Source organism: Pyrus communis, chromosome 15 (genome assembly GCF_041283825.1).
Source record: "Pyrus communis isolate YQ-2024b chromosome 15, ASM4128382v1, whole genome shotgun sequence".
Taxonomy (NCBI): domain Eukaryota; kingdom Viridiplantae; phylum Streptophyta; class Magnoliopsida; order Rosales; family Rosaceae; genus Pyrus; species Pyrus communis.
Genome location: NC_142579.1, coordinates 37,846,463 through 37,982,629, shown reverse-complemented (window position 1 = coordinate 37,982,629; position 136,167 = coordinate 37,846,463). Strand labels below are relative to the sequence as shown.

Here is a 136,167-nt window from a genome sequence, read left to right as displayed (position 1 = left end):
GAGGAGCCGTAATCAAGCAGATTTTGGCCGACTTGGTTAATCGCCCGTAACCATTTGATCTACATACTCGTCGCCATGAAGTTAAGTACGATGTGTACCCATACGTTTATATGTATATTTTTATGAAGCCTAACTAGTTGTGAAATAACCACAGGAAATCCCCCGTTCGGTGGGGGGAAGTGTAATTAGGGTTGCAAGTTGTATGGATCTATTTGCCAAATCTTGTTCGGTGATGATACTAGTTAATGTTAGTATTGTTCACGATGAGTTGTTTCTTATGGGAATTCTGACTCCATGATCAGTTGCAACTTGCAAATGGAGTTTGTTCTTTTGGACAATCAAGTCGGTTAATTGCTTGCTAATGACAATTTTCTTGACTGTGTTCAATTTTTTGCGAATTTTATTCAAGTGTACGGAGCATTCAAATTTAGAATTTCTTCCCGCACCGGGAAGAGAAATCCAACTAAATCATAAATTGTAGTTGAATGCGGTTGAATAGTTGATTATCAAGTAACGATGGTGTGATTTGCGAAAAATGAAATTTGCCTAAATGGATAACCATTGAAGGTTGAGGGTGTAAATGAGCCGACCTACGTAGAATACAAGGCATTAGAGCTTGTCTCAACTTGGCTTGAATAAAATTTTCAAACTCGAGCTTAGCTTGGTTTGGCTTGTTTCTAGACGAAACTTGAGCTTATGGTTGTTTACTCGGCTGAACTCGTTTTAAGAAAGAGTTTAAATTTGAGACCGGCGTGGCTTAGTGAACATTATATTAAGAGAAATATACATTCATAAAGGATTACTTGTCAATCTAGAATTTAATTCAATTTAAAATATAACTTGGAATTGTATCGAGTGGATTTACTACCCTAATTGAAGTAACAGTGAAGCAATAGAGGCACTGCCTACATAGTGGACCTCAAATGTACCTAAAAGTGCAAATAGGCTTGGGTAAAGCTTAAGCCCCGAATAAAAATTGGGTTTAAGTGGGCCGACCAATTCGACGGTGGACTATTTTGCCATGCCCAAAGTGTAACAAGAAGTTAATTGGATGCCGTATAAGATATTCTTTGCGGAGGCATGCTGGTAATATTTTTATTTAACATTTTTGCTATTTTCTTAGTTCTTTTTCTTATCCTATAATGTTGCATCCAAACTATTTATTTTCTATAGTATCTTTAACAATCAAGTTTGACAAAAATCGATTAGATCAGAAATCGTTTAGTTATCTAACAGTGTTATTTAGTTAAACATTAATTTTCAAAGCATTAATCGAACAATTAAACAAATTTTGATTTGGTTGAATTTTTTTACAGAATTGACATTTAAAGGATAAACTAGAAAATAAACAATTTCAATCATCGTGCAATATTCGCACGTAAAAAAAATCTTACAAAAAAGTTGGCTGCAATGTGTATTCTAGAAGCTGAAGAGGCATGTGATGAAAGTAGCCACCACCATTTGATATCATCATCCCTGTCAACCTAGCCGTTGCTCAACGGAATTCATACCCGGCAACAAAATTCAAATATCCGAAAAGCAAAAGAAGAAAAAGCAAAAGCCACATTCACACACCCACTTTTTCCATCACTTCCCACAAATTAAATAAAAAAAGCTACTACCAACCATATAAATTGTGTAATCACTTACCATTATGTTCCTGCATTAATTCAAAATCCAGCAAATGGGTTCCTGCATTAGCAAATGCACACCCAAAAAACACTTCCTGCAAGAATTCAACAATGTCCAAGACAAGTTGATAATTTCACAGCCTCCTCCTAGGATCACCATCCCTCCAATTTCTGCTTCCAACAAAATCTCACCTTGTCCTCAATCCCCTTCCAACTCCACTTCCTCTGCCTCCTCCTTCCCTTGCACCACAAGCACTTCCTACACAAGCGCTTCCTCCTTGAGCTCAGCCTTGTCAAGTGCTTCTTCAGCCTCCAGCTCGAAAATTGATCGGTCTTTCTCCAACGAGTTCTTGTGGTCGTGTTACAAGGAGAACCCGCATGTCATTCGCATTAACTCGATCAAAGATGCAAGCTTTTCGAGATTTTCCCCATCGGCATTGCCGCAAAAGCCTGTTTCTGCCACTGTAGTGAACAAGAAGCCGCTGCCGAACCCTAAAAGGGCAAATGTGTCAGTTACGCCACGGAAGAGAGTGAGATCAAGCTCGCCAACTTCTCTAGGAAGGCAAAAGAGCTTCCGAAAAGAGCCAGAGAGGCCTATGATCTCTGCATATTCACATCCAAGTATAACTTTGAGGTCACCCTCCCCAAGTAGAAGGTTCAACATGCCAATCCCACCAAAAGAATTAAGTCATTTGAGACCTAACGGTGCATTGAATGTTAGGCCTGCAGGCTCATATTGTTGCGCGACGGACCAGCGTGAGGCCGCAACTAAATCCACATCCAAGACTTGTATCGAGCCACACAACCCCAACGCGAATTACAACAATTCGAGCCGGCGACTCCGGCCATGTTTGAACAGCAGAGAAACAGAGATGAGAATTCACAGGATCACCTCTAAAATCGATGAGGTTGCAGCTGGAGAAGCACTGGCTGACTATATGGACTCTCTTCCTGCTGAGGACATTGACAACCCTTTAATTTCTCTTGATTGTTTTATTTTCTTGTAGATTAATATTTTGTGTGCGTGCGCGTGTGTGTGTGTGTGCGTGTGTGTGTGTGTGTGGTCATGCGTATATTTGAAAGGTTGTGAATTTATTCATTTTATGGTTTGGCAATGTGGAAATGATCTACTGGATCATCCAACTAATTAATTCTCTTCTATATATTTATTTGGTTTGGGTTTTTATTTAATTTTATTAGTAGCTTTCATAAAAAATTTGTATCCTTATTTAAACATTTGTTTTAAAGGTAATACGAGGAATATAATTGATGCTTTTTTTTTTTTTGGAGAAAATTGAATGAATTCACTTAAAAGTGAATATATAATCATAATATTAGTTATATTGTTTTTCAGTGCAACAATACACTTACACTAAGGTGAATGATTTGGGCCAACCATAATAATTTGGTAGCGAACTAGTAAAACATAAAATCTTCCACTTACAAGTGAAACAAAATATCACTAGATAGTAGTACTACGTGGCTATGCTATTCAATATGTTAGATAGGGAGAAATATCATCAAACTTTTTAGTTTGGTTGTATTTTCTTTTTAATGTTGAAAAAAAATGCAAGTGGTAGATTGACACACCCCGACCCAGAAAGTCCACTTGGACCCTGAATCGAGCTGTGCTGGTCGACACTTGGAAGGTGACGAAGCCATAAAATGTGATAGTGTATAAAAAGTGAATAAATTTGAATCTAAAAGTGTCTAAGTACCAGAGTGCGCTACGAGTGGGAGCGAACCCATTTCACACGCGATGTCAGAGCATAAGTAAGGTACAATAGTGTGGGTAAGAATCATACCCTCAGAAATATCCATCAATACTAAGATTCGCCACAGATTCTTGTCGATACAAACTCAGCAGCTAAAACCTGGAGGGCACCAAACAGAAGGTGTGAGTAAGCAATAAAACCAAGCTTCCCAAAGTTATTACCTCTCTAAAAGTAATGCCCCTAAATGTAAAACCCGTATCGTTTTCCATAAGACAGTACAACATATATACATATATCCAAACCATACTTAGAAATGACCAAAACCACGGTTTGCCATCAACTCCACCATACATTAATAAGTAGGCCAAATGAACTAAATCAATACAAAGTGATATATCAGTCAGAGTCATCTAAAATGACATGTACAACTTATCCATATCTCATCAATCATGACTAGCATATAAGTCGGAGTCACCTATAGTGACCTGTACGACTTATCCATATTTCATCAATCCTGGCTAGCATATAAGTCGGAGTCACCTATAGTGACCTGTACGACTTATCCATATCTCATCAATCATGGCTAGCATATAAGTCGGAGTCACCTATAATGACCTGTACGACTTATCCATATCTCATCAATCCTGGCTAGCCAATAACTCAATAAGTATACATGCACACGAGTCGGAACCACCTAAAGTGGTCTGTACGACAAGACTGGGTGTAAATAAATACGCTCCAGTGCTACGATCACGTGAAGACTAGGCGAATAATCGCGGGTCACCTACGAGTCGGAACCACCTAAAGTGGTATGTACGACAGGACTGTGCACCTACCTTGAATCCAAGGTGAGCGTAAGGTGCGGGAGGTGAACATCACGTGAAGGACTGTGCCCTGGCCACGGGCGGGAGCACTAACACCGGGGTGCAGGTTTATGAGCTCTCAATGCATCTCAATATAACATGTGGAACTCATGGCAACCAGTACGACAATATCGAAGTTGCCTAACACATAACTGTAGTCATGCTATAACTCAATCGATTCAACTAATACCATAAACTCACATGAACTTACCTGGGTGTCCTGAGTTCACCTTTGCACTTGAAAACATTCCCAATAATTATATGCAAGTAATATACTTATGGATATACCATGATGCAATCTAATACTCAACCATGTCGTAGCATTTTCAATTATAAACAATACAGTGAGAAGTGTACAATCAATAACGTCATACTCCCAAACTACTTATTTTCAGGGATAATTATCCATGACAACCCAATTAACACTAATTTGACAAACTAATTCATAAAACTAAAACTTGCCTTTACCAATTTCCTTCGCATTACTCAATTTCCCAAGCAAGGCTTTTGTCTCAAATATTTTATGGCTACATCTAACGTCTCGTTAGACTGCCTACGTACCCTAGACAGGGATCAAGCCATTCGTAGTTCATATAGGTACTTCAAGCATTCACAATAATTATACGAAGGTGATATACCTAATCAATTTAAAAGTGTCGATAGAACTCTCAACAATATGTACGATAAAAAGGAAAAGATCCACTCACCTGGAGTCCACGCTATTATTCTCTAGCGCACACATCGAGGCGTCTTGAATGATTAGTCCCTGTGACCAATTATCAAATCACATCTCAGAACTCTTATCCGAAGAATACGTAATTCACATAAAACACAACCTCAACGACATTCTAAAATAGTTTGAGACCCATTGACCACAAGTCAACCGTCGATCAAAGATCGACGGTAGGGTTTACAACCCTGTATAACTTGACCCGGAAGATCCGCATGTCAGATTTCCAATCCGCAACTCCCAACGATCCACAATATGTTTCTAGAATAACATATTAAAATTTCATTACGATTCAACGGTCAGATCTCCGCCAATTGCCTAAAACAAGTGGCCGTGAACATTTATTTTACTAACTTACAAATCCAATTCAGGAAGATCCGTAAGTCGGATTCCCAATCCATAAATTCCTATGATCTTTAAATATTACGTATTATAATGTATCCAATTTTGGTGACGATCCAACGGTCGGATCATCGATTCACATTTTTATCAAGTAACGTATCGTAACGAATTTAGGTTCCAACTATCAACCTACGTCATTCAAATGACAAAACTGAATTCAAGACATTTGAAATAGCCTAAAAATAGCATTGGCGGCCCACTGGCCACGCGCCACCGCACGCGCCGCCGCGGATGGCGATCGGCCGCCCCGACTCGCCGGAAAATCCAACTATTTCCAAAAATTCTCAAACTTCACAGAAATGAAGATCTCAGTGAGTGGAGAAACTTTCATACCTGCCACGAAGTCCAAAAGTGGACGGAAGATGGTCAATTTTGCTCACAAAGCCGGCGGGTGCCTAAAACTTCCCGACGTCGATTCGTCGTCTACAGTGGTCCAAAGGGGTCAAGGTTGGTTGGGTTTTGCTCCTGGGATGATGGGTTACAAATCCCAAGTGGTGGCATCGGCCATCGCTTTGCCGATTTGCCGGAAAATCGAAAAGGGTGGCTGGAGCACCATTGATTTTCGTCAACTTTCGTGGCCTCAAACCGCCCCATACCATGGTTAATCAAGGTGGTTCTTGGGTGGATTTTGTAGAGGGGAATGAGAGCTTCAAGATGGTGGTGGTGGCATCGAAAAACTCCACCGGAGTTGGCCGAAATCGGCCTTGGAAAATGGACCCGCGGTGGGTGCGGGTGGATGGGAACCACTTCCTTTTTTTTTTTTTTTTCTTTCCTCCCTCCATTTCTGATTGGGCTTCCCCCACAAAGTGGGGATTTAATTTAAATAAACACTAAACCTTGAATAACCAATTTCGAACGTTCGTAACTATACCGTTATAATCTGGACTCGCAAACGGCTTTCGCCTATACGTTCGTACCAATGAGTACTACGAGGATATGCTAAAAGAATAAGTCTCACATCTCTCAAGTCGATGGTCAACGGAAGTCAAAGTCCTTGCCTCTAGGGCAATTTCGTAAATTCATGCTTTTAAAATAAAATAAAAACGTAAAATTTGGAACGGGTTGTCACATAGATTGTCCTGACAATTAAAATCTTCCTCTTTAACATATTGTGTCAGGTGGTTCAAATCCTTTCCTTTTCTATAGTGTAGATTAGCCCAAGGGAAATTTTATTTGAATCCATGTAACATCTTTCTACACCCATATTATTTGCAATTAAAGAATTAATATCTCTTTAAACCCAAATTTATCACCTAAACTACCCTTCCAAACCCAATTCAAAGCATACAATTATTTTTACACCCATTTATAAAATAAAATCTCAAATTAAATTGGATCTAACAAAAAAAAAAAAAAAAAAAATCCCCTTATAGCTAACTAGCTTGAATTTGGGTACATATCAAAATGTTCTATATATTATTGGCTTATTGAATGTTAATAATTTGAAAAACCGATCAGTTTTTCACTTGAACTGTTCCAAAATTTTCTTGAAAGTTCCCTTCTTCACAATTCGAAGCTCAAGAGGCCAGATCGAATTGCTTCTCCTGGAGACCACATAGCCATGATCCAAATTTGATTCATCCATTTCTCTACAACATTCACCCAGAACTCTCTCGTCAACTTATCCTTTGATCTCCCAGTATATTATGTAGTGGCCTGGTTTTGGGACATCAAATCTGCATGGCTTGTGAAATCGATCAGCTCGGCTTTCGACCATCTCAATAGTTTAGATCCCTTATGGACCACCATTTGAAGGTTCTTTTCAGTGTTTTTGTCTATGTTTATTGTCAGTATTGATAGTGTTTTGTAAAAATGGTGATTTGGTATGGTAGGGTTTGATTATTAGGAGTGCATTTATTGATAAATTTTAGTTTTAATGTTAATTTCATTTTATACTTGATGGTAATTATGCAATAGGGTAAAAAAGATAATTTTCATTTACAATTTAAGTTGAATATAGAAAAAAAATTATGTGAGTTCAAATAAAATTTGCCTTAGTCTAAAATATCCCTTGTAATCAAGATGTTGGGAAAAAATAACTGAAAGAAAAGGCTATCAATATGTTCATGGGCCTTTCTTTTTCTGAGTTTCATTTTGGGCATTGGATTGGACATGGAAAATTGAGAGGAAGTTCCTTCACGGACTGTTTTGCACCTTGGTTTTGTTTTGAGAGACGAATCTGTTGGAAAATTTATTATTATTATTATTATATTAAATTTATTAATTGAATGAAAATTAGAAGCAGAGTGTTTTGGTAGAAAGATGTGCCTATTCAAATGAAGAGTTGTAACTTTTTATTCTTCATAAATAGTCACATATTTTCCAAAGATGTATCTCAAATTCTATAAATAGGGAAGCCTCTTATAAACATAAAACAACTTTTAATCATACATATATTCATACATATAGTGCACTAAATATTAGAGAGTCTCACGAAGTCCATATGAGAGAGTTTTCAACACAATATGAGCCTTGTGATCTGGAGTGCTACTATTACATGGATGTGATCGTTGTATCTTGGGAGACAAGTGTCGATCAACCATGAGTACCATAGTGGGGCATAAAATTGTCTTAATAACACAAGGTCTAACACTTTCCTTGACCGTGTTTCCAGTTTTTTTAATCCATTATCTCATGTTCATTTAACATTAGTTACCCATATGCATGCATTACTTTGATATATAATTGCATGAATTGTTTCTTAATTTTCTATGTGATTTAATATAACAATTAGACTCTATTTCTTCCAACAGAATTAAAATGACGTGCGACTGAATTTGTTTTTAATGCATAAATTTAACAACTCATAAGATGCTACAAAGTGAGATTGACTCTGAGTTTATCTATGCTATCAATCAAAGTCCAAACACATCAAAATTTCCATCTTCAATTGTTGACGTTGGATTGATCCGTTCGAATCCCTCCATAATTGTCTCAAAAATTCCATCAACCCTAAATTTTGACACTGTTTCAGGCTTTCAGCCAAAAAAAAAAAACTAAACAAAGGAAGGACAGGTAGGCCATAGATATGAGAGATATTGTGTCCTTGAGAAAAACAAGAATGTCGAGTTCACGTGACACCGTTTTGATATATATTGCTACAAATCAAAAGGATTAAATAAAAACAAGATATCCCTGTCGGCTGGAAGAACTTCATCTTCTGTTTAGCAAGTCAATTACATTAACATTTCTTGAGATTTATTAATTTTTCACATAATTCACTCATGTTTGAGTCATTAAATTAATACCTTCTCAGATTTTAATTCCCCTTCATATAATAATCCATTGAGTAAAAAAAAATTTAGTTATAAATTTACTAATTTACCCTTACAAGTAAAGAAAAGCTCAATTTTTTGTTGAATAAGAAAATCTTTATAAATATATAGAAAAAAAAGATATGAAATTAAAACATTATATATTAAAAAACAAAAAAAAATTTAGAAATCAAAACGTTAGAGGTAAGGACGACATAGTTGTTTATCTCGCCAAGCTCGTTAATTTGGTTTTCACCGGTGTCGTTGTGTCCAACCAGCCTATACGGTTTATGTGTAGGTTTTAGTAAATTGAATTTGAGATTGAATTTGGATTCTTTGTATCCACTCAAATGAAAAATTAGAGCGACAACTCAGAGCTTCATCGTCTTGGAAGGCCCCAAGGAATCAATAGTAGAATTAAATTACAATGCAAAAACCCTCGGGTTGATGTTGCGATCATTGCCGTATTGTCCTTTTCTTAATTTTTAATGTTTTATAATTTGTTTATATATAATTATAAAGCTTTTCTTTATTAGTTTCAAGTAATTAATAAGCGGGTCGTTAAGTAATTTACAAGCAAATTTTTTACTCAAGGGGTTAGATGACAAGGGAATTAAAACCCAAGGGATGTTAGTGTAATGTCTCAAGAGTTAGGGATTTTGTGAAAACTCAATAAACCTCAGAGAATGTTAGTATAATTAACCCTTTGTTTAGCATTTGCTATTTTCTAATGAAAAATTTTGAGGAAAATAAAGGCTAATTAAGCTACCTAACCATGGATTCTTGATGCAGTTTAGGGTTAGTCATACGGACGATGTAACGTTTTCAACCTTAAATTATTCAACGGGTGTGTGAATTTCAGTTTGAAAATGTGACTTACCCTTTAAAATTCAATTTTCTTTATTTAAAAACCACAAGTATTCTTCTCTAACACTAACTAAGCAAATTCATTAATTAAATTTAATTTCACCCAATTTCTATTTTCGGTTGCCTAAAATGCCCCTAATGATGAGGGGAACCAAGCACATGAGTTTTAGTGGCGGTGTCCATTGTGTTTACTTCAATTTTGTTATTTCTTATCTAATTAATGTGAACTATATGTAGTTATTTCAAATATATTGTATCTAAATTACATATTAATGAAATCTTCTTTATCAATAAAAAAGGGGTGAAAAGACATTTTTATCTTTTATCACAACAAAAAAGTTAAGGACAGTAACGTAATTTTGCAACATAAAATTTTACTTTTTTTGGTTTAAACCTCGCCTATAGGTGATTCTATCATCTTTAATTTTTTTTTAAATAAAAAATAAACCTCCCTCTATCTCTCCTCCACGTTGTCACATCCCGGCTTGGGCGGGACCACTTCCCCGGCCCGACTCCACCGTAGCACGATATTGTCCACTTTGGGCCCCAAGCACACCCTCACGGTTTTGTTTCTGGGAACTCACACAAGAACTTCCCAGTGGGTCACCCATCCACGTTGTCACATCCCGGCTTGGGCGGGACCACTTCCCCGGCCCGACTCCACCGTAGCACGATATTGTCCGCTTTGGGCCCCAAGCACACCCTCATGGTTTTGTTTCTGGGAACTCACACAAGAACTTCCCAGTGGGTCACCCATCATGGGATTGCTCTCGCACGCTACTCGCTTAACTTCGGAGTTCCCACGGAACCCGAAGCCAGTGAGCTCCCAAAATGCCTCGTGCTAGGTAGGGATGTGAATATACATTTAAGGATCACTCCCCTGGGCGATGTGGGATGTTACACACGTTATGTCTCTCTGCCTCTATCCTTCAATTTTAAGAACAAAAATGAAAAATTTCACATACATTTTGTGTGTGGGCATATACTAGTTTATATAAAACTAATCTCTTGCCACACACGTTGACTTTTTTATTTTTTATTTGAAAAAATAGAAAAACAAAATAATAATATATTTTAGAAAATAATAAAGTTAGTTACTAACTGTAACATCCCACATCGCCCAGGGGAGTGATCCTTAAATGTATATTCCCATCCCTACCTAGCACGAGGCCTTTTGGGAGCTCACTAGCTTCGGGTTCCGTAGGAACTCCGAAGTTAAGCGAGAATGGGGCTAGAGCAATCCCATGATGGGTGACCCACTGGGAAGTTGCTCGTGAGTTCCCAAAAACAAAACCGTGAGGGAATGGTAAGCCCAAAGCGGACAATATCGTGCTACGGTGGTGGAGCAGGCCCGGGAAGTGATCCGCCCCGGGTCAGGATGTGACACTAACTAATCCATGGGGTTCTTTTTTTGTAAATTATTTACTTTATTTGAAAATTTAATGGGAAATGGGCAATTTTGGAATTATGAACGTTTCACCATTTTTGCCTTCTCCCTTTATATTTACTATACTAGTATATGCCCATACATAAAATGTGTGTGAAATTTTTCATTTTTATTTTAAAATGGAAGGAAAGAGGAAGAGAGAGACAAAACGTGAGGGTGGGAAGAGAGGGAGAGAGGTTTATTTTTTATTTTTTAAAAAATTAGAGATGATAGAATCACTTGTAGGTGAGGCTTAAACAAAAAAAAACAAAATTTTGTTTTGTGAAATTACGTTATTGTCCTTAAATTTTTTGTTGTGATAGAAGACAAAAATGTCTCTTCACCCTCTTTTAGTTGACAAAGAGGGTTTCATTAATATGTAGTTTAGATATAGATAAAATACATTGTATTTTGTAACAAAATTAGAGCTCGTTTGGAAGTGCTTTTAAATGACTGAAAGCGTTTGTGGTGAAAATATTTTTGAAACAAATTCTTAGTAAAAATTCAAGTGAGTCCTGGAAAAACACTCGAAGTGTTTTCTGCAAATAGAACCAAGTGCTTCTTCCAAAAAATACTTAAAGTGCCCTTGGAAACCAAAATCAATTTAACCAAAAGTGGTTTTAGTCATTTAGAAAGCACTTACAAACGAGCCCTAAATGATTTCGTGTGTTTTGGTAAGAGAAATTTACCCTACATGTAGGTATACAAAGGATAAACCCAAACAAATATATTTGTATTAAGATGTTTTAACCAACTCTTACTGTGTTCAATGTACATGCCACATACAATACACCCAACTCATTACTGTGTTCATTGTCTATCGTATTTACTTCTCAATTTGGTTTACTTCCCAAATACATGAGTTTTAGTGGCGGTTGTCTATCGTGTTTACTTCTATATTTCATTATTTCTTATCTAATTAATGTGAAGTACATTGTATTTATAAAATAAAATACAAAATTAGTAAGGGCGGACCCATTAAGGAGCAAGGGGGTCAGCCGACCCTTTGAACTTTGGTGAATCTCCATAGATGACTTGGGTGCTGCCCCTTTAAAGGTTGGAGTTGCTGTTCATACATGCTCTCCAACTAGTTGATAAATTTTAAGATTATTTTATGTGTAAGAAATGTTCGTGAATTTTTACATGTGGCCTTTCGAATTATTTTTCCTAGATCCGCCATAGAAAATTAGTAAACGATTTCTTGTGTTTTGGTAAGAGAAATTTACCATACGATGTTTTAATCAAATTCATTATTGTGTTCAATGTACACCCAACTCATTATTGTGTTCATTTTATTTATGGAAAAGGATCCAACCTCTATATTTTCTTTAAAATCAATCTTCCAAATACGCTCGTTACGTACCAAAAAAAATTACTGATAAGATTCAGTGTTTTGGCAACGAAATACAGATCGTTCATTCAGCCAAATATTTCCTTTGAAATCAATTTCCAAATATAATCGTGTATACACACGAACGTTGGCTGTCCAAATACCAGACCCCAAGTTTCTTTCCCCACCCTTTGGAACACTCCTCTTATGAATTCTATATAAATTGGAACCTATCTTGGCCTATTCTCACAATTGTTCGTGTCTCCTTAGCCGAAAAAGAAAATTGTCCGTGTCCTACAATACCAAACTATGGATTCGAGTGCCTCAGTTCTCTTGTCCTCTCCATCAAAGCTCGAAAACCATCAGGAAACCAATGGCCATATCCAAAAGGGAGGTATTGCTCCTTTCATTGACTCATCATATTTGCAAAAACAATCCCATGTCCCCACTGGTTTCATTTGGCCTGAACGACACTTGGTTGCTGCTCTTGAGGAGCTCAATGAACCATTGGTGGATCTTGAGGGTTTCTTCAAGGGTGATGCTGTGGCAACCGAGCATGCTGCCAAGCTCATTAGGGCATCTTGCTTGAGCCATGGTTTTTTCCAAGTGACCAACCACGGCGTTGATCCAAATCTCCTCAAACTCGCTGATGATCACATGGATCATTTCTTCAAGCTCCCCGTCGAAGAGAAAGCAAAGGTGAAAAGGGTACCTGGTAGCCCTTGGGGTTATTCTGGGTCTCATGCTGATCGATTCTCAACCAATTTGCCATGGAAGGAAACTTTGTCTTTTGGTTTCCAAGCGAATGGCACCGACACAGTTGTGGCGGATTTCTTCAAGTCCAAACTAGGCGAAGATTTTGAACAAACAGGGTAAGTCTTATTTATAAATGGTACATGATCAGTAGTGCTACATGACTCACACTAATTACGTTTGTTTTTCTTACACGTGTGGGCAGCATTTTCTAAATAGTATTTTTATAAACAAGCTGGACGTGTTTAATTTAGTGTTTGCAAACAAATTAAACACAAGTTAATTTAAAAGTACACAAAATATTATAAACACTACTCTTAATTTGCTTCCTAATTTGTTTTATATAGGCTGGTCTATCAAAAGTACTGTGAATCAATGAATGTTTTGGCTCTTTCAATAATGGAACTGCTTGCAATCAGCTTGGGAGTGGATCGGATGCATTACAGAGAATTCTTTGAAGATGCTCACTCAATCATGAGGTGCAACTTCTACCCGACTTGCCAAGAGCCAAGTCTTTCTCTCGGAACCGGACCTCATTGTGATCCAACATCCTTGACCATACTCAATCAAGACCAAGTTGGAGGGCTTGATGTGTTTGTCAACAAGAAGTGGCATTCGGTTCGACCGATTCAAGGTGCCCTAGTCATCAACATTGGTGATACCTTCTCGGTACGCATACATGCCCTTATAATTGATAAGGAATATTTAGGATAGTAATTATGCTTGAGTAATATTGGTTTCCCCACCAAGTTTGTACGTGGCACCACTATGGTTTCATAGATTAATCAATTTTAGGAAAAAAAACTGTGGCCACTCCAACAAAAAGAAAAAAACAAGGTGTCTTTCCATCAATGTTCCAGATTATGGATATTAGGAATTCTTGACGTACAAGAATAGTAAAGGATTGATAGGGGGGCTGGGTTAGTGTTAACAGAAAATACAAGAATCCTAGTGGCTAGTGGCCGGCCCCCATTAGCATTTGTACAATCTGCGGTTTTGTTGCACACGCGTAAACACATGCATATTTTTGGTGCAAATATTAGGGTTTTGTATGTGTATATTCTAGAAAAAAAAAAACCAAATTAATGAGTCTCAATGTATGGCATGGCAGACAAGCAATGAGTACTCAAAGCCACTGGGAACAGGTAGTGTCATGATGCATATGTTGAGAGTATTGAAGAATGCAATGAAAATAATAATCAATGCCCCATCAATTAACATTATCAAGTAATTGTTTGTGTATAAATTGTTCCCTGCATGCACAGATATACTATATATGTATATATATATATATATATATTTTTTTTTTTTTTTTTTGTCAAACGATAAATTTGGTTAAATTAATTAGGAGCTGACATGATTCAAAATCAGACCGTAACACAAGGATTTAACACATTTTCACCGTGGTAAAGGGCCAACTTGCACTACATATTTTGTTCTCATAAAGTTGAATAGTGCGATTACCAATAATTGAATCCAAATCCTCACCGGATCCTCTTTGTGAGGATTCAAGGGATCTGTGAATCGTGTCCATTCATCGTACATCGTGCGATCAGAAATCATTTTAAAATTTTTTGTTTAAAATTAAATAAAAACAGTACCTGATAAAAATTGATTGCACGATGTACAATGAACGGACAATATTCACGGATCCCTAAGATTCTCACCAAAAGGATCTGGAGAGGATCCTGTTGGCCAATAATTATATAGTTTACTAATTTATTAATTAATTAATCAATATTTTAATTATGTTTGTATATAGGCATTATCGAATGGGAAATACAAGAGTTGCTTGCATAGGGCAACGGTGAACAGGCACAAGGAGAGGAGATCGTTGGCGTTCTTTTTGTGCCCAATGGATGACAAGGTTGTGAAGCCCCCCGAGGATCTTCTGCGCAAAGAACAAGAGACAAGAAAATACCCGGATTTCACATGGTCAGATTTGCTCCGATTCACTCAATGCCATTACAGGGCTGATGAAGCTACCCTCCAAAACTTCACCAATTGGTTCCTATCTGAATCCAACTCCACCAATTAAAATATATCTCTAGCTAGCTAGCAATGGAGTAGTACACAGTTGAAGTTCTCTGGTTCTCTAGTTCTATGAGAGGGTGCGCGCTCATGTAAGAGAGTGATATTTTTATATTAAACAGTGTACACAGTTGATCGAGTTGTAAGGGTACTTAACCAATTATTGGTTAAGTAGCTAGCTAGTTTCAATAATAAATATTAATAATCTTAGTTATCAATGAATGCTCATTTTTAATTGTATTACCATATGCATGCAGGAGTTCTTCTTTTCCTTTCTCTCTGTTTTTGCCTTGTAAATATCTCATAGTTTGACTCATCACAGTCGGGTTAGGTAAGAATCAGATGTAGTGTTAGTCCCTTTAGTTACACACTGACGTTGACGGTGACAGCAAATCTCCAAAGACAAAACGGTCGTATATAATCTAACTCTAGCAAGAATCACAAAAGGAGATAAAAGATTGCCTCCATGTCTCTATTTGAATGTACCTACACCGTCGTACATGTCATTTAGTTATCTTTTGATTTATTTAATTTAACCGATAGATAAAAGAGGAGAGCGTAACAGATGAAAATGAGAATGCATAAGTTACTCGTCAGTTAAATATGTTTTCACGATTTCGAGGGAATCCACTTGTACATTTTACTGGGACATGCAAAGCTTCACGAAAAAATAAAAACCCTGACACGAGGCTTTTTTTTTTTTTTTTCCTTTGCAATATAGGACAACCAAGATGGACGTCCCAAGGAGGAAACAAATAAATTTGTTAGGAGCCAAAGCTACGGACAACCAAAACTCCCTTTAGTCTCAACTCAGATGGTCTTCAGCTAGAGACCAACCAACCACATTTGTTGGGATCGAAAGGAGATAGAAGGACTGCAGAGGTAGGTCTATAAATCTGTATGCGCGTGTTTTAAGTATTCAAATGTTTGTGTTTAGTAAGTTAAAACTATCATGCTTCAACTTGTACTTTTGTAGTTTATAACAACTATTTTCCCAACGAGTAATGCAAGCATTGGCAGATTATATATTATATGTTTCCATATATATGTTGATCAACACAAAAATATGTTTATGTTGTCAAAATGTGAATATAAACCACATAGAATCTAGCTTTCTTTTAACTGAAATAACTCAAAATCTCAGTTAATGGAGAGTTAACCTATTTAGATATTTAGAATTTAGATGATTGATCCAAAAGTAGGTGGTGGGGTTGTTTTACCAAATGATCATATCGAAGAAAGTCTTAAAAGCAAATTAAAGAAAACGAGACAAAACTGGAACATCTCCAAGTGTGAATGATCTTGTTAATTAATAAAGCTCTGTTGGAGAAGATAACAATTTACCGCAATTCAAGTTCAATGTGTTTAGCTCGTTAAATAATTATTTCGTTTTTAGTTTTTACTTTTGTTTTAGTGTAATAAAGAAAAAGGTAAGGAAAATGAGAGTCGAAGAAGAGTGGATGAATGATATTACGAAAAAGACAAAAGCAAAACTAAAAAGATGAAAACTAAACCAACAGCAAAAAATTGTTTTAAATTGTTTTCACTTTCAATTAGTTTTTCTTTTGTTGTACTAAAAAAAATAGTTTTTGTTTTGTTCACTCTTCTTTCTTTTCCTATCTCCCATCACCTTTCGTCATCCCTTCCCCCTCTATATATTTTCCTCATATCTCATAAACAAAAAGTCAAAACAAAAAACTACAAGCAAAAAATGGTTATTAAAACGTCTCATGTTTTGTACTTGGTAGGAAATACATAATGCATGCATTTATAAATTGGACCCCTTAATTATGTTTATGTTTATGTTTGCCGATCGATACAAAAATATACATGTTAGTCCGTGTTTCAATGAAGATGAAAATCCTAGCTCGGCCCCCACCGATGGCTATACAAGTATTGATCCCCTTATAAGTGGACTAATATTATATTCCCCATTGAAAACAACTTGGTTCTAGAAGTGGTGCAATATTGGATAAGCTAACAAGTAGTAGTACGTACAAATAAACGCAAATTATGGACTGATCAATCGGGCCAATATTTAAGCAATGTCAATAATTCAGAGGCCACTAACAGCTACGATTTTGGTTCTTTAAAAGAAGGGCAGCAACGTGCATGATTTCATTTCTGTCTAGCAGGTTTGCCAGCAGGTTGGACAAATATTTGGGACCCTTGGTATCGAATTTTCCCAGCAGAGGTGTAATCAGAAATTTCCTAAAGTCATCGATTTGTTCTACATTTCTCTAGATTGATCCCGACTCTTATTACAGCAGTTTTCGATTGAATTGAAATACTGAAATTTTGGATAAAGAAATTTACACAGATTGCACAGGTGAAGTGATTAACCTTTTAGATGAAGCATGTGCATCAGATTATATTAACGTCACATTCGAAAGAAGGGACCAAGTTTTGTTTTTCTTTCTTGTTTTTTTATTTTTTTATTTTTTATTTTTTTAGTCCGGAGGGACAAAGATTGTTAACGGAGTAAAACAGAAGGACCAAATTGGTCAAATATTTGAGCAAAGCAAAAAGATAAAATTGGTATTTAACTGAGAAGATATGTAATTAAGTAGTTAATATATATTTTCCGTGCAAAGATATATATTTAACCTTGTTTTTGGAGGCACTCAAAAGTTTCAAATTTTGTTGGTTGACAACAGGGCATAAGCCCGAAAGAAAAGGAAAAATTACATAATAATATTATGAGGCCACAAGACCTCACTTATATCTATAACTAGCAACTGACGACAAGAAGGAAGAGCTTACGAATTTCACAAGATCAACTTTGGTGCATAAGGGTACAACAATTCAGTACTAAACTTCCTAGAAGGTGATTATCCACTTTTGCATTTGAAATCAATTGTACTACAAGCACATAAGATCTCACCTCGACCAAGATTAGAACAAAAGCCATAAAACTACCTCGACGAGTTTCTGAGGTCACCACCAGCATCGATGAAATTGGCCACCCCCTGTGACGCCCATAACATTAAGCTTTATCCAACCCTCAGGAGGAGATTCCCAATAAAGAAAAACATGTGTTCGAATGGGCGTTATGGAGGAAACCATCTTCCTTTGAAGCCAATCTTTCAAGTAGGCAATAATAACAGATTTGGATCATTATGAAGAGCAAAATCCTATTAAAAAATACTTTAATTTGTTTCGCCAGGGCAACAAGAACCAACAAGTGATACAAAAAATAAGCCTCTATTCCAGATTATCCAAGACTAATGTTTTGGAAGAGAAATTATTTTGGAATCAATTAGTAGTACATGCATCAGTAAAAATTGATCAGGAAACAGGAAAACTTCTCCAAAGACGTGAATAATTGGTACAAAAGCAACATCATATCTGCTGCTATGAAGAATCTGTAGCCAAACTCGTTGAGCATTGGTTAATAATTTGTCTAGCAACACAAAACAAGGAAAAGAGAGCACTTTAGGAGGAAGATGCAACTTTCAGATAAAGCTTCATCGTCACTTGGTATTCATATTAGCACTTAGATCTAACACATAGGCAAACTTCACAATTAAATTACTATCACTAATTGATCCCTATATACAATTGTCTGATGAGCCACCAATTTTATCCACAAGTATTATTAAAGCACTAGGCAAGTCTTTGGAGAAACTTCATATTTTTCTGCCAATGAGGTGTTGTGCCTAAAGAAAAAACTTAAGAGAGTGCTTTAACGCCCACAAATATTTCTATAAGCCTAAGGTCATAATTATATGGGAGTTTTAACGAAACATTTCCGGTACTGTTCATTTTTAACGAAAATGATATTTTTACTCTAAAAAGTCACTTCTGGTACTATTCATTTACGACGCCTTTTTATCATTTTGATTAAAACTTAAAATTTTCAAATTATTTTCATTAGTTTTCTTTAACTTTATATGTTTTGCCAACCAATCAAAGTACAGATGTTCAGCCCACCTAATATTTGTTTTAGGCTTAATTGTTTGTACGTTCCATTTTTCTCCTTGAAATTGCAACTTTGTGAGTTTATTTTTTTGTTTTCACTGATTTTGTCATGTCATCCATTTCATAAAGTTGGTCAAGAAAATGGTTAAATTAGCTGATGTGAAACTGACCAAAAAACCAATGTTTTTACTTTGACACATGAACTTATTATTCTAGGTCGGAACAAGTTGATAGGATCCTTTTTTTACATCTTCATGTCTCCTAAGAACATATTATGTACAATATGGTGCAAAGTGAGTGACACAGCCCGACCCGGAATGTCCACTAGGACTTCGAATCGAGTTGTACTGGTCGACACCCGAAAGGTGACGAAGCCAAAAAGTGCAATGATGATAAAAAAAAAATATGAATTAATTTGAACTTAAGAGTGTCTAAATACCAGAAGGCGCTGTGAGCGGGAATGGGCATGGTCGGGGTCCAAAGCGGACAATATCGCGTTACGGTAGTGAAGTGGGCCTGGGATGTGACAGTGAGTACATCTATTTTGTTTTTTTTTTGTTTTTGTTTTTTTTTGTTTTTTTTAGTTTTGACAAAAAAATGACATTTTTTTCAATTATTAATTTTTTTAATTTGGAGAGTAATTCGCACCATAAACTTGCAAAGATGATAGACGCAACAGATTCTACACTAAAGCACACATAAAATCATCCTTAAAATAAAAGATCACATCAATTCAGCGAACGAGATGGAAACCACTAATGAACTCATTTCACACTAACTACATTGTTTGTAGTCTTGCAGATAGATAATTCCCTTTATGAACTCATATATTTAACTAAGATAATTCCCTTTCGACTCTAGCCACCCACATACATTTTATATAAAATATGATTCATTGCTCTAAATCCTTTTTATTTTTGTATATGGCTGGTTCTTCAAACAATTCCAAAAGCCAAATTTTTGTTCTGGTAATTCTGTCTCGCGTGCTTCATAACAAGTGTTTACTTTAGAGGGTTGTTGACTTCCTCCAATAATGGTTGGTAACTTGGGTTAAGTTAAATATAGTAATAGTGCTTCCTCTTGATAAATTGGTAGTCTCGATCCTTTTAGAGAACCAGTTACATTTTCTATTTTATTATATTAGCGGCTCCAAACATCTGAATTCATTACAGTATTTGTTGTATTGTCTATGATTTTCATACAAATCATGGTATGTGAATCTTCTTTGGGTTTATCTTGGAACGTCAATTAATTTTAAAGTTTATTTATATACAACAATTAAACTTTATCCTACTAAGTACGATCAACTGTATGAATTCTAAAATGTTATTACGCTCAGTTTTACGCAAAATATTTTGTTAACTCAAAGTATTCCATATCTTTTATTATAGTTTATTTCAAAGTCTTCCTAGGTCTTTTTTACCCCTTTTACCCTTAGCTTCCCTTGCATAGCCGCATCTTCTAACCCAAACATATATAGGTCTTCGGTTCAAGTGTCTAAATCATCATAACCAATTTTCTCTCATTTTGTCTTTAATTACGACCACTCCTACTTTAACTCATATATCTTCGTTCTTAATCCTATCATTTCTTGTGTGCTCACACATCTAACAAAGCATCCTTATCTCCATTGCATTTTCCTTCATACTCCTAATCCAATTGTGACATCTCATCTCGAAATTTATTGTATTTTATTCTTAGTAGTAGTAAAATTATCAGAATGCTCATGAGATGCCACGTAGGCCTTCCATGCAGACCTCAACTTTCCTTTCACTTTTTTACCCTTATTTTACTATTTTTGAATAGTGCTTATTTTTGCGAACGTGTGAACATAAGCAGAACTTAATTCGGAATTGTGACGAACCAGTTATGTTCGAAACTATGTAAAAGGGAATTGTTATTAGCACTTCAAAAATCTCATTTACACTCTAAATTTTTTATATTAAAAAAGAAAAAAATACTTATGAAGAGTGTAGAATAAGATTTTTGACATGCTAATAACATTTTTAACGTAAAATTACCGGGATAATTTGAAAACTTGAACCGTGGCTTGTTGCAGTAGGCTGCCCTGGTCTTGTCTATCTGATGACCCTGGTGCAGACTAAATGCATGCATGGGTTTGAAAAATTCAACATCACATGGGTTGTGGACAAGTGTGTTATTAAAATAATATTTCTTCTGTTGAAAACCCACACTTGTTCCATCACACACGTGACCATAGTTTTCTTCCTTTTCGGCCGGTCTCTTATTTTCTCTCCCGTTGCTTTCTTTCTTCAAAAACCGATCCCCTATCCAAATAAACTGAGTTTTTTTAAACAAAAGATTCGTGAAGTTAAAAATTATAATTGAATCAAATTTCAATAATACGAATATTTTGCTCAATAAATTCAGTTTATTTGGAGCCGGAAGGATCCGATTCCCTCTCTCCCCTCCCTCACGTCGCATCTCTCACTATTTCCCTTTTCACTTCACAACTCTCTCTCTCTCTCTCTCTCTCTCTCTACCCACTCACTCAACAATTAATTTCCACTTTCATTTCACTCATCTCTCTCAACCTCTCTCATTGCACTCCCTCATTTTTCTGAAAACCTCACTCTCTCTAAACCCGAGAGAAGAGAGCTCTCACTCTCCCACTTACCTTCACAACTAAGCCCTATTTTCTACATATTCGAAGTCTGTGGGGTGCAAGGATCGTGGTCTTGCATGTGAGATCGCTGCAGTGAGGACCTCGGCACCATTGAAGTTGAGAGCTCCATAGCTCTCAAAGCTTGAACCCAGGTGAACTATGCCTTGTTCTCTAAATTTCTGGGTTTATGGATGATATTTTAACCTATGTGATGTTGAATTATAAGTTTAAATTGAGGGTTCACTCTCTATCATCATCTGTGCTTCGAACTCAAACCCGACGATGAACTCCGGCGAAATGCCGTCGAGTTCAAAGTTGGTGGGTGTTCCCAACACATCAAATCTCTCCCTCTATGTCTCTGTGATAGATTGGGAGTAGTCTTGAACTCAATCTCGAGCTCTAACCCCTGCATGCATGTTTATACTTTTTCCCCCAGTTTCCGGCGAAGGATCGCGGAATTGCAGGCCATTTCCAACTAGTTCCGGCACAACTTGTGTCCCAATTAGGTATATTTTTTCTCCTTACCTCTTGAGCTTCATTTTGGCTTTTGAATCTTTGAATTTGGTTGAAAAATGAGCCCGTTATGACCATTTGAAGTTTTCCGGCCACATCGCCAGTTTTCGGCGGTTGCAGCGGCAAACGGAAGTCCAGATCCGCGACCCGAATCCAGATCCGAACCCGGAATCCGCCCCGGCCCGGTTCGAAAATGCATATGGAATATTCTCTGAAAATATTCCAGGGAATATTTTCTAGAATATTTTGTGTTTGACTTTTTACAAACTTTGCTCGAAATCCCTCTTAGCGTATTTCGACAATCTGATTTCAAATTTGCACTCTGTTTTCTCAAATTTGACCGTTTAAATTGAGTTTTACTAATGCGTCACAATGTTATACTTAGGTGCGATAACTATCAGAGACTCCGACTTTCTCAGCTTGAAAGGATGTGACTTCGCAAGTATTTGTGAGTGAGTCTATTTATTTTTAGGTATATATATGTATATGTGGATTTTCTCGACAATTGCTTTCATTACTAAGATGTGACATGTCATATTTAGTTTTACAAATAGACTTGTCATACACTTTATGTTTTTAATATTATTTGTGAGTATAAACTTGTGATATTCTTACGTTTTATTTGCTCAGGATTACATATTTGCACGTTGTCTCTTAGTTATTTGTATTATCCTTAGCCAAGGACTAGCTTCATGTGTAGTTCACATGCACCGTTTTCATTCACTTTGGATACAGAGTTAGATGTCAGCCTGTCCTTTTGTATGATGTGATGTTTTTGACTCGTATGTGATGCTACTAGCGCAATTCACGTGATGGAGGACTAAAATGTAAACCATGCACCGTTTTCATTCACTTTGGATATAGAGTTAGATGTCAGCCTGTCCTTTTGTGTGATGTGATGTTTTGGACTCTATGTGATGCTACTAGCGCAATTCACGTGATGGAGGACTAGAATGTAAAACCTACACCCAACATGTTCCATTGTTTGAATATCTTTGCAGTGGATTTGTGTGCCTACATAAATTAATGAGCATTAATTTCTTATAATAATGGTTTGAGACTTAATGTTGAGATATCTTGTTGAACCCTACATATTTAACTCACTTCTGCTGCAGGTACCTATTGCATACTATTACCATAATATTTTTGGGAAATCATATACTTGTTTTACAGCGAGGGGTTACACTTTTCGAAAAGGTTTTACAAAACTTTATTTTCAGGTCCACTCATCTTTGTTTTTTGCTCATCCAGGATTTTTAGTGGCAGAGATTTCATGACGACGAAGATTGTTGGTAAAAGCTGTTACGTAGAAAACTTCTCCTTTCGGTATAAATGTCTGCTTTTCTTTTAATACAATTTATCTATGCTTTGACATCATTTGTATGATATGGGTTCAATCATGCTTACATGCACTCTAAATTAGTCATTTTTTTGTTTTAATTTATTCACATTTTCCACATCATTACACTTTATGGCTTCGTCACCTTCCAGGTGTCGGCCAACACATCGCAATTTGTATGTTTAGATGGACATTCAGGGTCAGGATATGTCACCAAAGGCCTGCTTATTTGGCCCCTTTGTCCAGTCAAAATGTAAAAGTATCGACTATTTAATCATGACCTGATGGTTCTTTTATTTTATTCAATCCAATTATTAAAAATTATTAAAAAAATATATGAGAAGTTAAAAGGGGTGCGTTAGAATCATTTTCTTAAATTTGAATTAGTTAATTCTTAATGCTTGTTTAAGAAAAACCCTGGTGTTACATAAAATTTTGATTTTGATGATTCATTTTTAAGTCAAGTGTGCATAAAAAAAAACAATGAACGTAGTTTGAGAAGGGGTGAAAAAACACTCCATGGGGTGCAAGCATTAAGTACAACTTTTTCCCTTTCACTACAAAATTACATTTACTTCAAACTAAACAAGGTAATTAAAATTAACTGATAGATATCACTCCATCGAACATTAGGCAAAAAAAGCACACAAACACCCACAATAAAATTATAAAACGGACTTGTTCACTGGCACAATCATCTCCCACCATTAACTGGTAATGCAACGTGGTTCCTCATAGTATCATAGCCTAAGCCTGAATCGCCAACTTCTCCATAACTAATAGTTTCCATTGATATTCCACCAAGCAAGTGCTGAGTCTCTTCTGAAATGGATTCATCATTCACCCACGGATGCAATACCATCCTTCTCAGTCCCTCTAGCTCCATTGCAACTTCCTGCATCGTTGGTCTTTCTTCTCCTTTTACTCTCAAACACCTCTTTGCAAGTATAGAAACTTCTTTAAGCTGCTCAATGTTTGCCTCAGTCACAATCCAATCATCTAGAACTTGCAGCAAGCGGTCATCTTTCAATGCTGAAAGAAAATACATAGCCAAATTTATCTGTTCCCCCGGTTTGTCAAAGAAAACCGCCTTCTTTCTTGTCAATAGCTCTACGAGGACAACCCCGAAACTATAGACATCGCTTTTCTCAGTCAATTGGCTTGTCTGCAAGTATTCGGGGTCTAAATACCCCATAGTTCCTTGTGTTAATCTATATTAGATGATTAACATATACTGTAATCTTGTATATTGAATCAAGAACAGAGGAGAAAGAAAGAGAGACTAGAGAGAAGTTAGAGAGAGAAGAACAATCTGTTATATTTCTTGATGATCAAGGTAATTACCTCATGAGTTCTTATATATACTGTTACATATAACAGCTAACTAACTAACTATAGTAAGATTGTGACAAGTGTCACAATGTTAAAACACTATACTCTAACATCCCCCCTCAAGAACATGCGGTGATGAACCAAGCATGAGATTGCGGCAATGAGTGCGGAAAAGAGGACCACTCAAGCCCTTGGTAAGAATATCGGCAAACTGCTCTTGAGAAGACACAAATTGCACTGATAGTTGTTTCTGTGAGACCCTTTCGCAAACAAAATGGACGTCGACTTCGATGTGCTTGGTCTTTTGATGCTGGACAGGGTTGAAAGACAAGGCAATGGCTGACAGATTGTCACAAAAGAGGACAGGCACACTAGGTAAGGGAATGTGCAGAAAAACTAACAACTGTTTGATCCAATCCAACTCAGCAGATGTAAACGATAAAGCTCGGTACTCAGCTTCGGTTGAGGATCGAGACACAGTTTGCTGCTTCTTAGAGGACCAGGAAATCGGACTATCACCCAAAAAGACCACCAAACCAGTAGTAGATCGCCTGTCATTAGGGTCCCCTGCCCAATCAGCATCACTAAAAGCCTTCAACTGCAAATCTCCTTTAGTATATGATATACCAATCTGCATTGTGCCCTTCAGATAACGTAATATGCGTTTAACCGCAGTAAAATGGGACACCATTGGATTCTGCATGAACTGACACACTTGGTGCACAGAGAAAGCAATGTCAGGCCGTGTGAAAGTCAAGTATTGAAGAGCTCCTACAAGACTTCGATACAACGTAGGATTGGAATAAGGTTCCCCATCCTCCTTCAGTAACCTATTGTAAGGAAGACAAGGGGTATCACACGGTTTGGCTTCAATCATCTCAGATTTAATCAACAAATCCTCAACATATTTGGTTTGGTTTGATACCATGTTAATCTATATCAGATGATTAACATATACTGTAATCTTGTATATTGAATCAAGAACAGAGGAGAAAGAAAGAGAGACTAGAGAGAAGTTAGAGAGAGAAGAACAATCTGTTATATTTCTTGATGATCAAGGTAATTACCTCATGAGTTCTTATATATACTGTTACATATAACAGCTAACTAACTAACTATAGTAAGATTGTGACAAGTGTCACAATGTTAAAACACTATACTCTAACACCTTGCACCATTGTGGACAACTGAACTTGGCCTAACGGAACCAATCTCGAGGCTCCGAAATCAGACACTTTGGCTGTGAGATTTTCATCTAAGAGTATGTTTGTAGACTTGACATCTCTGTGAATGATAGGAACAGAAGCCGCAGAGTGCAAGTATGACAGCACTCCGGCTGTTTCTGAAGCTATCTTTAGATGGATTTCCCAAGAGGTGTTTGGTCTGGATTCCTTGGTTGTATTATGGATGTAGTCAAAGAGTGTTCCATTTGTTACATACTCATAAACTAGCAGTGGAACTTGTGTCTCGAAACAACAACCTAAAAGCTTAACCACATTCCTATGGTTGATCTGTGAAAGCACCAGTACCTCATTTATGAATTGCTCTATTTGGCTTTGATCCACCATTTTGGACTTCTTGATAGCAATTACTCGGCCGTCTACTAAAATTCCTTTGTACACTGTACCAAAACCTCCTCTGCCAATGATTTTAGACTCATTGTAATTATTTGTGGCCTTCTCAAGTTCTTCTGCTGTGAAGATTTTGGCAGTTTCGTGAGTGGACCCCTGTCGTTCTGAAAGTTGTTGTTGTAGCATTAGTCCTCCATTTTGCCTGAAGAACTTCTCCTTCAGCTTTATGAGCTTCCATCTTTTGTAGCCCAAATACAACCAAGAGCTTCCCATTAGCAACGCTATGAGGCCAACCCCGATTCCTACATTAATTTCCAACAAATGAAGTATGAATTATAACGTCTATGTGCAAGGCGTCCATTCTTTATTAAGAAAACCAAACTCATCATCATTAACTTATTAATATATTCAACATAATGTGTTGCTACGTTTTGTTGACTGCAACAACGAAATGTAGTTTGATATAGAACGGACGTTTGTTCCATAGCCGGATATCAACCGTAATCGTCTTTCTTGTAACCAGTATATTGCAGATTGGACGTTTGTTATTTGAACCACATTTAGAAACTATCTTTAACAGTCAGTCCTAAGGTCAGGCAAGTAGGAAAAAAAAAAGAGCCCAAGTTAACTTTTTGGAGTATGATGGTTGCACTGCTATATATGTTTGAAATCAAGCCCCTTGCCCTACTGCATTTTCTTCAACCAATGCCATTCACTAATCACATTTCTAATGAAGTAGGAACAGTCGGAATAAATGTTGAAAAAGCAGTAAACCAGTCAACAAATATATAGGTTCATACTTACCAACGATAATCTGAACAAGTAATGTTGGATTAGGGGTGCAACCTTCTCCGTCTACTTTACCCTTGCTATGGTACCCCTTGCGGCAAGAACAAGCATAGCCTCCTTCTGTATTAGTACATTTCTGTTCGCACTTATTGAGGTTTGCATCCTCACATTCATTAATGTCTGCAAAAATAACATGACCCATAATTTTCAGAAAGCAAGTTGTATTAATTAGTAGTAGTACTAAAGTTTTGAAAGCAAATGACATTACAAAGATTGAAAGATACACAAAAAACAAGCTTAAGCTATGAAAATTACCATGGCATCCCTCAAGGTATGGATTCCCTCGGTAACCATCTGGGCACTTGCAGCGATAACCCGGACCATTCTTGACATCGATACATGTTTCGTCCCCATGACATGCGTAATTCATCACTTGTTTGTTTCTAACAACCTTGCTGCATGTCTCATGCCCAATTGACCAATCTAGAACCACCGGAAGCACTTCCACGTTGATCAAATCGGTGAGCATATTCGAAGAGAAGTTGAACTTGCTCTCTTCGACAATAAAGGCATAGCTGCAGGGATTGAAGTACCACACATCCGTGTGATTCTTAAAACTATTCACCCTTACGTCATAATAACTCGTATCTTTAGCAATCGATGTTTGGCAACAGCCTACACCGGAGCACGAATAATTGGCAACAAAATTAATGCTGTCACATTTTGTAATGCACCCACCTGTGTATCCATATTCTTTTCCTTGGAAAACCACAATTTCAGCGGAGGTGTCGCAACCAACCACCACAAACACGTTGTCGGTGTCAGATATGAAGAATTTGGACAGTTGGAGATAAGGAGTGTTGCTTACCAAGGACACACCTGATTTGTCGTACAATCTTTGGCTATATATTGTAGGATATGCAGCTTCCCGTCGACAGATATGTTTGTGACCTCAATGCTACTTTCTGTAAGAAATGGCTTTGGAGGGTCGTAGTGTGTGTCATTGCAAGTAATAAGGAAATCCTCGCTGTAGTAACAATCTGGGGTTGTACCAAATGGATATGGGATGCTAACATTCCCACATTTGTCTTGGCAACCCGGCTTGACTCCAACTTGATCGAGGGGCGGAGACAACGGAGGAGGAGGGATTACTTGTGTGGTTTGGGATGAAGTGGCTGCTGCTAGTAGCAGTAGCTCTATTAAGGTGAGCTGCATGAGCATTAATGTTTGTGTGTTCGGCACCACACTGGTGCCCACTGAGCTCTTTGAAGATTTTCTGCCGTTTTGCAGGTTCATCAGACTCGTGGTAGTCATGAAATTTTTAAGGTGTTAGTTTGTTTCTGAAATGAGATATCAATTTGGCCCCTTTGTTGATAGATCATAGCTAGATAGGAAGAAGACCGACTATTCCCCGGAGACTAGACTTTGTCAATTAGCATTTCTTTTATTTTTAACATGCGACGACCGACTATTCCCCGGAGACCAAACTTTGTCAATTAGCATTTCTTTTATTTTTAACATGCGACTAGTCGCATGTATAACTCGATGACGACCAGTTGGAGTTCGAACAAACTTTCCACGAACAATCCTTGCCACAAATGTGAATCGGACCAGTTCGAGTCCGATTAAATGCTTTTTATTTTTTTGGTGAATTATCTCGTGCCTCATTGTTAAGAAAATATTTCAAGTGATTATATTTACCAATCATATCAACTGATTGTAGGCATTTGATGTGTATTTTTTTATTTTATTTTGTTAAGAGACTCTCATATTAATAAAAGAATAAATTTTGCATTGGCTTAAATGTTGGATTATTTCTTATTTTGCTAATTGATTTTATTAATGTAACCTCAACTTTCTTCATGGTATCATAGTAGGTTATCCCGTGTGTAAAACTTAACGGCCACACATGCTTCATGACTACTTTGTCTTGTTCATGTGCTATGCTTGAAAAATTCCACATCGAAAAAAAAAAAGACCTTGCATATGCTTATATGTAATCTAAACTACTTTTCATATTACTAATTAATTTTACAGTAGAACCTCAACTTCTTTCATTTTTATTATATTAATTGATTACAAAGGACAAATTATTATATACTAAAACTCAAAATCCCCTGGTACTGTTCTAGAGCAGTAAAATGGCGAAACAGCCCCTCAAAATTTTTCGTCCTCTCCATTTTGGTGTTGCCTTTCTACAGTAACAAGACCGTTTTGCCCTTATGCTTCTACGTGTCTTTCATCACTGGGTGCTTTGGCTTCGGTTGTTCAAGATATTTCTTTCCGTTTTCCTCTCTTGCATACCTCGAGTTAGTTCGTTTGTCGCCGCCTATTTCTCTTCGCCTGGGATTCTATTTTCTGTCGTTGTGCTGCTTCGTTGATTTTGTTGTTCTTCGATTACTTATCAGAATTGTTAATTTCGGCCTTTTTTTTGGTTCGATTGGAATTATTTTTTGGCTGATTTGATCACTGTTTGCAAGTAAGTGTTGTATGTTTCTCACCGAACTAGGTTTCAATTTTCTACGTTTTCTTAGATGGTTTTTTAGAATATCTGATGTGGTTTGGTTTTTGGTTTCAGAAATTTGTACCAATTTGGTTTCGATTGGAATTTCTGGGCTCATCTAATCCAACATTTCCAGGTGAGAAAGTTGCTTAAATTTTGATCTTTATTGAACTCAGGTAAGCTTCTTCAGTATTTCAGATTGATTTGAAGGAATTTTTTGCCCAGAAAAGCTAGGGTTTTCTGGTAAGTTTTTCAAGTCTTACATCTTGGGGGTTTTGTTTTGTTCAAATATGGGGTTTTGTGATTTTGGATTTATAAATGGATTGAAATTTCTTTTTTTTTTTTTTATTTCACCTCCCACTCAGAACCTGATACTCGGTGACCTTTAGAGCAGCTTCATTCTCTCTTCTTCTCCGACCATGGTTGCTGATCCACAGGGCATCAAGGTGAGTTTGATATTGGCCATATTTTTTAGCTTTGTCAGTGCATCTAATTTATTTTTTTGGATTGGTGGTTTTCAATTTGGGGATGAATATTGTGTTTAAAGCACATGTCGTTCTGACCTTTTCGTTTATGAGGAACAAACACGCTTGCTTATTTAAGAGCCAAACTGTTTAAGTTGCTGAAGGTGCTGACCAAGTGGTGTTAAAAAGGTCTTCCATTATAATTCCCGCCTGATTAATTTTATTCCATCTTGAGATTGGATGTCCTGTTGTAATGTCCATGAGATTGAGTCAAAAGCTCCACCATTTCAAATTATTTCCCATGTAAATATTGAGAAGAAAAGAAAACAAGTTTGAAATTTTGTTGTAATAATTGGTGAGAAAATGATATTAGAAAGTGTGTAATTTGGGAGAGAGGTCGCAGTTGGTAGGAATAAAAGGAGATAAAAAGATTAAACTTGATGATATTTACAGTGTAAAAAAAGAGTTGGTTTTGCTTACAAATGAGGAACTTAGTCCACTGGTGTCAAATGCAGTAAAAATGTTTTTGATGGGAATTAGCAAAATGGTTAGGCTAAATCTTGAGAAAATTTGAATTTTTTTTGGTATTTGGCAGACATTTTTAAGTGATTTTTATGGATTTTTTTATTGTTGCTGCATTTACGGATCATTTGATGAGTATGAAGGGTAGAAGTTGCTTAGAACCAGTTCAAGCTCTAATCATTTAGCAATCAAATATCCTCAGTCATAGGTTTGGGCCTTACCTTCTGTATTTTAATGTTTGTTTTATACCATTTCCTACATTGTTTTGTTGTTTTAGGTTGTAGATGAAATGTAAAGTGTTATTTATTCCAAGTAAAATTAAAAAGGAAACTAGGTCCCCTTCAAAATGCATGGAATAAGCCTATGGGTTTTAACTTGGTTCTTAAATTATTTTTTCAGTGATAAAATCAATTATCAATGTTTACATCATTTGTCAAGTGATAAATAAGTTGACATATTATATTTATTACTTAACTTTTGTTATTAAATTGTGAGTTTGACTGTACAAATCCTTCATTAATCTTTCTTTTATGTGGAGGCCAAATCACAGGAAGTTTTACCCTTTTTTATGGATTATTTGAAGTCTTTTATGCAAATTGCAAGTTATTTTTACTTTATTTGATATTTAACATTCTAAATTACATTTAAACACAGGTACAATGTAACCTTCTTTCTTGAAGATGAGACCGATAATGAGCCAACTACAATGTCTCACAAAAAAAAAAAAAAAAAAATCATAAGACCTCTTTTTATCAGTGGCAAAAAAAGGTTACACCCTACTAAATAATATATTTTCCTATATTTAATCTTTTGTAACAGTATTTTATACCTTGGAAACATAATTTTTCATATGATTCTTAATCCCGCAGCAACGCGCGGGCAATGTTTTCTAGTTATTCTCTAGAATTACTCTTGTCGCTGTCTTTGATTTTTCATGCAAACTCATCGTCTATATCAAAGATATGTGGTTAGTATTTTCTTTGTGTACATGTTTCGTGGAAAGTTAGTTTTAAAGTATCGTTGCACTCAACTTCATACATTGTCTTTGAACAAGAAAAACAAACTTCATACTTTGTCAATACATTGACTTTGCAGTCAGCTACCAGAGCTATTGCTATCTTACTAATCTTACCAGTTCAAACCCCTTTGGATATTGGTAGTAAGCGTAATGCTAGACAGGCTAAATGTTTAAACCATATTTGTGAATTAAATAAGTGTTATTGACTCACTAATAAGAAATAAATATGTTAATCAATACCTTAAGTAATAATCAAATCATCAACACTCACATCATTTAGTTATAAAATTTAGTTTAAAAATTTAGTCTCCCTAACATTATCCTTGATCATAAATGTAATTCCAAATGATCGTACTGATGAAATTGGGTTCTACCGTAAAATCAATTAGCAATATAGAGAGTAGCCTAAAACCATATAAGCACATGGCAAACTTGTCCCCTCACCGATGTGGGACAACTCTCAACACGTCCCCGCATGTGTGGCCGATTTTCAAGCCTAACACATGGACAACACAATAGGGTGACGTGGAACGCGTGTGGCCGTTGGGCTTCACACGTGTGACAACCTGCTCTGATACCATGATGAAATTGGGGTTCCACCATAAAATCAATTGGCAATATAGGGAATAGCCCAAGACCATATAAGCACATAGCAAACTTGTCCTCTCACCGATGTGAGACAACTCTCAACACGTACGACTTAGATGGATTTTGAAATGTAGTTTTCCACCTTTATTTTTTTTTGCTTTTCAGCTAAAAGGATTCTTGAGACTGACATAACTCTTTATTTCGATATCTGACAATGAAAATTGATAGAACTTCCCTGAGTTTGTCTATCGTAAATCATTTTGATATTTCTGTGAAAAATTTATCAAATATCCTCGTCAAGTTGTCATTTAAACGACTACGTGACCACCATTTTAACGGTGTTTTTGGGAAACTTGTTAGCTTTCTTTGAGATATTTCTGACCGTACTTTCAGAGAATGTCAAGGGAAGCTCCTCCTCTGCCGTCTCTCTTTGATCAGACCAGCCTGTGAAACCACTCTCAGTTTTTGAGTTTCGCCTGCTAGATTCCTCAAGTAAGCTCTCATCGTGTATTTCTCCGTACAAGTGTTTCAATATGAAAAGGGCAGTATCATAATCCCTCCAATAGTTTCTGCACAACAAGACTCAGTTAAGTTTTCAAATGAAAATGAGGAACATTCTGGTTGCAGATAAAGGCAAGAAGAGCTGAATTAATATGGTCGTTAAACAATTGCAAGAAAAATCTCAACAACTAAATAAACAAATATGGCTTAGGCATACACGACAATTTGCATCAACAGTTTACAGTAGTAATAGTTCACTTGATAAACAAATGATGGATAACAATTCCAATTACAAGTATGAGGAAACATTTGAAGTGAGTACGTACGTATGTGCTCCAATTGCAGAAAGATACGGATGTTCAAATGTCTTATCCTGCATGATCAACAAAAAATCTCACTGAGGAATCAAAGAAATGAGCTGGTACTAATGGCATAAGGTCAGTAATTGTTACGTGTCTAACTGAGTAAAAGTAACAAGACTATAAGGCAAGCAGTTGCAGGGCATATTTTTGAAAGCAAAATAAATGAGACTCAGGCATGCACAGGTACGAGTGTGCACAATGTCTCTGTTTGTATGTCTACGTCTATGTGTACGTGGAGTGAATGAGGTGGTGGGCATATCTACGCACTTGAAGCACATGATCAATCCGCCCTTCTTCACTTCCTGTTACTCTTTCCATCATACGAGAACCATATGATTTCTCTTCCATTTCTGGGGCTGTTTCTGCTCCTTCTGCCATGTAACAAAATTAACAAAAATAAGAAATATGCAGGAGCCTTATGAAAGATGTGATGGAAAAGACACTGTATTGAATTACGTTTTCATATTTAGGGCCTAGGGTCGTTTATACTTCCAAACCCCATACTGTTCCTTCTTTTTTCTATATGAAAACAAGATCACTACAGAGGACCACTTTTGTTAAAAATTTGTTCTCAGATATCTGTATCATTAAGAAGAGGAGGATACAGAGTAAAGGATCAAAAGACAAAATCTACTACCTTCTAGGCTTTCTGCATTTCTTGACTGGCAAACTGTCAGCACTTTAATCTGTGTTCAAACATATAACAAAATCTTGATATTAGAATAATTTCTAACATAATATAGGAACCAAAGCATGGAGGGTTTCAAACCACCCATCCTTGCAGAGTCTCATATTACGATTTTTTTTTTTTTTTTTTTTTTTGTCGCAACTTATAAATAACCTATAAGTTGACACTCAACCTTGAAACTTAAAAAACTAATTTGGACAGAGAGAGGGGATTCACATATGCAAAGTTCAAAACCCTAGTTTACTTAAAGTGTATCTTAACATATATACAATTACTATAGACGCAGCTGATATGCGCCTATAACAGATTAGAAAGTTATATCAACTTCTAGGAGTCTAACCATGCCCACCTTTACGAAGTTTAGACGATCCATCATTGCTTGAGAACAAGCAGCTAAATCTTCAGTAAATTCCTGCATCACATAGCAGTGCACGAGTGTAAGAGAGGGAGAGAGAGAGAGAGAGAGAGAGAGAGAGAGAACGCGTGCATGCGTGTGTGTGTGGGTGGGGGAGGGGGGAAGAGATAGAGCTGAGGTAGGCGATCCACAATCATGTATGTTAAAAATGCTTTACCTGAAATCCAATATGCAACCTCTTTCCACCTTTGTGATAGGGTATGATAACAGGTCGCTTGCTGAGGTATTCTTTACACACAAGTGGTTCTATTCTGCATTTCAATATGAAAAAAGTTCTATCATGTGCTGTGCTCCTAGATCAACAAACAAGAGAACACTAAAAGATAAAGCAATACGAGCAATAAACATAAAGTTGTATATATAAGAATTTCCAGATGATATCATTCAATATTTTGCACTTTCAGCAAACTAAGTGGAATCTATTCAACAAAAGGTATCATGTCATGCACTGTACGAACCACATCCCTCAGAGAAATGATGCGGTAATGCTTCAACTTAAATTGGATTTCATATTAAATACTAGCATCACGAGAGCTGGATTGCAACAGACCTATATGCAACGGGATCAAAGGGGTGAAATATATTGAACATCTGCCGACAAGCTGGCATCTCCTCACTTATATTTTCCTCTTCCCAATATTCTGTCCCCTTTCCTGAAAATGAAATGATACAGTAAATTAAATTCAGATTTAGGCCTCACATCAAAAGTAAAAACAAGAATATCTGAAAATACATCTCCTGGCAGATCTTAAATTTATTGAAGAAGGAAAGATATACAAAGTGAGTAAATAAATGCACAAAACAACAAAACACCTTAAACACGGATCCCCACCAGCATACCGATATGCAGTAGAAAAATGACATGTATCATTTCAATTACAGAAAAAACCCACTCAGTAGAATCAGCGCAGATGTCACAAAACACCAATAGACATGGTAACAAAACAAAATTGTTTTTAAAGAGCCCAATATAACTGGACACAGCACGCATGTGCCTTGAAATTGTATAAGCATACAAGAGCATCAAAAGATCCTTCATAGAGAAAATTTAGGAATTTGGGTGATCCAACTGCAAAGAATGAAAAACATCAACATGCAAAGCATATTAAGACATAGTCATCGATCATTACCAATCCCAATACGAATATTACGAAGGGCAAGAAAAACCCCAAGGGGTGATCCAACTGCAAAGAATGTATCAACCTGAAATATGAAGATTTACAATTAATGAGTAGCGAAATCCAAAACAAACTATATCTCCTGTTTGCATTCATAGAAATATGAAAGAATCCAATCCGGATTTTTTTAGATGCAAAAATTCAAAATTTTAATTTTGCAAATGCTACTGTCAAAAATGGAAGAATGATATACAACAAATGGACAACTTTCTTGCACCTTGAACTCAAGTTTTGTGTATGTGATATAAGGGGTATAATTCTTGGGTGAACCATCTTGTGCAACAGGCAATTCCACAGAAATGGGTTGCTTTGCCACAGTTGCAGGAACCTCTTCATTTTCTGTTCAGATTATATATACAGACGCATAAGAGCTCATTTTATACACTGAAAACAAGAAATTAAATGAAAAAAAAAACAATTAAATCCACATATCATAGAGCACCTTGATGCAATCCTGGACTATGATCTCTATCACCACATTTGGCTTCCAATTCTGATATTTTGGACTTGAGTGAATCAATCTGAAAATAGAGAATTCATTGAATATATACATTTTATATAAATGGTGCCCACAAAAGGCTAGGCAGAACAGCCTATCCAATTATATATTCTCACCTCTTCCCTCAGCAATTTGACTACTTGGTCTTTATTGCTCGTTTCTTCGCATACTTTTTCTACCACATCATCAGCACCATCAACCCGGACTCCACAGTTTATGGTTTTGGTTTCATCCAACCCATCGCATTTAAGCATGTCATTTGATTTACAAACTGATTCATTAACATATTTATCACCATGTGGTTGTTTCGAGTCCATAGACCTTGCAACAAACTCATTAGAATCTGATGTGTTGCGACCAACAACATTCGAGGCATCTTCAGCATTTCCATCCTCATGTATCAAAAGATTTGGTTGTGCACTCATATTGCCGTCATGAATTGAACCCATTGTGTCATCAGTTTGATTGTTTACAAAGGCAATTGCATCTCCCAAATTAGTTGGAGTGTCGTACGTAGATTGATTATCAGGAGAAGATTCTCCATCTCTAGCATGTTCTTTGAACGCCCAATCCATTGGAAATGGGGAGGACAAATTCTCCTGATGACAAAGGATATCATAGGAGAGGACACTTCCCAAAGAATGACCATATATGGAAACCTATACGGATGTGAGATGAAAGCACTCAATTTAAATATAATCTTATATGGACAAAGTGTGACTAAAGAAAATAGTAAAACGCTTTTTAACCGCATACCTTTCCATCATAACCTGGATTCCTCCGAAGAAATTTCAAATATAACCGATTTAATTGGTTGGATACCTATTGGGAAAAATTGTGTGCAAGTAAGATGCCATTCACATCCAAGAATGCAAAAGAATTGGAAAAGTGAAATCATACCAACATTATCATAAAAGTAGACACAGAAATTTAAAGAATAAGTATGCACTACCGAGTTGATGATGTCCTGACAATATATGGGACTCATGTAGTATAACACATCATGAACAGTTGCACTCAGCATGACACGTAAACCCTTAACACCATCTAAAGTACATTTTTCGACTGCAGTTTCACCACTAAGCTTCAAACCTTTTCTCCACTGAAATCAAAATATCAATCAGTTTGTAAAAGCAATGAACAAAAAAAAAAAAAAAAAAAGAGGAAAGTAAAGTTAGGATAGAATTGCATATTAAAGGCACAAAAGAAAAATGAGGAATGAAAATGAGAAGATGATGAAGAAATGAAACCAAATTATTTGTTTGAAAAGGAAACATATAAATCCAAAATGACATTAAACAGAGGCACGCAAAATATCAGAACAGAATGCAGCACATACCGCAACAAATCAGCCACCTTAGCTAATTTTTCTTCATATAAAGAAGTATTGTCATATCATGGTATCTCCGAGTGATCGCCAAATTCAAATTCATGTTTCTAAAATCTCCATGATATTTCAAATTACACATTCCATGGAAGTGAGGAGCCTAACAAGCTTTAATGTAAGAAGATTTTCATTTCCTATTCTTTTGACAAGAAACAGATTTTTTATTAACGGGAAGACTAACAAAAAGTTGACAAGGAATCCACCGACAAAGATTAAATCTAAAATACTAGACCAGACCTCTTAAATAGAAGTAATTTAAATAGACCAGACCATCAAGGTAAGGAGATGATTAGCAAGTCATATTTAAGGAAAAGAAGATGACCACGAAATAATTTTACTCTAGGAAACGAGTGTTCACTCATATTTAAGGAGAAGAATGGTGATCATCATTATGATAGACAACCACATCCAACACAGTGGGTACTCTCTTACCTCCCTGTTTATAATACTCAAACAACACAAGTTAGTCTCACAAGCATCACAGGAGCGGTGATCCATTTTATTTCATATAGTAAGAAACAGAAGAGTTTTGCGATAATTAAAAAAAAACAAGTAGAAAGAAAATGGGATGAACAGCATACAAAAGAGATTGCTTACCTGGCATGGGATAAAAAGAACCCTTTTAGAATCACGTTGGTGTGAAGTAAGGTGTGTTTCGGCAAGACTTGCTGTTATAAGGTGAAAATTAGCAACATCATCAACTAAATTTGATTTCTCCAATCTTTGACCAATTCCATGAACCATGAACACAAGGTGTCGAACAGGAACCTAAATCAAATATGCAACGTCAATCTTATCACTTTCAAAAAAAATCAAATATGCAACACATCTTATCACTTTCAAAAAAATCAAAAACTTAAATGAAAGGAAATCTTACTGCTGCAAACAGACGGTTATTGGAAAACAACAATTATGGACTCTGGAGAATCTCACACATAAGTTTTGGATGAATTAGATTTTGGTTTCTTTCAGTTACGCCAGTTATATATCAGAGCAACCACCCTTCACTTTCCTAGCAAAATTATTATCATACATTTGTCACCTTGAAACTGAGTATCGAAACCAAAAGGGTATAGATTAACCTTCAAAAAATCTAAAAGGCAAAAGGCAGGATTTATCCTAAAAGCATGGGCCACAAGATCTTCTAGTTCGTGAACGGCCTTAGAGATTGACATTATAAAGAACTTGTTACCAACTAGTCAACTAAACTATTTCTCAGCCTGACAATTTCCTTCGACAAGGGTTCTTGGTAGGTAGCTTCAACAACACAACCTACCCAACAAGAAAACCCTTCGACTTCATAACAAGAATCCAAGTCAGGCAGGCAAGGTATCCATTCTCCCAGCTCTGTTCATAACTATAGATTACTAAGAGCTGGAAGAAGACATTGGGCATGGAAGAACACGCATATATTGGTACAAGTTGTATGAAGGAAGGAATATATGAAAATAATAAGTACAAAATGAAAAGCAACATTTTTATTTGATATGTTAAAATGCATACCTGCGAGCAATAATCATCCATTTCCTCCTCCTTCTGCTGGCGCAATTCATTCTATAATAGAAAATGATTGTGATAAAGATGATAATTTATTCTTTTTTGTTTGATTTTAATGCTCAAACAAGACTTTCTTATGCTGAAAATAAATGAAATTCTCATGTTAGAAATTATAACAGAACACGACAAATAAGACAACTCTGGGGTGAAGCAGACGTACGGTTAAGAAACCAATGACAATTGTTTAAGTGCTAACACTTGAGATTTGAACGTAACTGCCCAACCAAACCAAACCATCGAGACATGCAATGGCACATGAAACCTACTATCATTGTAGCAACTAATTGTTCCTGTTGTTTTTGTTGTCCTTTCCCTTTCCTCTTGTTACCATTATTACACCTAAAAGACTATGATAAAAATTAAAATCTAGGAGCAAAATACCACGTGTACCTTGCTTAAATGGTTTCAGTAAAGCTGAGAAGTAAGTTTCTTTTTCTGTTTAAAAGTTTAAAATTATCTGAAATTTACAAATACACCAACTAGTGACTAGATGCAGACTTCCACCAAACTTCAGATCATCCTTTTCCATCTTCAAACATCCATTAGAATCCAAAGCATTGACACCATCAGATTAAGATGATATGACGGAAAAGTTCACATAGCAACAAGTGTAATTTCACGAGTACCAAAAAGAAACAACAAATCCGGCATCAATGACAAACTTGCTTAAATAAATTCCAAAAATTTGACTCACCACAAATATCCGAAAAAGGTAAAATGTTGAAAAAAAAAGGTACTGAAGGCAGTGTCAGAACTTATCCCATCAAAGAATTTATTAAATAGATACCTGTGTGGGTTTCGGAGAGTGCGATGCGGAATATCCACGCCTTAATTTCATGCCATTTCCACCTAAAGTAATGACACTAGAAAAACCAGAAGCATCTATATTTAGCCAAGCCTCCCAAGTGTTATCTTCTCCTGTGAAAAGCGCATGCAGTCCCTAAAAGTACATCCCCAGGATGTGTTTAAGAATACAATAATAAAATTATAAAATGTCTTTTCCAAATAGCAATACACATACAGGTGTAGAGCCTTGCAATTCAACTCGAGCTGCAAAAAGTCCAGAGGGCTGAAACGTTCTCCGGTGCCAAACCTGGAGAGAAAAAGTCCAACTTCACCAACATGTGCTTATACCGTGTATACCAAAAGAGATTTAGAACATGAGTCCAAACAGAAGAGCACATGTACAAGAGGCAGACTGAACAAGTCTTAAAAATCATTCCATAAATCTAAATTTTGGTATGTTTTGAACATAAAAACAATCCTCTGAATCAACATAAAGTAAGGGGAGTTATCACACTTTCTGACACATAGAATCTGGATAAGGGTTACCAATTAGACAATGATCAGAATATGCATACACTCCAACTAATCAGAAACATGATTGTTTAAAGTCACCCATATTAATACTGAAGCTAACCTGATTACGATATGCAACCTCTAATTGTTCAGAAACATCTTCACGAAGTGGGAGCCAATCAGCCCCTTTACGAGCAAACCAGTGACCTCTTAACACACGTCGGTTTTCTCCATCCCAATAGACAGGGAAAGAATGCCGCTTCACTAAATCTACCTGCAGTAATTACATGACTATGTCAACTCAAATCAATCATGCCTTTATCCAGAAAATAGTTGGAGTCGGTTCATTTCACTTGATACACTTCAAACTAGTAACCAACGAAGTATCTTACGATGCTAGCATCATGAGATTTTTACTGAAAATTACACAAAATTTTCCCTGCATCAACTCAAATGGATTCATCAACAACGACTACTTAAGAGAACATCAAGAAAGACTTGCCAACGCATGCAAAGGAGTTGATTGGTACTGGATAGCTACAGTTTCAGGCCCACATGTAGTTCTGTACTCTTTACACTGACAATGAAAACCTTGAAAAAAGAAGGCTTACCTCATAAAGCCCTCCCTTAACAGGGACACCAACTCTTTCTTCATCCACTTGATCTAACTCAACCGATCGACCCCTCTCTATAGAAAATGAACTCTGCCGCTGAGCCACGTTCTTACTTGAACTAGGCCGCTCTTTCGGGCCTTCGCTACATTCTGCGTACTCCTTCCACCAACAAGAAAGCAACTCTTCCTCCCTCTGCATGCATGCAAATCCAACCCTCAAGTAATTAAACCAATTCAAACACAAATAACGCAACTTTATCACTTAACAAACCAAACCCACCTGTAAAAACGATGCCTCAATTGCTAGAGAGTCCCTCATACCGAACCGAAAATACTCCCCTTTCCCCACCATCTCACTCTTTGGGACTGAAGCAGCCATCTCTGCACCATCACAGAAGCAGAAAATTGCCAATTGTGAATTGAGAAGTAAAAACGCACACTAGAACTCAAAACTTCAATGCTCTTGAGATTCGAATTACCCTTCTCCGCCAATGGGACTTTGCAAAAGTACCACCGGACATCGCCGCCGTCGGACGGGCTTCTAGTCTGAGCCAAATACTTCTGGTGCCCCTTACACTGTTCAATCTCATCCTCCAATCTCGCGATATTACTCGGCGTGTTCTTCAGCAAATCCGGAAACGTTTCTTCCGCCACACGCTTCGCCCCCGAATCCGCCATGCCCAACTCCAAAGCTCTCACCTCTTTTCAAATCCCCAACTCAAGACTCCCCTTTTTCAATTCATCCCAAAACCCTAATCGCCTGCGCCGGAAACGCGATCAGAAACAGCGGTAGTGGGCAGGGATTTTCGAGTGGAATTGGGAATTTGAGAATTTGTAGGAGCCGGAGGAGCGCGAGGAAGTGGAATGCAAAACCGAAATGGTTGCTCCAATTTCAAAGTGGGCATGTGGAAAAATCATGACCGAGAAGGTGCGGAGGGAGGGAGAGGGGGTTGTTGTTCGGAAGAAGAACGACCGTTCGGTCGGTGTTGAATGGCAGGTGGATTGCAATTTGCAACGACTGCACCACCGTTACAAATGGCGGTTGCGTGCCTTTCTCTTTCTTTCCTGTATTTTTTTTTTCATATTTTTTACTCGATTTCTCTTTCGGCAATAAAGCCCAGTGATGGGCCCTTTGGCAAGTATTGAATTGGACTTATTGGCCCAGTATTTTTTTATTTTTTCTTATTTTTTCTTATTTCTTGCTTCTCTCTCAAGTCTACTTGCTAAAGTTAATTACGTCGCTTTAGTGAACCTTTCGTGATCACAGGGTACATACTTGTATTCATCCAATTCAATTGCATTCACCATCAATTATGTTAACTTTTATAACTGATGTCATTGTTATTCTAAATTCACAATTTCATTTTTTTTTTTTTTTTTGGTAAAGATCATGAAATGTTGCCACACCCGATGAGCAGGACTAATCTCCATTTGAGGTTCGGCTTACCTCTGGCTACAAAGTGCTTTCAGTTGGTTTTGACCCCTGCCAGAAAGGCAGCAAGAAGTCTGCCAACTCAAGCTGGCAATTTGCCACTCGCACCACACCCTGTGGTTACACGCTCTTAAAAGTTAAGGAGAATGGACTTGAGACATGAAAATTTTGAGGCATGAAACAACCGCTAAACTTCGTACGACACTTTTGTGATTAAATCTTCTTTCTCTTGAGCCAGAATACCCAAGTAAAACTAAGAATGAGAGTTTGAACTAATAAAATAGTGATTCGAGTCATAACCGTTAGGTTCTCAATTTTTTCACTTACAACTCTAACCAATTTTAATACATTAATACTCTAACTGGTAACATGAGTCTCATTACCTTCCTATCGCATCTCTTCCTATGTTTCCCCCAACTAGAACAAAATTAATTAAATTGAACCGAAATTCTCCCATTTTCTAAATTATTGTAACAGTTTCGAATCTCCTCATTCTCCTTAATAATAATAAATTAAAAAATAAATAAATTGAGCCGAAAACAAACCAATACACGTTGTTATGATGCAAAATACTAAAGAGCTTAAATTATTATACCAAACTGTTGTGTCTGATGCAAGGTTCTAAAAGACGCTAGGTGCTAGTTGGGCAGTGGGTTGGAGCCTAGCACCTAGACGGAATAGGCGGATTTAAGTAAATCTATTATATTTCATGTAAAGAAGTGTTTGTTTATACTTAAAATATATATAATTTCATCATAAACTACAAAATAGAATGAATATATATTATGAAGTATTGGAACATAATGAAAACATGGGAACAAGTCTATAATGTGTGTTCATTTAAGTATTCAACATGTCTCTTATAATTTATTGAAAAAAATTAAAATTCAAAATAAAAGTTATCTATTTTCTGTCTAAGTGAACTGCAACCTAAACATGTCTAGGCGGAACCTCAGCAGGTTTTAACGTCCCTTCTTAATTTTCAAAAGCCTAAATATTAATTGGGACGGTGACTAACAGCCTAGCGCCCAAGTGGAGATTTTTAAAACAGTGGTCTGATGTAACAAGTAATGTATACATACTATACCATATCAATAATGAATATATTTTTAATAACGAGCAAAGCGGACCGAACCAAACGGTAAAATAAAGAGGGCCTAACAGCCCATGGGTAAAGTATTGAAAAGGGCCCAACAGGCCCAATGTACCCTAACCCTAAAAATTGATTTGGGTGGGTCATGTTAAAATATCTAAGGGCCCCACTCTATATAAGGACACGCAGACACAGTCGTATCCGTTCCGATCAACTCCCTCCATAGCTCCCACCCACTCAAAACTCTAACCCTCACATTCATCCCAAACCCTAGATTCGCCAAAACCCAACCGGACTAATCAAGTGCCTTATGGCGGAGGAGGAGGTTGTGGTAACCGCGGAGAGCCCTAGGCCGTCGGATCACAAGCGGAAGCTCGAGGATTTGGAGCCTAAAGCAGCACCGGAAATAGTTGAGCTGGACTCCGACGGTCCCGATGACGCGAATGCAGAGCTTGATTGCACCGAAGAAGTTGATGTATCGCCGTCCGATGAATCAGAAGCGAAGAGGCCTCGCCTTGATGACAAGCCCGAAGGAATAAGTAATTTTGCCGTTGATTTTGAATTCTAGGGTTTTTCTCATCTCTTTTGGGTGTGAATTTGTTGCGAGTTATTCTTGTTTTTAGCTGACATTCGTTGTTTATTTATTTATTTAGTAATTAGGTCTCTATTTTTGCTATTTTTTAGATTATAATATTTTTTGAGTAAAATATAGTCAGAATTTGTAAAGGGAGGTAATTTAGGGCTCTTTGGATGTACTTTTAAAATAGATGAAAGCGTTTTTAGAAAAAATATTTTTGGATTTCAAAATCACTGCGCTTTATGCAAGAAGCATCAACACTTTTAAGTGGTTTTTCAGGATTTACTTGTATTTTTACTAAGGATTATTTCCAAAAACATTTTCACCAAAAACGCTTTCAGTTATTTTAAAAGCACATCCAAACAAGCTCTTAATTGTTCTTGAAAATTGGTTTGCAAAAAAAAAAAAGGATTTTTGTGCCTATTTTTTTTAATGTGGCATCTTCCTTGATGATAACAGCTAGTGAGAATGGCCACCAAGAGGAGAAGGTAGATGAGCCCGAAAAGGAGAATGAGGATCAGCCAAGTGTAGATAGCAGTGACTTGGAGGTCCCCCAACCTGCATCTGTGGAAGTTACCGAAGCAGTGATCGACGAGCAAAAGTCTGAAGTTAATGAACCACAGAATGGCATGAATGGTGAGCCGAGTGACACCCAAAATCATGCTGAGAATTCAGTGGTGGAAAAAGCGGAGGAACCCCCTCAAGGGGAGTCTCAACCACACTATGTAGAGGAACCTCAGCAAGGTGATGCTTACTCTGCGCAACAAGAACAGCCTTCTGCGAGTGAGACTATGACACACAAAATGGAGGTTCCTAATAATAAGGTCTGCTGCTTATATTCATATCATGTAACTGGGAGCTCTGAGCTCCAGTTGGTTCAAATTCCACCTATGACTTATTCAAAATTCATTTGTAAATATTAGCTGGAAAGAAAAAAGTGGCCTAAAGTATTGTATAAAAATATGTGCAGGTTGGGGTTTTAATTGGCAAGTCGGGGGATACTATACGGTACTTGCAATACAATTCTGGAGCAAAGATTCAAATCACAAGGGATTCCGATGCAGATCCATATTCTGCAAGCAGGCCAGTGGAGATAATAGGAACTTTGGATAATATAAGCAAAGCAGAGAAACTGATAAATGCCGTTATTGCCGAGGTTTTTTGCTCTTGCTGACTTTCTTGTTCTGCTTTCCAAGAGTCGTTTGTACTTTCACAATTGGAGTCTAGAGTGTTTTTTTTTTTCAAGCTGAATAAGGTTTACGCTTTTTTTTTCAGGCTGATGCAGGGGGTTCTCCTTCTTTGGTTGCTAGAGGCGTTGCTACTGCACTGGCTGTTGCAGCAGCAGAACAAATTCAGATTCAAGTTCCGAATGAGAAGGTGATTGCCTTGTCTTCAATGTTTACATGACATGTGCCTTTGCATTCCATAATACTTTATAAAAGTCCAAACTTTTCTTCTGCCAGGTTGGTTTGATAATTGGCAGAGGTGGGGAGACCATTAAAGGTCTGCAGACCCGATCAGGGGCACGCATCCAGGTAGTTGATATTGTATGCCTTGCCTTTATGCACGGGAACAGAATGGTGCGCTTTTTTCTTACTGCAATGTGTCCTTACTGGCCGAACCTTTTTCCTGTCATTTAGTTGATACCCCAACATCTTCCGGAGGGGGATGAATCTAAAGAAAGGACCGTCCGAGTTACTGGTGATAAGAAGCAGATTGAAGTTGCAAGAGAATTGATAAAGGAAGTTATGAATCAGGTTATTTTTTGACCTACTCCTTGAAATATTTTTCTTTTGGGTTTTTAATTTGTGATTGCTTATACAGAGGTTTTTACTTTTGTGGTTATTATATTTTGTGTGAGCAGTATTGTGGTTGCTACTGTGGTTTCTTCTGCATTGGACCATTGTCACTGTATGCTGGTTGAGTTGTTTTGTTTCTTATACCTATTTCTGATCTCATACACTGAGTCATATTCTATGCTACAATGATTGGATAGTGTGTAAAAGCATGAGCTTTATGTGTAGCTTTGTGCATTTCTTTTTTAATTCTATTTGAAGTGTGCCTGCTTAATGGCTGTCCCCACTTAGTTGATATGTCGTCAAACATATCCTATGCTCGTCAAGATTTAAGATAGAGATAGACAAGTGTTCTTATTTAGATGTCGTGAGTAAAAATGAACTGAGGTATTTGGATGTTTTGATTCTTGTCTATTGTTTTTTAAGACGCCGATAAACAAGTACAATTATATATTTGTATTGTGTGACCTATTCAATTGTCAAGTAGTTTTCTCAGAAGGCCGGTTAAATAGAAATTCTGTATATTTTGACATTGAGCAACATAATTTTATGGTTATGTTATGATTAGATGTCCAATGAAATATATTTGCATGCCTGTGACAACTTTTGGTCCATTTGAGGAAAGAATTATTACCATATTTTTCCATGGGAATGAGAGCATGACCTTTTGCCCCCAAGAGTTTGCAATATTGATGAATGAACCATGCCAACGTCACTTAATTGCTGTTAGGAAGATCATGTATTCAATCAAAGATGCCGGTTGCCATGATTTATTTGTGTTGAAGGTGCCGATTTCGAATTGGTTGGCTTTAAAAATGCAGATTTGGCTATTGCATTTTCCATGGGGTCAGCATTGCCTAGACAACCACTATTCACTGTCATCCACCGAAGAAAGGTATCAGGCATTTAATTTCGCGATTGCAGGATGTTTATAGTTGGTAAGATTGCTTTGAGATCTGAAAGTTGAAAATCCTAATTCAGTAAGACTATATTGCATTAGCCTTAGTGCTCATAAGCACCTCCAGTATTCTATGCATGACACGTCCCTGGAAAAGAAATTGATATTCCTGGTGACTTGATGATTGAAAAGAATCTGTATGAAACCCATAGTCTAAGAGTTAGCGTTTGATGCTATGCTGATGCACTCAAACATGTGGTACAGGTCTTCTGATATGCATCAATTAAGGTATAGGCATTTCTTAGGCTGGGGTCAATTCTATAATAAAACATTATCGTACTTCTATTCCTTGTTACCCATTTGAATCAACTTGATCTGATGCTGAAGCATGTAGCACACATACGTCACGTAGAATTAACATACTTCTCAAAGAGTTGAAATCAACATGATGTTTCTTGCTTGATACTTTGAATGCCTGATGTGCCTGTAATTCAATTTTGTGGCTTTGCTAGAAATTCATTCTTCATTGCATTTTAGATGATGCCTTAAAAATTTGGAGTCATCAATTTCGGCTAATTTTCTTTGCCGCATATTTACTGGAGACAACAAAAAAAGAAAGGGCAGTCAGTACTCTAAAGCAGTGAGAGAATTTTAGCAGCACTTGGTTATCTCTGCTATTTGAGTTTGGAAGGATTGTTATAGGGTTAACTCAAGCATATAAAACCAGATTTGTGACTATTGCATTAGATATCTACTTTGTGTTGTATCCGAGTACGGCGAGTAGTTTACTTTTTGACTGGGAAATGATACATGGATGACTTTGCTGAAGGGGTTGCAGTGGGTTTGAACTTTCTAGACATTTACAGAGGCACCTGGACATGAGTTTGATTCTTAGCATGTCAACATATATATTTTTTGTTTGTTTGATAAGACAGGGACTGTGATAGCCGGATAAATATAGAAATATGCTGAGTATATTTTTTGTTGAACATACTTTCAACGAGTTTGATGGCCTACTATTTATTTTAGCAACCCTTTAAAGTAGTTTGTATCATTTAGGGAACAGTTGTCTGCTATGTGTAGTCTCAGACATTATTTTCTGGTATGGTTTGTTAATGGCAATTTCACATTGTATCTCTTGCTATAGTAGCCCATGTTCCTTGTATCCATTCGTCGCATTCAGTCAAGACAATGCACAGGAGCCCCTCAAGTTTTAAGAACGCGAGATGTGGCTAGAAGAGCAACTTCTGTATTTATTTTCTTAATTAATTGTAGATTTGTTGTTTATATGTACTAATTAATGCATTTTGTGATTTGATTTGAATAGACTGTGAGGCCATCACCTCTCTCCAGTGGTTTTAATCATCAGGGTTATCATCCCCATGGACCAGGTGGTTCTCAATGGGGTCCGCGAGGGCCTCATCTACCTCAGCCATCTTCGTATGATTATCCGCAACGAGGACCTTATCCATCCCATAATCCTCAGTACCCTCCTGCTTATGGGGGTTATCCTCAACATATGGGTCCAAGAAGTGGCTATGGTTCTGGTTGGGAGCAAAGGCCACCTTCTAGCATGCCACATGGTGGTGGTTATAATTACTATGGTGGACAAGTAGCTGATGCTCCATTATCTGCCCAACATTCTGCTCCCGTTCCTTCTCATGCTCCTCGCCCGTCTCCTAACCCTGCAATGGGTGCACCGTCCCAGGCAAATTACAATTATGGGCAGCCACATGGTCCAGATTATGGTCATCCGGCACCTTATTCCCAGGCTGCACCTCCTCAGCATAACTATGGGCATGGATACGAAGAACCAAAATATGATAATCATGCTCCAACACAGCACCCCTATGGAGGATATGCACCTTCGCAGCAATATCCACAAACTGGAGCTCATCCAGGTCCACAGCAACATTATGGCAAGCCCCCACCATACGGCATGCAATCACAAGCTCCTACTCCTCAGTCTTATGGCCCTCCCAGGGCTAATCAACCAGGAGATGCGGTTTATCAGGGTTCTGCACCACCTCAATCATACGGTCCGAATGTTCTAGCTCAACAGTCATATCCATATGCATCCAGTGGACCTGCTCAGCAGATGTATCCTGCGTATGGTTCTGCACCAGCTGCTGATGGGTACAGTCACCCACCACCCGCTTCTGGCTCGGGTTATCCACAACAAGGCGGGCAACCTGTTAGCTATGGCCAGCCTGGTGCACAGCAGGCAGCTGGCGGCTATGGACAGGCAGCTCCTACTGCAGGGTACGCACAATACCCATCTTCTCAACAAGGTTACGCCGAGCAGGCTGCTCCAAATGCAGCAGGTTACGGGTACCAGGGGTCTCAAGACCCTGGATATGGAGTCGCCCCTGCAGCATCATATGGTGCACCAGCAGCTGCGCAGCCAGGTTATGCTCAACCGGCAGCTCAACAAAATTATGATCAGTCAATCCCCCAGTCCGCCGGTTATGGAGCTGCACCAGCAGCTGCATCAGCTGGTTATGGGAAGACGGTGTCCCCTCAGCCTGGTTATCCCCAGTACGACTCGAGCCAAATGTATGCTGCTGCACCTCGTTGAATATTAGACTAAACTTGTTTCTTTTGTCATAATTTCATGTTGTTGTTTGATGCCAGACTCCTTTTCCCAGTCGTAGTTAGGCCTAATCAGACTGGTTCGCCGAACTTTTGCGCTTACTGTGTTTCTATTGATGTAATGCAGCGCTAATGCTTTATTAAATTGTGAACCTTAACGAGGAATGAGAACGAAAATCGTCCCTGTATGTGAATTTCTTTTTCATTAATTTTTCACGAGTCCTTTTGCTCGAAATGCTTTTATAGTAAGCATGTTAAAATTTTTTCTACAAATTCAAGTGCTTTTTGAAGTACTTTGTAGGTGTTTCTTCAAAAAGCGTTTTTGGTGGTCAGGAATCAGTTTGAGTCATTCCATAAACAATTTCAAACCACCTGAACGCTTTTGATGGCGCTTGGTCAAAGAAATTAAAAGTGCTTGTAAAAAAAGCACTGCTAAAGAATTAATTCCACATTTTTATTCATGATTGACACAACTTGCACAATCATCATATAAGTTTTTTTTTTGTGAATGGTACAACGCCAGATGAAGAAAAATTGACACACTTCGTTTTGTGCGAGATGTTACGGTAAAAAAGAGCTCGCGCCACGGTGATAGAATACTCGTGTCACAACAATTTTTACAGGACTTTAGAAAAGGACAAGAAAGTAAATGGGGTAGTAGTTAAAAAGGAAAAGAAAATTAGGAAAAAGGCGTAGGTAGGGTTTAATGTTTATAGATTCGAGGTGGTGGTGGCCTGTGTGACTGTCGATTGTCTAACAAATGGCAGAGGCTTTCAGGCGGCTCCCTCTCTCTCTCCTCTCTCTCTCTCTCTCTCTCGGAGTCATTTGCGTTCCGAGCAAATGCAAAGAGAAAAGACGGTGAAGGGAAAAGAGAGTATCTTGTAGGATACGCAACAGAAGTTACAGAAGTGGTGGCCTGAATCCTGTGTCGAGACTGACACCTCACCATCTTCTTCCAACTCATTTATTATCTTACTCCACGTCGTCACGTGCCAGTTGCCTCCATCCAACTCCAATTTCGCTTTCCTTCCCTCCCCCCCATACTCTATTCCACAAACAAAAAAACATTATTGTAATAGTCTTTTAACTTTTACTCAATTAAAATAATAGTCTTTTAACTAAAAATTTATAATTATTAGTTCTTTAATTCCTCAAAACTACATCTATGATCATTTCTTCATCTTTGGTAAAATTTCTGTTAAAATGAGTTACGTGTCACGTGCATGATGCTGAATCGAAGGACAAATATGGAAAACCAAATTAGAAAAATTGTAGCAATGGTCTCTCAACTTTAACCCAATTGGAGAATGGGTCCCTTAACTTTAACCCAATTGGAGCAATGGTCCTTCAACTTTAATCTAATTGTAGCAATAAAGCTTCCAACATAACTCATTTTAATGGAATTGCGACGGAGTTAACGAAAATGATTATATCTGCACTTTTTAATGAGTTAAGGATTTAAAATTGAGAAACTATTGCTACAGTTTTCCTCCACAAAACTACCCCAAACCCCAAAATTAAATTAAATTGTAAATAAAAATCCATGACTTTATCTTGTGAGGTACCATTATTTTTATTCATTTTGTATATCACTTACCAAGAAAAGGACGGTATTCTTTCATACATTTTAGTATTTTTATTTCAGCTTACTTCTTTCAAATTTTTTGCTTTTATAGTCACAACAAAGTTATAACTTTTCTTGGAGTTTCAAGCTAAATTATGATTTAGAGAAATACTAAATAAACTCTCTTAAAAGTAGAATTTTTTACCACCTCATGGTTTTTATACAATATTATATTTTATAATGTTGGCACACGAGTTAATGCTAAATTGTGAAGTGAATTTTGAAAGTCTCCTTAGCATTTCTCTACGATTCAATACAATGATATAGTTATATTAAAGGAATGAAGGAATAAATTGATTGCGAATTTGTCATACTTGAGATTCGAACCTAAGATCGCTTATTTATAAGGGGAAAGAAATACTATAAGACCGTGATACTAACACTAAATTATGGTTTAAGTTTATGTAGTTTGAAGGAAGTTCTCGAGTGATGATTTCGTCGTATCTCTGTTTCTAATTGTCTATTATTTTTCTTCTTATGATAGAAAGATTTTATGGTGTTCAGAAGTGATGTTTCAAAGTATTTTATACTCCTAAGATTTATAACCGCTTAAAATATTCGATACCTTGAAGCACTGTAATAAAATTGCCTTATGGCATTCATAAGATAATGTTAATAACAAGAATGAAGAAGTCAGTAGGTATTAGTTATTACATCATTCGATAATGCCTTAAATTCCAAGAAACAGGGTTAGGAAAAACATGGTTGAATTTAAAATATATTATCTTCTGAAATTCAGAACTAAAAAATGTCAGCTATACAAGAAGGGCAAAAATAAACAACTGTTACAGCGGCACAGACCACATTCATACCAAAAATACCAAAATACAAAAAAATTAAAATAAAAAAAAACATTAATAATGGAAAAATTCATGAAAAAATTCAAGGATTGTAGAGCAAATTCCCACACTTGCATTTCCAGCTCATTGGCTTATAATTTGTAATGTCATCTCCTCTGGAGTAAGCTACGTTATTTGGGGCAGTTTTGGAAAAAGAAACAGAGGAGCTGCTTCCATGGCTTCTGATTTCATTAACTTGAGGAGTAACTGGAACCTGAACCGCCACGCAACGCCCGCAAGCGCTGCACCTCCGCTCGCAGCTCGGCCGCACTGACCCTATTTGACGAGCGCTGACCGCCACCCCTGCTTTATTTTCCTGAAGAACTCTTGCCGGAGAAAACTCACTTGGTTTGCTGGAAATTGGTCTACCACCTGAGAAACAGAAAGTCAAAAAACCCAAAAATTAACTTACAAATTAAACAGAACCAATGTGTGTTTGCTTCTTGTTTCGAAGAAGTTGGTTTTTTCCCATAAATTTGAATAAAGGGATAGGATTTACTGACCTTCAGCCATGAAAATCAGATGGGTCGAGCTCGAAACCAAGAACAGGAGGATGGAAATGTAAATATTTCTATTTCTCTGGCAAAAGATGCAATTTTGAGAGCCGCCCATTTCTCAGAAGACGATGGAAATTATGATTATATGAACAAGCTCGACAGAAACAAGATCAGTTTATTTTTGCAGGGTGTGAAGGTTTCAGAATGTGAAAAGTAAAAAACCTTGATGGGAGGAGACAAGTGGGATACAATTAAAATATGAAAAAGTAGAGAGAGAGAAGTTTCAGAAATTGAATGCCAGCTCCATCAGTCAGAACGATGACTCTGAAGATATATCTATACATGTATGTATATATATATATATGTATATATGTATACGGTGGTAACGTGGAGGGCAGAGGAGCACAACGGCGAGATCAAAGCGAGAAGGGAAGGACCTCTGCCGCGACCTCGAGTGGTGGGCCTCCGAAAGACCAGGCAATTCGTACAACTTATGAATTATGATTCGAAAGCAAAACAGACACTTTATGAGCTTTGCATGCAGAAAAGAAAAAAAAAGGACCACGGAGTGCGAGGCCACTGTGTTCTGTATAAATAGCACCAAGATAGGGCCACATGAAAGATACTCATGTGTATGTATTTTGCGTCATTTTCGAGTTTAACTAATCGTCCGGTAATTTATTCGAGTTTTCTCTTTCTTCTATGTAAGTTTCGTTATGTTGGCACTTCAACTAATGTGATCTTTTAATCTAATTTAGTGCACATCTTGTCGTAATCTAATTTGATTATAAAAAAAACGAGAACTATATTGAAGCTCTTTATTAGTTGGGTTCGGTTTGGTTTAAAGTAAAACTGATCTATGAAACCAAACTAATCCGAACCTAAACTATTCTACTTTGGTTCGACTGGTTCCATTCAGTTTTAGATCTTAGCCATTTTAAAGCAATAATTAAGAATCACATTGGTCCAGACCGTTTCAGTTCAACTTTTAAATCAAAGTTGACTCTTTCGAACACGGTTTATTCTTTTCAATTTATCATTGCAAAGGTCTTTTGTCCACCCCTAAAAAACTCAATTTTGAATGAACTTTGCGTCGTTTGACTAACATCTATAACGAATGAATTTATAAGGCTGAAAATCGAAAATCTAACAAAGACGAAATCGAAAATCTATGTAACGTACGAGGACTACTAGTGCAATATAGTACATTGTTGATAATTTATATAAGGGTATTAATCACTTGGTTTTTTTGTTTGTTTTAGGGATTGTGAGAGTCTGGGGTGCTCCATTTTAACATGCAAGAGCGCTCTGTTTGTTTCTTATTTCTTCAAAACAGTACATGCATGGACGTCGGATTCCATGGATATCCCTAGAAAGATATTATTCATGGATATCCCCAGAAAGCTACCATTCATGGGTGTGCATAGAGGAAAATGGATTTTGGGGATGGAGGCAGATTCTCTGCCCTCTTGCTTCCCGTGCCCTCCTATGCCTTTCTGTTTGTGTGGTCACGGTTAAATCATGTCAATATTTTATATTACTATTTTTTTTTGTTTTATTGTCTCTATAAAAAAAACAATATAAAATGTTGACGTGGCTTAACCGTGACCACACAAAACAGGAGGACACCGGAGACACGGGAAGTGGGAGGATAGAGAATCTGCCTTTTTTGGGGACACTCGTCCTTGATCGAATCTAAGCCGTTGGATTGGGATTGGACTTGTACCTCGTGCGCAATGAGATTAGTTATTCATAAGTTCCCAAGCAACCGTGTATGGAAAAGAAGCCTGCGTCGTCAAATCAGACGATTGCTTGCTTTTAGCCAAAAATCTGAGGGACACGAGCTGGAGTTGGAAAACTCTGATTCGGATCGGACCCTTAAATTTTGACAAGAACTGGGGGATCCATACGTAAAAGTAAAACACCTTCAAGAGCTGTCATCTTTCGGGACTATCAATCAATGCATATTTTGCATTTCCACGTTTCCACCACATTTTTTGTATTTCATTTGCTTTATTTCACATCATGCATGAAATCAACTCGTATGAGAATGATGGGATTCATAGTAAGGTTAGATGGCGTCTGGTTTGATTCGATTTTACTATAAGTCGTAGCCAAAACAGTTAACCGTTAAATGATGTGTTTTGATTCGTTTGGGGCAAATAGTAGGAGAAAATCAAGCTAAGTAGTTTGGTTCAAGTGGCTTGATGGTTTCGAGTGTTGAGCTTAGTTACAATATAGCACGTTTAAGTGCTAAATTAAATAGGATACTTTATATGTTATACAACAACAATTTGAGAAATATGTTTATCGCATGCTGATTATTTCACTTCATGCACACTTCTATCTTTTTTTACCTACTGAATTTGAACAAATGAAAGGAAAATTAAGGTTCAAAAATAATAGAAGTGTGCAGAAGGTAAAAAATGTGTAGTATTAATAAAGATATTGTTTGACCGTGCATGGTATTGTTTTTCAAAGCATAACTTGCATGCACGTGCCTGGTTTCACAACCCTTTATTTTAAGATTCTTGATGTGTCCTTTAAGAGCAATGAGGTGACTAAATTTATAAACAAAATTTTGTAAACTAAATGATAAGGAAGTTAATGATATTACTCCAGCATTGGCAAACGTGCTCATTTTTTTTGTTAGTGACTCATCATTTGGTTTACAAATTTTGTCTATAAAATTTAGTCTTCCTAGCATTATCCATTCATTAATATAATTTGACACATTAAACAGTGACTGTGTACAAATTTATTAATATGAGCCATCCTTGTTTTAACCATTTTTTAATTCAATTTATCTTCAATCTAATTCCTCTTATTTTAATTATTGTTACGTAAACGAGCCATTAATGTATATCCAATACAATGAGGCCTCACCTAAAATTTGTGTTGCGTATCTCTCCATAACAATAACATGCAAGAATACATTGAATAGTAACAAACTTTTAGTCACAGGTCAAGTCAAAAAGAAATTGTGGCAAATGCTCAAAAACTTGTGACCCAGTGAAAATTGGCAGCTTCCACAATCCAAAAGCATTTGAGAATTGAGAGTCTTTGCGTGTTGAGTGGGTGACCATATTGATTCACTTCTTCTGATAGCATAATTTGTATATCATCTGTACGACGCCACAGACAATAATAGTGATCCCGATTTATATAAGTTATTTTTCGTTCTCTGTCTGCACAGAAACTCTTACTCTCCTCTCATCTCGTGCATACTTCGAATTTATTATGAATATATGTTGCAGCCTAGCTAGTTCGTTTAAAACTCCAAACAAATCTCAGATCTCTGAATTGCATCAAACATAGATTGATCGCATGCATTACGTTACTTTCCAATGACATTACAAGAATTTTAATCTTATACCTCCCGTTGATCACGGTAGAGTTATTAATCACAGCAAGTTGGGAAAGGGTGTTTAATCCGTTGCAGTCCAAAAGAAAATTACTATTATTCTACTTAATTGTCTACAACTATTTATCTTAGTGAAAAACGCTTCAAAGCTCAAACTACAAAAAATCAATCATTTGTCAACTGTTAATATTGGATGCAATAATAGTCAACTACCTTACCATTTGAGTTTGAAAGAATTTTGTTTTCGTTCTCCAAAACTGTTATTTTGACTATGAAAAAGAAGTTTCGAGGAACTTTTTCCTTCTCTTTTCGGTCACAAGGAATTATTCATGAAACATATATGATAAAAGAAATATGTTATATGTATTCATCATCAACACTTTATAATGCAAATCCATACATTTGAAGGAACGTAACACAAATTGAAGGAATGTTATTAACAAGTGAAAAGAAAGTGCCAACTACAATCCACCAGACTTGTTGGTTTGCTTGTTCCTGCTACTTGGTCAGAACAAGCATTGGATTGGTCAAGTAACAGAAGGCTCTCTACAAAAGAATCCATGGACTCGTAATTCCGTCCCTCTCCAACTCCAGAATACCTAACTTGTTTGGTCTTAAAATCCACCATTACAAGTCTGATATCTTTTGTGCTTTTGAACACTTGTTCGCCGTTACTTATAAAACCAACATGGTAGACTGAAGAGACTGGCTTCGAGAGCGTCACGCTGTATGATTCAGTCCACGATTTCACCGCACCATACTGTTGCATCACCCATAACTTAAGATAACAATGAGTAATTACTCTTGATCTTGAGTAACGGCGCTGGAAAATCTTGATCAAGGCGAGGGAATCCTCGTGTACCGAAAGAACAATGCTGTCTGTCGTTTTTCTCAAAGGTTTCGGTAACTCGATCTGGCTGAACGATTCAGTGGCCATATCAAACTACACAATGCCAAGTTCTTTGTAGTTTAGATTGCGGCATAGAAACCATTGCACGGCACCATTGAAAACAGTAGGAGGAGAAGGACTAAGAGTCTTCCAGGAGCCCCTGGCTAAGGAGTAAACCTGGACGGCAAATGGGGTGTCCACGGCAGGACCAGTAGAACGTTGGTGACTGAAAATTGTCAAAACTTTATAGTCATTGGTGCACGAATCGTAGCCAAACGCGTAAGTGGGTCTTATCCAATCATGCGTTGCAAGTCTCCACCAGATTGTAACCGAAACTTGAAGGAGTAATTTTTGAGTAAGTCGATTGGTAAGCCAGGGGAGTTATAATCTTGGAATTGGTTTCATTAATGTTGAAGGAAGAAGCAGACGCAGAAGCAGGCGCAGGTTTATCCCGGTACAACAAATAATCACCGATGGACCTTCTTATTAGATGGAGACGACCGACCTCATTATCGTCAGCCTTTTGATTTTGGTTGCAGCGAAGATGGTCGGCGATGGAGGGGCTTTGGATGAGATATCTCCATGACTTGCATATCACGCCACAGTTGATTAAAGATTTGACGGACGGTAACCACAACACTACAAAAGGGGGCTATAGTGTCGGAGGGTGGTGTCGCTTTAATCTAATATAGTAGCGGATTAGGCAGTTGCGACACTAACTGAACATGACGTCGGATTTACTGTCGCTTATAAGCGTTATTAAATGTTTATGTCGCTTTTAAACCGACGTAAACATATATTTTAATAATTTTTAAATACTAGTGTCGCTTTTAAACCGACGTAAACATTATTTTAATAATTTTTAAATACTAGTGTCGCTTTTAAGCGACATAAAGTGTGTATATATATATATATATATATTAAATTATATATATATTAAATTAAATTTTATATCCCTAAAAACTATAATAATTATATATATATATATATTAAATTAAATTTTAAAAAATTGGTGATCATTGGATTGGCTTAAATATACATACGATTTAATTTCTTAAGTGTTATACATACAAAATAAATAAATTTAAATCTACTTAATATATATATATATATACACACACACCATTGAACTTGATTGGATACGAATTCTATGAAACTAATTTCGACAGTTATAAACGAAAAATCACGATTTAACGGTTATTTTAACTCTGATTTTGATGATTTTTTACAGCTACACTCCTGACCCTATATGAATACAATGAATGGATTCGATCTTCAAATTAAAATATTTACACAAGTGGATACCACAAAATCTTATGTTATACTTAATGAAAGTATAAATAAACTCTAAGTGTTAGTCAATCTATTGTTTTGATGGGATACAAATTCTCCGAAACTAATTTCAACGATCCCAACCGTCAAACTTGTTTGCATATGCTTCGAGATCACATCAGCAAAAAATCACAAAAAACAAACATTCAGAGATCAAGTAACGGGACAAAGCTTTTCGACGGTTATAAACGAAAAATCACGATTTAACGGTTATTTTAACTCCGATTTTGATGATTTTTTACAGCTACATTCCTTGACCCTATATGAATAGAATGAATGAATTCGATCTTCAATTTAAAATATTTACACAAGTGGATACCACAAAATCTTATGTTATACTTAATGAAAGTATAAATAAACTATAAGTGTTAGTCAATCTATTGTTTTGATGGGATACGAATTCTCCAAAACTAATTTCAACGATCCCAACCGTCAAACTTGTTTGCATATGTTTCGAGATCACGTCAGCAAAAAATCACAAAAAACAAACATTCAGAGATCAAGTAACGGGACAAAGCTTTTCGACGGTTATAAACGAAAAATCACGATTTAACGGTTATTTTAACTCCGATTTTGATGATTTTTTACAGCTACACTCCTTGACCCTATATGAATACAATGAATGAATTCGATCTTCAAATTAAAATATTTACACAAGTAGATACCACAAAATCTTATGTTATACTTAATGAAAGTATAAATAAACTCTAAGTATTAGTCAATCTATTGTTTTGATGGGATACGAATTCTCCGAAACTAATTTCAACGATCCCAACCGTCAAACTTGTTTGCATATGCTTCAAGATCACATCAGCAAAAAATCACAAAAAACAAACATTCAGAGATCAAGTAACGGGACAAAGCTTTTCGACGGTTATAAACGAAAAATCACGATTTAACGGTTATTTTAACTCCGATTTTGATGATTTTTTACAGCTACATTCTTTGACCCTATATGAATAGAATGAATGAATTCGATCTTCAATTTAAAATATTTACACAAGTGGATACCACAAAATCTTATGTTATACTTAATGAAAGTATAAATAAACTCTAAGTGTTAGTCAATCTATTGTTTTGATGGGATACGAATTCTCTGAAACTAATTTCAACGATCCCAACCGTCAAACTTGTTTGCATATGCTTCGAGATCACATCAGCAAAAAATCACAAAAAACAAACATTCAGAGATCAAGTAACGGGACAAAGCTTTTCGACGGTTATAAACGAAAAATCACGATTTAACGGTTATTTTAACTCCGATTTTGATGATTTTTTACAGCTACACTCATTGACCCTTTATGAATAGAATGAATGAATTCGATCTTCAAATTAAAATATTTACACAAGTGGATACCACAAAATCTTATGTTATACTTAATGAAAGTATAAATAAACTCTAAGTGTTAGTAAATCTATTGTTTTGATGGGATATGAATTCTCCGAAACTAATTTCAACGATCTCAACCGTCAAACTAATTTCACTATCAATTGATGGACAGAGTGTGGAGTGTGTGTGCTGTATAGCGCACAAATATGGCCCTCAACTTTTATTATTTTTTTGCTCTTGTGTAATACAAATTCTCAGAAGTATCCTTCCAATTAATTGAAGAGATCTTATTTTGGGACCAGGAGGTATTATACGGAATATATGTTTTCTTTTTTAGAAGAAAAAACTAGGTGGTTTGACTTGTGCAAAAATGGTGCTTTGCACACCCAAAAACCTACCCTTATATGAGTGTCGCTTATAACCGACACTAAATTATTTTTTAAAATATTTTGAAATCCAATGTCGCTTTAAATTAGTTTTTTTAAATATTTTGAAACCCAGTGTCGCTTTTAAGCGACATATTGATTTAAATTAGTTTTTCGTTTTATAACCATCGAAAAGTTCCATAGAATTTGTATCCCATCAAGTTCAATGGTGTGTGTATATATATATATATATTTATTAAGTAGATTTAAATTTATTTATTTTGTATGTATAACACTTAAAGAAATTGAATGGTATGTATATTGAAACTGATCCAACGGTCACCAATTTTTAAAATTTAATTTAATATATATATATATATATATAATTATTATAGTTTTTAGGGGTATAAAATTGTTACATTAATATATATAATTATTATAGTATTTTTTAGGGTTATAAAATTAATATATATAAAATTATAGTATTTGAAATATTAGGCGGGAAATTTCCCGCTTGTTTGAATGGATGGAGAGACTTAGTGTCGGTTTTAACCGACGCTAGTGTCATTAAAGCGACGCTATGTGAATTTCAAAAAGTGTGTCAGAAGTTGGCGTCGGTTAAAAGCGACGCTAGTTTCATTAAAGCGACACAAGTTTCATTAAAGCGACGCTATGTGAATTTCAAAAAGTGTCAGAAGTTTGTGTCGGTTTAAAGCGACGCTAGTTTCATTAAAGCGACGCGAGTTTCATTAAAGCGACGCTATGTGAATTTCAAAAAAAGTGTCAGACGTTTGCGTCGGTTTTAACGGACGCAAACTAAGTACCCATATTTAAACCCCTCTCTTTCCCATTTCAACCGTGCTTTCATTTCTCCCCCAATTTCAGACTTTCTTCTTCTCCTTCCCCATTTCATCTGTGCGTCCCCTTCTTCCTCCTTTTCATTTTTTCCTCAACTCCTTCCCCGTTTGCTTTGGATCACCAGTTTGAAGATCAACATTCTGAAGAACTCCAATTCGAGGAGGAAGAGCTTGAAGGTGGTTCATTTTTAAATTATTATGATTATTAATTTTAGTTTCTATTTTGTATTCTAAATAGTTTTATGCTTAAATTGAAAATTTATTTTTGTTTCTTGGTTTTTAATTGTTTTTTTTGTATTTATGCATGTTGGATCTGAAGAGCAAGGACACTGGAAATCGCAGATCCATAATTTTTTAAAGGTATAAAACCTGAGTTTAATCTATAGAGATTAGAGCCTTAATGTTGAAGTAGTAAAGTATTGGAGCACTGATCTGATGGCAAGCATGGCAGCATGGAGTTGCTAGTATTATATATGGCACTATGGAGCTACAAAATATGTGGTCTTCGACAAAGGCAAGCACAGGAAAGCATGGAGGATGAATTTTTGTAAATTATATGGAATGTTAGATGTAAAACATTTGTATATTATGGCACTATTTTTCTTTTGAATTATTTTTATTATTGTTTGTTTTGGCCTAAAATTGAAATTTATTATTTCGATTATATAATTTTTTTGAGTTATAATTATTTGAGAATGAATACAGAAACAGATTTCGACTTTTTTTTAAATTATTATTATCAAAGGTGGTGTCGCTTTAAATCGTCACTAGTTTGCATATTTTATTTATTTAATTGTTCTCTAACGTCGCTTTAAACCGTCACTAGTTTGCATATTTTATTTAGTTAATTGTTGACTAGCGTCGCTTTAAACCGACGTTAGCATCAGCGTCGCTTTAAACCGACGCTGCGTAGTGGCGGATTAAGCGAACAAAGCGACGCTGAAGCCCTTTAGTGACGGTAGCAATGGCGTCGCTATTCCAATCCGACATTGCAGTGTTTTATGTCGGATTTTTGCCAAATTTCCGACAGAAATCGGGGTTTCTTGTCGGTTTTTGGTCCGCCGGTGATAGCCTATATTGTAGTAGTAACAGGATATTGCGTACGATTTCTTCAGGTAGATGTTGAAAGGCGTCGTCAGTGGTGGTGGTGGTGATCCTGCGGTTCTCCTGGGTTTTAGAGGACCGATTATGATGATGACGACGACCATGATGGCTATGATGATGACGAGGAGGATGTTGGATAGTGGCCAAATTAGGCTAGGAAACAAAACAATATTGATGAGGGAACATCATGATGAGGATTATGGTTCCTTGTTCTGTGGCTTAATTTGCTCCTTGTTTTGTGGCTTTTTTGTTCCTTATTTTGTGGCTTAATTTGCTCCTTGTTTTGTGGCTTTTTCAAAGCCATAATTATTTGGCTTTTGGGTGGAAGAAAGGAGGAGAAGAAAAGGGGTTGTTTTTTATTTAAATGCCTTGCCAAATGAGAAGGAATGAAAAGAAGAGAAAAGCATCCAAAGAGATGGTGAGAGCATTTGGCTCTACCATGGGTACGGGTGAGAGAAATCAAGAGAGCTAGAGTGAAAGATCTCTTGTGAAAGAACTCTTGAGCTAGAGTGAGGCTCTTGGGAAAATTCTGTGAGTGGGTGTACAAGGGATATGGGATTGAGTTATGTCGATTTAACTCATGTGTAACTTGTACTGTTTTTCTCATAGTGAAGAGCAATATCTCTTCGAGGACGTAGGCAGGTTTTTGCCGAACCTCGTAAATTTCTCTGTGTCTTTATTTCTTGTATTTTAAACTATTCAATTGTGGGTTTGTATGTTGGTGAAGATAATCAGCCAAGGCACAACAGAGGACGAGGAGCACTTGGAGCACTTGGAGCCTCCTCTACCGAGGAAGAGGACGACAACTTACTCTTTTTCAAGGGTGGTGGTGGCGGTGGCAGCGAATTGTTGTTGGTGGCGCTTTGAAGAGGAGAGATGGCCATGTTTGTATGCTTGTCTGGTTTTGCTAGAATTGAGAGTTGTCGAATGGTATCCCTATTCATATATACACATATAATACATACATACATATACACATATACATATATATGTATGTATGTATGTATGTATTATATGTGTATATTCCCAGTCCGAAAAGGAAACAAACTTACAGAGTTGACTAGGAGAATCCTAAACCAAAACAATGTATTTAAATTTATACTGTAGGATTTCGGATTTCCTACGTGCGGTGCACGCATGCAACAAACATATGGAAACGAAACTACTAGACTTAATTTGGACAACCCTAGCAGGAAGAACAAAAAACTGATTCTGGCTACTTTTACTGATGTACAAAATGACCAACTAAATCTCATCTCTCTCTCAATTACAACATACTTATGAACAGCTTCGTACTCATTTCCCATCAACTAAACACTAACCGATGACATCATAGCACTTAATTTGTTCTCATTTCTGATAAATTAGAAGCACTTGAGTTCTATGAATGATGTTAATACAAGAAGATAGCTCGTAATGTCACATCCACATCGATCTTACCACCTGCCTCAGGAAGTTCACATTGCCTCTCTCCCTTTCCAGCCGCCTTTATGCATACTCCGTTGATGTCCAGATCCCGAGGCTTCAATTCCAAGTCTGAGATAAGATACCTATGGCTTGAAATCTTCACAACACACGCTCAAAGCACGGCCCAGAATCTTGATCCTTCACTTCTCTCTTCCGAAGCCAACGTTGCCGTAGGGCATGCAATTCCGCTGGCTTTGGGTTTGAGTTGAAAACAAATTGGCACATTTCACACAAGAAAATTGTCGACCATGTGTTGGATCACATCAGCCCCATCAGAGTATAGACAATCGTTTTGCACCTGTCCCACAAAAACACAATAAAAACCTTAATGCATGTCACATCGAGCTGCTTCTTTAATTACGTAGCTTCGAGGATGGAACAGCATGCATTGTGAAACGAATAAGAAAAAGAAGGACAATGGTTAATTTCTGTAGGCATTTGATTAATCTTTCCAGCTACATTACAAGAATTTTTTGTTAAACACAACGAATTTCAAGGAAAAACATCGACTTGCCTGAATGGTACCGTGCGCAAGGTATCTTTGTTTACTTCCTCTGAAGTTCACATCCACCCGTTCCCAGCTCATTTTGGTCAAGTTTCTGATCATTTCCTCTGTAATCGTGTCATGAAGTTAGTGAATAAAATGCCAAGGAGCTAAGAATTACGAGCTCATAAAATGGCAATCATGGGGTCGAATAAAAAAAATGAGTTATCAGATGAATGTGAACTACAGATAGAAAATACCAACTAGTTCTATTCAAAACAAAACCATCCATATTGGATGCCTCCCACAACAGACACTTTTTCTCCCTCCAACCTTATAATTACTACTATTATCGTCAATTTATCATAGAACTACTAATCGGCTCACAAATATTAAAATTCAGAATTCCCAACGGTTTTCTTTCAATCTGTCTACAACTAGTGCATGTTCTATTCCTATATAATCCGTAGGGTCATGAAACTCTGAGTAAAAATTCCTTCATACTAAAGCTGGAATAAGCTTCAGAGAGCAATGAACCACTGGGAATAAGTTTTTAGTCAATTAAGATACACAACTATCAAACCTTCGAAGTCAATTTTCTTGCGCCCACTGGCTATGGCTTCCAACGGTAATTCTTCTCGGGGACTTGGACTTTGAATTGTCTCCACATTTATAATATGTGGATAGTTTTCTTCTCTAGATAAATGTTTAAGCTGGTAGAAAAGTTCATGTTAAGATTAACTCCAGACACAAACAAAGCACCCATGAGTAGCTTCAGAAATACCTTTGGCAGCTCGTTCTTACGCCGTAGAGATGATGTACTCCATCCGACAAGGGCTATAAGAGTTGTTAAGTGCTTCGCATGAAAGATGGACATAGTAATAAACATATTCGCAAGTGTCAAATTCAAAGTTCGACTAACTCAAACTTTTACTTACATTCGAAGACCAGAACGCCAAATTATCTTATCCTACATGTCTGCTTCAACAATGAAGATTAATAAATAATAAAAGTACAAATGTAACACAAACACACAAATATGAAAAGGATACAGTCAAAACGAACATTTGCATAGGCAACACGGCGCTTGAAAGACTGCAGTGCAGATCTGCAGAGACAAGAAGAGCTATGATGGCAAGTTCTAGAATCATCAACGACAATAGCCGACCATATGTTACGCAAAAGAAGAAGATGTAATTCTCTATAAGGACTCACATGAATTTAAGATCTTCTGAATCATTGACCATCTGAAGAAGAAGGGGAGGTTTTCCATCCTTCTTATCAGTCAAAAACAGATGTTTTCCACTTCTACCTAGACACCACGAAGTACGAGCTGCTACTTTTTCAAGGGGTTTTACGCCACAAAACAGTGGAACCTGAAACATCAAACCAACACATAATCAAGAAGTACAGAAAATGGAACCTAACTTGTACGCAGATCAAGCAAACATTCGCTTGTACTAATTCTCTTCTCATAAAATAAAATGAAAAAGCTTCAAATTTTCATGTATTGTTTAGATATGACAATTCAATTAATTACGCCCTCCCGAAAGTCTTGGTTGTTTAGAAAAAATGACGCAAATTTGGGGTGGTGAACCCCAATTGTTATTCATCCTCTTATGTTGGTACTTGTGTGAATAAATGCCGGATTCTTCATTCAACTAAAACAAACTCTCATGATTTTACAATGAAATGGCATCAAAAAAGTAGTACTTTGATGTCTAAATGGATGTTCTAATAAGCATACGATTATAAGTTCATAACGAACTTGATTCACCTGATTATGCCCTCTGGAACCAAGGTGCGGAGTGGCAGACGTTATAAAATTCACAGGCTCCAGTCCAGCAATTTTGCCTTCGACTTTGTGTTCCAGCAAAGGATCCTCAACTCCATTTCTCCTATATTCTCCATTTTCTTGAGATAGTTCTTCAGTGATGTCCCGTTCATAAAGCCTTCCAATGGCATACCTTGCAATAAGCCCGCCTAACGAATGACCAACAAACGAGATCTTCTGAACACTAGGGTGACGTTTTATCACAGAAATAACCTGAAAATCAAAACGATTATGATACCAATCAACTCAAACAATGCTTTCATACACGAACCCAGCCAACGAATACGAAATCAAAACCCACGATTCTAATTTAAATGGAAAATGATAAACAAGTAGGTTCCAACTGAAGAAATCGAAGAAAAGAACTAACCCACCTCTTCTGCTAATCTCTCTCCCATTACATCAACACCATCAAAGGTCAACATTGAGTAATTGCATTCACTACCTGCATTGCAAATTCATTTCATTACTTGGAAATTTAATTGGTGCACTGCCCTCTAATTTCATGAGTTACCAAGTAGACTACTTAGAAAATAATTGCTAAAGCAACCAACTTTTACAAGAAAAGGACTCACAGTGAGCAATAACATCTTCCGGGTATCTCTTCAGAAACTGCTTCGCTGCATATTTCCAATTCTCAGCACTGCACCAAAAATGCACAAAATCAGCTCAACCCTCAACTAACCCACATTCATTTTTTTTAATCTTTCGATATAAGCGATATTCTAAACTACTCTAATACACAAGAACGGAGATGAGAACTCGAGTGCAAGGCCCTGGGCCCACCGCCCTCGCCAACTGGCCTAACCCACATACAAATTAATCAAACAGACTTAGAAAACAGAGGACAATTTCCACTGACCTGCCTATGAGACCGTTCACCAAAATAATCAAATGGGTCGGGCTCATTTTTCCACCCGTTGCATCCTCCACCTCCATATCGAAACCCCCTTTCGTATCCCTTTCGGGTTTCGAGCTGAAGCACCGAAATTTCGGCATGTGAAAAAACGTTTCTTTTTTCCCGCTCGTCGTCATCGTCCCCTTACTTTTGCTCCTTTTCTTTTTCCCCGCGTTTTTCTTGCCGCCTCTGTGTTTGATCACCCTCGACGGCTCCTCCGTCAGTATGACCCCATCGCCCCCGATCTCCACCTCCACTGCCTCCATGCTCTGCAAATCCGCAGAATCTTCGGTCAATGCGAGAGGTTTGAATATTGCGAAAACAAAAATATCGCAATATGAAATGTGGGTTTTTGCGAATCTTGGCTATCGATTCGTGACTTTGACTGCGGGTAAATGGGTATGGGTCCGCACCGCGAACTGGAGCTGCCATTGCTGACGGGGTTGGTGGTTAACGAGAAGCTTCGGTTCTGGATGGAAGCTAGCGACTTTGACAGTTTGACAGTTAATTCTCCTGCACGTGTTATATCTTTTGAAAAACTTACTCTATTTATTTTGTATTATTTTATCTATTTTTGTTTTCGTTTTAGAGTTATTTTTAGATAAATATCTTTAATATTATTAATTTTTACTGAATAAACAAATATTTTAACACATTTTAATAAAAAAAAATAACTAAAATGACTAATATTGCAAACTTTGTAAACACACTAAATAAAATAAAAAAATTGTTATCGATACTTTAAAAATCTCATTTTGCACTCCAAATTTATATAATTAGAAAGAAAAATACACTTATGAGGAGTATAAAATAAAATTTTTGAAGTGTTAATAACAGTTCCCATAAAAAATTTCAAGTATAAACACTATGACCAAAAAGTTTTAACCCTTCGTTTTCTTGCATCTTAATTGGCAATTGCCATGATTCTTTAGAACGATTTTAGATTAATTATGCAATAAAAACTTAATAAAAACTTTTTTTTTTTGCTCACTTAACGATAGGACATAAATCATGGTGCTTTGGTTTGTACCTTCGAGAGAGAATATTTTGTCTATGTATAATTTTAATAATGTTACCGATTCATTTAAATGTTTGTCATGTGACGTTACTGATTACATGAGAGTATCTCTCATTTAAAAGTAATTTTTGTATAAGTTCGTTGGATGTGCCATTTTTTCATGAGTGAGAGTGATGAGATATGTATTAGCTCGATTTTATGTGTGTAGCAGTACAGATATGTGGTTGGTTTGTCCGTCATATTTCATTTTGATTAATTAGATGAAAGAAAATGGAATTGAGGGTTTTGACTTGAAATTGGTATTATAAATAATACCAACCATTTTCCTTAATTGGGGCCTCGGGTCTCACAAGTACCCGGGCTTTCTTGTCGTCCTTGATCCAAAAGCCCAGCAAGTGAGGAAGCCCAAGAAAACAAACAAGTGCAGAAAAAAAACAGGGTTCACCCAAAAGTTTAAGGTGATGAAGAATCGGTGGTGGAGGTTGGGGAATTTGAAACTTGTCATCGAAACAAAACTCCATGAAGATTTTTTGTATGGACTCAATTGCTCCGCTGCCCCTTTCGGTGCTGAAGGACAATGGGTTTTGGTTTTAGGCTCAACCTCCTCAAGTCTGGCTTTCCACTTCATCACTCTCACTGGCAAGCTGCTGGTTCTCCTTCCAAGTTCTCTTTTACTTCTGGTGAGTTTGTTTTGATTGGCTTTTTTCCCCAGTTGATTTCCTGCTTCTGCTTCGGAAAAAAGAATGTTTCTTTTGCTTTTAACTTTCATGTTTGGGTTGGGTTTTTGTTTGAACTACTATCCTGCATTGCATATTTGCATATGCTTTTTGTAATCTGATACACATTGAATTTTGTTCTTAAGTAAAACCCTAAAAGAATCATGCTGCCAAAGTGAATTTTTGAGATGATCAAAATGCATGTTTAAGAATTGGGACTGGAAGTTTTCAATCAATGGCAGACGGGGTTAGGCTAGTTGGCTAGGGTAGTGTGCCTGTTCCGTTGCACCCAAGTTCAAATCCTCCCCATAAAGTAGAGTAGTTTAGAATAACGTATTGTCAACAAAAATAAAAAATTCAATCTTTGCGATGTTGAAGTTCCATCTGCCATAAGTAATGCACATTGATATTTGCTGTCAATTTTTGTTATATTTATGATATTCGATATAAAATGATGATACAGTTAGAGGCAGGGAGGGCTCTTTCAACTCGGCAAGGCTGTTATTCCTGTCCATTATTTCTGAGGAAGGCGAGATTTCCGGTAAAGATACTCTGAAGGTGTACTCTTGTTCATCTGCTTCACCGCAGATCTTAGAGGATGGCGTCTCTGAAATGGAACAGGTGAATGTTTGCCCTTATTGAATTGTTGCTTAAAAGCGTCACAATTTTATTCGCACTACGTTTTCTTTGTTTTTTTAGTTCATGAAAACCTTAACATGACTTTTTTCCTCTCAGATAAGCTTTAGGAGTAGTTCGTCCAACACGACTGGGAATAACCAGATGCCTGTTGCAGATGGAAACTTTAGACCTGTTAATGCCTTAGAATCTTGCAGTGCAGCTCATTTTAGTTTGTTACTGAAAAATCTTGATGCTCTGGAGGAGACTTTTGCTAATTCAGATGTGTTAAAGTTGGAAAAAGAGATACTTTTACAATTAGGAAGTTTTGGAGCTCTACAGTTATTTGATGCCTGTCTGTCAAGAACTCTTACATCCTCAAGCTTTTTTGATTTGTCTGACATACCTACTGTACAGATTGAAGGGCATAAGATGGATAAGAAAGTAGATAACGATAGAGGCAAGATTATTGTACGTTCTGGGAAAAAGAAGGAAAGAAGATCAAGAAAAAGAGCATTACATAATGTCAGAGTTTCTTCTGACTCATTGCCTCCTAAATCAACTTGGGAAGGTTCCAAACATCCTACAGCTTCATCAGCGAAAAGAGCATCAAAGTATCGAAAGTGTAGACTTACAATAGCTAAAAATGAGGGAGAAATGTCAAGCGGGGTTAAGGTTGCACTTATCTTCAAATATATAGATTAACACGAAACTTTGATTCCTTCCTTGAAGGATGTCTTTACCAGCTATACTTTTGTTTCATAACAGGTGATCGCCAATTTGGAGAGAATTAAAGCAACTTTGGAAAAGGAAACTGGCACAGTAGCTACCTTAAGTTGTTGGGCGGAAGCAGCAGGAGTTCACGAGAAGGTGCTGTTACAGAAATTGCATTTTGGTTGGTACTGCCAGGATGAGCTTATAAGGAGCACTCGTTCTTTGGTTCTATACCTTGCTAGAAGCTATAGAGGGCTAGGAGTAGCCATGGATGATTTACTGCAGGTTTGTGAAATCTAAGTAAACTTTTTGTGATATAATTTAGATGCGATTATGTTCGAGACAGTTCGTTGTTGATCACTGAAAACCAGTTTTCATCAGATGTCAAAACTCAGCGCATAAATTCTAATTTTTTTTCTTGACTCTTACTACTATGCTTATTTACTCTCAATTTATTAGTCTATCTCTTGAGTTACCCCTATTTCACAGGCTGGAAACCAGGGTCTCCTGCAAGGTGCAGAAAGGTATGATCACTCGAGGGGTTACCGATTCTCAACCTATGTCCGATACTGGATAAAGAAATCAATGTCAAGATTGGTGGCACGGCATGCTAGGGAAATCCAAATTCCTGTATGTTCCTCCCTTCTTTGAAAAACTCAATACAATATTGTCTCGGTGAGTGATGGTGTTTACTCCTTGAGTTGTTTTTGTTTTAGTTCACGCTAAGCAAGGCAATAAATCAGATACAGAAAGCTCGCAAAGCCACTTACAACAGCCACATGAGATACCCAGACAATGATGAAATCGCAAAGATTACAGGTCTTTCGTTGGTGAGAATCAGATCAGCTAGCACATGTCTGAGAGTTGTGGGTTCGGTAAATGACAAGATGTGGGACAACTCTCCTGGGACTTTTATGGTAATGATCTAACTAATCCTTTCCATCTCTCTCTTTCCTTCCCATTTTAAACTCATATTTCTTTTTTTCTAAGACTTAGTTGGGCGAATAGTAATTGAAAGAGCGAAATGAAGATCATTGTCGTTAGACTCATGTTGTAGTTTGTACACTTCAGTTATCTTATTCCTTACATGTCAGCGACCGAAGCTTCTATAGTTTGGGAAGCTAACCTTGTAAAATATGCAAAATCCTGCGGACCTGCAATAAATTGGAAGATTTTGTTGAAAGTAGTGGGGTTATTTTGTAACTATAAAACCTGTTCTGTGTTAATGATTCAGGAATTTACACCGGACACATCAATAAAAAGCCCTGAAGAAACTGTCACGAGACAGCACATGAAAAAAGACATCCATGATCTGCTGAAATGCTTGAACTCGAAGGAGAGGCAGGTGTTGGTGCTGCGATATGGGTTAAACAACTACGACCCCAAGTCACTTGAGGAGATTGGAAAGCTTTTCGATGTGAGCAAGGAGTGGATACGGAAGATAGAAAAGAAAGCTCTCACGAAGCTAAGGGACGATGAAACACAGAAGTTTAAGCCATTACTTGAAAAACTAGTAGATTCAGAGTAATACAAAAAAGAGCAAGTCATTCTGAGCTTCTCTATCAGAAGTAGTAGGCCGGGAGAATTAATCATCATACACTGACAACCATAGCTTCTTTCTGATAAGGATTAACGGATACACAGAATCATGGGTGACCTTCGGTTTGTTCCCTGCCAAAATTTCAGCTCAACTCTACCGTGGGAATTTTTCGGTTCTCTCATGTAAAGATCGTAATGTTGTATTGTATGCTTAGCATTCTTTCATTTTCGTTGGTGCGATTGTATAGTATAGAGGTGGGCGTATGCTGCTTCTTGCATATTTGTCTCCGGTACATATAAATGATATGAACTACTGTTTATACACGAGTCTTGCGGTTAAACTCCGTGAATCAGGCTTACTTGCTGAATGCTAAATTGACATTTGTGTGCATCTTCTCCCTCCAGATCTTTTGTGTTTTGTCTCTCAACTATGTCAGCTCACCCTCCACGCAACGAGGCTTACGTAGCCGTTTGAAGGCCGTGATTACAAAGTAGCTTGATTTTTTGGACAAGGATGTTGTGTGCCATGGAAACTGGAAAGCTTGGACTTGTTTACCTCATACCTTCAACTCCCATGACCGGTTTTCTGTTACTTAAATATGAAAACAGTGCTTAAACACGCAGAAAATCAGGTTCTCAAAAAACTTAAACGCATAATTTTAGAGTACACCAACGTATGGCAGAATTTAATGGACAGCGTACATTGTTGTATGATAGGATGACTCGTTAAGATATTTTTCTTGCAAAGGCCATCCTTAGAGATGTCCCTTTTCCCTCTTTGATATTTTCTCTACACCACTCGCTTCAGGAGATGCCACTCTTCTCTCTTTTTGGTATATACCTTTTGGAGGAGGATTCTCCTCACTACCACCACTAACCTTATCACTCACTTATCATAAAAAAAAACACTACTAGGATGCAGATATAACACAAAAATGTTTAGTTGTAGGGTTGATTCTGGCAGCTCAAGAAGAAGAATTTCCTCCTCCCATACGTCTAATAAATTTGACCTCAAAACCCTATGCATAAATAATTAGCCCTAAAGATCCAATTAAAATGGCACAAAGGGTGGAATGTACCCTAAGCACACGATGGGTGTGGGTTGGTCAAGTGCTAAACGAACTGCCTCACTTAAAATTGAAAAAAAAAAAAAAATTGTTTGCCATTGTGTGTGGTCTTTTAAGAATTTCACAAAGATCTACATCCGCCATTCTTAGTTGTTCCTCCCCTGTGAACGTTATTTCCAACTTCGTCGTTGCATGAGACAACCCCTACCCATTTTTTTTTTATTTTTTTTATATTATGAATCTTATGGTTTCTCTGTCGAGCACCTGATTTGTGGAAAGGTTAAGATCCGTAACTAAATTTTTGCAGTTTTGGGTTAATACTCTTTTTTGTATTATTTTGATGCACAAAATCAGCTTGATTTTGGGCCAACTAAATCTGATCGTAAATCACACGTACGTACAAGAACACAACGATATATCATGGTTTACCCCAAGTTGGGGCTACATCCACATTGGTGTAGATTCAATTTCATTATGTAAAATGAAGGTTACATTGTACATGAAAGCTTGTTGCTAGAGAGGTTAGGGTTTGCCATCTCCTAAAGTGAGGGTGAAAGAGCCTTTATAGAACAAGAGTTTTCCTCTTCTCCTACTGTCCTACATACATCATGAGCTAAGTAGTTAGGTCAAAATATTAAAACCCCATCTATAGTACAACATATAACAATTTACAACTTAAAATTTGCTCACTTTATTTTAATAAAATTAATTCATTTAACCGTGCGTATGAATCTTGCTCAACTACGCAAGAAATTAATAATTTTGTTTCGCATATAAATTATGACATATATAATTTATAAGACAATGTTACAAAATATTATAGTTCATCGGCTCTAATTAGATTGTAAGTTTTTTATTTTATCAAAGACTAAGTTTGAAAAAACATAATATGCCGAATTTTTATCGTTCTTCTTTTGTCGAGCCACTCATATACCTCTCATCCGGCCTTAAAACTTACGCTCGACAATATCATATAACTTCAAACTTCACTACCGACTATGTTTTTGGCGGAGAGGGGACGTTACTTGCACAAAATAATAAACTCACAAACCACCAAATTTTACAACTTTAGTGATTAATCCATTCATTTGTCAACAAATACTCCAAAAAACAAATTATTATAAAAGGAAATAAATTAGTTAGAAAATCCCACTCCTCCCAACTAACCACGCAAAGCCCCGCAACCAACCACGCCCTTAAGTCGGTGCGAGTGAGTAAGCGTTCATTCAATTGGCTTTCACCCCAGCTGACACGCGTCCTTCTTTTAAATCATCAGGAAGCTACCTAACCCATTCTGTTAAGAAAACGACTCCCTCACCTGCCGCACCCCTTGACGACGTCACAAACCAATCAATTCCCCGTTTCCCTTTGAAAAATAAGGTGTAGCTGCCACGCTGGCACAGCGTCTTTGCGTCGGTCACGTAGCTCGCTCCCCCGCGGGTAAGCAGCCATTACCTTTTTAACTGCCAAAATTCTTGCCTGCGGACCGCCACTAGGCAGGCAACAGTAAACGCCGTCGTTTTCCCGCTTACTCGTTTTCTATCTCCGTTTTCCCGGAGAGTGTGTTTAACGTTCTCTCTAGCAGCGTGAGATCCATCTGACCGTGTGATCACCTGCGCTCAACTCTACGAAACGCTAAGCGGGAACACCAATGCTAGTAAGTCGGTCACAAAAGACTCGCACTCGATAGCCAATAGTTGCCTTCCACGAACAAGATTTATGTGGAACCTGATGCAGGTTATCATTTCCTCGAACCTCCTCAACCTTCCCAAAAATCAATGAGGTTCCTGTTCCCCACCCTGTCCCCTCGTTCTTTCTCAGTGTTGCAGAAGCGATTGCTAGGGTTGCCAGTGTGATTTCTTCAGGCCAATTCGCACACCAAAACGCAAAAATTCACACGCTGAATTCTGCGTTTTAGTGCATTCGAAAATTCCCTAAATTCCAGTTCGCTTCCCAGAAATTTCCCAATTCAATCTCATGAGTAATGACTCTCGCCACCACTGAATGGCTCGCCTCCGCCGTCCCACTCTCCTCATCGCATTCCTCTCCGCCCTGATAGCCTTAACTGCAAACCCTAGCCACCTCCTCCTCGCTTCCGTAGACGATGAGTTTACGATAACCGATTCCTCCGCCTCCGATTCCGATTCCTATCTCTTCCACCAAGACTACTCGCCGCCGGCTCCGCCACCTCCTCCGCCGCTCCCACCGTCGGTATCGTGCATCGATGACCTCGGCGGCGTCGGCTCTCTGGATGCCACGTGTCAGATAGTCTCCGATTCGAACCTCACCAGCGATGTGTACATAACAGGGAAGGGCAGCTTTTATATCTTGCCCGGAGTGAGATTCGGCTGCACGATTCCTGGCTGCGCGATAATTATTAACATTACTGGCAACTTTAGTTTAGGCAGCAACGCGTCGCTTTTGGCTGGGGCTTTCGAGCTCACGGCGCACAATGCCAGCTTTCTCGAGGGCTCGGTGCTGAACACGACGGCGTTGGCGGGAAAGCCGCCGCCTCAGACGAGTGGGACTCCGCAGGGGATAGATGGGGCGGGAGGGGGACATGGAGGGCGGGGGGCGTCTTGTTTGGTGGACAAGAGGAAGCTTCCCGAGGACGTGTGGGGAGGGGATGCGTACTCGTGGTCATCACTGCAGAGGCCGGCTAGTTTTGGGAGCCGAGGCGGTTCGACCAGTAGGGAGGTAGATTATGGAGGTTTAGGGGGAGGGAGGGTGAGACTGCAAGTGAAGGAATTTCTGGTGGTGGAGGGGAGGGTTTTGGCTGAAGGAGGTGGCGGAGGGAATAGAGGTGGCGGTGGTTCTGGTGGCAGCATCTTCATTGAGGCTTATAAAATGTAATGTTCATCATCAATTCTCCTACATTTAAATTCTGTATTGGTTGTTTCTGTTAAATGAGCATGTTATGTTTTTATTCATATGTTGATGAGAATTGTAGGAGAGAGTAGATATAAGATTACTGTGGTTAAGACGAGTTTGAATTTATTTGTTCATATTGAGAATGTTACGGAAATGCAAGGGAACATAAAAGTTATGTACCATATACTTCGATACCTAACGTGATTATATCCTTGGTTTGGTTGAGTTTTTAGTTCGTTGAGGCAAGACAAATAGAGTGGAACATTGAAAGAACTGACAGAACATAAATTTTGATCGGTTGGAGTAAAATTTTACAATGCTACGTTGGGTTCGCCCAGATTTTGCTTATAGATGTCCGGGCAGATATATGTGCGTGTTTCAGTCACACATTGGTTGTACTTTTGATTCTTGACATGCATTCTAAAACTCTTGTTTAGTCTACATCCACGTCCTTGTCTTTTGGAATGGAGTTTTTGTGGATAAGTAAAGTGATGGAGAATGTGCTTGATCTTAAATTTTAGTTATATGTTTGAACTTGTGTTTTGATTGTTGTTTTCTACGCCGGTGACAAAAAAATGCTAGAAAAGTAACAACTGGGGTGCATGGTTTGTGAAACAAAACATGAACAATATATATTATTCAGGTGTGCTTCTTATGTGTGCATAGGTGCTTGTAAATGTGCCACCATGTTTCATCTCATTGTTCTCATGCCCCAAGTCCATGTGACTCTTGGTGTGATTGTGCTTTACATCTGCATCAACTTTTATCACTACAGATATTACTATGTGAATCTTATGCTGGGTGACCTATATGCCTTCTAAAGAATTCTGTTGTTATGAAGTGCAGGACTGGTAGTGGCAGGATAAGTGCTTGTGGTGGTGATGGTTATGCTGGTGGTGGCGGTGGAAGAGTGTCAGTTGATGTCTATAGCAGGCATGATGACCCCCAAATTTGTGTGCATGGTGAGACACCATGTGTTCTATCAGACGATAAATTATTATTTATTGTTATATTAATTTAAGTTATGATAATCTTAAAATGTAATTGTGTCAGCTTTTATGAAAGCCCTCCTGAAGAAGTTAAAAAAGTTGTTTTGGTGGTGATTACTTCTTGATGTGGAATGAGGGGATGTGACATAATTATCTCATTTTCAGGAGGAAATAGCTATGCTTGTCCAGAAAATGCAGGCGGGGCTGGGACTTTATATGATGCAGTTCCTCGAAGCCTTATTGTTAGCAATCATAACAAGTCAACAGATACAGAAACACTTCTTTTGGAGTTTCCTTATCAGCCTCTTTGGACAAATGTTTATATTCAGAATAAGGCTAGGGCCACTGTCCCATTGCTTTGGAGTCGTGTCCAGGTTTGTAACTTAAAACAACCTAAAATTTTTCTTCCTCCTCTTTACAATTCCCAGCTTTGTGTATGGTTTATGTAAAAACACTTTCTTGTTGGATAAAGGGTGTTTTCTATTTAATAGCCCTTTCCTTACTTTCATATAGATTTCGATCTGGTTTAAAAGTTCGAGAGAATACAGGTGTCAATACCATAAAAAATTAAAATTTGAGGAAAAGATTCAGTCATCCATTGTTTCTGCACTGTACAGGTGCAAGGACAGATAAGCCTTTTGAGTGACGGTATGTTAAGCTTTGGACTTGAACATTATGCTTCATCAGAATTTGAGTTATTGGCTGAAGAATTGTTGATGAGCGACTCTGTAATCAAGGTAACTTGCAAATTAGTGGATTTCATTGTTTGCAGTTCCTTGTTATATTAGATGCAATCTTGTTGACATTTTTTTTTCAATTCCTTCAGATAATTTAATTTCACCTTGTACGAAGCCATATTTTTATTTATATTTTATTTTGAACTTGATATGATGCTATGGTATCCTGATTTTTGAACTTGACGCCTTTTTATTCCCTCCATTTCTAATTTCAGGTGTATGGGGCCTTACGCATGACTGTAAAAATGTTCTTGATGTGGAGTTCCAAGATACTCATAGATGGTGGGGGGGAAGAAGCTGTTGAGACATCCTCACTCGAGGCTAGCAACTTAGTTGTTCTCAGGGTAAGTTGCTTACTATCTCTTTGCATTTTGTGAAGTATGTCTTCGTTCATGGCAAGTAATCTTTCTTTATAATAGGGATCATCTGTGATACACTCTAATGCAAATCTGGGAGTTCATGGACAAGGTTTATTGAACTTGTCAGGACCTGGAGATGGGATTCAAGCACAACGTCTGGTTCTATCGCTATTCTACAGTATTCATGTGAGTGGTTTTTCTTGATGTCATAGCCTCAATGTCTAATCTTCTGTTTACATGTATGTCGTTGAACTGTTTATTCTTTTGTTCTAAAATTGATTAGCAGTTCTGGTCGCGCGAGCGCTTATGGATGCTTGTTCCTCTCATACTTTTTCCTTATGTAAATGGACTACGTTCTTTTTTATCAGTCGGTTGTTTGATCTAATCATGACATTTTATCAAGGGATTTGATAAGCCATCATCTTGGATCATTTATGTGCTGTAGCATGCCAGCAAATTCCATTTTCCCCCAATACATAATTATTTATTACTTCTTTTTCTTTATGAAGGTTGGGCCTGGATCTTTTTTGCGTGGTCCTTTAGAGAATGCCACAACTGATTCTGTGTAAGTTTGACTTGGGTTATTGTTGTTGAATCTTCTTCCCCAACCCCCAAAAATAAATGGGGAAATTTATATGGTCCTTTAGTCACGAGATTTTTCAATTTTCATTTTTCATAGGACACCAAAGCTTTATTGTGAAAACGAAGATTGTCCCTATGAGCTACTTCATCCACCTGAAGATTGCAATGTGAACTCATCCCTGTCCTTTACTCTTAAGGTGCGTATCATTTGAGCGATGCAGTAATGGGGCTCAGTAGTTAATTTGTGTATTCAAGCTTTACAGTCTCGTTACTTTTCTTTGTCAGGTATGCCGAGTTGAAGATATCATTATTGAAGGCCTCATAGAAGGATCTGTTGTTCATTTTCACCGGGCAAGGACCATTGCTATCCATTCTTATGGAGAAATAAGTGCATCAGGAATGGGTAAGATTTTGGGATCCCACCGTCCTATCCAAATTCCAACCCCAGAATACACGATGCAAAGTTTTAATGCTTGGAAATGATAATCCTTCTTGAATTACATATACATGCAGGTTGTGCTGGTGGTATTGGCAGTGGCAACATGTTAAGCAATGGAATTGGCAGTGGTGGGGGGCATGGAGGTAAAGGTGGGGCTGCATGTTATAATGGCAGTTGTGTTGAGGGTGGAATCTCATATGGGAATGCGAAGTTGCCTTGTGAACTTGGTAGTGGAAGTGGATATGACTTTTCAGTTGGCTTAACCGCTGGCGGTGGTATTATCGGTAAGCTTATGTTTGACTTGTATATTTTTACACTCAATTGAGTTAAAGTTACCATTTCCAATTCTTTTTCCCATTGTAATACATTGCATTTTCCAAACAGTAATGGGTTCTTTAGAACATCCCTTGTCAAGTTTGTCTGTTGAAGGCTCGATGACAGCTGATGGTGAAAGTTTTGAAGGGACTTCTGTGAAGGAAAAGTTTGCCCTTGCTGATAATACAACTGGAGGCCCTGGGGGTGGGTCTGGTGGAACTATACTTTTGTTCTTGCAAACACTAGACCTTGGTGAGACTGCCGTTCTTTCAAGTGTTGGGGGATATGGTAGTTCAATTGGTGGTGGTGGAGGTGGTGGTGGTGGAAGGATTCATTTTCATTGGTCAGATATTCCCACTGGAGATGTGTATCAGCCCATTGCAAGTGTGGACGGAAGCATCCTTGCAGGGTTTGTATTGTCTAGTTTGCTCTTATTTACTTACGGACTATTATGATTAGGACGCCACTTTAAAACCCTTTTGGAAGGGTATTATTTTGTGATCAACTCTCTGAGGAAGAAAAAAAGGAAGGGAAAGGAACAAATAATTTATTGGGTTTTAACTATACTGCAGGGGAGGGGTGGGTGGAGACCAGGGTGGTGCTGGAGAAAATGGAACAGTGACGGGTAAAGCTTGCCCAAAAGGTCTTTATGGGACCTTTTGTGAGGTACTCTCTCTCTCTCTCTCTCTCTCTCTCTCTCTCTCTCTCTCTCGCACACACACACGTGCACTCTTTGTAAGTCTATAAGTAAGAAATGAGTCGTACGGGAGGCAGTGATATTATTGCACTTTGAATGTTAATGATCGGTACTCTTATTTCTTTCTTTTTTAGGCATGTCCAGTTGGCACTTATAAGAATGCTATTGGGTCAGATAGAGCACTTTGTCATCATTGTCCTGCTACTGAGCTTCCCCTTCGTGCAATTTATATATCTGTCCGAGGTACTTCTATAACATTAGTGATTTATTACTTTATTAGGAGCTAGAATGCCTACTGCTTTTGAGTTTCTAATGGCATTGCGTCCTTTGATTTGTAGTCTGTTGAATTTTGTCTCCCGTACCCTATTAGTCATTACTTGTGGAAATCACGTCCAAAATGTTTGCAACTTCTGGTATCTAATCATGAAACCATTCTTTGTTCTCTTATCAGGTGGTGTTGCAGAGGCTCCTTGTCCTTACAAATGCATTTCAGACAGATATCACATGCCACACTGTTATACAGCTCTTGAAGAATTGATTTACACATTTGGTGGGCCTTGGCTGTTTGGTCTTCTTCTGATTGGGCTCCTCATCCTGTTGGCTTTGGTGCTCAGTGTTGCACGTATGAAATTGGTTGGTGTTGATGAATTACCAGGCCCTGCTCCCACTCAACATGGCTCACAAATAGACCACTCTTTCCCTTTCCTGGAGTCATTGAATGAGGTTTGATCTTGTATTATAGAACCTCTCTCTTTCTGTCCCTCTATCTCTTTCGCTCTCTTCCCTCACTTTTGAGATTAATAAGGTGGTATTGATATTGTAGGTTTTAGAAACAAACAGGGCTGAGGAGTCACAGAGCCATGTGCACCGGATGTATTTTATGGGTCCTAATACTTTTGGGGATCCTTGGCATTTGACTCACACTCCTCCAGAACAAATAAAAGAGATTGTGTGAGTTTAAGTTTTATATATCATCTATATACTGTCATTTTGGTATCCACTTGGAATTTCAAGGAACCTTAAAGTTATGGCCATTTTCTTAATATAAATTATTGATCTTAGTCTGCATTATAACAAATCAGAAAGATTATAGTTTGAAATATAGCATTCCCTCTGGCAGATATGAGGGGCCATTCAATACATTTGTCGATGGGATTAATTCCATAGCCACTTATCAATGGTGGGAGGGAGCAATGTACAGCATTCTCTCTATTCTTGCATACCCCCTTGCATGGTCATGGCAGCAGTGGCGCCGAAGACTGAAACTGCAACGTCTGCGTGAATTTGTTCGATCAGAGTATGATCATGCCTGCTTAAGGTCTTGCCGTTCGCGTGCTTTATATGAAGGGATTAAGGTTTGAATTTCATTATGGGTTCAGTGTTGAGGATCATGAGTTAAATTTATACATTGTCTGTGATTAATTCCCTTCATATGATAGAAGGGTGCTTCAAACTAATTTACGTGCATTATGTGGACTTGGTTTTACATCCTGTAACCTTTGATGTAAATACTGTCAGGTAGCTGCAACTTCTGATTTAATGCTAGCATATATGGACTTCTTCCTTGGTGGTGATGAAAAGAGAACTGATCTTCCCCCTCGTTTACATCAAAGGTTTCCTATTTCATTACCTTTTGGAGGTGATGGAAGTTATATGGCTCCTTTCTCACTTCACAGTGATAATATTGTTACAAGCCTCATGAGTCAGGTTTGTTGATTGATGCTGACGAATCCAAAGCTCAGCTGGCTAAACTGATAATTTTTATGCTCTAGCTTCTAAAGTAGTTTATTAATCTTAGTGCTTTTTGTGTGCAGGCAGTCCCGCCGACTGCATGGTACCGTATGGTTGCTGGTTTGAATGCACAGTTGCGCTTAGTTTGCTGTGGGCGGCTAAGAGTTACGCTTCAGCCTGTCCTTAGGTGGCTAGAAAATTATGCCAATCCTGCTTTGAAGATTTATGGTGTACGTGTTGATCTTGCCTGGTTTCAGGCTACATCTTGTGGTTATTGTCATTATGGGCTCGTGGTGGATGCTCTTGAAGAAGACAGTGAACCTGCCTCTGTTGGAAGCATTGATGGAGCAATACGAACTGAAGAATCACGGTAATGGCTTCTAATGTTTAGAAAAGTACATACTTATTGACTCCTTTTCATTTAGACCCCTTCCTACTTCGTTCTTGTATTAGATAATTGTATGAACTGATTGTGGTGTAGTGAAAATTCTGTGCATGATTAGGAGTAAATACACACACACACACACACACACACGTCTTACAATATTGTCATTACGGTTTGATACCTTTAAGTAGGGGTTGGGAATCTCCGGATAGGGATGTAAAGAAGCATACCGCAAATTAAAAGATAAGAGGAAACTTGGAACAAAGATAGCATGCACAAGACATGCATGAACATGCAAACACAGTGATGTTTTGGTATAGGAAATGCAAAAATAATGGTATAGGCATAACATCGAATTGATAAGTCTGCATGCCTGTGTGATAATGTTTGAAGAGATTTAAGTAGTATAAAGCTCTGGTTCGAGTACTTATGTATTCAATACAGTTGGAGGCGAGCTGAGTCTGTCTTTCCTTTGACTTTCAGTGCAAATTACATAGAAGATTCATCTGGTCATTTGAGACAATCGCTCCTAAACCAGTCTCACAGAGGTGAAAATTTTATGAGGCCAAAAAGAGCATATGGAGGGATTATAGATGCTAACAACATACAAAAACTTGAGGAAAAGAGAGATATGTTTTATCTTCTCTCTTTTATACTTCATAATACCAAACCTGTTGGACACCAGGTATCTCTCATGCTTATATTAATTTGTCTTGGAGATTTCAAATTTCTCATTCTGAACATATACTTTTACGAACTGCAGGATCTCGTTGGTTTAGTCATCTCAATGCTTCTTTTAGGAGATTTTAGCTTAGTTTTGCTTACATTACTCCAGCTGTATTCATTTTCATTGGTGGACGTCTTTCTGGTTCTATTGATTATACCCCTTGGCATTATTCTCCCGTTTCCTGCTGGTATCAATGCTCTATTCAGTCATGGACCCAGACGTTCTGCTGGCCTTGCACGTCTACATGCTTTGTGGAACCTTACATCCTTGATTAATGTTGTAAGTTGCTATTTTTAACCCTCTGCTTCAAGTCTTTGGTCTGCTAGTAACATCTTTGGATTTGAAAGCTTCTTGTCTGGTTACTCGAATCTGGGTCCACTAATTTGTATTGTATGTTGGTCATGTGTTCTTTTGGCAGGTGGTTGCTTTTGTTTGTGGTTACGTTCATTATAACACTCAATCAAGAAGTAGAAAACATCCCTTTCAACCCTGGAGTATTAGCATGTGAGGGGATCTCTCTCTGTGCCAAGAATTTCATTAGTTGAGAGATCGTAAGTTATATTTTATATTCGAGACACAATACTCAACTAACAGGATGTGTTTGTGTTGTCGGGTTGGTGGGTGCAGGGACGATAGTGAATGGTGGATTTTTCCTGCCGGTCTGCTGCTTTGTAAAGTTTTTCAGTCGCAGCTAATCAATTGGCATGTTGCGAATCTGGAGATTCAAGACCGTTCGTTGTACAGCAATGATTTTGAGCTCTTCTGGCAGTCGTGATGGCCGTGTTTAAGGAGAGGATAACTTATTTTCCACAATATCGTGCTTCTGGCAGTCGTGATGGCCGTGTACAGCAATGATTTTGAGCTCTTCTGGCTCTTTTTTTTGTAAGACATAATTGTTTTGTAGGTGAGGGAGTGACAATTTGACATAGGTTAGAAAAAAGAAAAGAAAGAAAAAATGTTGAAATATGAAGAGACACTGGTGGAAGTAAAAAGGAAATACAAGAGAGAGAGAAGGGAGGGTTATTTATGTAACCACATTTGGCAAGTCAGTTTTTTTTTGTTGTAAATAATAATTATACGCCCTCTTTCTCTACTACTTGGTTCTTCAGCCCTGACTTTTCAAGTGTAATTTGATTAGAAATTTAACCCCAAAAATAATTTGATTAGAGCTGGCTCCTGGCTGAGTAGCTGTTATTATTCAAGCGAGGGAGATTTCGATTGGAAGACGTTAACGGCAATCGTTGTTGAGAGCTGCTGCTGACTGATTGGTTCCCGAGAAAATAAATATGCACTCTGGTAGCTGCGGGATTCTGTAAGCCGTAATTGCAGCCTCTCATCGATCCTTCTTCTGTTTGGTTTCTCAGGAAGGCAAAAACGACTAGTCCTTCTTTCTTTTGGATTTTACCAAAGTGCTGACGGAATTGTATTCCTTGATGAATCCAAAACGACAGCGTCTTTTCTTCGCCGATTGTGGTGCCCCATTGGGTTGCTTATCTCTTGTTTGATTACCCTGGGGTTTAGTTTTTGAACCAACCAAACGTTTGATGAAATGCGCCAATGAAGATGAAGAAAGAACCACTGAAATGTGTTCTTCTGGTTCACCAGGTTCACGGAGCTATGCTTCGAATGCATATTCCTAATCTTGTGGTGCGTCAAAATATCATATCCTTATACTTACCCGTATTAACCGACTGACTACAATATTTACGTGTATCTTATTTCATTTCAATTAATGAATTTTGATATAAAAATGATATTAAGAAACTGACTACAATACTTAGCTGTATTTAATACTAAAGTTTCCCAAGCATTGAACGATTGATTTTTAAATTTCTTCCCGTTTTTTATTCAAGTTCCGTCTTTCCAAATCTCGGATGTTCTCCAGTCCGAAATTGCCACCTGGGGTGGTTGTGACGTTCCGACCTTCACGGCCGGTGACACTAGCAATCTCATACTAAATACGCTCCTCACCCGAGTAAAATGAAACCGGGTATAGATCTCCTGCTTTTGCTAGAAAACACTAACTTTCCTGCACCGTCGATTTTCGTAGGACCGCTGAGATTCACAATACTATAAATCTACACGGCAACAGGTAATTACGCCCAGAATTTTGAAAAACTTAGGCGCAAGTCCAGAGCGGGAGACCACGTGGCGACAGCTGGGAATTCGACCGTTGCGAAGTGCTTATTCAATCCCTTCTCTAGCAGTCCCTTTTCCTTCATTGTTTCGCCCTCGCTTCCTCTCTCTCTCTCTCTCTTCCTCTCTCATGGCGATTGCTGCGGAGAACCAGGTCCCCCAAGAGAAGGTGAGAATCAAAGAAAAGCAAGTTTCAATTTTTGTAGCAGTTAGGGTTTATTGAGTTCCACAATTCGGATTCTAGGGTTTTCATTTCATTTCGATTCTTTGGTTTTCCTCTGAGAAAGATATTTGCATGAATTTTTTTTTAAGAAGATTGTGGTTTCTTTAGGTTTATGTGAATTTTTAGATCACACTTTCGAAATTCGAATTCGAGCCTCTGACTCTAGGGTTTTCTGATTCGAAGATTTAGGAATCTGGGGTCGGTCAATTAGCTTCATTTTTCTAGAGTTCAAGAATTCAATGTTAGCCTCTGCTATTTTTTTGAACTTTTATTTAATTAATTTGTTTTGTTTGTTTTTAAGATCATTTTATAAAATGGGTTCGGTTTCAACAGGCTTCTTCGGAGGTTTCAGCGACGGAGACAAGAAGATGGACGCTCAATGACTTCGACATCGGAAAGCCTCTCGGACGAGGAAAGTTTGGTCACGTCTATTTGGCAAGAGAGAAAAGGGTATGCTCTTTTCTTCTTTATTATGGGTATGCATTTTGCAAATTTTGCGCTTTTCTGGCTGCTATATAATTTAATCCTCTGGTAATTGTGCTCATTTCATGGGAACTTCGGTGTGTACGCTTTAGGTTGCTTTGTTCTTGATATGTCGTTTCTTTGTTTGTTATGAAGATTGGCATAAATAGGTAAGTCTAATTTGGGAAGTTATGTTTATTTGCCACAAAAGGAACTACCTTAGAGAGATTTTGGTTTATTTACACGTATTCTTCTTTGCTTGCTTCCTTTCAGCTGTGGTCTAATTTGATCTATGTGTATCCCTTGAACAGAGCAATCACATTGTGGCACTTAAAGTCCTCTTCAAGAGCCAGCTGCAACAATCTCAGGTTGAACATCAGCTTCGTCGCGAAGTTGAAATACAAAGTCATCTCCGACATCCCAATATCCTACGCCTCTATGGCTACTTTTACGATCAGGTATTTTTCTCTTAAGTTCCTACTCATATCTTAACACCTTAAGCTTGTATGCTCAATGGAAGGAACGGTCATTAACCTTTCTCTGGAAATGCATTTTTTGCAGAAACGAGTTTATTTGATATTAGAATATGCTGCCAAAGGTGAACTATACAAGGAACTACAGAAGTGTAAATACTTCAGTGAAAGGCGTGCTGCCACTGTAAGTTGTTTTTATGCAGTGTTTATCAGAACACAAATACTTTACATTCTGGCTATGATACTGACGTGTGTCCATTTGTTGCATTGGCAGTATGTTGTATCATTAGCCAGGGCCCTTATATACTGCCATGGAAAGCACGTAATTCATAGAGATATCAAACCAGAAAACCTCCTAATTGGTGCTCAGGTGGTGACTCCCATTCATGCTATTATATGCTTCCTTTCATTTTTTTAGTATTGCATATTTGGTGTTTCTCAAATCAATGTGGATCTCCTTTGATAGGGTGAACTCAAGATAGCAGATTTTGGGTGGTCAGTACACACATTCAACCGCAGGCGGACCATGTGTGGCACCCTTGATTACCTCCCTCCAGAAATGGGTATGCTAATAAAAGAGACTTTATGTTCTTATGCAAATTCTTGGAGGACTTGTCGTTATTGATTTCACTTGCTATGTTACCATATGTTTGATTTCATGCTTTTGAAACAGTATATGTCCAAACTGATCATCTTTCACCATTATACCTTACTAACACTTCTGGGGTTGTGAAACTTGTCGTGATACAGTGGAGAGTGTAGAGCATGATGCTAGTGTGGATATCTGGAGCCTTGGCGTCCTCTGCTATGAGTTCCTATATGGAGTCCCACCTTTCGAGGCCAAGGAGCATTCGGACACATACAGAAGGTAAGGTGTAGACTGCAAAATGATTTAAGTTCACAAAATAACATTTGTCATCACTGAATATCCTATTCCCATTTAACTTGTATGTGTGGTGAGGAATTCTGCACATCTTACACAAAGTAGCAAACACGAATCTGAAGATGCAATTTTTGGATATGTCACATTGTTAATATGGCTCTGCTATTTGTCTTCTCACAGGATTTTACAGGTGGACCTGAAGTTTCCTCCTAAACCAATTGTCTCTGCTCAGGCAAAGGACCTCATTAGTCAGGTTCTTTGCCCTTCAATCCGAGTACTTGGTATTCTTTGTTGCTTTAAAATAAAGGGGTTATTAGTAATGCCTGAATTGTTTTGCTTTGAAATGCAGATGCTTGTCAAGGATTCTGCTCAACGCCTGGCGTTACACAAGCTTCTTGAACATCCATGGATTGTTCAGAACGCCGAGCCCTCTGGCGTATATAGGATATAATCTTCGAATTCCCAACTGAGGAGATAATGGCAGTTGATTTTTATGTTCTATGTGATGTAATACTTCCTTGTATGAATCTATTGATATAATTTGTTTGTTAATAAAAATTCTTTGCTTTGCGCAACAATAGTTCCTTGTGAGTTAATTTAGCTGATAAGTAAGTTATGCCCGCGATTTGTTGACACATTGCTTCCATTTTCGCTTGCTCAGTTTCTCCAATGCTTGCACGGCACGGAGGTGAACTCAGAGGTTTGTATGCTGGCATTGAAACGGCTCACTAAAACTTGCATGTAACGGAAGTCACTGCCTCGCGATTTCTACGCTTGCCATGTAGTAGAGACAGTCCGATAGATTTTTGGAAATGAAAGAAATGAAAGTAAATAAAATTCGAGTTCAATACTGATCTAGCAAAATGAAGTTCTGATATACGCAAATCGTGGAAACAGAAACCAACCGATACATCGTTTTTTTTCGTACAACTTGTTTAATTGAAAACTTTCAGATACAAGCAAACAATCAATGCTCGATATATATTAGAAGTCAAAATTTGAGCTTCCATCATCCGAAATCTGGGGATGGTAAAGGGAAGAGCCACGTGTGTTTTCATGACATGCTGGGGATGTCTTTTGTTGCGAACTTGCTATCTTTACAGTTTTCCCCATCCAACATCTGAGTTGGAGGATCTTCATCTTCTTGGATTTCGGTGACATCTTTGGGGTTCAAGAAGCTCGGCTGGTTGGTTGAAGAAAGGAGTCGCGCCCACATCCTGTCAGTAATCACAACCTTGTTCTGCTTCTCTGTAATATGCTGCACATCGAAAATCAAACAGATAAATCACTGATGGGTCTTAATTTCAAACTGTCGGATCAACATTTCTATTGAGATAAAGAGCATGAAATTTAAGATGCAGTTGAAGGTGAAAATAAAGAAACGATGACAACGTAAGAGATGAGAAACCTACATTGAAAGGAATATAAGAATGCCTTCCATTGACAGGCCCACATACAAAGCCTGTGTACCCTGCCATTGCTCCATGAACCGCACTTTGAGCAAGGAGTGTGCAGTAGACGTTGTCGGCTGCATTGCTTGGAATAGCCCGGATCATGTACGTAGGATCTGGAAAAACAATTTGACTGGTTAGATGCTATTTCAAACTTATTTTTGCTGAATTTTTGAATGGGGAAACAGAAACAACTAAAGGAGGCAAATCGAGCACCGCTGACCTATATACTTAAGATTAATGGCGAGCTTTTGCTGCCTTCCAAAGTGACTCTGAAACGTAAGCAAACAACAGTTAACCAAACAAAGGATGTTTAAATAGATCATCAGTAAGATATCTGCATCAGCCCTGAGCTCCTCAGTTGCCAGTCGGGGATGAGATTTTACTTGCAAATGGAGAGTGACAAGGAACTTTAATGACAGTAGATTCTCAGATGGTCAAGACTCAAGAGAGAGTTGATATGATGTGCAGAAAAGAAAACAGGGAGAGAAAATAAAACCGAGAAAAGATTGCGAGGGATACCTTTATCCTCTCAGAAATCCATAACCCAACATCTTGAAGTAGCTTGTTTCCTGAAGCATCCTGCTGGTTCATAGATTGCAAGCTCTCTGACAGAAGATCTTGTCCTGCACCCTCAGCTATCACAATAACCATATGTCCATTTTCTTTGAGTCGTTTTTCAATGTACTCAAAAAGTCCACCTTTTCCTTCAAGATAGAAGGGGGACTCTGGAATCAAACAACAGTCGACATCTCGACTGGCAAGTGTAGCATACATAGCTATGAAACCTGCATCAGGAAGTCCAGTTTAAGTGAAAAGCTGTAAAGGCTGGTACCAAAACATAACTAGTATGAACAAAATTCTGTAATTTCTTCCCAATTAAATTTCATCCATTAGGATCTACATTTGCATGAGTCTGTGATATTGAAACATCTATAGGCACAGAATGAGAATATTTACCACTGTAGCGTCCCATTAGCTTCACAACACCAATACCGTTCTCAATACTTCCAGCTTCAACATGAGCTGCATTAATGGCACGTTGAGCCTCCTCAACTGCAGTATCAAAGCCAAAAGATCTGTCTATAACCTGAATGAAGAAAATAAAATTACTACCTGAAACAACAAAAGCAGAAACCAAAGTTAGAATCATATGTTCTGTATAATAAGTACCGGAATGTCATTGTCTATGGTTTTTGGAATTCCTGCAACAGAAACTTTGAGGCCACGCCGCCTAATTTCCTGCACAATGAGAACTAAACTGCTAAAGAAATAGTTGTGACATGAGAACAATGACGAACGAGTAAATTCTATATAACTTAAACTTCAATAGCAAAGAAACAAAAGAGATTGTAACATACAGATCATCAAGACAAGTCAGATACAGTTACACAAGGAGTTATTCTTTTGTAAGAGAAGCCACGATCATTTAACATTGGCCTCAGTTATAAAATTCAAGGCGGCACCTTTCTGCGATATATCAAACTTTCATTGTTTCGGGGAGAGTAGTTTTACCTCATATATGACAGCTGCTCCTTTTTGAGTTCCATCACCTCCAATTATGTAAACCTGTATCACAAAACGCATGCCATGAGAATTCGTCTCTGTACCTTGGCTTTGTGATATTATGTTTGAATTTACTATATAAAGTTAATACGATGCAGAACGATAGTTAAAATGAACAAATCCTTACATGATTAATTCCACGATCCTGAATGCTGTCAACTATCTTTGCAGTATCATGTCCTCCTCGCGACGTACCAATGATGGTACCGCCACGCTTGTGGATGTCATTGACAACCTTGGGTGTCAAGGTAATGGTGTTTCGGGCATAGAAACCCTTGTATCCTCCCTGATATATGTCAATGTAGAATTTGTTAGTGAGACGTTATACTCCTATCTGTTTTACAGAAGCAGTTTCAGGCTATTTCCTTTCTCAATGTCAAAAAACATATTGAACCTCGAGACTATATCAATGTAAACACTCACGTCTATCCCAAGTACTTTCGAGACACCATACATGTGATAAAGTCCACACACAATTTCCCTGATCACCGTGTTGAGCCCCGGGCACAAACCACCACATGTTACAATACAAGCATGAACTTCAGCCGGGTTGAAATAAACCTGAACCAAACCAAAACACAAATCCATGTCACTCAAATACAATGCACATTTCTTAATATTGTTACTTCAGCAGCAATTCAGACAGCAAAAAATGTGATACCTTCTGGCGTGGTCCTGCTCGCCGGAAGTGTGTCCCTCTCGGACTATCCGTGTGAACAACAATCTATAAACCAGAGGAAAACCATAGCATTTCAAGCTCACATACACAAATAACAACCGAGCGCAAAAAACTATTAAATAAATATATAAAATTACAAAAGATTAATTAAAATTGCATGATTAAATAATACAAAATTTTAAAACAATCTGATCTACCCTACACTCTATATAAAATTACAAAAAACAAATTTGAGAAATATGAATAATTTATTAAATTTAAAAAAAAACAGTAATTACCTTTTGAGCAACGGTGTCATCCACGTTAACAAAATACTGCCTAAAAAAAAGTAACATCATAAAAGAGTCAGTCTTTTGCATTGAATCAAATACCAAACAGAAGCAGAAATCATGGGTATGGATTAAATTTACGTACTTTACAACTGAATAAGCAGGATTGAATCGCAACGGATTGGGATAAGTCTGCACCCGCAACCAAACACCCCAAAAAATCAATTAAATAAATAAATAAATAAAATAAAACGAAAATGTAGATAAAAAAATTTTGAATTTAGAAAAAAGGGCGAGCGAGGAAGCTTTACAGGAAGATCGGACAAGTAATCGGAGAGATGGGGGACGTCTTCGAGCACGTAGCCGAAGTCGCCCTTGACCACCTTCATCTGCACGTTTCCGGGCGGATTCGAATCGCCCATTTGTAAATTTTTTATCTTTTTATTCTCTGACGGAAAACGTATGTAATTCGAAGGAAGCAGAAAAAATATCAGAGTGTACGAACAGAGGAAAGAGGGAAGGAGATTGGGGTTGATATGGTAAATTGGAGCGTGTGGAGGGGTATTTATATTCCGCAATGATTGTGCCCGCGAGTGACGGAGGGGGTAGTAAAATATCGGAAATGTGTTGACGCTCGTTACGGGGAAAGCGACGGCGTCGCGGTCAACACGAGCGATGCAGTTTCCGGTAGGCAGAAACAGGGGCGGGATTTTAGTGGCGGCTTTATTTTTTGGGCCGGAGGTTTATGTGAGGATCCGATACCAGGTTTTCCGTACGAAAACGGGGGGCGGGTTTAGTTAGCGGTAATTGTCCACTTTCGGCGGAAAGAGATCCTTCCCGGATCTCTCCTCCACAACCCAAGCATTAAGGCCTTCTTTTTCAGCTCAGATTGTACTGACTATTTCAGTCGGATAGGATAAATAATCGTCGGATAGTACTGATTAAATTAGTCGGGCGTTTGGTATTGTATCGGATTAATTTATACATCGAATAATACGTCGGACTATAATAATTTTTTTTAATTCACAATAATTGTTGTTAAAATTAAAATAAAATAGGAAAAAAAAAAAAAAAACAGGACTCTTCTCAGTCGCATCTTCCTTCTTTACCATCTTCCCCGTGCATCAATCCCACCTTCGGCGACCGATTGCAGAGGAGTAGCGGCCAGGGTCAAGAACTCGGAGCCTATATTCGAATTCCTGTCCCCCTCCTTGTCGGAGCCCAGCTCCCTTCCTCATTGGAGCCCAAATCCGAATTGATATACCCCTCCTCGTCGGAGCCTAGCTCCCTTCCTCATCGTCCTTCTCGTTGTCGGAGTCCAGATTGGAAGAATTTGAATCATCATCTTCCTCGGAAGAATTTGTTGTCAGAAATCAAAGGCAAACAGAGAGGTGGGAGGTGTGTGTGCAAAGAAGGAGGGAGGAAGAGAGAGAAAAAAAATAAGATGGCGACGAAGATGAACCTGGAAGTAGACGAGAGATAGCAGGCGATGTGAGAGAGTTGAAGGAAAGTGCGTGAAAGAGGGAAAAAGTGAGCTAGTGTGAGCGAGAGAGATGCACCTAACTAAATAATACAGAGGTTTGGGATGGGATAAACAAGCGGGTGTGAAGGGGATAAAAAAAGTGGGGCCGGATTAAATAATCCAGTGCTTATTTAATAAGAAGCTCACCAAACATCCGCTTCGTATTATTAGCACTATTCAGTGGTCTTATATGGCGTGCCAAACAAGGCATCGAACATAAATTTGATTTAACGGTTAAAAACAAAAAAGTTAGTAAAATTTTTTAAAAGTTATAATAATTTTTAATTGTTCGATCAAATTTCAAAGGTTCAGATTACTTGATTCTTGAATTTAAAGGGAGAGATTTGGAGAGAATCTCTTTCCACTTTCGGCATCCTGGTTTTTGAACTAGGTGGTTTTTAAATGGTGTATAAATTAGACACGGTAAAAATTTAGTGGCCAAGGAATAATGTAAAATTATCATTTTTTTTAAGTTAATACTGGAGTTTGAGCAAGTAGTTTATGACTCAATTGGTTAAGAGTATTTGTTTATGCATCTAATATCTTGTATTTGAATATGTCTTTTTGTAGTTTAGATGAATTTAGTGTATATTATTATATCGTTTGTCAAGAAAAAAAAACTAGATAATTGAATTTCATAACACTCAATTACGATATTACTTAATATAGAAATAAGATACTGTCTTTTCTTTTTAGGTTAAAAGTTGTTTGTTCTGAGTTTTTCAATCACTGCGTTTGAAGAGGAGGAATTCAAACTCAAAAAAAAAAAAAAAAAAAAAAAAAAAATGTAATGACATGAGATCTCAATTGAAAATAAATTAATTTTCTTTTACTGCGGTCAAAATAAGTTAAGCATCTAATCTCTACTAATTAATAAAATACTCATTATTGATCAAAATTTTATGAAATTATCAGATTAACTCTTTAATTAAAACAGAACATAAATAAGAAATATGGGATAAAAATGTAATTTCACATAACCAAATTTTACTTTTTTTTTTTCAAAGCCTCACTAACATGTAATTCTAACATATCTTTAAAAAAATAAAAATAATAATAAAAAACTTCTTACTCCTACATTTTTTATCACTATCTTTCTCTCTCCTTTTATTTAAATCATGGAGTGTATAAAGAAGGCCACCGACGTTGTTTGCTTTTTTCCTTCTTTGTTTAAATCTAATTTTTTCGAATATATGTAAATTACAATGTCCCGGTACCACATGAGTAATGCTTTCCAAAATTAATCAATTTGGCCCACCACATAATTAGACCGACAAATATAAGATGGACGTGAACCCAATAGAAAAGACATGGACCCGGTTCACACTGGATTCGGCAAGAAATCAATATGATACACTAACAGACAACTCACATCGCGCCACGTGTAACCTTTTTTGACAAACCCGCGAGGGAGGGAGGCAGCCGAGATACTCATCTTCCATTCCCGTTGGATTCCAGAAACTTCCCTCCTTTCCACCGCAAAAGCATTCAACGCCTGACCACAGAAGAAGAAGATCAATCAGATTCACGGAACGATGTCGTGGCAGCAGTACGTCGACGACCACTTGATGTGCGATATCGACGGCAACAGACTCACCGCCGCCGCTATCCTCGGCCAAGACGGCAGCGTTTGGGCTCAGAGCGCTACTTTCCCTGCGGTTCGACTCTCTTTCTTTCCTTCGTGTTTGTTTCGCTGTTTAAGTTCTAGATTTACTTCGTTCACTGGATCTGATCGATTTCGAAAAGTAGCTTTGTCACTGACTGGTTCGGTCGATCGGTGTCTGAAGCGTATGATTTGTACTTGATAAAGAATTGATGAACTTAATTGAAGTGTTTATGTGGTTTTTGATGTGAATGTGATTAATTTGGAGGAATCGGTTCTTGATTTGAATCAATTTAAATGCTTGATTGATTTACTTTTACTGTGTTACTGTTTGGATTAGAGTGTGAATCGAAATGCTCAGAACAAATTGGTCGATTTTATTTTTTGTTAGTTTTCAGAATTTGTTGTTGATTGTTGTTATAGTTTAAGCCTGAGGAGATTGCTGCAATTCTGAAAGATTTCGACCAACCCGGAACGCTTGCCCCAACCGGATTATTCCTTGGTGGGACCAAGTATATGGTGATCCAAGGTGAACCCGGCGCTGTCATTCGAGGAAAGAAGGTGAGGAGGTTTTAGAATCCTGCTCTTATGTGATGATGCCATAGATACTATTATGCAGAACTCATTTGTCCCATGAATGTCGTTTTGATTGATTGCGGTTGAGTGTTGCTACTGCCTATAGAATTTTGTGTCGAAGATGGGGGATCTGGAAACCACATAATGCCGCTTTATAGGTGCAGATGTTTGATTTGTTTTTCTCTGTGATATTTCTGTTGACGTGATGTGTCTAATATATGTCAGGGTTCGGGTGGAATTACCATTAAGAAGACCAGCCAGGCCCTGTTAATCGGTATATACGATGAGCCTTTGACTCCTGGGCAGTGCAACATAGTTGTGGAGAGGCTGGGAGATTACCTTATCGAGCAGGGTCTCTAATTGCTTCGGTGAGTTGATTCTCTCCCCAATTGTCTGCTCTTGCTGTTTTCATTTCCGGGGTTTTGGAGACGGGGTTTGCATCAACCGCAATTGACATTGTTTTCATCTTTTGTTTGGCAGTAGCTAGTTTATTTGAAGTTATGGTGAACTTGGTTTGAAAACAAAGTTGTTGCTGCTTGGGATGTGATGGATTTTATGTATGAAAACCGTTTGTCTTTGCGTTATGGGATCTCTGGATATGGATTGTCGTGAATGATAGCGTTTTAATTTTGCAATTATTATCCAGCAAAGTTATTTTCTTCCTTTCACCGGAAACCATATGTAAGTGGTGTCGTTATCAATGGAAATGCCTTGTGTGAAACTGGTAGTTGCACCAAGTTTTTTGGTTTCTCGGAACATGAGTTGGGTGAAAGACACGGGAACAGGAAACATTTTTGCCTTTTCATTGTTTGACTGAAGATAGTGACCACTTTTGAGTAAGCTTGTGCATTTCCACCAAAATCTGAACGGTTTTGGAAGCCGTTCGGTTTTGAATCCAAAACCGAAATTTCGAAATCTGAAAAAATTCCAAAAAAAATTGAATGGGAATCGAAATGTTTCCGAATCCAATCTGAAATTATCGGTTTGCTATGACCCCTCAAACTCTATATTTTAGTAAACGCAGTGAAATTGAAAATCAAATGATTTCATTTCCCATTCGTAGGAGGTAAACATGATGTTTCCCTTTGCTGCATCCCATAATCCAGAGAACTTGTTACTGCTTAACAATCTCCGCTCAACACTAGCTACCAGTAGTCATTGCAAGAACACTTCCCATCTTTGAAATGGTGGAACCGACTGCGATCGCGCACAACAATCTCTCGCTCAACAATTTTAGAGATTAGTTTCGTTGCATCGTGGCAATCGTGACAAACTCGCAAATTCTTCACGATTCGAATTGTGGTTCCAGGACTGGTACTAATCAGCCCGAATGCAATCGCTAGCCTCTCGCTGTGAACCAATAATGCATCCTCTTTCTCTTCTTCATCGATATTATGTAGGACTAAATCCGTCTTCGGTTTGTACCCAGCTAGCTTCATTTTCCTCCTTAGTTCTCTAATCATCGAATATATCTTGTCCATCTGAGGATGCGACAGGTCTCCCATGAAGAACTCATGAACTATGTTGTCCACCTCTATCCAGCTGCATCCAGGTGTTTTCGATACGCCTTTATCTCGCATTTGCAGCCTACATCTTGCTGCATCGTCTAGCCTACCCATTGACGTATACACATTAGCAAGATAAACATAGCTTCCAGAATGATCGGAATCTAGTTCAAGAATACGCTGAACTACACGTTCCCCTCTCTCACTATCTTTATAAATCCGGCAACCACCTAGCAATGCTCCCCAGACTATAACATTAGGCCGCATCGGCATTGTGTTGATCATATCCTCTGCTTCAATAAGGCGGCCGGCACGACTGAGAAGATCAACCACACATCCATAATGCTCAACCTTGGGAAGGATCCCGTATGCTTTGGCCATCAAATCAAAATACTCAAGCCCATTATCGACCAAGCCAGCATGTGTACATGCTGTCAACAATCCCATAAAAGTGATGTCATTTGGCTTCTCCCCATACTCAATCATTTTGTCGAAACACCCGAAAGCTTCATCAGCATGGCCATTCATGGCCAATCCAGTGATGATAATGCTCCAAGATATCACATCTCTCTCATGCATCTTGTTAAAAACTCGTTTAGCCTCAATTATGCAGCCGCACTTCGCATACATATCCGCCAATGCATTCCCCAAAAACAGACCTAATTCCATCCCATTCCACCTTATAAACCGATCAATCCACTTCCCTAAGTCAAGAGCACCAAGGTGAGCGCAAGCAGACAGCACACTGATCAGCGTAACATCATTTGGCGTCACCCCACATCGCTGCATTTGCCTAAACATCTGAATAGCCTCAGCATACATCTCATTCTGTGCATACCCCGCAATTATTGCATTCCAAGACACCACATTCCTCTCCGGCATCTCATCAAAAAGCCGCTGAGCCACCTCCAACTCACCTGCCTTCGCATACGCACTGATCATAGTCGACCAAGAAAACAAAGTCTTCTCTTCCATCCCATCAAACACCCACCTAGCCTTCTCAACCTGCCCACTCGAACAATACCCGGAAACCAAAGTGTTCCAGGAAACAACATCTCTCACAGACATATCATCAAACAGCTTCTGGGCAATCCCAAAATTACCCAACTTGAAATACATATCAGTAAGCGAATTTCTAACAAACAGATTGGATTCACACCCGTTTTTCAAAACAAAGCAGTGAACTTTCTCGCCCTCCGCCACTCGTGCAATCCCGGCGCAGGCCTTGAGCACCGAAGTGAAGGTGTACTCGTCCGGGTCCGGGGCACCCGGCGAACCCAATTGCCGATTGAAAAAATATATCGTGTTTTGCCAGTCATTGTTTTGGGCGAATGCTTTGAGAAGGGCGTTGTAGCAGAAAATATTCGGCATTTTGAGGGGATGGTTAAATATGAGTGCAGCGTGGCGGGTGTTGGCGTGGGCGGCAGAGACGCCGATGAGCTTGACGGCGATGATGTTTGGGTCGATGGAGGGGATTGGGTTGGTAAGGAGTTGGGCTTGGATTTGGTAGAGGTGGCGCATTGTAAGCTGGGTGGCGCATCTTAGCAGGAGGTTGGTGAGCTTGGGGTGGTTGTGCGGGTAGAGAATAGCCAGGGTGAGTTCGGACTGAGTCGCTAACTCGTTTGCTATGCGAGCGAACTTTCGGAGAAGACGACCGTTATATTTTTGGAACCGAAAAAGAGAGTGAAACAAAACCAACCAGCCTGCGCGCTTTGGGCCTAAAGCCCGTATTTTATCAAAATTTCATCGTAGGCCTATACCAAAGCCTGACTTATTATCGTTTATGAGATTTGGATTCAAAATCTCTTATAACATTATGAAAACTAAATGCTCGTAGATGAATAATACAATTCTTATTTGTGAAATTCAAACAAAGCAAAGACTAACTTAGATCTACCGAACCCAAACCCTAAGTAGAGCTATTTTTCATTATTTTAGACTAGAGATGCGATTTGGCCCAACGTGATCCTTTTGCGAACTTGATTCAACTTGACTCATTTTTTATCTTGTTCTGCCTGATTTGCGCGACATCTTAACTTTTTCTTTTGCACTTACATTGAAATGAATCCACAAAACCCTTTTGCATGTGAGAAGACTCGCCTACATTGTTGCAAATAAATGGTCAAACATATAGGTTTTACATAAAAATGGTCAAATTAAGATTCAAATTATATATATTTTATGCGATAGGATAAAGAGTTGAACGTAAGAACTTTTTTATTCGGAAAACGATTAGAACTATAGAAACTTCAATTCTCCAATAAGAAAGTAGATGATTTAAATAGACTGAAAATTCTAAACTCTAGAGTACATCAATGTTTGACATGCACAATCGAATTCAACAATTTTCTGCCATAACTTCAAACACAATATATAATCCATTAAAAATCAAACACGCATGAGTCGGACAAAAGGCTGTGATAGAAATGTCGCGAGTAGTAAAAGTACTCGTAAAGTAGGATGAATGTGCAACAAAAGAGATCCTACAACAACAGGATTTCCCGTAGGATTTCTTCGGGGAATAAGTCGCAGCAGTATTGAAACTCCCCTCCGAATTTGAAGCTGGTGGTTTTTGCTTCAGGTAGATACTGAAACACGGTGGTGGGCCCGGTCGTTCTTCCGAGTTCTGTAGGGCTGATGAAGACGACGACTTATTCTTCTTCGTCGTCTTCAAGTTCTTGAATGGAGACCTGGACAACCATCTGAAGAAAATAAAACTTCTGAAGGATCCCACAAATGGCCGTGAGTTGTTGGCGGCGGTGGCGCTTCGACGACAAGACATGGGCGGCGCCATTTCTGCGAGTGCTTGTTTCGTGGAATTAATCCAACTCTATTTACTTTATTTATTTCTTTTCCAATCCGGAATTATGATTAAGAAGGAAAGGTTGGGTGGGAGAAATTCAGAGCTTTGGAAAGGGATCGGCGGACTGGGAAGGGGAGGTTGGATGCTGCTCTTCATGGAGAATGTTAAAGAAACGGTACGGGATTTTGGAAAAGAAACGTCACTCTATTTGAAGGAGGGAAATAATCTTGAAAATTAGATAAAAGTCAAAATTTATAAATTGACATGTATCAATTTTTTTGTTTGAATTTATAAACATAAGAATTTATAATTTTTACGTGAAAAAAAAACTTGGAATTTAGGACCTCTAATTTTCAAGTTTAGATTCCATGTAAACATGTGTTATTTCTCAATTTCTATGATTGAGAGCTTAAAAATAACAAAGTCCGTAATCAATTTCATTCTTCTTTTAGATTAACCAAACAAGAAAATTCACAAATTCTATAAAATAAAATCCCGTCAATTCAATTTTCGTCATTTTAAAATTCCTTAGTAATCTTAAATTTCTTCATCCAAACATAGTGTTAGGGTTTGGGAATGAGTAAGAACTTGTGAGTGAGCGACAATCTGATGGAGACGCCACGAATTCAAACTTATATCCTCTTTTGTCATATTTTTGAATTTATTAGTCTAACACAATGGATCAACCTAATATAATTTTTTTATATAACTTGTAATTTACAGAATTAGACTCAAGACTTTTCATTTACAAGTCACTTATTTTTTTAATCTAACTTGTTATCTAAGGAATCAGACTCAAGACCTCCCCACTTACAACTCACTGTTCACAAAAATTGAACTTAAATCTTTCATTAGTGATGAAGGGCAAATACATAATTAACCATGAGACCCTATCAGTTTGCGTTTATAATATATTGAGGAATCTTTTTATTTCTATATTTGGCAAAATAATCGACAAGTGTTGTGGATGGAGGATTGACTCCACAAATGAATATTATTTACCACAAATGTTGTGTAAAAATGGCAATTTTCAACTCCTTCGCTCGGTTCAGTAGCACTCCTTTCTGAATTCAATTTTGTATCGGTAAAGAAGCTCACAATGCGTACCGGTAGATTGCATCAGCTACACCATCTTCATCGTTGCTGAGACCAATTACGTTAGCCACAGCCTTCGCCTTCTCTGCCCCGTTACTAAGAGCAATGCCTAAAGAAGCCAGCTCAAGCATCTCGATATCATTTTCCCCATCGCCAATAGCCATGATCTGAAAAATAAGTTGAGAGAATCAATCAGGAATAACATCGATATTTGTATGCAATAAGATGTACAGAAAGTCAATGACAGTGGCCTTATCATCTGCCAACCTCGCTAAGTTGTTGATTCGGATGGTTAAACATACTATTTGAACGATTCTTGGAACAATGAATACTGCTTATAACATAATAAGAACGACTCCAATTTTTAACTTTCATTATGTATGCTTATATTTGCAGGGAAATATCAAACACCCCTTTTCAATCTGTGGTGATAATCCTTGTGCCGGTCAAGTTGAGGAATATGCATAACTCCCATTAAAACAACGAGATAGGAGAATAGTTTTGTTGTCCATACCTCCCTTGGAGTGACTCCCAAATGATCAAGCAGCATGTTTACTCCACGCCCTTTTGAGGTTCCGGGGGGAACAATTTCCAGCATGTCGGGCACGGTTTGGACAACCGTGGCACTATCTCCGGTTGCTTTGGACCAGTATGGCCTCAAAGCAGTTGTCACTCCCTCAGCAGTGTCCATGAAGACTAGTTTCTGTATATCGATAAGGTGTGCGTCATTACAAGAACCAAAAGGAGCAAGAATTATAGGATATTAACTCAATCATATTTTACATATGAGACCAAATGGTATGAATCGAAGACGCTACACAATGGCCTTCGACGGAAACCTCATTCTTCTATGAATCAACAGAAATTAAGAGCAAAGCCCTAAGCTTAACATTTTTTATTTCTCTTTGTTACAGGGAGATGGGGAGAGTATTGTTCCTCCTTGAGGGGTGTACCTGTATGCCAGCAGCAGCTACAAGATGCTCAACTGAAGGCATGATCTCTGCCTGTAAATATTTTACATGCAGGTTATATATAAAATGGCGCAAAAAGAAACCTCAGGCAGTAAAGAATATTTATGACCATGATGAAACATTAATCTACTTGCACCTTTTGCTCGTGATATACAGTATGCATGGAATCGACAAGTGGGTGATCATATAGAGATAAGCAACGATCCTCGGTGAATGCAATAAGAGGAACCTCATTCTCCAGAGAGTAGCGACATGCCTGCATATAAAGATCATCTGGTCATTTATTTCATTACATGCCCATGAATAATATATTCACTCATGGCTCACCAAACTATTACCTCTCTGCACACATCTGTATCCAAATTCATTCTAAAAATTTCCCGACCTTGTGTACCATAAACAAGCAATCCCTGGAATCAAGCAGAGGCAGACAATAAGGACAAGAGGTACTACTATCAACTCAAGACGGACAAAAAAATCGTCCTAAGAGTAAGAGGGAGAGATGATATATGTAACAAGCACTGAGAATTCTGTTTCTTACAAGTTTGACCAAGCATTACAGAGGTCAAGTCGTTCATCACATACTTGAGGTGGTGGGAATTTACATAAAAGTTCGGTGACAAAGAGCATGAAAATGTTTAAGGGGGAACAGGAGTGGATATCGGGGTTCCCTCTATTGTCCCTATCAAGCTCACAACAGAGAGTACCACATGTAGATAGAGGGCAGATAAATGTGAGAAAATTATTCCATGAGATAAGATTTACCCAAAGCAACTTAAAATGTTAAGATTGCAGCTCACTGGACAGAAGAGTAATCATGTATCTATCTTAGTGAAGACAGTTCTATGTTCATCACATGTAACTTGGCAACAATCTTAGATGAATTTTCAAAGGAAAAAAGAGAACCTGCAAGAAAACCCCAGGAGAAAATTCTGAAACAATGCCGTCTTTTCCAGTTAAATCTACCTCCTTAAAAACGCGAATCACAGCTGGCCGAGCCTGTTCCAAAGAGCTGTCAACAATCAGAAACTTTTTCGAATCAACACTATTCAATAATCAAGAAATCATATAAGAGGTAACACTGACCAACAGTAGAACACAGGAATAAGTAAAAAGTATAACACATTTCTGAGTATAATGTCTCCTGAGAATGAACAGAAAAAGAGGTTCTCACTTTTCCTGTTGCTATCACTATTTTCACACCCCTTGATGAGGCCTCTTTCAGAGCCTGGATGTTCGTCGAGCTCAGTTGGCTTTTGCTGTTGAGAAGGGTGCCTTGTGTATCACGAAAAAATAAAAACATTTAAAAACAGTCCGCACAAGGCTATAACCTACAAGCTAAATAAAATAAAGTACAGGCGTAAGACACAATAAGCCAAACTTACCATCCATATCACAGAAGATATATCTGAACTTTTGCTTATAGTATTGAGGGCTGCCTTCTTTCTTCCTGTCTTTTAACAACTCAGATGTAAGATTATATCATTGCAAAGTTCAACTTTAACCAAGTGAATCGCAGCTACAGATTGAATGAAGAATTTAAACAATTAACAAATCAAAATAAGGTCCATAGAAGACAGATGTGAAAGTGAAGCTGAAAAAAAATAAAGATAAAATTTACCGTCTAGTTTGACCCCATCGGAATGGGGTTCAGCATCATATGCGCTCTGAATTAATCCTTTTCCCTTCCACCCAAGACTCTTTAAGAGAAGATCCTCCTCCTTCTCCATTTCTACTTCAGCGTCTTTGCTAACTTCATGATCAAATCCTAACAAATGTAACAACCCATGTACCTACACAAAGGTCCAGTGACTAAAGTTATCAAATTACAGTAGAGAATTACAAATACGAACTCTGTAACACTTGAAGAAAACACATTCAATTGAATATGCCTTTTTACTTTTTATGAGTGTTCACACATCTTCCAGACAAATAATATTCATCATAGAGAACACTTATCTCTTCAAAACATATAAAACACTAATAATCATATTCTAAAACCAACCGCGAGAATGCGAATCTCGTCAAGAAGCGTATGGCCTCTTTGCTCCGCTTGTCTTGCCGCTGTCTCAACAGAAATCACAATGTCCCCCAACATAAGCTGCAAATCATGCAATGGCCATCAAGCACATATCACCAAAATTACATCCTTTTACTTATAGTGTAATGAAGAAAATTATAGATAAAACCGAACGAGCTAGTACCATGGGAAGCTTAAGATCAGGGACATGCTGGGACATGGAAATAACATCAGTAGCATGGTCCTCTCCTCTCCATTCCTTGTTAAGTTTTCGGATAAACTTGTCATCGCAAAGAAGCACCGATAGCTCCACGCTTTCATATCCCGCAACACCGCCTATAGCATTGTCCCTTGTTTTATACACTGAATCTTTCAGCCCATCAAACGCTAGCTTCACCGCCGCCGGAGCATCCAGCCGGAGCAATTCCGCAATTCTCTGCAATTTTCAAACTCCATTTCACTTCAGCCAATCAAATCAGCTATACTGGTATTACAGAAGAGACATTTATACAAACAGTGGGTGATCGTTACATACCAAGATTTTGGGATTGTTCGATGCTTCTTCGATAGAAATACTGACATCGAGCTCCACCTCCTTCTCCTTGATTTTCGGGGATTGCCGCCTCACCTTCCTTTCACCTTTCTGCGAACTGCAGATTCGCCCCCGGATCAATGGCGGTCTGGCTGCACATCTCCATTTGTCTCCGCGCGTCGCGTGAAGTCCGCGGACGAATACCGTTGATACGGAGACCTGAAAGAGGTGCGCTTTCGGAGGGGAGATTAAACCCGGCGCAGATGGAAAAGATGAGCTGGAAATTAGGGCGGCGCGTGGGATGCAACGCGCCATATGAGTGGCGGAGGAGAAGGAGGGTAGGTGGAGGAGCATGTAGACCTTCGGAGCTCTCAATGTGAGTGGTGATTGGTTGGTTGGTTGCCTCGCGGTTTGTGAGTAGCAAACGGACAGTGACAGTGACGTTACCGGCTAGAAGGATTTTTATTCTCCGCAAACTTTTGAAAATTTTCAGATGTCACCCAAATATTTTCACTTTTATGCAATTAGCGGCTAAACTAATTGTTTATGACAATTAACCACATACAATATACAACGGTCTTGTTTCAAAGTCATTCTCGTGGCTATAGTAACTAGAATCATGTACCCCCAAGATATGTGTTTATGTGCTGGCTCTTTCCCCCCAAATAGCGTAGTAATTTTATCTAAAACATAGTGTTTTAAGAGGCTCTGCTTGGGTGTTAGGTAACTAATTATCAATGCGATTAATTCTTAAGTACTTAGAAAAAATGGCTTCTAAGCAAGTTTAGGCACCTGGCTAGCTATCTAGGTGAGCTGGCGATTTGTGACCTTTTTTGCTTTAATTTTTTGTTTTTAAGAACATGGCTTAGGACTGCGATTTTTTTTCTCTTAGACAAAAATAAATAACTTCAATTTTGCATTTTATGTGATTAATAAATTGTTAAAAACTTATTGAATACTCGGATGAACATTCATTATATGCTTGTTTCCCATTTTTTCAATATGTTATAATACTTTATAATTTATTTATCATTCTATTTTGTAATTTATGTTTCTTAATATAATTATGTATTATTTTTAAATATAAATAGACACTTATTTTAAATAAATAAAAAATAAAAATAAAAACTTCCTAGGGCCCTAGGCGCTAGGCCTCTTGGCTCTAGGCCCTTAGACTATCTCCAACCGAAGGAGGGCCAAGTGACTCGTTTTAGCTCTTTAACCTTTCAAAAAATTAATATTTTAATGAACAATGCATGACCATATTTATTAGCATCTTCAATCGAGGGGCCAAAGGGCCATAGGCGAAATATAACTCTGTAACAAAAAACCATCTCCAACGAGGGCCAAAGGGCTATAGTATGGAATGTGAAGAATTGAAATAAAATGAGGTAAGATAGTATAAATAGACACTTATTTTAAATAAAATTAAAAAAAAAATTCCTAAGGCCCTAGGCGCTAGACTTCTTGGCTCTAGGCCCTTAGACTATCTCCAATCGAAGGAGGGCCAAATGACTCGTTTTATCCCTTTGATTCTCCAAGAAATTAATATTTTTATAAACAGTGCATAACCATATTTCTTAGCATCTCCAACTGAGGGGCCAGAGAGCCATAGGCCAAATATAAGACCATCTCCAACCGAGGGCTAACCACCAGATGACTCGTTTTTGCCTTCTGGCCCTTCAAGATATTAATATTTTAATGAACAGTACAGGGCCATATTTGCCTCCATCTCCAATTGAGGGCCAAAGGGTCATAGGCTCGTTTTATCCCTGTCACAAAAAATCATCTTCAACTGAGGGCTAAACATAATTTATTATTTTAAAACTACCACTTAAATTCAAATCCAACGACTAAGTGACGTCAGCATGACGTCAACTAGCCGTTGGTAACTGACATCATGCTAAAGTTATAGGAAAAAAAATAGAATTTAAAAAAAAAATGAAACAAATTTTGGGAAATAGAAGTTATAGGAAAAAATTGTCACATTCCCGCCCGGGGCGGATCACTTCCCGGGCCCAACTCCACCACTGTAGCACGATATTGTCTGCTTTGGGCTTACCATTCCCTCATGGTTTTGTTTTTGGGAACTCACGAGCAACTTCCCAGTGGGTCACCCATCATGGGATTGCTCTAGCCCCTTCTCGCTTAACTTCGGAGTTCCGACGGAACCCGAAGCCAGTGAGCTCCCAAAAGGCCTCGTGCTAGGTAAGGATGAGAATATACATATAAGGATCACTCCCCTGGGCGATGTGGGATGTCACAAAAAATGGAATTAAAAAAAAAAATGAAACAAATTTTGTGAAATAGAAGTTATAGGAAAAAATGGAATTAAAAAAAAATGAAACAAATTTTGTAAAATAGAAGTTATAGGAAGTTATAGAAAAAAATAGAAGTTATAGGAAAAATTTTGTAAATAAAAAAAATAAACAAAAAAAAAAATTCAAAAATAACGGCTAGCTAGCTGTTGGATTCAAAATTTTCTTTAAGCAATCATGTCGGTTATAATCGATAACAATATATTTATATTAAATATATTAAATATACTCATGTCGGTTATATCCGACACGATTGCTCTGATTTTTTGGCCAGCTCGAGCTGGCTGGCTGGCTGCATGCGGCTTTCTGGCCCTCTGGATCTTTCGGTTGGAGATGGCCTAACCTTGTAACAAAAAACCATCTCCAACCAAGGGCCAAATAGCTGTAGTATAGAATGTGAATAATTGAAATAAAATGAGGTAAGATAGTATGAAATAGTGAAAAATATGTGAGAAATGATGTAGGAAAAAATTAGAAATTAAAAAAATAAAAAATAAAAAGTGGGTTGGGACAAAAAAAATTCCTAAACTCTAAACCCTAAAGTGGGCTGAGCAAATGAAAAAAAAAAAAAAAAGTGGGCTAGCCAGCTAGCTGAAGATGGCCAGTAAGTTGGCCATTTGGCCATTTTTTGTCATGTGGGGCCCACAAGCCCTTCGGCTTAGCCTTCTGTTGGAGATGATTTTCAGACTATTTTTGGCCCTCTGGATCCTTCTGTTGGAGATGGTCTTACGCATCGTCTAATTACTGCTTAGCAATTTTTCAAACACTACTAAAACACTAATGACAAGACTTGCTTATTAGTGAGAAGTTTGTCGGAGCATGAATAAAAATTTCAATAAAAAAAAAAGAAAAAAATAGTATCGCATGCTTGGCACATGCTATATGATTTGATAATAAATGGACGGATGTGGACCAAGCCACCAAAGCGCCAAACAAGTTGTGAAGCTTGGGTGGTAAATTGTCAAAAGCTTTTAGCTCAATAACTTCAAAGAAGTGGTAAATTGGATGCCAATTCTACAATTTTTCCAAAAACCTTTTTTCGTGTAAAGTAAAATAAATCAAAGTTTGGGGAGTTAAATGTAATTTTAGAAAACGGAAAAGACCGGCTGGACTTAACGTGCACTGGGTCTTTTAATTTAATCGAGTCCCCATCCGATCCAATCCGGTTCAGCCTACAAGGAAACCTAGACCCTAACCGTCTCTACCGCCTCTACTGACCTCTCTCTCTCTCTCTCTCTCTCTCTCTCTCTTCCACTGCCCAATTCAGATCGCTCTCAGTCTCTCCCGCCTCCTCCGCCAATTAATTCAGTTTCCGATTCTCCTCCGCCGACGAATTAGGGTTCCGATCGTCTCAGTAACCCGCACTCTCAGCTCCAATTGCCTTCTAATCCCCATTTTCCAAAACAGTTTCTTCAATTAGGTTCGATAAATAGTCAATCCCACTAGCTCGAGTGCTGAAATGGCGAGTTCCGAGGATCCAAATGCATCTTCCCCGGCTGAACAGCCGCCAAAGCACTACGGCATCACGAAGCCGATCTTCCTTTCGGGTCCCACCGAGTATGATCTTCAACGAAATGTCGAACTCGAAAAGGTACACGGATGCGTGCATAAATCTGCTTTATGATGCCAAAGATTGGATATTTTTGGTTGGCTTTGTTTGCAATTTGCTGATTTTATCTGTTTGTATTGATTTTGGTAGTTCTTGATTGATTCGGGTCTTTATGAGAACAAAGACGAGGCTGCGAAGAGAGAAGAGGTTCTTGGCCGCATTGATCAGGTATAGATATATAGTTCACTGCTCTATTGTCGGCTGTGAGAAAAATCAGTAATGTGATGATATTGGAAATGACTAAGATTTTATCGCAATTGGCGGGTCGGTTTAAAGCATTACCAATGTGGTGTTGTTCTGTGCTTACTGTCAGTTGTGTGTAACTGTGACCTAAAATAAAATAAGTCGGTTCCTTTTGGACTCCTAGCTTATGTTTACCATTACTGTCGTCATTTGTACGCCATAGATTTGAAGTCTTGCATTTCCCTTTGGTTGCATGGTACTTTCGTTCAATGAGGTAATTGGTAATTCTGAGTTGATTTTTACTGTAGATTGTGAAAGGCTGGGTGAAGCAATTGACAAGTCGAAGAGGCTACACGGATCAGATGGTGGAGGATGCGAATGCTGTCATTTTTACTTTTGGGTCTTATCGTCTTGGGGTAAATATCAGTTCCAACGATTACTTCTGGTGGGGGTGCACCATCAATTTCTTTTGCTTTCTATTATCATTGTTGTAGGTATGTTCTGTTGGAACTTGCAAGTGGATCTACAATTGCATATTTTTCCCTCTATTTAACTCTGTTTACAAGTTATACCCTCTAACTCATGTTACTGTTATATGGTGGGGATAATTTCATCATCTGGAGTTTGACGAACAGATTTGGGTTATGATCCAGAATGGTATGCTATCCGTTTCTAGCGATTTTATTTGCCACTCTTACGCTTGGATGTGGCAAGCAAGGATCCATGCTTTGCAATGAAAAAACTGGTACATGTCCATTAGCCAAGGATAAGCTGATATTAAAACCAACTGGATGGTTCACATTTATGATGAAACCTTATAAGAATAACAAGCCCTTATTAGGACTTTGTTCACTGAAACCGATGCCATTGGCATTGGATGTGATCATGCCAACATATATAACATCTGAGGATCATCAATACCTCAGTCTATGAGAACAGTTAGTTCCACAACGGTGAACCACTCCTATGTCATCAGTCTTATTTTAGAATTTGCTGCTGTTTTGATTGTTTAGTCAAATTTACCTTAACAAAGGATTGGATGTTGTTCTTGCTTTGATTGTTTGGTCCAACTACTGAATCTGGAACCATTTACGCTACTTGTTCCCTGTAGCATTATGGCCATCATACCTGTATTATTATTAATGTTATGTTTTTCTGTGACAGGTTCATGGGCCTGGAGCTGACATAGACACTTTGTGTGTTGGGCCATCATATGTGAATCGAGAGGTGATTTATGCACACACATTCTTATATATAATTCTGATTCTTTCTTAATTTGTTCGACCAGAATTCTAACCTGCAGCTCTACCTCACAATTGACTCGTTCTGCAGGAAGATTTCTTTATTATATTGCATGATATCCTGGATGAATTGGAAGAGGTTACTGAACTTCAACCAGTTCCTGATGCTCATGTCCCCGTCATGAAATTCAAGTTCCAGGGAATATCAATAGATCTCTTGTATGCAAGCATATCTCTTTTGGTTGTTCCAGATGTGAGTACAGAACTCATTTTTTTGAAATTTATTGCTTTTTGTTCTTTTTATCCATTTCATTGTGTTGCATGATCGTATGACCATATATGAAGAGCCATTTCCAAGCCCATGTAATTTTGTCATGCTTCCTTCCTCACTTGTTTTGTCAGCTGGGCCATCTAAGGTTCTGGTACTAATATTGTGGAAATTTGGTTTATTACGAACATTTGAAGATCCATAAGCTGCTATCATCATAGTGACAACAAATGTGGTCCTGGTGTCCTTTATGATATTGATGTGGTGTTGGAACATGCTTGTCAACAGGATCTGGATATCTCACATGGATCTGTGCTATATGATGTTGATGAGCAAACTGTTCGAAGTCTGAATGGCTGCAGGGTTGCAGATCAAATTCTTAAACTTGTCCCCAATGTTGAGGTTGAACATGTCTTATCTCTCACCCTGGTTTATTTCTAGGTTGAATTGACTCAACTTATGACACTCTATTTAACTGTAGCACTTCCGGACGACACTCAGATGTTTGAAGTTTTGGGCTAAAAGACGTGGTGTTTATTCAAATGTAAGTTTGGCAGTGTTCAAAGCTGGTCAGAATCTTCATTGTTATTAACTCATTAATTTTACATTTACGAAATGACATTTCCTTTATTTTTTTCCTATTCTGTGTAGGTTACTGGATTCCTTGGTGGTGTGAATTGGGCTATCTTAGTTGCTCGGATATGCCAGCTTTATCCCAATGCAATTCCTAGCATGTTGGTTTCCAGATTTTTCAGAGTGTATACTCAGTGGCGTTGGCCAAATCCTGTAATTCTATGTTCAATTGAAGAGAATGAACTTGGGTTCCCTACATGGGACCCTCGTAAAAACCCTCGGGACCGCCTTCATCATATGCCAATAATAACTCCTGCATACCCTTGCATGAACTCTAGTTACAATGTCTCAGTAAGTACTTTACGAGTTATGGCAGAGCAGTTCGACCATGGTAATAGGATATGTCAGGTGAGAGCATAAATTTAATTTTTTTCTGCGTTTGCAGGCTTTATTTCATTATTGACGGGTTTTCCCCTTTGGTTTTATTAAAGGAGATTGAGCTGAATAAGGCCCAGTGGAGTGCTCTCTTTGAACCTTATCTCTTCTTTGAGGCATACAAAAATTATCTACAAGTGGACATAGTTGCAGCTGATGTTGATGACTTGCTAACGTGGAAGGGATGGGTGGAATCCCGGTTTAGACAGCTTACCTTGAAGGTAAACGTTTCTTCCATAGTTGTTTTGAAAGCTTTTATGACTCATTTGTTAGAAAAGATTCACTATATTGAAGGCATTTCGAAGTAATAAATGGATGATAACTTCCTTATTTTGTACAAGTTGAAGGTTACCATGAAGAAACGTTGTCCCTTTTAGTCCTACCATTTTTGTGGGGATTAGTAGGGATATCTTTTCTTCATGAATGAGCTTCAACTTGAACAAAATATGAAAGTTGTCATTCATTTCTTCCTTCAAAATGCCTTTAATGTAGTGAATAGTCCTATCCAAGCCAATTCTCTCTAATAAACGAGGCCTTAAGTGTTTTTCCTGTTAAGTTTTGCATTTTATCTCCGTGCAGATAGAGCGAGACACAAAAGGGATGCTGCAGTGCCATCCATATCCTAAGGAATATGTTGACGTAACCAAGCCATGCCCACACTGCGCTTTCTTTATGGGTTTGCAGAGAAAAGAGGGATTGAGAGGTAAAGAAGGTCAGCAATTTGATATACGTGGAACAGTTGATGAGTTCAGGGAAGGAATAAACATGTACGTCTTCTGGAAACCCGGGATGGATATATACGTTTCTCATGTTCGCCGGAAGCAGCTTCCTCCCTTTGTTTTCCCTGATGGGTGTAAGCGTCCTCGATTATTGAGGCATGTAAGTCAGCAGGATGAAAGAACATATGAAGATTCTGCAGGTTGTAGTTCTGGATCTGTGGAAAGACATACCAGGAGGAAAATTGATCATAAAACAGAGGATATGAGGCCAGCTAAACTAGAGAAGCAGACGTCTGTTAGTTCACAATTGATGGAGTCTGTGGCCCCAGAAAGTATTACAGGTGGAGCACCTGATACCAGCTTCAGTAATGGCATTACATTAGAGTGTCTTGCAACTGGAGATGCAGAAAAGAAATCTGATCATAGATTGTCTGTTGGACAGTTAGAGAGTGAAAAGGAAGTGTTGGACACATGAGAATGGTTGATAATATTGCGCATGAATCCAATACTGCAAATGAGTGCACGTCTATGCGTGTTCCTGAAATCCCTAAAGTCAGAAATGAGGTCAATCCTTCACAAGAGGATCATGAGGTAAAGCCATCTGAACAGTTGGAGAAATCTCTTTCCTTGAAGGAGCTGGTAATTCCATTCACAGCATCTATCTCAGAGTCCAAGGAAACATGTGAGATGGCGTAAGTAAGGACAGAGTTGGAAATGTGACATTGGCTGACCTGCAGAATATGGAGGCCGACTCTACTGGGAGACTACTGAATTGGACAGCAGATGCTAATGATGTTGATCAATAACTAGTCAAACCATGTAGTCGGAAGATGGGGGTGGAGAATGCTGATTGTGCATTGGGATGGATCCACTTCTAGCAGTCAGAAAATTGCAAAGTGAGTTACTCTCCATTTTCGAACTCTGGATTAGGAATTGTACCAGATGGAAGTGAGAAAACTGAAAGTTCTTGGAGGAGATGGTGAGAGGGGATATTTGCCGGATGATGCACTTTTGGAATTGGCAGAGTCGCTTGGGAAAAATGGCTCTATAAACACGAATAGGGTATCTCAAAATGCCTTGTCAGAAGAGGTTATGGTTTTGAACATAAACTCTCTTACACATGTTTTCTGTATGTTTTCGTTTCTTGCACAGACGATGTGCTAACTGGTGCATATTGTGGTGGCAGGTCCTGCACCACTATACGTGATTTGTTCCCAGTAACTGTGCTTATACCTTACTAGTTTTGTGTACCCTTTGTGGCTATCTCGTCTCTTTTCTCCAATACAATTTTAGGAACCTGACAAGTCTTTATCCTTGATCTTGTATTGTAGAGCCAACTGTTGCAACCAGGGATACTGTCAATTTGGAAGATGTAGCTAGGCAGGAATCAGGATCTATGCAGAGGCCAACAGTAAGGCATGCGTTCGAAACTCGTATGTTTTTTAACCAAATCATTATATCTTTATACTGGCCTGTTTGGTGGCTCTTTGTGACTGACAGGTGGTCAATGGAGTAACCTTTCAGCTTTCGCTGATGAATAGGTGGAATCTCACTTTCACAAGTAAAAGAGGTCGCACAAGGGTAAGTGCCATTTTAACTGCTGGATTTCATTACGGTTTCAAGTTGTGACCTGTATGTGATGCCTTTGCAAAGTGGCGGGGAAGTTCCATCCACGCAAAGAACTCCGCATGGTTTGGTGCGTCGGCGCAGGATGTTGGGCTTCAAAATGGCCTGCTAAGTTTTAAGCATTAGGAATTCATGGAAGAGTACGAGTGTCAGTGTCCTTTGCAGTCGCCAAGAACCCTGCTATTTGAGCTGTATGGATTTGCATGGAAGAGACTTTAATCGGGGCATAGAGTTCAGCAAGAGTTGAACTGAGCAGGCTGTGACGGGTTTGCTTTCTTATTATGCCTCTGTATAAACACTAATCAAACTTTTAGTAGTTTGTATATCCCGCCATTGTAATACAGTTTTTAAGCAATTTACTCTCTTTCTCTCTCTCTCTCTCTCTCACTGGAAACAAGCTCGTTTTGGTCGCGATATCGAAACATGTTATATCGAAACACGAGAACAAAGTGAGCATTTACTCCAAAAAGGGGCGTTTCTTTGCCCGTCTTAGTTCTCATTGGACCAGATTAGATTAAATATTAGTCTACTCCATTGTTTGTTTTCTTGCGGGACTAGTGTTAATGAGATTAACTAGGACTCGCTTTCATTCTGCTTGATTCACCTCCTCAACCTCGATTGCGATGGCACATCGCATCATCTTGCTCGATTCACCTCATCGACCTTGATTTCGACGGCAAAGGCTTCGGGCACAACTTCATCTTAGAAGCTGAACTCGTCAACTACTTCATCTCCGACGATTACCTCGTCGTCTGTGTCATATGGGTCCGCCAGATCTGGGTCCTAGGAAGCCCCAAAAGGCTATGACGGGGTGATCTTAGAAGCCGAACTCGTCAACTACTTCATCTCCGACGATTACCTCGTCGTTTGTGTCATATGGGTCCGCCAGATCTGGGTCCTAGGAAGCCCCAAAAGGCTATGACGGCTTGAGCTGATGAGGATCCAAATATTGTTTTGATTTATTTTTAGTGGGTAATGTTTAATTTTTTATATTTTTGATGATATGATGATTGTTTAGCTTAAATTTGAGAGTGGTTTGGTCAATTTTGGATTGCAAAATTGTTTCTTTGCTAAATTTGCCATTGATGTGTGTAGAGCCTTCGTTAATACTGAACCAGAGAGAAAAGGAAGAAGTTGAAATTCTCTTTCTGACTCTCATTTGCAATTCTTTTGTTTTTGAGGTTTAAATATATGAGCGTGTGTTATTTCCAGTTCCAAATGAAATCTATCGGAGTTGAAATATATTTTGATGAAATTAAAATGGTTTATATCTTTGGCTTTTTTTTTGGATAAAAAAGAAACACGATCTGCAAATTTCAGAGAGAGAGAGAGGTGCAGGGCGATGGAACTCAATTATAGAAAGATAATTTTTAGGATTTTGATTTTTGTGTTTTGGTTTTGAATATTTAGAATTGGTTTTATTAGAGAGATGTTTTGATTTCGAATATTTACAATTGAATTTTATTGGACAGACGAGCTCACAGCTATGGTTTTTCCACGTTCAGTGTTTTATTTGATTCTGGGTTTGAGTTAGACTTTTTGGTTCTGTGCTCAACATTCTACAGAAAGAAGGTGTAATAAATGGTGAGAGAGAGAAAAGGTTGGTATAAAAAATATCAAATTCCAAAAATAATATATTTAGTCTGCTTGCTAGTCTGGCACTACACCAAACGTTTCATTATTTTTATACTGCATAGTCCATATTAAGCCAATCCAACTTAGTGCCTGAAGCTAGTCTAGTCTGAGATAGTCCGGTGCAATAAATGCACACAATGCTTCCCGACTCTCATGCATAAAGCTATACTGATCTTGAAAGTCGAAAACTAGTTAGAAATTCTATAAGGAACCCCAACCGACGCTTTGCCGCCGGCATATAATCGCGGCGGGATTGCGTCTCAATTATTACATACATTACACACTGTAAACTAAGCTATCGTCCACCTTCTTACTTCGTTTGTAACTAGCAAGGTAGGTGGCAGCGCCGAGGAGGGGAGAAATATCAAAGTCTCTTCCCACCTTTTTCACTTCAAAACCTTCCGAAGGACCATAGCCGCGAAGAATGTGCATAACTTCCTTCATTGAAGGCCGAGTTGAAGGCAGTGTGCTGGTGCAAATGAGTCCTAGTTTTAGCACGGTAGCCATCTCTTCCAGGTAACACGGTTCTGTTATCTCCTCATCGAGGGCATCGGTTATGGTCTTTCCCTCGCTGTATAGCCGCCACGCCCATTCTGCTAGGCCTGTATGCTCATCTCCGCAGTAGGGTTCTCTCCCGGTTGTTAGTTCTAGGAGTACTACCCCGAAGCTGTAGACATCGATCTTTTCATTGATTTTCATTGTATAAGAATACTCTGAAAAGCAAAATGTCATACAATGTATCAAAGTAATGTCCCCAAAATATGAATGCAGCACCAAAATTGAATGCAAAACAGACAAATTTAAGCTCTTACCTGGTGCCATGTAGCCAATGGAGCCTGCGATAGTGGACATCGTGTGCTGATCTCCCTCCTTGGCCAAGATCTTCGCCAACCCAAAATCCGCTATCCGAGCCTTGAATTCAGAATCCAACAATATATTGCTGGACTTTACATCTCTATGAATTATCGGCGGAGAGCAGTCATGGTGCATGTAGCACAAGCCTTGTGCAGCCCCTATTGCAATCTGCAACCTCGTCGGCCAGTCCAAAACAACATGACGAGCCATGCCCATGCCTGATGCTAGCTTTCTCCTCTTCCCATGTAGCCACTTATCGAGGCTCTGATTAGCCATGTACTCGTACACAAGAAGCTTCGAATTGTCACTTGAAATGCAGCACAGCAACTTAACAATGTTCGAATGGCGTATTGTTCCTAGTATCTCAACCTCAGCAACGAATTCTTTCTCAAGCCTCTCATCCAATTTGTTGGTGTTCCAAATCCTTTTCACCGCGACAAATTCACCTGGGCAGTTAGTGCTAACCTGATAAACTTTCCCCGATCCCCCACTTCCAATGAGATTGTCATCGGTCAAATTCGCCAGCACGCTGAATTGTGTGAGATCCAATCTCTGGAATGAGGTGAGCTTCCATGTTGACAAGTCCTGACAGCACTGTCTCCTACAGTAGTCTCTGGCGATGAAAAAGGTAAGTAAAACAGTAACAACAAACACAGCGATCGAAAGGACTAAAATCATGGCAAGCACTTTCGAGGACAGCTTGTGGGATGCACTCATGTTGGTGTAACAACTGGGAAGGTTTAGAATTCGTGTGCTTGCGCATAGATTCGGATTGTTCAAGAAACTGTTTTCAAACGCAAGATTATCGAACACATCTGGGATTTTTCCGGAAAGCTTGTTGGAAGACAAGTTGAGAGAAGTGAGCCTCAAGCTGCCAAACTCAGCTGGGATTTCGCCTGTGAATTGGTTCCCCGACAAGTCCAAGTAAAGCAGGTCCGGCAAAGAACCAATCGCTGCAGGAATGTAGCCCGAAAGCGTGTTTCCCGAGAGATTCAAAGTATTCAGCGATTCCCATGACATGATCTGAGATGGCAAGTCACCGGAAAGTTGATTTCCATCAAGCAATAGAGTGTTCAGCTGAGAAAGATTAGTCAGTTCAACTGGGATTTTCCCGGAAAGCAGATTCCCGCTCGCCTTAAAAACAACCATGCGTTCCCAGGATGAAACTTGAACTGGAATCTCACCGGAAAATCTGTTGTTGCTAATTTCCAGCCTGGACAGATTCCAGGCCAACTTGCTGGCGGGAAGCTGACCCGAAAACGAATTGTCACTCAGCATCAAACTCGACAGACTGAGCCCGGTCCAAACTCCGAAGGGGACCTCACCCGAAAAATGGTTGTTGTAGACCTGCAGAGTCCTCAAAGAGTCACAATTTCCAAGCCCTTTCGGCAACCCTCCGGTAAGATTGTTAGAGAACACAACAGCTCCTTGCAAAACTCCTCTGCTGCACAAATGTTCCGGCAGAGAGCCGCTCAGCTGATTCTCGGAGACCTCGAACGCTTCGACCTCCGAGTGAAGGCCTAATTCCGGCGGCAAGCTCCCGTTTAACATGTTCTTAAAAACCCGAAATTCCCTCATCGCCGGAATTAGGCCTAAACTCTCCGGAATCCCACCGGTTAATCGATTCGAATACAGGTTTAAAACAGTCAAATTCTTCAACTTTCCAAAATCTTGTGGGATAGAGCCGCTCAAATTGTTCATAGCCAGATCAATCTGAGACAAACTCAAAGCCTCTACGGCTTTTGGAATCTCCCCTGAAAATTTGTTGTAAAATAAAAGCAACTCGCTCAAATTCTTCAACAAAAACAACCCACCTGGAATCTTCCCTTCCAGATTGTTCCTCGCAAGATTCAAGTGCTCGAGGCTCGAAAGACCCGAAAAACTCTCCGGGATCTCTCCGATCAAGTTCGTCTGTGTCATCCACAAGTTTTTCAGATTCTTCAAATTCCCGAACTCCGTTGGGATTCTGGCGGCCGCCAGTTTTCCGTTATAAGGCATTTCGAATATTTCGAGATTCGATAAGTTCCCAATCTCCCTCGGAACACTCCCGTCGAACAGGTTCATATAAAGCCTGATTGTCCTCAGCTCCGTCAGCCGTCCGATCGCCGCCGGAATGTCTCCGGAGAAGTTGTTTCCTCCGAGGTCCAAATACTTTAGAGAAGGCGACATGCGGTCGATGTCGGCCGGAATTGGGCCCACAAAGTAGTTCTGCGAGAGGTCAAGGACTTTGAGATTCGAGCAGTTGTAGAGAAAGCTCGGGAACCCGCCTGGAATGTAATTCCAAGAGAGGTCGAGCTCCGTGAGGCTCAGGAGCTCGCAGAGGGTCGCCGGGATTCTCTTCGTTATGTTCATATTGCGGAGGGAGAGTCCCGTGACCGCGCCGTTCGTGCAGTTGACCTCCGGCCAGTCACACGGTGAGGATGAGGGGTTCCAGGATTGGATGGACGGTGGATTGCCCCACTGTGCCTTGAGCTTGAGGAGGATTGACTGGTCTGTGGATTGTGAAATTACGATCAAGGGTAGGGAGATGAGGACGAAGAGGAGTAGGGAAAGTCGGAGTGGAGGTGGTGTTTTCGACATTTCATGCGGTTCAGTTCGTCTGCTCCGGTTGGGAGATTTTACCGGGAAACGCGGGAGAAGTAACGGCTGCCATTCAAACTTGGTTGATTTGGGATTATATGCGTTTCTGATTGTAAAAGTGCCACCAAAATTTCTCCAAATTACATTGTGCCACTGAAAGTGATATTGCCATGGCATTTATCGTTTTGTCAACTTTAGAGGTTTATTTTGACACGCATCGACTGGAGCCAATAAAGCACGAGTTTAGGTAGAAAATCGAGAAAAATAAAACTCGTCGGAATTGTTTTGAAAATGACTTAAAGAACGATTTTAAAGAAAATATTTTTGGATTTTAAAAATACATGAAGTGCTTCATTCAAGAAGCATCAGTTCTTTAATTGTTTTCTAGAGTTCACTTGCATTTTTATTAAAGATTGGTTCTAATAACATTTCACTAAAAACACTTTCAATCATTTTAAAAATATTTCCAAACGAGTCCATAATTATTTAATATGTTATTGTTTTCATTTTCTTATCTCTGTGTTTAAAGAAAATATGGATTGTTTAACAGTATAAAGCAATAAAAAAATAAAAATCTAGGGGATGCTAATCTATATCCAGTTAGATATAATTATAATCTAAGACTTTGAGGAATATTCTAATTACAAGTGTTTGGTTGAATAGTTTGGTGATCTAATCCAGTTAATAGTAGATTGTGAAGTATAGATTACAAAACTTAAAGTCTAATACTAATGAACTCATGCTAAACTGTCTATGTGGGTTTGTTTGCATGACTGGGGCCTTTGTTTTGGTGTTCTAGAAGCAGATCTTACTAGTCTAATGGCATGGGCGTGTGCATGTTGTGTGTATGTCAATGGACTGTTTCATTTAAGTTTTATGTATTAACCTAAATCATGGTGAAATAAGACATTTAATTTGAAATATATTAGAAATATCGCTTCTTTTACATGCTGAAATAAGACATTCATAATTTAGTTTTTGAAGGGAATCGATATATTATTGATAAAAGCAACTGTTTTACAAGGATAAGTTTTGAAAGAGGATATCTTGTACTACATCAGGAGGATCCTCAAACCATACTGAAGAGCTTTCAATTGATAAACCATCCTTATGGTTTGTTTGGAGGCATTTTTAAAATGTTTGAAATCGTTTTTATTATGTTCTTATTGTAGGAAGCACTTCAAATACTTTTTATTTATTTTTTTTTCAAAATTTACTTGCATTTTTACTAAAGATTGATTTTAAAAATATTTTTGATGAAAGCTTTTTCAATCATTTTAAAACACTTTCAAATGAGCTCAGTTGAGCTAAGAGCAAGTCCACCCCTAAAAAAATGGCTAACACTCAACCCATTTAATCCACTCAATGAACAGTGATAGACCCTATGAACAATAAATTGGCAAATGCTTCTCTACCCCTAAAAAATGCGCTGGCGCAAAGTCTAAAAATGCGATGGCATAAACGATCTCCATCCTTACAAAATGCACTGGCACCCAGCCCATTTAAAATATTAAATAATTATTTTATAAAATAATATGTTTTAATTTCGGATAAGATTTTTAATCAATCTCGTCACGCCACGTGTCATTATCCGAACGTGCTATTTTGTGAATAGATTTCCGCTAAGATTTTTAACCAATCCCAACACACCACGTGTTACTATCTGTTTACAATAATTTAGCCAAAATTTCGATAAGATTTTCAACCAATATCGACACACTAACTTATGAGGTGTAAGGTGGAAGATGAGGGGTTAGGTATTTATAGAAAATAATAATTTTTTTTTAAATTTTTTTTGTATTTTTTAACAATTTTTAATATATATTTTTTAATTTTTGATAATTTTAATTTAGTTAATTAATCTGGACCATTGGATTTGAAAAAGATTCAAATCAAACAGCCTATATGTTGACACGTGCCCAACGGTCATAATTTTGACCGTTATGCCTTTATTTTTTAAATTTTTGGGTAGAAAAATGTGGACCATTGATCTCTGGATCGGACGGCCTAGATCACGCCACGTCACTAGTTGTTGTATTTCAAATTCAAAATTTTTTTACCGTTGGAAATCCAATGGCCTAGAACAAGCCACGTGGCCTCCCTATTAGATCCCTTAGTGCGCATATCTTGCTTTTTCTCGTCGGGGACGTGCGCCCATTCATGCGTGCTTCCCACGCGCCTGGCGCAAAATGAAATTTAAAATGGCATGTAATGTCACGCTGGCGTTAGCATGACGTCACATAGTTTAGGCCTTGGCTCAGTACATTTTGGACTGGCTTATGGGACGGCTTGGGCTGTTAGTCGGCATATGGACTAAGGGCATATTTCTTTTCAGCCATAATCCCCGAGCTTGCAGAAAGTGACTGAGGGCATATTTGTGAGGGGTGTGTTATTCATACACTCTTTTTACTGTTCACATATTCTCTTAATTCTCGGTCGTTGGATTGAAATAATTAAAGAAGATCAAATGGTAGAAATTAGGGTAAATTACATAAAACTATCTTAACTATTGGGTCATTAATAGTTTCATACCTTGTCTTTAAAAAGTTTCAATGTCATACCTTATCTTTGAATTTGTTGCAATGTCATACCTTCTGTCAGTTGTCTATCAATTCATCTGTTAAATGCTGACGTGACATGAAATGGGACCTACTTTCTATTTTAAAATTTTTAAAAATTAATTAAAATTTAGAAAATTAAAAAAGAAAAAAAACCCAATGAAACCTAGATCCCATCACCCCACCCCCGAAACCCCATCCCCTTCATCATCTTCCCCATCTCCCCCCCCCCCCCCCAAAAAAAAAAAAACCTTCATTCCAAACCCAAAACCCCACCTTCCCCGCATTCTCCCTCCCTCTCCTCCCACCCACCTCCCTCTCCTCCACTCTTTTCACCTTCCCTCCTTCCCACCCATTCAAAACTTGAAAAAAAAAAAATCATAAACAAATCTGAACCTAGATCGTCGCACCCCACCCAACCTTTCCCTCCCCGGACCACCTCATCCTTCTCGTTGAAGTCGGACCACCTCAAATGGTTTTTTTTTTTTTTTTTGAATGGGAGAGGAGGTGAAGAGAGTGGAGGAGAGGGAGGAAGAAAAGGGGAGGGGGGTTGCGGGGAAGGTGGGGGTGGGGTTCTGGGTTTGAAAGGGAGGTTTTGGCAGGGGGAGGACGGATGGGGAAGATGATGAAGGGGATGGGGTTTCAGGGGTGGGGGGGGGGGGGTGATGGGATCTAGGTTTTGTTGGGTTTTTATTTTTATTTATTTTTATTTTTAATTAATTTTTTAATAAAAAATGGGCCCCGCCTCATGCCACGTCAGCATTTAATAAAGGAATTGACAGACAACTGACGGAAGGTATGACATTGCAACAAATTCGAAGATAAGGTAAAACATTGAAACATTTTAAAGACGAGGTATGAAACTGTTAATGACCCAATAGTTGAGATATTTTTATGTAATTTACCCTAGAAATTAATAAGAAGTGTGGATATCACACCCCTATTTGTGAATATGGGAAGATCATGGGCCTTTGCTTTATTGTTTTGTTATCAAGCATTTCTAATTATATTATCCCATTATGTATATTTATTTTTTTAATTAAAGATTTTCAATGTCTTCATTTAGATTATTTATTTTTGAACAACAGGTTAGCAATAATGTGTACACTAAAATAGAGGGGGTCGGCTTAGCCTCACAACGGACTAACAATAATGTAGTTCAAATTCTCTTAAGATCTCTTACTTTTAAATACCACTAAATCATAATATTATGTGATTGAATTTTTTTTATTTTTTAAAAGTCAGTAAGAGTACAAATGGCGCGAACCAGACAATGTTAGGTGAGCAGAAAATTTTGTAGTTGGTAATAATTCGTGTGTATTTATACGAATATCTGTGTATTAAAATCATAATATGGTCTGGTCATTGACTAATATGCATGTTAGTCAAATCCTAATACTTGCTTTTCAAAAGAACTTCATAAAGATTAAAGACTTCGCAACTTTTGAACACACTCGTCGGCATTCCAGTAGGCCGCCTATATATGCTACTGTTGCATTCAACCGACAGTCAGTCAGTTGAGTGGGAAAATCAAAGCACCAATCACTTTAACAAGATGGACTAAAAACATATAAAACTCAAAAGCTTTAGCTTTCGAGTGATACAATAACTGAAATCCGAATTTTTAAGACTGTTAACATGTCTATTAATACCGTATATCAAGCTAATTCTGTACAACATAATAAACAGTGGGTTAGGCGAGTCGGAAGAAAATGATAAAATAATCAGAAAATGTTCTTTTGGCGGCTGATAATGTAGTTTGGGGTTGGTTTAGAAAACCAAATCCCCTACCCATATCCATATCCCCGTACCCCCAGAATAGTCTTAAAGAAACAGCGCTTGAACGAAACGGTCGAATTTTTAGCATATACTTTAGAGAAAGAAACATGATGGGCCATCAGCCCTGCATCTAGAAGGAATGATGCACTTATTTGGTTGGTGAGGTAAAGAACAAACATCATGCGCTTCATACAGGTTTCCTTTATATATAACATTTACATATATTAGTTGGTTGCAGCATACATCACCTTCTGGAATCTCTTGCACTCTTGCTAACATTGTTTTGTCATAGGTTGATATTGTTTTTTATGGGGAGAATTTAAAATATTAGAATAACCAAAACAATCGTATGCAGAGGTTAATTGACACGTGAAAGTTTAGATGACAAATCGGAAGAATGTTGTCTAAATTATCGCATTTGGTAGCTATAAAAGTTTTCGTTTTTATTAACATTTGTCTTCTATAAGATTTCAACTCATCACTTTCCCTTACAAAACGAAACTACTAAGTAAGTGTTGCTAGACTAGATGATCTTTGTGATGTTATAAAATAATTTGGAATATATTATATATCACGCATGTCTTGGGATCTTAGACTAGAGCACTTGATATTGGTGCCCAATTTTGTACTCGAATTTGCTGTAATGCTCCATGAATAGAAGTCACTACACTGGTGATGCCTCAGATGAGTTTGATAATAGGCACATTCACATGGTGGAAACAGTCGGGTATAATTCCTACGTTAATCACATATAAAAACAAGAAATTATTTATGCAAATAAATAAACTATTTAATGCATACTCATAAAAGCACAATGCTAATACACTTGTAAATTGGATTAAAAAACCTGATTTTTTTTTTGAGAAGAAAAACCTGAAATTACGGTCGAAATGTTTAGACATTTTATCTTTAAGACAAGTTTACACCCTATTATGGTACTCATGGTTGATTGGTGTTTGTCTCTCAGAATACAACAATCATGTTCTTGTAATAACCTATTTATAGAAATTGAGATACCTCCTTAGAAAGTATGTACCCATTCATGAAAAGCAAAAAATTCCAATTGCTCATATTAGGACCGACACATCTCTCCACCAAAAAATACCACTTCTAATATTCAATTAATAAAATTTTAATAGATAATAATAATATTAAAATTTCGAAATAGAGATGCAAGTGCCTAAGTGGGCTTCCACATTGATTTGTAGATCCCATACAAAATTGCATCGTTTACAATGGTGAGACGGAACTCAAGTGCACTAGTCTACCACTTTTAAAGTTTGAAATGCTTAAGAAGAGAGAAGAAGAAAAGCAGAATACCCTTGAAAAAAAGCATATGTGAATGTAGAAAATGAAGGCTGCATAATTAAGACTCCCATTTACTAAAAATTAAGAAAATAATTGTTATTTTGAACACCAAACATATTAATATATGGGATATATACGAGCCTAATGAGATTGTTCTTACAAGTTTCTCAAATTGTATCCACAACACTTAAATCAATTGTAAGACCCAAAAGAAGACCCAAAAGAAGAAAAAGGGGCCAGATAAACCCACTCTACCATCACCCTCAAGATATTCGAAATTTCGAACAGAAGGAAGGTGATTTTGGCTTTGGAGAGTCGGGGACGGCAATGATATTACACTAATACAGTGCATCAACATATTGTAATAATATACGTTGTACCGCAATAAGGTTTCTTGCTAGTATTCATACTCTACATTACATATGTCGGAAAGTCTCACTTGGACTCACTTTGAGAGATTCTGAATAACGTTTCTTATTATAGTAAAATGATTAAGGTAATAAATATGTTTTATGTTTTAATGATTTTAAGTTACAAATCAACCCAATTTTTTACTTGCAAGAAATCTAAACTTTATCATGTTGTTCTTTTGTACATTACTTTGTAATATCTCTTGAATGTTTTAGTTGAACTTCTGCCTTGAGGTTTCAAATCCAACGTTATGGCTGCTTTCATGTTACATGAAATTTTAACAGAAGGCACAAAGGCCCCAAACAATGGGGTCAAAACCTCAATCAACCACCAAAAAACCTAATTAATTAAAACGAGAAAATTTGAGCCTCTCCATTCATGGCCAACTTTTTCGGTGGATTGGCCGATCCAGGGTACATTAACCTCATGGGGTCCCAATGGAAAATATTCAAGCGCGCACAACTCATCGAGCATTTGGTTGGCATGTTGTTATCTTCCTAGTTCTATCGACAGCTTCCAAGACCTGATGTCGAGTATCACCTGCCAAGCCATGTTGCTAAGGCTTGTCCCAAGATCAGTTGAGCATCACTTGCCAAGGCGTGCCGAATTCTGAACAATTTGTGGGCATACTCAGGTCTCATACCAGTTGGACATAGGGTCCTCCAGCGACCTTTTCTATATTATTTCCGACTTCTAAGGGTCCTGGGACTCAGGAAGACCCCCTGGATCAGCCCTGGTTGGATACTCTAATTCTAACATAATTAAGCCACCACTTTTCATAAAACTATAAAAGTACGTAGTCTAGCCAAAAACACCGTAACTATTGAGTTTATATAAGAATAAAAGTTTTGGAGTTAAATTTCAGAGTTCTCCCTACATCTCACATAATTCATACTACTGTACTCTTCTCCAACTTGAAGGAATTTATAAGAGAACAAAGAAATAAGACTAGCTCGGAAACAAATCAAAACGCAGTAACCTAGCTAGAATACGAGATAAATACTACTTCACCATCAGCTACTAATTCCATAGACGGATTCCACTAGTAATTTAGTAAAGTTGGTATTTTGGAATGTCCTTCTTTCAAGAAGTAGAGATTTCTGATGCTGATGACGTAGTTGGATACAAAACGGTTGATGTGATTCATGATCTTGCGCGATATGCTGCTGGAAAAGAGTTCGTTACAATCGAAGGAGATATTCCACCGCTTATTCTATCAGAAATTCGATACTCATCTATCGTTTATACATATGGGGAAATTAGAATTCCAGAAGCACCATATGAAGCAGAACATTTACGAACTCTATTATTCATTGTAGATTTTGGCTTGTCAAGCAATATGGATAAGGTGCTCACAAGTTTTGTGTATTTGCATTTGCTAGATCTCAATGGTTGTGATGTTTCTTGTTTGCCGGATGCACTGGGCGCGGCTTGATATGTTTAATGTATCTTGACCTGTCTTACACGCCTATCGACATGCTTCCTAGTAAGGCAAAGGATCTTGTATCTCTGCAGACTTTTAACCTAATTAATTGTCATAACCTTACTTATTTGCCTTCCTTGGAAAAGATGACCTGCCTAAGACATCTCAACATATTTGGATATGAACGTTTGATTATGATGCCTGCTTGTATTAAACGTTTACGTCAACTTCAGACATTGCCATTATATATCCCTAGCAGCGAAGGTCGTCACCTTAGTGATCTGAATTAAAATAATTAAATCTTTATGGCAAGTTGAATCTAACACGCTTAGAGGAAGTACGACATGCAGTCGACTCGAAAACAGGTGGGCTGATGATGAAGAAAAATCTCGATTCATTGGGATTATGGGACTATATTAGCCGAGGTCCCAAGATGTGGACAAATCACTGGGGATAGTACCTAAACGCCAACATGGCTTCAGTATCCTTTGGCCTACCTGGCTTATTGCAGCCTGCAGTACCTTGCATGTTGGAACAACTCGCACCCTTCACCCCACAACATTGTAAACCTGCTGAAGAAATCCTCGATAGTTTGCAATCACGCAAAAATATGAAAAAGCTAGTTATAAATTGCTATCCAGGAATTAAATTTGCTGCTTGGGCTTTCCCAGAAAATGTAATTGCAGTTGAACTTGCGAACAGGGAAAATTTGTGAACATCTTCCAGCCCTTGGGAATTTTCTGCTACTTAGACTCTTTCTCTGCATGGGATGCATGGCATGAGGCGCATTGGTATACAGTTCTACGGTGATGGCGTAGACGTATGGTTTTCATCACTTGAAGAACTATCAGTCATTGATTTTCCAAACTTGGAAGAGTGTTCAAGCGCAATTAATGAAAATTCATTCTCGTCCCTGAGGAAATTAATCCTTAAAAGATGTCCCAGGCAGAAATTATCGCATTACCTCGATCCCTTCAACATCTGGAACTGCAAGGTTGTACTCTAACGTTAACTTCCATATCAAATTTAAGTCTCCTTTCTGTGCTTGTTCTAGACAACATTCCAGGCCTTTTCACTCTCCCAGAAGGGCTCATTGCATCACCCTGTCTGTCTTCTTAAAAGATCATGTCCTTCCCCAAGCTTCGTTCACTGCCTTTGCCGATCGGAAACCTTACTGCTTTGAAATCATTGACCATTGCGTGGTGCGAAGAGCTCTCCTCTCTACCTCAGACTTTACAAAACTTCAAAGCTCTGGACTCAATGGAGATCAGTAACTGTCACGAAATAATATCAATGCTGGCTGGTTGGATGGTTGGATTGGAGGTTTAAGTTCCCTTCGAGAACTTTGTCTACTGAAAACTGCAGTAATCTGACTTCTCTTCGAGTTTGGAAAAACTCGCGTTGCTTGAGCACTTGATGATTATGTTCTGTCCAAATATTGATTCTTTTGCAGAAGGTGTTCAACACCTCTCCGCCCTTCGAAGTTTGATCCTACTGACCTGTCCTTGGCTTGATTCTCTGCCAGAAGGGTTGCAAAATGTGAGGGCACTGCACTGTTTGGAAATTAGTAACTGCCCCAATCTAATAGCTTTGCCGGAATGGTTTTAGGTTCTTGATTCTCTTAGGTCCTTGAAGATATGTGGTTGCCCCGGTATAAAACTATTGCCATAGGTTTCAAGCTTCTCACTAAACTCCAACACCTCTGTATTCAAGAATGTCCTGAGCTTCAACAGAGATGTATACATTTTAATGGCTTTGGAAATAGCTCACGTCCCGCATACGTATATAGGACTTAAGTGCATCGGACCACCTCAGTTCCGGCAGTACGTCAAAGCGAGCACATTGGGAAGCTGAGCTTTTCTTTTCAAACATCTTCTCAGTGAGAAAGTTCCATTTCTTCTGGATGTTATCAGTTGACGCTTTTGGCAGCTACAACTTAATTATCTGTTGAGTTTTGCTTTTTTTTTATTTTTTATCCATAAGTACTAGTTAGCTGCCTTGTGGCCATTTTTCACGTACATCCAACTGTACCAAATGGATATTGGTGTGCAAATGCCTCTCAAAACATTACTGTATGCATGCATACATAATGACATTTGGAGCATTGATCTCTAAATTTGGCCGAATTGTAAATTTGGTCTCCACAAATCTATAAAAATTAGTATATGAATTTGAAAAAAAATGTGGATCGTTGGTTAAGCCAACTCAATGAGAATTTCAATCAAAAGTAAGCATATGAAATGCCCGCGAACCTTTTATATGGAGTAATTCGAGCAAATAGAAAATCTCACTAAATTGGCATCACGACGAATGCTGCACATTTTGTCAAATTTATATTCTAATTTTGATGGACTTCTAGTTCAAAAACCAAAGCTACAATTGGGCCATTCAGGGATCGATGCTCCAATCTATTGAGTTTGACACATATATGGTTCCTACTGAATTCAGTGAATATGTAAGAGCAATCATGAATATTTAGAGACACAGTGAGATAAAAAGAGACCAACGAACTATATCATCCGCTGATATTAGTGGACAAACAAAATAAAACCCTAGAAATAAACGGGAAGGGGAAAGAATGAGGATGATAAGAAACAGGCCCTAGATTATATTTACCTGTGCCATGAGAGTCCTAGAGAGTGGAAGGGTACACCAACAACCAGACGAAGTGAAGAGATGTCTGACTCTGAATCAGTGAGAAAACAGAACAATTTTGGTCCATTTTTTCTAACTTGACCTCAATCCCTTGAGACTTTTTTTTTAAATTTTTTTTAAATTTAAAAAAAACTCGATCCCTTGAGACTTTGAAATACCTTGGGACTTTGAAATTGCTGAGGACTTGAAAATTCCTCACCCAAATAATCAGAAGTATAATTTGGGACTTTGAAAAATTCATAAAAGTATCATCGATTCCGCACCCGCTTTCCGTGAAAGCATAAATGAAAATCATCATTAGCCTTAAGCTGAAATTCACAAAGCCCTAATCATCATTTGTCACTTTTTAAAAAAAAAAATATTAACGATATAATTACACTGGTTGGGGGATTTGGGTCTGTTTTTTCCATTAAAAAAATTGGTTGAGGGATTTAGTATTGGCCATACAATGAATCAACTATAATAATGTGGTATCGAATTTGTTATTAACGGAAATCAAAGCTAAGACCCTCTATTTATAAGTGGAAAATAATACCACTATTAAGTGACATCATTATTTTTCACTTCTCCAAATTGTTGAGTCATAAACGGAAATTTGTTCAGAGCTACATATAGGGAAATTTGTTGGGTTTGTGATCGTAACATCATCATGTCGGTTATAAAGTATACATGTTATAATATAAATAAACGGCATGCTAGTACTAGCCTAACCTTTTTTTTTTTTTTTGGTGTGAGTTCGGTAGGCCTACAGTGACTTATGAACAAGGTGTTTCTACAAATAGCCCAAAAGGCTATAAACCTGAATATTTCAACAAGAAGGGGAGATACAGAAAACACAAAATCACAGAGATCTTCAACACCCTTAATATACAAGATTTAATTAGGCCATTAAAGAGAGGAAAAGAAGCAAAGAAAACTTGATGGAAACCCCTAAACTACGTAGAGTTTCGTATCATCGCATGTATGGGAATTCCTCCACTTAATAACTGCCTCATCTTCAGATTCCAACTTCCACTGTAGAATCAAGTGGTGTCTTTTCATGCTGACCGCTACTAACTGAAAACAGGCAAACTTCCATTATAAATATTCTAAAGCTAAATTGCTATTCGGACTCGCTCTTTGAGCGGCTCATACTTAACTTGGTTATGTGTTGCGTAGAGTCGCTCAAAGAGAATTTGAATAGCAATCCAATCTATCAAGCTATCCATGAAAACTTAACACAGAAAAAAAATTATGAGAACATAAGTAAGCTTCACGTACGTTGTAGAGTGGAAGGCTGTGAGCTCTTCAATACCCGAAGCCTCTTTGCCGTGGATGCAAACATGCTGCAATTGTTAATAGGAAGAAATGAGAACCATGTCACAAAACAAATCTCCAGAAACAGCTACAATTTTGAATTTTACAAGATATACAATAATATGTGGGTGGTGCTATCCACACACCGCTCACAAGAATGTATGAAAAGTAACAAATGATGTATGGATAGCACTACCCTAATATGTATGTTTCTAATTAATTGCTTTATGTTTTGCTAATTACTGAATGATTGTTCGTTTAAATTATGGATGTTTAATATGAGAGTTTAGTCATTAATAAACTAAATAATACTTGAGTTCTCACTAATCAGTACCAATAATTTAGTAAAGTTAGTATTGTAATGCTTACGTCCATGGGACATCACCAACAAGCATCCTGTCCCCTTCATTATCCTCATAGAGTAGAGTATATTCCCCATTGCCATGTAATGATTCAGTTTTTGATTTGGTCTCTCCCTTCTTGTCTTCTTTCTCCACGCCACAACAAACTCTTTGAGCTACATATTGACATATAAAAAAAATAATAGCAAGTTAATAAATCACAGTTGTGAAACCAAAAAAAATATCTAGTAAATAATATAAACGAATTAGTACTAGGAGCAGAGTTTCTACACACACAAAGTAAAATAAATAAAAAAATAACCTGCAAGAAGACCTTGAAAGAGTTCATATATGGCAAAAGAGAGTTTCTCATAACTATCATAGGCTTTGAGGTTAATTTTTCTTCCGATGGGAACTCCTTCCATGTTGATCTTTACAAACATATGGTGCTTGGAATAAGTAGAACTATCAGATTTTCCATTTCCCTCCTTCGAAGTTTCATTTGGTGACTCCGAATCAGCTGCCGGGTTTGCGAAGCTTGATGATGATGATCTGATTGCAAGATTTTTCCTGGATGAACGGATCGGAGGCCACCCGACAACTGGAGCATTTACAATTCTGCTTTTACTGGGGTAGCAAAGAAAATAATAAAATTAGTATGGTATTTACTGAAGTATCTCTAGACTCTATATTTAATCATTCAACTCCACAAGAAGAGCTAATTTCATGTCAACTACTCAACAACTTTGTATGCTACTACATGATAAATTTTACACTAATTAGCTGATCACATGCTTAAGATAAATTCCTATTGCATGACCATTTGATCTAGAGCACTTAGTCTCTATTTTGTTGATGGAAGCTCTGAGTTCAAATCTCATAGACGACAATTGTTTGATATGAAACGAAAAGATTGATCCCTTATCTAAACCATCTTTAGTTGAAGCAAATAAAGCAAGAAAACATATAGAGTTGTACCTTTTCTGATCAGAGTCAGGAGCTGCAGTTGAATTCGTAAGTTCAGAAGCACTAGCTGCAGGATCTGATGATGAACTGTTTGCCAACCACTTTCTCTCTTCTTTTTTCTCCTCATGACAGACTCTTTTGGCTTCATGAGGAATATTGTTGTTGTTGTTGTTGTTGCAGCAACCAAGGGAGAGAAGTGACTGACGATCTTCTCCTCCAGGAGGACCCAGCCTCAGCTCCAGCTTTTTGTCTTCAGCTGCAACATACCCTCTCTTATTTGCTCTCACAACCACTTCTTCATTATTCTCACAAATCATATTATACAACTTATCCATTTCTATATAGACCACGTTAACCTCTTCAAATCTCAAAATTTTGAAAATTGAAAACTGAAAACTGGAACGAGCGCTAGACTTTTCAAATTCCAAAGTAAAAGAACAAAAACTTCAGGAAATTAAAATCTGGGGTTTGTGCGAAACATGGAAAGCTACTAAAGGAACCCAAAAACTGTTAAGTAGCTAGCCTTGAGAACCCTAAGTAGATGAGTAGTACAACACAGTGGTTGTAGATATGGAGATATATAGCAAATTCTTCCAATAACTTGCTTTTTGGAGACTCAGGTTGGACTAGTAACAGAGCACATGCAAGAAAAGGAAAATGTTTGGGAAGATTCCTTGTCTGGTATTTTAGACTCAAAAATACAAAATATAGTGTTAAAAACAAGTAACAACCGTGTAGGTGGAATAAGTGGCCGGTCACATATAGATGACACTGTGACAAATGACCGAGACAGCATTCAGCTCAACATACTCAATGTGCCTATATGTGCGGTGTGGGTGAGAGAGCGAGATAAGATAGCGAGAGAGATGAGTCTGGTTATTGAGAATTTTTCATGTTATGACATGAGTGTGCAATATGGTTAATGTCTCACTTCTATGATATATTGATAAATTAAAATATACATGAGTTATATTTAAGCAAAATAATAACAATATGTGTCGGTATTCTGAGTACATAGAAAAAAATTTGTTGCTTATTATTCTCTTCCTTGAAAATGAAAAAAGAAGGAGAAAACAAAACACATGCCTACAATTTCATCTGGGAGCCACCCAACTTGCCAAGGCGTTGTCCTTTCTGTTACCCTTTTTCTCATAGTGCATACCACATAAGCCTGGCTGATAGACGAAATGACATCAATCAGGTGAGGATGCACAACCGTCCGTTTGTTAACTTTAATCAACTTCACAACTTAATTAGACGAATATACATTTAATGAGGGAGGTTTTAAGATTGTCAAGGCTCACACTTGGGAGAAATATAATTATGTGTCTGACTAGTTCGCGTAAAGAAAAAGATAGATACATGATTGTATAGGATTGAGGATTTAGACGGAGTATTTAATTAATTAAAATTAAATTCTTAATTAAATTTAAGTTGTGCCTATCAGATATAAAGATATGGGGGTCATTACTACATTGAAGCACAAGTGATACTGACTTGGATTAGAATTGAAGGAACAGTCAGATATATGCCGCAGTAGCCATAGCACTATTTTGTATATTCATGGAAAAGACTTCCTAGTCACCAAAAAGTAGTGGTCCTTCAACTCCACTAGCTAAGCCACGCAAACATGTGCTTGTAGAAATACTTGCATGCTAATTATAGTCACACTTAGATCTTAACAACCTGGTTAAGCTGGTTTAAGACTCACATAATTACATTTTGCACTACTTATATGGAGATTTATGTCTTTTATGCAAAATATTCTTAGCTATTTTTTTGCATATGTTTCTCATATACGTGACATGATAGATAAATATCAAAAGATATACAATCGATTACATATCTCATTTTCTCTTTTGCGCATGGCCTTGTAGTTGATGGGTTGGGTTGGTGGGGAAAGCCTACCTTCGTTTACACCATTTTTTGAACTGTGCCTTTCATTAAATTTTGAATTTGTTTGTTCTTGGAAGAAAGCAACTTATGATCAAATGTTCAATGAATGTTGCACATAGGGCAAAGTCGTGATGACCATCATTTGCAAGGCCACCCCTTTGCGATTGCCATAACAAGAGGTGGCTAGTGGTGGAGCCCTACATCCCACTTATAAAGATTATCATCACTGCCCTCAACCCGTCAATCAATCTTGACAAATCCCAACTTCACTTTAGGCTCTTTTTGCTTTCTGCTCTCTTCATATTCTTCACCCTTCTTGATTGTTGTTATCATTGCAAGTTTTTTGCGCTCTAACAAACTAGGAGTATGATTTTTTTTTATTTTTTTTATTTTTTATTTTTTTTTTCTCTTTTTATTTGAACGGTCATGGTTAAGTTACGTCAACATCTTATATTAATTTTTTATAGCAAGAGAAAGATAAAATAAGAAAATGTGAGAGGAGGTAAGAGAATACTATTCCAACAAACCATCCAATATACCAAACCAATGCTCTTGATAAATGATGCCCTCGTATATATGTTCAAGCAAAGAATCTTCTTTGTGCAGGACTTTGCGTTCTTTTTTTTAGAAGGATGAGCGAGTCAATAAAATTTCACTTATGTTCAATTTCATTTAACTTTCATCTTTTGTGTTAATAAGGCTGATGTTTTAAAGGAAAGTTAGATATTAAGTTTGTCATGTTTACGATGAAGAAGTTAAAACATAAATGATTAACCAATTTGAAGACTAAGACTAAAATGTATTAAACTTAAGCCCTAAATGTTGATTATGCATCCTAAATAATCAATCACTTTTTTAAATAAAATTAAAGTTGAAGAAGATTGAGAAGTGATATTTTCTAGAGAACCAAATATTGTGTAAAAAAGAACTTTACATATGAAGTATAATACATATATATATTAATGCATCTTTGTATTCATGATGTGCACATTATTTGCTATGATGGTGACCGTGATAAGTAGAAGGCATTGGAATATTACTTCTCCACAATGACTAAGACATTGAAAAATCACATACACCAATGAGACTCATCACTCCCTTCTAGTCATGAGTGTTTGCATATACATATTAAACTATTAAACAGAAGTGCAAATTTATTAATCCCATAAAAGGGCCAAGATAATACATAATTTAGAGTCGCATGCAAACCATAGAAGATCTACATCTGCATTATTGGTACGCTAATTAAGACCCATATTTATTGGAACACATATAACTTAACTTCTATGGCCAACCAAAATTGAAAAACTGCATAATACTCCGGCTTAACTTGATATTTTAAAGGTAAAACCCTCGGACCAGAAAATGATAAAATGGTGGTGATGACAGCTCTTTTTCTTCATATTATCAACTTGGCATCTCAGGCAATTCTGTGGCACTAGACACGCTGTACTAGTCCTGCTTGCCTTCTCAACTACAGATGCACAAAACACACACATATATAGATGAGAAAAAGAAAAACTAGCTAGTTACTTAACTTCCCTTTCCCGAGGATATATATCCCCGCTCTTTTTCGCTCATATCCTGGGGTGATGAGTGAGAAGAAAGAGATCGAGGCGATTTATCCAATTCTTACAAGAAAGTTTTTACTTGCCCTAGGCACACAACTAGAGAGAGTAATACCTGAAAATAATTTTCAAGGTGAATCCTCAAGGTCTGGTGTTCTTGTTTCACTCTCTCCAAAGCCCTGACGCATCTGCATATAATCAATCACAATGAGGTCCCAGCAAGCAGAGAAATGGGGGGAAAAATTGGTTACAAATAGATGAAGTATGTTTTTACCCATCAGCATTAGCAGCCAAACAAAATTCTTTGAACTGGGAGCATTCATTCTTCACTTTTATAGCTCCAATGCTGTGACAAATTTACCTTTAATCAATACATTAAATGGAAAAACAATATATTTATTCAAGTTAAATTCCAATCAAAGCAAGTAGTACTGGTACCTTGAAGTACTACCCTTGAACTGGTGCATGTAATCATCCAGCTTGGCAAAATCTATAGGCCTACTGTACCTGCATAACTCAGTGTAAAAATACATTCATCTTAGTGCTACTCATGGTATACTTAGTTTCGATAATACGAATGTATATAGTGTAGATAATTGGGGGTGCTATTTACTTACAGTGCTTGCTCAATCTTTTGAAACAGTCTAGCTGAATCTTTGTAGAACAAAGTCACAATTTCCTCCACAAAATTTGGATTTGCATCGTCTTGCAATTCCTCCAGCTGAACGAATTGCTGAGGATCGAGGTAACACTGCAAACATTCAAGTAAATAATTGTAAACGTTAAGTCTTTAAACATGTTCTAGCGTACCATTCTTTTTTCTGGTATGGTTTCAGAGCCATGATATGCAATGCCCTGATAAAAATAAAGAAAAACTAATGAAAATGATTTAAAAACTTTGAGTTTTAACGACAAAGATAAAATAAAGGGTAAAGTGAATAGTACTATGATTAACTTTTTAGTGTAAAAATATGATTTTTTTGTCAAAATAAATAATACCAAAAGTTTTTCGTTAAAGTTTCTTGAAAATAAAAAACTTTTGTCATCAATCTGATCGAAATGGCTAGGGTTTGTTGTACATTCAAAATATTGGGCTTCGGAGCTTTATCCATGAAATATATTTGGGCCATTCTAAAGGTCACTCTCAAACCCACACCAAAAGAGATGGACGGTATTAAATGGAAAATGATTGTAAATTAAGCAACTAGGGTTGGCGGAGTGTTGAGGGTGGGTGTAGGCTATAGGTAGAAGTAGACTAAGTTTGAAAGCTCAAAATTCTCTAATGTAACAAAAAATAAAAATTATGAGAAAATTAAATAAAATACGAAAACAGATGTATTGATCAATTCATCAAAACTTGAGAACATGTCGATTTTAAAGAAAATCAGCATTTACAGACCAATAATCCCTTCTTAAACAAAAACTGAAAAACCTTAGTAGTCGAATAACCACATATAAAAACCATTCACATTTGGTGAAACATGAAAAGTTATCGGTGTAGAGTATACGACATGCACTTTTCAAGATGTTTAATGGCCAAAGATAGGGTTTGAAATAGACAAAAAAAAAAAAAAAAAAAAAAAAGGGAACAAAAAAAGAAAAAAAAAAAGAGAGAGAGAGAATCAAATTAGTAACCTGCTCAAAGAGAAAGCTTCTCTTGAGGGCAACCTGGCGCTGCAGCTGGTTTCTGTCCATTCTCTTCGTTTAGAACGAAAAACTTGGAAATGGTATGTGAAAAAGGCAAAAACTGGACTAAAAAACCCCCACAAAAAACTTCTCGTTTTAGAGTAGAGTAAGAGTAGATGACTCAATGATATGCCTTAGTATGGCAACATGGCAAGCCAACGTATTTATAGCATGTCGAGTAGAGAGTGAATAAAGGCACACACAAAAAATCTATGAGGGGTACGTGAAAATATCTTGGCTTCTCTATCCAATTTGATCTAGCAATGAGTAATGACTATCTCTCTTTTGGCGGACAAATAGAAGACAACGATAAACGTCTTTTCATTTAACGAATGAAATCAAATTCATTGAATCGTGGATGAAAACATAGGAGTGCTAACCGTTGGATTCAAACTTGCTGGTGTTTTTAAGATTGTACTCTTTGTTTGCGATAAAAGAAAAGATCTTTAATTGTGAAGGAAAAAAACAGAGGAAACTAAAGAAAAACCCTACAAAGATTGTACTCTTTGTTTGCGATAAAAGAAAAGATCTTTAATTGTGAAATAAAAAACAGAGGAAACTAAAGAAAAACCCTACAACACTAAGTTGGCAAGTTCGACAATTTCGTTATCTTTGGAGGGGAGCCTACACTCTTCAGCGAATAAAACTTGCTTTATTTGTGACTAAATTTCTAAAGATTAAATTGTTTTCAAATAACTTCCATATAAATTACATATAAAAATAATAATAATAACTCCCGGATATATTTTTTTTGTCAAATAGGAACACTTTATTAAATTCTAATTAAAATGTTTATATCTTCGACCAAAATATTAAATAAGAATTCAGAAACAATACAATCCCAATAATGGGAACCACCATTCCTCATTATTTAAGATAAATTTGACGTAAATTATCTTAACATACGAAAAATCAAATCAAACGAGAAATAAACTTTGTCCCACAAGACATATTTATGGTCCTGTTGAGAAAGCGTGTCACACAGGCATTGCCCGTTAGAGAGCACACATCCTGCATGAGCTTCCTGCTTCGTTGTATCCCACATAACACATACGATCCAACTTTGGAACAAATCCTAGAATCTTTCTTTCCTCTTAAGGACGTCGAGATTGTGATCGCAATTCGCAAAGCCCAATGAACGTCTCACAATTGCACAAAAATACCTCCCCACTTTTCCACATGTGAGGCGATTTAAGATTTTTAAGATTTTATTTTCTACTTGGTAGTGGTTGGCTTGGCACATATACTCGCCAAGTTCCCCGAGTGCTTATTCTTCCATCTCTCTCTCATCTTCATTCTGGTTCGAGCACTGCTAAGGACAATCGTCCACGCACGAGTTGGCAATTTCCAGTTGCTAATACAAGTGATCCATCATCCCATAATGTATGAAAGTCCGAAAGTCACTCAGTTGAGCATGAACGATTGTTCTTAGCATTTCTCTTCTAAACAATAGGCAAATCAATTTGTTCTTCATCCATATATATATATATGTGTGTAAAAATATATGATCTACTTTAAGGAGTTGAGAATTTGAGTATAAGTCACACAATGAGCCGGTTAATAATTAGGTATTCACCATCCAAGTGAGTTGAATAGGAGATTTCCTACTTACAGGTGGAGAGAAATACAACACCACCAATACCACAACGTAGGAGGGACAAATCAAAGATCAAATAAAGGGATGCCAAAACACAAATTTGCAGCAGACCATATAAGAGGATGACACAAACTTTCTCTTAGCAGCCCAAAGGAAGAACCTCTAGCTTATTTTACAAGGCACTTTGTAATAAAAGCTTAGTATTCTAAAGGTATATGCAAATAGGGATCAAGTAGATGAATATAGTATAATGTAACCAAGAATGCATACAGTAACAATGATTGAGATAAGAATAAACCTTTTCGAATTTGCAGGCCGTGTCGCGGTGGTCCTTGTCGCGTCTTTCTACGTCTCTGCAATTATCACGAAAATGTTAAAAAGGGGAGAAAGATGAGCAGAGAGGAGACGCGTC

The 136,167-nt window shown here is 37.8% G+C and overlaps 17 protein-coding genes, 2 long non-coding RNA genes and 2 pseudogenes across 50 annotated transcripts; 11 read left to right on the top strand and 10 right to left on the bottom strand.

Annotated features, from left to right (window-relative positions):
* Window positions 1–1,644: 1,644 nt before the first annotated feature.
* Window positions 1,645–2,822, top strand: LOC137724778 (uncharacterized). Its single transcript, XM_068463478.2, has one exon. The coding sequence runs from the start codon at window positions 1,685–1,687 to the stop codon at window positions 2,636–2,638; it is 954 nt and encodes a 317-aa protein (XP_068319579.1). The 5' UTR covers window positions 1,645–1,684; the 3' UTR covers window positions 2,639–2,822.
* A 9,423-nt stretch (window positions 2,823–12,245) lies between these two features.
* LOC137729122 (gibberellin 20 oxidase 2-like) lies at window positions 12,246–15,220 on the top strand. Its single transcript, XM_068467957.2, has 3 exons — window positions 12,246–13,090; window positions 13,319–13,640; window positions 14,734–15,220. Exons 1-3 carry the CDS (start codon window positions 12,528–12,530, stop codon window positions 15,007–15,009), a joined length of 1,161 nt encoding a protein of 386 aa, XP_068324058.1. The 5' UTR covers window positions 12,246–12,527; the 3' UTR covers window positions 15,010–15,220.
* A 5,913-nt stretch (window positions 15,221–21,133) lies between these two features.
* LOC137717254 (uncharacterized) lies at window positions 21,134–23,697 on the top strand. Of its 5 annotated transcripts, none has more exons than XR_015957221.1 (6): window positions 21,134–21,701; window positions 21,986–22,055; window positions 22,167–22,247; window positions 22,448–22,510; window positions 23,314–23,388; window positions 23,554–23,697. It is a non-coding gene; the product is annotated as an uncharacterized LOC137717254 (long non-coding RNA). The 5 variants fall into 5 exon arrangements; XR_015957220.1 differs by having other exon boundaries at window positions 22,448–22,514; XR_015957219.1 differs by having other exon boundaries at window positions 23,314–23,697.
* Window positions 23,698–23,922: 225 nt separating this feature from the next.
* On the bottom strand, window positions 23,923–28,528 carry LOC137727059 (wall-associated receptor kinase 5-like). 2 transcript variants are annotated; one of them, XM_088686798.1, is made up of 4 exons: window positions 27,409–28,528; window positions 27,109–27,273; window positions 25,902–26,585; window positions 23,923–24,601 (listed from the first exon to the last, which is right to left on the bottom strand). In XM_088686798.1, the coding sequence occupies exons 1-4, from the start codon at window positions 27,620–27,622 to the stop codon at window positions 24,096–24,098; spliced, it is 1,569 nt and encodes a 522-aa protein (XP_088542924.1). In that variant the 5' UTR covers window positions 27,623–28,528; the 3' UTR covers window positions 23,923–24,095. The 2 variants fall into 2 exon arrangements, with proteins under 2 accessions (XP_088542924.1, XP_088542923.1); XM_088686797.1 differs by having other exon boundaries at window positions 25,902–26,606; window positions 27,409–28,527.
* A 661-nt stretch (window positions 28,529–29,189) lies between these two features.
* Window positions 29,190–31,569, top strand: LOC137736774 (uncharacterized). 4 transcript variants are annotated; one of them, XR_015956608.1, is made up of 3 exons: window positions 29,190–29,839; window positions 29,962–30,042; window positions 31,237–31,569. It is a non-coding gene; the product is annotated as an uncharacterized LOC137736774 (long non-coding RNA). The 4 variants fall into 4 exon arrangements; XR_015956607.1 differs by having other exon boundaries at window positions 29,962–30,790; XR_015956609.1 differs by lacking the exon at window positions 31,237–31,569 and having other exon boundaries at window positions 29,190–29,572; window positions 29,672–29,839; window positions 29,962–31,019.
* A 793-nt stretch (window positions 31,570–32,362) lies between these two features.
* On the bottom strand, window positions 32,363–41,767 carry LOC137736760 (phospholipase SGR2-like). Of its 3 annotated transcripts, none has more exons than XM_068476022.2 (21): window positions 41,167–41,765; window positions 40,968–41,068; window positions 40,686–40,880; window positions 40,196–40,348; window positions 39,797–39,868; window positions 39,563–39,715; window positions 38,722–38,772; window positions 37,816–37,986; window positions 36,784–36,933; window positions 36,588–36,653; window positions 35,948–36,490; window positions 35,775–35,853; window positions 35,550–35,671; window positions 35,285–35,357; window positions 34,705–34,807; window positions 34,312–34,405; window positions 34,089–34,151; window positions 33,689–33,737; window positions 33,319–33,422; window positions 33,016–33,062; window positions 32,363–32,757 (listed from the first exon to the last, which is right to left on the bottom strand). In XM_068476022.2, the coding sequence occupies exons 1-21, from the start codon at window positions 41,363–41,365 to the stop codon at window positions 32,505–32,507; spliced, it is 2,841 nt and encodes a 946-aa protein (XP_068332123.2). In that variant the 5' UTR covers window positions 41,366–41,765; the 3' UTR covers window positions 32,363–32,504. The 3 variants fall into 3 exon arrangements, with proteins under 3 accessions (XP_068332123.2, XP_068332131.2, XP_088541680.1); XM_068476030.2 differs by having other exon boundaries at window positions 33,319–33,419; XM_088685554.1 differs by lacking the exons at window positions 32,363–32,757; window positions 33,016–33,062 and adding an exon at window positions 33,508–33,589 and having other exon boundaries at window positions 41,167–41,767.
* Window positions 41,768–43,357: 1,590 nt separating this feature from the next.
* LOC137732745 (KH domain-containing protein) lies at window positions 43,358–49,263 on the top strand. 2 transcript variants are annotated; one of them, XM_068472031.2, is made up of 7 exons: window positions 43,358–43,751; window positions 44,249–44,613; window positions 44,760–44,945; window positions 45,065–45,166; window positions 45,253–45,324; window positions 45,430–45,546; window positions 47,811–49,263. In XM_068472031.2, the coding sequence occupies exons 1-7, from the start codon at window positions 43,523–43,525 to the stop codon at window positions 49,059–49,061; spliced, it is 2,322 nt and encodes a 773-aa protein (XP_068328132.2). In that variant the 5' UTR covers window positions 43,358–43,522; the 3' UTR covers window positions 49,062–49,263. The 2 variants fall into 2 exon arrangements, with proteins under 2 accessions (XP_068328132.2, XP_068328126.2); XM_068472025.2 differs by having other exon boundaries at window positions 43,396–43,751; window positions 45,253–45,327.
* A 2,126-nt stretch (window positions 49,264–51,389) lies between these two features.
* LOC137731178 (EPIDERMAL PATTERNING FACTOR-like protein 2) lies at window positions 51,390–52,289 on the bottom strand. Its single transcript, XM_068470286.2, has 2 exons — window positions 52,042–52,289; window positions 51,390–51,910 (listed from the first exon to the last, which is right to left on the bottom strand). The coding sequence occupies exons 1-2, from the start codon at window positions 52,148–52,150 to the stop codon at window positions 51,582–51,584; spliced, it is 438 nt and encodes a 145-aa protein (XP_068326387.2). The 5' UTR covers window positions 52,151–52,289; the 3' UTR covers window positions 51,390–51,581.
* Window positions 52,290–62,473: 10,184 nt separating this feature from the next.
* On the bottom strand, window positions 62,474–66,458 carry LOC137715272 (uncharacterized). The gene is made up of 10 exons (XM_068454540.2): window positions 65,924–66,458; window positions 65,637–65,704; window positions 65,436–65,506; window positions 65,005–65,274; window positions 64,443–64,603; window positions 64,280–64,335; window positions 64,012–64,064; window positions 63,811–63,940; window positions 63,258–63,355; window positions 62,474–63,041 (listed from the first exon to the last, which is right to left on the bottom strand). The coding sequence occupies exons 1-10, from the start codon at window positions 66,223–66,225 to the stop codon at window positions 62,970–62,972; spliced, it is 1,281 nt and encodes a 426-aa protein (XP_068310641.1). The 5' UTR covers window positions 66,226–66,458; the 3' UTR covers window positions 62,474–62,969.
* A 956-nt stretch (window positions 66,459–67,414) lies between these two features.
* Window positions 67,415–70,952, top strand: LOC137715880 (RNA polymerase sigma factor sigC). Of its 2 annotated transcripts, none has more exons than XM_068455240.2 (7): window positions 67,415–67,657; window positions 68,157–68,314; window positions 68,429–68,983; window positions 69,077–69,307; window positions 69,512–69,652; window positions 69,739–69,939; window positions 70,257–70,952. In XM_068455240.2, the coding sequence occupies exons 1-7, from the start codon at window positions 67,555–67,557 to the stop codon at window positions 70,548–70,550; spliced, it is 1,683 nt and encodes a 560-aa protein (XP_068311341.2). In that variant the 5' UTR covers window positions 67,415–67,554; the 3' UTR covers window positions 70,551–70,952. The 2 variants fall into 2 exon arrangements, with proteins under 2 accessions (XP_068311341.2, XP_088543145.1); XM_088687019.1 differs by having other exon boundaries at window positions 67,425–67,657; window positions 68,167–68,314.
* Window positions 70,953–73,427: 2,475 nt separating this feature from the next.
* Window positions 73,428–82,575, top strand: LOC137710028 (uncharacterized). Of its 2 annotated transcripts, XM_088685974.1 has the most exons (23): window positions 73,438–74,477; window positions 75,346–75,461; window positions 75,654–75,862; window positions 76,106–76,225; window positions 76,441–76,569; window positions 76,645–76,770; window positions 77,094–77,149; window positions 77,264–77,363; window positions 77,452–77,569; window positions 77,680–77,889; window positions 77,990–78,329; window positions 78,493–78,586; window positions 78,752–78,860; window positions 79,069–79,340; window positions 79,441–79,568; window positions 79,738–79,972; window positions 80,136–80,324; window positions 80,432–80,718; window positions 81,217–81,418; window positions 81,497–81,739; window positions 81,879–81,964; window positions 82,088–82,277; window positions 82,323–82,575. In XM_088685974.1, exons 1-22 carry the CDS (start codon window positions 73,633–73,635, stop codon window positions 82,233–82,235), a joined length of 4,362 nt encoding a protein of 1,453 aa, XP_088542100.1. In that variant the 5' UTR covers window positions 73,438–73,632; the 3' UTR covers window positions 82,236–82,277; window positions 82,323–82,575. The 2 variants fall into 2 exon arrangements, with proteins under 2 accessions (XP_068305095.2, XP_088542100.1); XM_068448994.2 differs by having other exon boundaries at window positions 73,428–74,477; window positions 82,088–82,575.
* Window positions 82,576–83,605: 1,030 nt separating this feature from the next.
* LOC137719053 (serine/threonine-protein kinase Aurora-2) lies at window positions 83,606–86,215 on the top strand. Its single transcript, XM_068458397.2, has 9 exons — window positions 83,606–83,765; window positions 84,153–84,269; window positions 84,593–84,739; window positions 84,843–84,938; window positions 85,029–85,124; window positions 85,221–85,317; window positions 85,505–85,622; window positions 85,818–85,890; window positions 85,987–86,215. Exons 1-9 carry the CDS (start codon window positions 83,727–83,729, stop codon window positions 86,086–86,088), a joined length of 885 nt encoding a protein of 294 aa, XP_068314498.2. The 5' UTR covers window positions 83,606–83,726; the 3' UTR covers window positions 86,089–86,215.
* Window positions 86,216–86,493: 278 nt separating this feature from the next.
* LOC137719036 (ATP-dependent 6-phosphofructokinase 6) lies at window positions 86,494–90,475 on the bottom strand. Its single transcript, XM_068458396.2, has 13 exons — window positions 89,914–90,475; window positions 89,748–89,794; window positions 89,612–89,651; window positions 89,316–89,378; window positions 89,078–89,215; window positions 88,782–88,940; window positions 88,604–88,657; window positions 88,262–88,330; window positions 88,049–88,178; window positions 87,611–87,876; window positions 87,312–87,360; window positions 87,050–87,204; window positions 86,494–86,895 (listed from the first exon to the last, which is right to left on the bottom strand). Exons 1-13 carry the CDS (start codon window positions 90,022–90,024, stop codon window positions 86,692–86,694), a joined length of 1,485 nt encoding a protein of 494 aa, XP_068314497.2. The 5' UTR covers window positions 90,025–90,475; the 3' UTR covers window positions 86,494–86,691.
* Window positions 90,476–92,532: 2,057 nt separating this feature from the next.
* LOC137719069 (profilin-3) lies at window positions 92,533–94,024 on the top strand. Of its 2 annotated transcripts, none has more exons than XM_068458399.2 (4): window positions 92,533–92,782; window positions 93,151–93,288; window positions 93,529–93,671; window positions 93,787–94,024. In XM_068458399.2, exons 1-3 carry the CDS (start codon window positions 92,660–92,662, stop codon window positions 93,661–93,663), a joined length of 396 nt encoding a protein of 131 aa, XP_068314500.2. In that variant the 5' UTR covers window positions 92,533–92,659; the 3' UTR covers window positions 93,664–93,671; window positions 93,787–94,024. The 2 variants fall into 2 exon arrangements, with proteins under 2 accessions (XP_068314500.2, XP_068314499.2); XM_068458398.2 differs by having other exon boundaries at window positions 92,535–92,782; window positions 93,784–94,024.
* Window positions 94,025–94,228: 204 nt separating this feature from the next.
* On the bottom strand, window positions 94,229–96,329 carry LOC137719020 (pentatricopeptide repeat-containing protein At3g62890 pseudogene; annotated as a pseudogene). Its single transcript, XR_015956810.1, has one exon. The product of XR_015956810.1 is annotated as a pentatricopeptide repeat-containing protein At3g62890 pseudogene (transcript).
* Window positions 96,330–98,508: 2,179 nt separating this feature from the next.
* Window positions 98,509–102,659, bottom strand: LOC137747669 (endoribonuclease YBEY, chloroplastic). The gene is made up of 12 exons (XM_068487822.2): window positions 102,233–102,659; window positions 101,882–102,133; window positions 101,683–101,778; window positions 101,299–101,470; window positions 101,063–101,131; window positions 100,852–100,952; window positions 100,584–100,676; window positions 100,016–100,087; window positions 99,814–99,933; window positions 99,660–99,710; window positions 99,221–99,409; window positions 98,509–98,873 (listed from the first exon to the last, which is right to left on the bottom strand). The coding sequence occupies exons 1-12, from the start codon at window positions 102,581–102,583 to the stop codon at window positions 98,706–98,708; spliced, it is 1,734 nt and encodes a 577-aa protein (XP_068343923.2). The 5' UTR covers window positions 102,584–102,659; the 3' UTR covers window positions 98,509–98,705.
* Window positions 102,660–105,622: 2,963 nt separating this feature from the next.
* On the top strand, window positions 105,623–111,573 carry LOC137737046 (nuclear poly(A) polymerase 4-like). 14 transcript variants are annotated; one of them, XM_088685770.1, is made up of 14 exons: window positions 105,630–106,138; window positions 106,247–106,324; window positions 106,648–106,755; window positions 107,504–107,566; window positions 107,672–107,833; window positions 108,137–108,250; window positions 108,330–108,392; window positions 108,500–108,829; window positions 108,913–109,077; window positions 109,436–110,664; window positions 110,762–110,792; window positions 110,907–110,986; window positions 111,076–111,156; window positions 111,229–111,573. In XM_088685770.1, the coding sequence occupies exons 1-10, from the start codon at window positions 106,007–106,009 to the stop codon at window positions 110,048–110,050; spliced, it is 1,830 nt and encodes a 609-aa protein (XP_088541896.1). In that variant the 5' UTR covers window positions 105,630–106,006; the 3' UTR covers window positions 110,051–110,664; window positions 110,762–110,792; window positions 110,907–110,986; window positions 111,076–111,156; window positions 111,229–111,573. The 14 variants fall into 14 exon arrangements, with proteins under 14 accessions (XP_068332501.2, XP_088541896.1, XP_088541895.1 ...); XM_088685769.1 differs by having other exon boundaries at window positions 110,907–110,991; XM_088685777.1 differs by having other exon boundaries at window positions 105,672–106,138; window positions 108,916–109,077.
* Window positions 111,574–113,005: 1,432 nt separating this feature from the next.
* Window positions 113,006–116,336, bottom strand: LOC137712072 (uncharacterized). Its single transcript, XM_068451222.2, has 2 exons — window positions 113,649–116,336; window positions 113,006–113,549 (listed from the first exon to the last, which is right to left on the bottom strand). The coding sequence occupies exons 1-2, from the start codon at window positions 116,269–116,271 to the stop codon at window positions 113,113–113,115; spliced, it is 3,060 nt and encodes a 1,019-aa protein (XP_068307323.2). The 5' UTR covers window positions 116,272–116,336; the 3' UTR covers window positions 113,006–113,112.
* Window positions 116,337–123,399: 7,063 nt separating this feature from the next.
* LOC137727365 (putative disease resistance protein RGA1) lies at window positions 123,400–125,604 on the top strand (annotated as a pseudogene).
* Window positions 125,605–127,174: 1,570 nt separating this feature from the next.
* Window positions 127,175–129,917, bottom strand: LOC137736918 (auxin-responsive protein IAA2). Of its 4 annotated transcripts, none has more exons than XM_068476249.2 (5): window positions 129,021–129,917; window positions 128,365–128,660; window positions 128,071–128,218; window positions 127,666–127,730; window positions 127,175–127,461 (listed from the first exon to the last, which is right to left on the bottom strand). In XM_068476249.2, exons 1-5 carry the CDS (start codon window positions 129,341–129,343, stop codon window positions 127,403–127,405), a joined length of 891 nt encoding a protein of 296 aa, XP_068332350.2. In that variant the 5' UTR covers window positions 129,344–129,917; the 3' UTR covers window positions 127,175–127,402. The 4 variants fall into 4 exon arrangements, with proteins under 4 accessions (XP_068332350.2, XP_068332341.2, XP_068332357.2 ...); XM_068476240.2 differs by having other exon boundaries at window positions 128,365–128,669; window positions 129,021–129,876; XM_068476256.2 differs by having other exon boundaries at window positions 128,377–128,669; window positions 129,021–129,606.
* A 2,123-nt stretch (window positions 129,918–132,040) lies between these two features.
* Window positions 132,041–134,304, bottom strand: LOC137729833 (histidine-containing phosphotransfer protein 4-like). The gene is made up of 6 exons (XM_068468880.2): window positions 134,108–134,304; window positions 133,090–133,223; window positions 132,911–132,979; window positions 132,747–132,818; window positions 132,588–132,660; window positions 132,041–132,378 (listed from the first exon to the last, which is right to left on the bottom strand). Exons 1-6 carry the CDS (start codon window positions 134,165–134,167, stop codon window positions 132,343–132,345), a joined length of 444 nt encoding a protein of 147 aa, XP_068324981.1. The 5' UTR covers window positions 134,168–134,304; the 3' UTR covers window positions 132,041–132,342.
* Between the last annotated feature and the right edge of the window lie 1,863 nt (window positions 134,305–136,167).

Excerpts from the sequence above, each read along its gene's own strand:
- LOC137715272 (XM_068454540.2), bottom strand. The coding sequence starts at position 66,225 with ATGGAGGCAGTGGAGGTGGAGATCGGGGGCGATGGGGTCATACTGACG. Across the intron at positions 64,065-64,279 it reads TGCAAATGTTCGTTTTGACT|CCCTTGTCGGATGGAGTACA; the intron begins GTATCCTTTTCA and ends CAACTCTTATAG. Across the intron at positions 63,042-63,257 it reads TTGCGCACGGTACCATTCAG|GTGCAAAACGATTGTCTATA; the intron begins GCAAGTCGATGT and ends TTTGTGGGACAG.
- LOC137732745 (XM_068472025.2), top strand. The coding sequence starts at position 43,523 with ATGGCGGAGGAGGAGGTTGTGGTAACCGCGGAGAGCCCTAGGCCGTCG. Across the intron at positions 43,752-44,248 it reads TGACAAGCCCGAAGGAATAA|CTAGTGAGAATGGCCACCAA; the intron begins GTAATTTTGCCG and ends TGATGATAACAG. Across the intron at positions 45,328-45,429 it reads CAGGGGCACGCATCCAGGTA|TTGATACCCCAACATCTTCC; the intron begins GTTGATATTGTA and ends CCTGTCATTTAG.
- LOC137719036 (XM_068458396.2), bottom strand. The coding sequence starts at position 90,024 with ATGGGCGATTCGAATCCGCCCGGAAACGTGCAGATGAAGGTGGTCAAG. Across the intron at positions 89,379-89,611 it reads ATGACACCGTTGCTCAAAAG|ATTGTTGTTCACACGGATAG; the intron begins GTAATTACTGTT and ends TCTGGTTTATAG. Across the intron at positions 87,205-87,311 it reads CATTAATCTTAAGTATATAG|ATCCTACGTACATGATCCGG; the intron begins GTCAGCGGTGCT and ends TTGTTTTTCCAG.
- LOC137724778 (XM_068463478.2), top strand. The coding sequence starts at position 1,685 with ATGGGTTCCTGCATTAGCAAATGCACACCCAAAAAACACTTCCTGCAA.
- LOC137729833 (XM_068468880.2), bottom strand. The coding sequence starts at position 134,167 with ATGGACAGAAACCAGCTGCAGCGCCAGGTTGCCCTCAAGAGAAGCTTT. Across the intron at positions 132,819-132,910 it reads TTCAAGGGTAGTACTTCAAG|CATTGGAGCTATAAAAGTGA; the intron begins GTACCAGTACTA and ends AATTTGTCACAG. Across the intron at positions 132,661-132,746 it reads TTGGCTGCTAATGCTGATGG|ATGCGTCAGGGCTTTGGAGA; the intron begins GTAAAAACATAC and ends GATTATATGCAG.
- LOC137719069 (XM_068458399.2), top strand. The coding sequence starts at position 92,660 with ATGTCGTGGCAGCAGTACGTCGACGACCACTTGATGTGCGATATCGAC. Across the intron at positions 92,783-93,150 it reads AGAGCGCTACTTTCCCTGCG|TTTAAGCCTGAGGAGATTGC; the intron begins GTTCGACTCTCT and ends TTGTTGTTATAG. Across the intron at positions 93,289-93,528 it reads CTGTCATTCGAGGAAAGAAG|GGTTCGGGTGGAATTACCAT; the intron begins GTGAGGAGGTTT and ends AATATATGTCAG.
- LOC137736760 (XM_068476022.2), bottom strand. The coding sequence starts at position 41,365 with ATGGCGGATTCGGGGGCGAAGCGTGTGGCGGAAGAAACGTTTCCGGAT. Across the intron at positions 36,491-36,587 it reads ATCCAGGTTATGATGGAAAG|GTTTCCATATATGGTCATTC; the intron begins GTATGCGGTTAA and ends ACATCCGTATAG. Across the intron at positions 33,423-33,688 it reads AAATGCAGAAAGCCTAGAAG|AAGGAGCAGAAACAGCCCCA; the intron begins GTAGTAGATTTT and ends GTTACATGGCAG.
- LOC137727059 (XM_088686797.1), bottom strand. The coding sequence starts at position 27,622 with ATGCTCACCGATTTGATCAACGTGGAAGTGCTTCCGGTGGTTCTAGAT. Across the intron at positions 27,274-27,408 it reads ATACCTTGAGGGATGCCATG|ACATTAATGAATGTGAGGAT; the intron begins GTAATTTTCATA and ends TTATTTTTGCAG. Across the intron at positions 24,602-25,901 it reads GTTGTCCACAATGGTGCAAG|GAACTATGGGGTATTTAGAC; the intron begins GTGTTAGAGTAT and ends GATTAACACAAG.
- LOC137736918 (XM_068476240.2), bottom strand. The coding sequence starts at position 129,343 with ATGGATAAGTTGTATAATATGATTTGTGAGAATAATGAAGAAGTGGTT. Across the intron at positions 128,219-128,364 it reads CTTTCAAGGTCTTCTTGCAG|CTCAAAGAGTTTGTTGTGGC; the intron begins GTTATTTTTTTA and ends GTCAATATGTAG. Across the intron at positions 127,731-128,070 it reads GTTGGTGATGTCCCATGGAC|CATGTTTGCATCCACGGCAA; the intron begins GTAAGCATTACA and ends TAACAATTGCAG.
- LOC137729122 (XM_068467957.2), top strand. The coding sequence starts at position 12,528 with ATGGATTCGAGTGCCTCAGTTCTCTTGTCCTCTCCATCAAAGCTCGAA. Across the intron at positions 13,091-13,318 it reads GAAGATTTTGAACAAACAGG|GCTGGTCTATCAAAAGTACT; the intron begins GTAAGTCTTATT and ends TGTTTTATATAG. Across the intron at positions 13,641-14,733 it reads ACATTGGTGATACCTTCTCG|GCATTATCGAATGGGAAATA; the intron begins GTACGCATACAT and ends GTTTGTATATAG.
- LOC137747669 (XM_068487822.2), bottom strand. The coding sequence starts at position 102,583 with ATGCTCCTCCACCTACCCTCCTTCTCCTCCGCCACTCATATGGCGCGT. Across the intron at positions 102,134-102,232 it reads CGAACAATCCCAAAATCTTG|AGAATTGCGGAATTGCTCCG; the intron begins GTATGTAACGAT and ends TGAAAATTGCAG. Across the intron at positions 100,088-100,583 it reads CTCCTGGGGTTTTCTTGCAG|GGATTGCTTGTTTATGGTAC; the intron begins GTTCTCTTTTTT and ends GCTTGATTCCAG.
- LOC137715880 (XM_068455240.2), top strand. The coding sequence starts at position 67,555 with ATGGGTTTTGGTTTTAGGCTCAACCTCCTCAAGTCTGGCTTTCCACTT. Across the intron at positions 67,658-68,156 it reads CAAGTTCTCTTTTACTTCTG|TTAGAGGCAGGGAGGGCTCT; the intron begins GTGAGTTTGTTT and ends ATGATGATACAG. Across the intron at positions 68,315-68,428 it reads GCGTCTCTGAAATGGAACAG|ATAAGCTTTAGGAGTAGTTC; the intron begins GTGAATGTTTGC and ends TTTTCCTCTCAG.
- LOC137731178 (XM_068470286.2), bottom strand. The coding sequence starts at position 52,150 with ATGGGCGGCTCTCAAAATTGCATCTTTTGCCAGAGAAATAGAAATATT. Across the intron at positions 51,911-52,041 it reads TCTGATTTTCATGGCTGAAG|GTGGTAGACCAATTTCCAGC; the intron begins GTCAGTAAATCC and ends TCTGTTTCTCAG.
- LOC137710028 (XM_068448994.2), top strand. The coding sequence starts at position 73,633 with ATGGCTCGCCTCCGCCGTCCCACTCTCCTCATCGCATTCCTCTCCGCC. Across the intron at positions 81,740-81,878 it reads TTACATCCTTGATTAATGTT|GTGGTTGCTTTTGTTTGTGG; the intron begins GTAAGTTGCTAT and ends TTCTTTTGGCAG. Across the intron at positions 81,965-82,087 it reads CAACCCTGGAGTATTAGCAT|GGACGATAGTGAATGGTGGA; the intron begins GTGAGGGGATCT and ends TGGTGGGTGCAG.
- LOC137712072 (XM_068451222.2), bottom strand. The coding sequence starts at position 116,271 with ATGTCGAAAACACCACCTCCACTCCGACTTTCCCTACTCCTCTTCGTC. Across the intron at positions 113,550-113,648 it reads CATTGGCTACATGGCACCAG|AGTATTCTTATACAATGAAA; the intron begins GTAAGAGCTTAA and ends TTTGCTTTTCAG.
- LOC137719053 (XM_068458397.2), top strand. The coding sequence starts at position 83,727 with ATGGCGATTGCTGCGGAGAACCAGGTCCCCCAAGAGAAG. Across the intron at positions 84,270-84,592 it reads ATTTGGCAAGAGAGAAAAGG|AGCAATCACATTGTGGCACT; the intron begins GTATGCTCTTTT and ends TCCCTTGAACAG. Across the intron at positions 84,740-84,842 it reads ATGGCTACTTTTACGATCAG|AAACGAGTTTATTTGATATT; the intron begins GTATTTTTCTCT and ends CATTTTTTGCAG.
- LOC137737046 (XM_068476400.2), top strand. The coding sequence starts at position 106,007 with ATGGCGAGTTCCGAGGATCCAAATGCATCTTCCCCGGCTGAACAGCCG. Across the intron at positions 107,834-108,136 it reads CTCTTTTGGTTGTTCCAGAT|GATCTGGATATCTCACATGG; the intron begins GTGAGTACAGAA and ends GCTTGTCAACAG. Across the intron at positions 108,830-108,912 it reads ATGGTAATAGGATATGTCAG|GAGATTGAGCTGAATAAGGC; the intron begins GTGAGAGCATAA and ends GTTTTATTAAAG.